Here is a 144,179-nt window from a genome sequence, read left to right as displayed (position 1 = left end):
CTGAGTACAAACTGGCAGTGTATCGAAGAGGCTCTCTAACCAGCTTGCAATAAAACAAGCTCTCTATAGAAGGCTGCCCAAAACACAATCGTTTTCATATGCTGGTGACGTAGCACTTTAATGCTGACAACATCAAAAAATCATTAAGAGCTCATTCTTCAGGTCTCTCTCCTCCAAACACTGAACCAGCACATCCTGCCTTTGATGGCGCTCCCTGATAAGATCAGAGACGTGAAATGTCATCTAAAACCCAAAGCTAGCTTTGGGCTTCACTGGACATTGATTTTTATTCAATTCCAATCAAGAGCATATCCAAGAAATGTACTTAACTCCATTCCAGCATTGTGGTGAGGATAACAGGAGAAGAGGCTTTTAAATTCTGAATTAGCTATTATCTTACATTCCAATTATTGGAAGTGACACAAGTAGATGAAAAAGAAGACTCCTGCAGCCACCCAAGCCAGCTTCTGATGTAGAACATCGACACATCTCAAAATCCTACAGCTTATCCGCTCCTTTGTTTCCATCATGTTCATGTGTGACCCCTGCGTAAGTTGTATAAATGATGTTTGTTTGCTTGATCTTGGATAATAACCTTTCAACTAGGTGACTAACTTATTCATTATCTCATTTAGTGTCCCCATGACTTCTTTCTGAGCACTCTCCTTGCTGCTGCAAGCTTAGTGCAGGCACTCACAATTATGTCACATCCAGTCACAGTTTCTACTTCCGGGAGCCAACCCTCTCTGTATTTTGGGTTGCATCGCATTGCTAAGAAAAATAAATACTAGGAAGAGTATGAAAGAAAACAATACCATCAAGGCTGGAAGTATTACCATCAAACAGCTTAAATGGACTTCAGGAGTTTATAACATGATGGGAGACAAGTAGCCAATCAAAGATCAGGATGCTGATAGCTCATGCCAGTAATTGTGACTCTTCAGGAGGCTGAGACTACAGGAACAAGTCTTGGAGCCAGCCCAGGCAAAAAAGCCTGTGAGATGCTTGTCTAGTTGACCAGCAAAATACTGAGAGTGGAGGTATGGATTGAGTGGTAGAGTGCCAGCCTCGAGTAAAAAACCTCAGGTACCATCTCAGGCCCTGAGTTCAATCCCCAGAACCATCATCAAAACACAGACAAAGATGTGTGAAGGGCAATTGTGGCACAAGTAAGGACACATACAAAGACTCAAAAGAGAGAGCAAGTTTAAGGGAGCAAGAAGCTGGATGGATAAATCTCATGGTTCCTGTTTTATCAGTGGTGAAAGGAAATCCTGGATGAGATTCTGTGAAAACTTAGTAGCATCTCAAACTCATACCTTCAGAGTCTAACCCTGTCTCTTCCCACCCCATATCACTTTTCTTAGCTTTAAGGACTGCTAATGTCCTTAATACAGGGTTCCAGTGATGTCTGTGAAGTTGGCTCCAAGAACTTTGCTGGATTCTTCTCTGACCATAAAGTTTAAAAAAAAAAATTCAATGACCATAAGCCTACAAGTTAGAGCTGATAAATAAGCATTGGCAAAGAAAGGTTTAGATGCCTCTAAAAGGGTTATATCTGTACTGAGCATGAATTCACCCAGAGGATTTGGGAATCTTACAATAATAACAACCCTGTAACACAGAGCTTAACTTCTTTAAGAGCCAGTGGCCTACACTTGAGCTTGACCAATTCCTTCAGATCATTCTGAGCATCAGAGCTAATAGTGTACCCATACCATGCACTTGCGGTGACCATTAAACAAGGGAGATCATACAAGGCAGAGGCAAGGAACGGTCTAACACATACTGAGCGCACTGATGTTGGTGCTTCTTGACTTTATCTCCCTTATTTTTAGAGAGTCTTTTTGAGGACATAGACTCCACATTTGCATTTTTCTCCTCTCAAGCCCAAGTGCCTAGTGGGCAGATAATGTCTATTCCCAATTAACTTTGATGGCACCCAGCATACCACACACTCACCAAAGGAGTCTGCTGGCTCTTCTGCAAAGATTACTGTCTCCTATAAATATAAATGTCTGCCAGTTGGTTTGGGGATAAGACCAGATAACAGAAATAATAACACTAGAGAGAATGAAATCACATCCTTTGCAGGAACAAGACATAATGGCTTTTAATAGTCACTCTGAAGGCCAGGCACCAGCGGCTCCTGCCTGGAAACTTAGCTACTCAAGAGGCTGAGATCTGAGAATTGTGCTTTGAAGCCATCCTGGGGAAAAAAAGACTGTAAGATTCTTATCTCTGACTAGCCAGCAAAAAAAAGCCTGAAGTAGAGATGTTAACTTCAGTGGTAGGGCATCAACTTGAACCATAAGGCTAATGGAAAGCATGTTGGATGCTGAATTTAAGCCCTAGTACCAGTGTAATAAGTACTCCTCTTTTTCCTCTTCCTTTTCCTCCTTCTCCTTCTCTTCCTCCTCTTCCTTCTCATAATCACCACCATTATCAACAACAACAGTTATCATAAAGCAGATCAATAAGTGCTGAGTGGATTATCCTCATATCTTCCATGGTTCTGGAGCAGTCATCTCGAAGTGTTTCTTACAGTGTCCTCACTCAAGCCTGCACTTTGTCACCCAAGTCAGGTCTCATTTCCAATTCTCAGAGGGCCATCACACAATTTTTCTTCATGCAGCCCCCGAAATTCCACTCGCAGAGAAGCAACGGGGTTAGGACATCCCATCATTTACGTTGGCTTTCCTTGCTGTAGCTCAAAAAAGTTTGCCATCACTGGGAAATCACCTCTGATCTGAAGGAGGCAACTGGCAGACTGAATTTACAACAAAACCCTGCCTACAGAAATCTTCCTGTCACCTGCAGGCAGGTGACATTAGCATCCCAGCCATAGCACGGTCAATGAGCTACACAGACATTTCAAAACCAAGTACTTTGCCGCTATTTATGGGCCAAGGCAGGGACTCCGACAGCTCTCTGATTTTCTTGTTGGCCTGCCAGAGAATAGCTACAAAGAACAGCTGTGGTACCCCACCCTCCTAGGGTTCAAATGTTTGAAGAAAATTAAAAGAAAAATCCCTAAATGTTGAAAGGTTCTGCTTTCCAATGAGGGCATCACGGAGGTGATTCCCTGGCTCCACAAACACTTTTAGCTTAACTGCCTCTCATTGCCCTCTGCTAAAAAGGAAAAGGACCATGGAATATCATTTCTGTCTAATTGCCTAACTCAGAGCTTTCTCTCACCAAAGGCAAGCCACAGTGGAATATTATTATTTTTAGAACACTATCCAATTTTAACATTTTAGTAGCCACGTGGTCTCTACAACCACAATGATCCTTAAATGAACCATTTTCCTCCATTCTCAGAAGCAGATAAATATAGATATATATATTTAATAAGCCCTTTACCCTTACCCAGGCTGATAAAAATATGCTCAAAAGCTGTATCCACATCTATTTATAAATATAACATATACACATGGGATATTTAAAGTGTTGATTGGCCCTCTGTAATAGTTTTCTTTTTCCACTTGCATAGAAAATTAAGTAGAGGACAACACAATGAAACATTCTCTAAGTCACTGCTGTTTATTAGGAAGTTTAGAATAATAGGCTCCAACCTGGCCAAAAAAAAAAAAAAAAAGAAAGAAAGAAAAAAAGAAAAAAAGTCAGTGCAATCTAAAAATAACAAAAGGTGCATAACAAATTTGTCCTCATTTCGTTCATGATAGAAGGTGTTTCTCGTCCATCAGCAAGAATGACCTATCAAACCCATCACCTTGTACAGTCAATTTATTCCTTTATCAGACAGTCATTGGAGAGGAATTTTGTTCTGCATTGTCTCAACATAAAACAGAATGCCAAACCTGCTTCCCCCAACACACAACAAGGGAGGCTCTTTTGTCAGGAAGCCTTTCTAAAAGACATTTGATCAAAATGAAGGAGATGAAATATGGACACACACACACACACACTCTTTGTCCTCTCTCTCTCTCTCTCTCTCTCTCTCTCTCTCTCTCTCTCTCTCTCTCTCTCTCTCTCTCTCTCTCTCTCTCTCTCTCTCTCTCTCTCTCTCTCTTTCTCCGCTCCCTTCTCCCTTTTCTCTACCCCAAATGTTGCCTCTAGCACTTCTCTCTCCCCAACCACTCTGGCTATGGATGGCATGACTTTGACCTTCCAACTTCTCGGCTATCAATCCCAAAGCTTCTCTGTGGCCCCTGATGTGGAAAGGCCAGCGATTGGAATCAGCATCTGGAGAGAGGGACCTGAGACATCCAGCCTTCATGGTATCTGTAGCAAGCCTATAGTAAGAAGCAGAAGATCTCCCAGCTTTACAGTTATATAGTATACACACTTGGCAAAAACAAAAAAAAAACTATTACAAATAGCAACTGGTTTGAAGATTTTAATTTGGATAATATGGTTCAGTCTCCAGAAGAAAGAGAAAAATAAAATGAATGTGGGGTTCCGTATAAGTTTCCAGGACTGCCAGGACGGCTGGATCAAAATGCACCCAGGATGGTCATACTCTGAGAGCATTCGGTTCCTGCACAGAGCCAACTATGCCAGGAAAAGGCTGCACTCTGGATCCTCTGGCATGGCATCGCAGGGACAAAATCTCACTGGAGTCCACACTTGGTTTATCTCTGTTACCTTCCTCCTTGCCAAAGAGGAAATTTTCAGGAAGATCATTGAGAAATTTAACTAATCCTATCAAATGGGAGACCCTGATTGAACTTACGGCTTCGTCATCTTCCACAGCCATCTTTGCCAGGCCAATCACCTCTACTCTGCCCTCTATTCTCCACAGATAATCTTTGGTGCCAAGAGAGAAAAAAATCAGAGAATACAGGAGCCCATCCACAGCTATATATTTGAAATATCATCTCCTCTCTGCAGCCCTACGTGGGAGTGGAACATATGGTCCTACATTCATTATACTCCTGAGTTTAGGTTTGAAACATCATATTTTCATTACAAATAAGCTTTGATGACACAGCCTATTGCAATGATTTCAACGCATGGTTAATTTTATCTGCAGCAGTGGTGAGACTGGCATACCAATTTACTGCCAGAAGAGAACAATCTGATTTTAGCATCTTAAACCTGAACTTGAGGACCCTTTGTTCCTGAGAACCTCATTTTAGCAAGACTCAAGACTCAAAAGTGCCTGGAAAGAACATGTCACTAATGCTGACTCAAAGGGGTAGAAAAGTCAAAGGGAGAAAGGAAAGAGCAAAATAAACCTTAATACTCATGATGGGTGATGGGGGAAGGCAGGTAGGACAGGAAGCTTGCACAAGGGCTGGGCTTGGTGTGTGACAATATGCTTAAAACTTCAACACGCATGCCCAGGCCTCATAATTAGGCCATTGGTCTAGGGAGAGCAGATCTATTTGTGAGCTGCCTTTCTGCTGTGTCTGACTACAGGCCAAGCCAGGAAGCCGCAAGAAAGGCCTCCCTCATGAAACTCTTTGTTCTGGGCCAGGAAGTTTAGAGAAAAGTAAAATGTGGAATAATGTCTGTGGTGGATGGGGAAGAGAGAAATACTCTAAGACACTTTTATTTCTTACTCCATAGGTGGAAAAAGCAATGTAAATAGGAGTACAGGTAGATACCCGACATTTATATGCAGTCTGTATACATTTCTGCTTCACTCTTCCTTGGAATATTTTTTTCTGCAGCCACTGGTCACACCTTATTTTACTTCTTCTAATCCTTCAACAACTACACACTGAGCAACTTTCAGGCCCCACAAGTTACTGGGAGGCTTGGGCTGAGAAGGTGGCATTGTGGTAGTTTGCCTAATATGCATGAATCCCTGGGTCTGAGTCTTCAGTACCACATAAACAGAAAAAAAGCTGGAAGTGGCACTGTGGCTCTAGTGTAGAGCGCTAGCCTTGAGCAAAAGAAGCTCAGGGACAGTATCAAACCCTGAGTTCAAGCCCTAGGAATAGCAGAAAAATAAAAATAAAAAGGGTCCCCAGTGCAGAATAACTCAGAACTACTTTGGGACATCAAAGTAGAATGAGACAATTGCAAAAATGTGCTATGATATACCAAGAGTTCTGCAAAGGAAGTATCTGATTCCTCCTAGGGGCACCGAGAGAGGCCTTGGTAAAAAGTGGTTAAATAAGAGCGGAATTCTAAAAGATTAAGAGAAGTTAACCAGAGTGAGATCACTGGAAAGAACAGCCTTCAAAAGGCCCAGAGGCTAAATTCTGTTCAGATAGCATTTGAGGAAATGCAAGTATAAGAACACCTCAGCATAATGTAAACTTAAGCATAATTAAGAACTGGCTCTTGCCCTCTGCCCACTTCTACTTCTCAAATGGGGATGCTAAAGCTCCCCCAGAAGTATGTGTGCATACACACGGGAGAGAAGCTGACAGTGGATTTGCACATACAGGGTATCCTTCCACCCTGACTGCTCCAGAGTGAGCAAGAGAAGTGGATGACTGCTAGTTGGAGACTCCTGAACTCACTGTAGCTGTCCTGAAAGTGCCAGCCATTCTAGATGATGACTGTCAACATGCCAACCAGAGCAGGCGCCAGCCACTCAGCTGGCCCCACGCTACAAGAGGGACAGAGTTGTCTCAAGCTCTTTCTTGCAGCAAAATCTCCAGAATCCCAGCCATCAATCAACCACATGGAGTCAGCTCAGTCAATTCAAGCACACCATTCCCAGTGACCCCTCCCCATTTCATCCCACACATCTGTGGAACTCTTCAGAGCCCACCCTTCATAGTATGGGAGATTTTACACTAGTAAGCTCACTATGAACGAATAACATGGACAGGGGTGGGACTGGCGTGCAAGCTAGAAAATAAGCGTCGAAATGAAGCTGCAACTATGCAGAGTTGCACACTCCACAGTGAAAGGTTTGTACTTTTTCTTTCTGCCTGTTTTGTTGTTGTTGTTAATCAGTAATAAGAATCTCACAGGCTTTCTTGCCTGGGAAGGCTTCGAACTGGGATCCTCATATCTCAACCTCCTTAGTAACTAAGATTCCAGGAATGAGCTACAGTACCCCGCTGAGTTTGCGCATTTGGCAAGCCATTGAACAACTGTGAATCAGTGGCCGCAAGTCGAAGCTGTCACAGATGCAATTTCTTGCTCTGGGAAAGACTTTTATGTGTTTCTGCTCAAACTCAGTTCCCTGACTTCCTTAGAGCATCAGAGCTGAGTTTCTCATTTGCTAGAACAGCAGTGCTCTGTGAGGCCGGGCTGTCTCCTGGCTTCCATAGTCATTCTGCCTCACCTACTAGCTTCTTCATGCTTTTGTTAAGCCTGAACCCTGCAGAAATATAAGTTTGCTTGTATTCAAAAAGCTGAGACAGAATCAAACTTTGCATGTTAAAAAGTTCACTGGGAAGGGGGAAGCAAAGGTGGGGGAATTGGCTAGCGGAGGGCAATAACCCTCCACATTGTACATGCACAACCCAAGGAAAGATGCCAGGCATGGCGTGAATACCACCTTCACAAACCAGACGAGAGCCGGATCTACTATCTCTCAACACTAACCCATAACCTCATAATCTAAATGCAAATGTTGAGGTGTCACTGCTGCGCCACAGCTTGACAATACGAATGGGAAACACAATAAAGGCTGAGGCAAATACACCAGTCAGACGTAAGGTAAATTAATAGTACAGCTTAGCCGGGATCACAAATGAATCACTCCAAAAGCAATTTTGTCCTGTTGCAAAAAATAAAATAAAATAAAATGAGATAAACACCTACTTGTCAGTTATTTTAAGAATAACACAAATCAGCCCATCTGTCTTAATTCAGCGGTACTCATCATGCATTTTTAAAGTTATCACTTCCCGAAGAGTCATGCAATGGATGCCAACGTACACTTGATCTTGACACCCTATGGCACGACCTGCAAGCTAGGTGTCATTTCCAGAGCCACACAGAAACGCTGAGCTACAAGTCTGGTGCTGGAAGTGACTGCTCTCTGCAAAAAGCTGGAGAACTCTCAATCACTAGCCAGATACAGTCTTCAAATGACATTGGAGCTGAAGGGAGAAACACCTTTTTAAGGGAGGAGATGCAAATGTTAGCACAGAGAACAATTTACTGCAAACCAAATTACTAATCAATATCCGCTGGTGGGACTGACTGTCCACCCTGGCTGTCAGCATCGTACTCAATCTAGGATGGGAAAGGCACTGGAAAAGGGAGACTGCTTGGTTTAAATTGTATTCGTGTTTTCTATTCAGACATAAATAAGCTTGCTGATCATATCACTGTCTCAGATTTATGGTAAACACAAGAGAGCACAAGAATTTCAGAAAACCTTCCCAAGTCTGGCAATTTCTTAGAGTAAATACTTCACGTTCCCTCCCGGAATGGAAGGAAACAGGCTCAGGATGAACGCAGGAAAACTGAAATCAGTTTTGCCTCATTGAAAATAGGGGGTTCAAGAGCTAGAGGCAAAGGGCAGGACTGTGAACAGTTCTCCAAATATGTTTTATGGGCAGCACAAACCACATGTGGAATAATGAGCTTCTGTTCTAGAGTGTCCGACAGTGGCATCTAACCCATCTTAAATTAATCATGATGGGGATCACATAATTAAGTCTCACAATTAGCATCCTGGGCAAAGCCTGCCAGTCCCTCCCTCTGCAAGAGCTCCGACAGAATCCCTATAAATTCATTTTTCCCTCACAGATACACATTGCAAGCTTCCCCAGTCTTTAAGCAAATAGTGCCTTTCTTATTATGGAATCTGGGTTTGTGGACCCCTGAATTCTGAGTCCCTCGGGGATGCCCCAACACCTACCCCAAAGTATGTGCCAATGGTTTCAAAGATATCTGCCCTTACTTCAGACAGAACAGTCCTGCAAAGCCAGTAGTCTATCTACTTCCATAACACTGCCAGACTTTGACTGAAAAATTCCATGCTTGCCCTTCTCCTTCCTCCCTCCTTCTCTGCAGCCTCGCTTCTATATTGCTAATTATCTGTACAGGGAAGACCAGCCATAGACAAATAATGATTTCAAATTTGCAAAGTTGCTAGAAAGTTACAAGGTCTATTAGAAGTTCAGACGAGAAAAGCTGAGAAAGACAGAGCCCTGGAGCACCAGACGTATTTAAAGTGGCCTAGTGCTACAAGACGGCCACTGGACCCTTGGCTGGCTAAGGACAGGCTGTACTGTTTGTGACTCCTGTACCCCTAGAGTCTCCTCACCCCTCCAATTAGGCCTCATAGGATTCCTGGAATAAATCAGTGCATACCTTTCTTTGCAAGAGAAGGAAAAGCTCGTTTTTAAAAATCTAAAATAAAGTTTCCACTGAAATCTCCCAGTAACATAATGAGGTAGACACAATTATCCCTAATTTACAGATAAGAAGGAAAGAGAGTTCAGTGACTTGCCCAGGATAGTTATGGCTCTTTGTCAATGGCTCAATTAGACACAAAACCAGAATACACTGGCTCAATGGTCCAGTGGAAATGCCAACAGCGTATCACTTGCCTAACTTCTCCCCCACTGGAAAATATCAAAGTAGTAATTTATGCACTGGCTCTTCCTAGCTTCTTAATACACACACACACACACACACACACACACACACACACACACACAGCCTTTTGGTAGTTTTTGTTCATTTGTTGCCATTACTGGTCCATAAATAGGGCCTGAGCACTGTCCGTTAGCATTTTTATCATGGGTACTACCATTTGAGTCACACTTCATTTCTGACTTTCTGATAGTTAATTGGAAATAAGAGTCTCACAGACTTTCTTGCCCAGGCTGGCTTTAAACCAGATCCCCAGATCCCACGCTAAATAACGAGGTCTATAGGGGAAGTCAGGGATCCCCAGCACAGAGCTTTTTGACAGGGTAAGTTGACTCAAAGGTCTTCTATAGTTAAATCCATAATGCCCTTTGCAATCCAAAAGCATAAAAGCGAACAAAACCATGTCTCTGGTTTCTTGGATTTAAATGAGTGACCAGATTGACTGAGATGTGTGACCTCCAGGGAGCAGAGGAGAAGCCTGGGAGCAGATCAGCTTGCATACCTGCTATGTCTCCATAGGATGAGTGAGTCTCAGAGATGGGGAGGCAGGAAAGTGGTGAGCTTTCCTGGCCTCTCTCCTGGGTCTGACGACGATGTCTCCGAAGCTATCTAATGATGGCAGGAAGCCCCAGAAGGTTGCCCCAGTGTTCATCAAATGATCAGCAAAGGTAAGAAAGTGCAAGGTGTGCCAGGGGTCTGACAACATCAGTGATGGTAATTGTGACTTCTCCAGGGCTGCGTTCCAGCCGCCAGTACCTATAAACTTTGAATTCTGGAGCCTCAGCACTCTGCTCCAGTGGAGAAGCCATCACAAGAGCTAGCTGCCTGGCCAGTTTCTCAGATACAATTACTTTTGGATGATGAGGTTCAAGAAAGCACAGGGCATGGAAAGGACTTCTCCAATCCACACATCATGCTCACAAACCTCCTTCTTTCCATTTGTGAAAGAATGAGCCTGCCTGGGTGGCCATTTTTCCCGTCCCTGAACCAAAGCCCTGGGTCAATAGCTGCCTGGCCTTCATCTCCCACGACAGGTGACCTTCCGAGGTCCTGGATCACAGCTGACTAAATGAACTGGATAATTAAAAGAGGGGATGAGCCATGTCTTCAGATTTCGCCCACCTCATCAAGAACACCGTGCCCTTTTTATCCATCTACTTGGAGGTTTGGCATTTGTTTTTTTTTGTTTTGTTTAACTTGTTTTGTTTTTATTTTTCTCCCTTTGAAAGATGATTAGCCTTGAGAAACTTCCTAAGGATGGCACCATCTACCATTAGTTGTCAGGGCCAATGTATCTGAAAAGTTTCCAATCACCCTTCACTTAAGAGAATTCAACTCTTAAAAAACTAGAAGGGGGAACAGAAGGATTTGCAACCATTCTACATCATAAACCAAAGCACCAAGTTTTCTTCAAAATCTGAGGGTTTTTGTCAAGCATCCAAGTATTTGCTTGAAACTAATTTGATCTGGTGGGGAAGGGTGGAGATGGGAGCAGATCATCCTCTAGTTACTGAATTTTCAACAAACTTCCCAAGAATCATATATGATTAACATACATATGCACATGCACATAGTTTGTGCAGATGCATGTCACTACATCGCATAATGTAGAAAGATGGAAAATAATTCAACTTTGTAAAAATTTAAGCTGTTATCAACTCTATCATGACTTTCATTTCTTTGAGGAGAAATTTTTTTATAATTCAGGATACTACACTCCTGGAGAAGAGTCAATGGTTTCCTCACTAAAATGTTCTATAAACAACAGGGAACTAGACTGCATTGTTTTGGTGTGGATAAGTTACAGAAATGTGACTAGTCAAAAAAAAAAAAAGAAAGAAAACATTGAAAAAAAGAGAAAGAAAAAAAAAGAAATGTGACTAATCTATTAGCACATCCATAAGCGTTCCATTATAGAAAAAAAAAAAGGCAGAGGCCAGGAGTTTGGCCTAGTGGTAGAGTGCTTGCCTAGCATGCATGAAGACCTGGGTTCGATTCCTTGGTACCACATACATAGAAAAAAGCCAGAAGTGGTGCTGAGGCTCAAGTGGTAGAGCTCTAGCCTTGAGAAATTCCAAGGACAGTGCTCAGGCCCTGAGCTTAAGCCCAGAACTGGCAAAAAAAAAAAGGCAGTGATAGTAAGGAAAACACACAGAAAATCCCAGCCCTAAAGAACCAATCAAAGCCAGGCACTGATGGCTTATGCCTGTAATCCTAGTTACTCAGGAGACTGAGTTCTGAGGATTGTGGTTCAAATGCAGTCCAAGGAGGAAAATCCGTGAGATTCTTGCCTCCATTTAGTCATCAGAAAACTGGAATAGAGTTGTAGCTCAGAGTGACAGAGTTCTAGCTTTGAACAATAAAGCTCAGGGATCGCTTTTAGGCCCTGAGTTCAAGCCCCAAGACTGCCAAAAAAAAAAAAAACTAGGAAGTAGAAATTTTGTTTGAATTCCAAAGAATAGAATCAGGTAAAGACTATTTCTAGGTGTTTTCTTTGCTTATTTGTTTCATGCATCATAACTAATGTTGACACCACACACAAATTCCAAACAGTGGTCTCAATGCAATATTCCTCTCATTTTCCTTCCACACAGCATTTAGAGTAGTCCCCCTCCACCTTACAACCTCAGTGCACATCTAGAGATGGGAAGGACAGTTTGGGGTGGCTCTTCCCGTCAGACCCTGCTACTGGAACACATGCTCATTATCATCATTAGTATCCATCCTGGTCTCCCACTCACCAGCTCATCTCCGCCATGACTCAGTCTTTAAAAATGGGTTGGCAATACTGGGCAACATCTCATAGGGGGCACTGAGAAAATCAAATAAACTCCTAAGAATAATACCTTCCAAAATAACCAGTAACAAAATAGTGACATTTTATGGATGATTTTTAGTATTTTTAAAGAACGAATCATGGATCCAAGCCTGCATGTCATTAACAACAAAAGCAACAACAAAAAGAGACAAAGGAAGCTGATCTTAGCACACATAGTGAGAATAAACCAGAATAAACATTGTCATCCTATGTATATTTGTGTCTTTATGAACACATTTGTGTTTAGTGATAAGAAAATATAAATTAAACCAAAATCACCTTATACATACAGAGGGAATTGTGGATGACTTCTGTCTTTTTACAAACCACATTTATAGCAATTAAACATGATTATACCTCTAGTTCTCTCTTAAAAGCAGCTTTTGTACAGAGATGTTGCTGATTTCTCCATGCCTCAAATAAAAGTCTACTTCCCACAAAGAAAAAAGATATAGGCAGTATTAGAGAAAAAAGTACCTTGTTTCTGTCGTATTTCCAATATATATTGGTGCTCATTTGAGAAAATAAAGTTTTCAAATATTAAAAAAAGATATAGCTTGTGATTGTGATGTTGAGTCATGCCTGTAATCCTAACTACTCAATAGGCTGAGAGTTAGAGGATTGTGTTTCAAAGCCAGGCCACCTTCCACCCTACCCCCAAAATTCCATGTCTCTGTCCAACTAACCAGTGAAAAATTGGACTGGAGACCTTGCTCAAATAGTAGAGCACTAGCCAAGCAAGCCAAGCATGGGGCATTGTATCAGAAAAAAAGCATAAATAATGCATAGATATATAAAAGCATAAAGCATCAGAGAGAGAGGAAGGAAGGACAGAAGAAAGGAAGGAAGGAAAGAAGGAAGGAAGGAAGGAAGGAAGGAAGGAAGGAAGGAAGGAAGGAAGGAAAGAGGTAAATCCTTTAATAACCAACAAATCCTCACAAAAAGAATGACCACAGAGAGCAGCAACAAAATGCAAGAGGCACCCACACTATTTCAGCAGGAGGAGCAAGCCCTTTTCATAAGGAGCCACAGTATATTATATAACAAAATGTAGCATGTAAATAAAACAATGATTGTAAATGTGAACCTATATTCATGGGGCCTATACCCTAAGATGAGACTCAAGTCTGTAATCACAGCTACTTGGAAGGTGGAGATCTAGAGGATTTCAGTTCAAAGCCAGCTTGGACAAAAAGTTGTTTAGACCCTATCTCAACAAATGGTGGCATACACCTACAACTACAACTAAATGGAGAGCATAAATACAAGGATTGTAATCCCGTGGAGTCCATAACCTAGTCAAACCTAGTTCCAAACAAACAAAAGCTAAAAGGGTATAGGAGAGACAGACACAGAGCCCAAGCCAGAAAGAGATTAGGTAAATTGTTTGATAAAAATGTTTTGACAAGAAATGTACTCATTACCTTATTTATGTAACTGTGACTCCTCTGGACATCACCTTCACAATAAAATAAAAAAATAAAAGAATACTAAAAGCAAAAGAAAAACCAAATTCCACAACCAGAGTTCACTTTGTCTGTGAGCTAGCTTCTGTAAGTCATCTTGCTAAACTTCTAGTTTCATCATTCATAAATGTAAAATCCTAAATTCACCTCTAGTGCCAACATTTAAAACTTGTGCAAATTAAAATCAATCCTTACCTTAAGTTATCCATAACCCACCCATTCACACCCCCCAGGTGTACTTTAACCTTAATACCAGACACTAGGTCCCACTTGTGCCTTGAACTTGTATCTAACACATCTTCTGCCTACAACCATCCTCACTCAGTGAGCAAGCTACATAGTCTGTCCATTTTCTTCTGCCTAAAATATTCTCATCCTAACTCTCTGATTCCAGAAAAAAACTGTTGAGATATCACACACACACACACACACACACACACACACACACACACACACACACACACTTTCTGCAGGAAACATTTTCCATCCCTTCCAGAACTGACCTTCACTGCCCTTCTTTTTGTCACAAAGCCTTTCACTTTACTTCATTGCTCTGGCTATCCCGTCTCCTCTATTGAACTCTCGGTCAGTCTGTGGAGGGCCACATGGGTCTCTAGGACCCAGCACAAGGCCAGCTTCACAATACATTTTCAATAAATGTCTGTGGAGTGATCAAGGGAGACGTGTAATCCAAGGAAGTGTTTCAAACAGTGTCAACCTGAGCACCAAAGCTCTATCCAGTACCAAAACTGGGAGTTGGTTGGTTGATCTAAAGGCTTCCTAACTTGAGATGGACTCCTCCTCATTCCATCACCAGCCTACACATACAACTACACGTGGTCAACAGAGCTCAGTGAGGAAGGAGCAACAAAACATGGAGGAACTACCAATAATAGTTAGGAGAGCAAATATTGTGCTAAGGAGCAAGACTGGTCCTGTCCTTCTAGAACAAGTAAGCTGCACAAAAGATGGGTGCCTAGTGCATGCCAGTAACTATACTTCAGTGTGGTGACACATGCAACCATAGAGAAACTTCACACTGTTCCAGAAAAACAGCAAGGCTAAGTAATCTGCCGAATACATCTCCAACTTATTAGCTTAGACAATGGGAGGTGCCCACTGGTGTTTATGTTATTTCCCCATCTTTGATTTATATCCCTAGTCAAACAAAATAAAACCAAGTTTTGTTAAAAATGTCACCATTTAAAATCAAATTCAGGAGCATGAGGTTCTTCTATTCTTCTTAAGAAGCCAATTAACGTGTGAAGTCAAGATCATTAAGCAAAGTGATCTCTTTTTCTTAATTTCTTGTTATTGTTATTATAGAGCTGGTATACCGAGGGGTTACAATTACATGGAACGAGTAATGAGCATGATTCTTTTGTGAACTACATCTTCCCCGTCCCTCGCTCTTTCCCAGCTTTCCCCTCCTATCCCCACCACATGATATCTAGGTCATTTTCCACCTAGTGTCTACTGAGTACCACTGTTGGATTTAAACTTTTCTGTGCCCCCCTTACCCTCCCAAATACAAACTAACGAGCAAACAAGACAAAAGGAAAAGAAAACTAAAACAGCAACAAATATATATATACATTTATATTGTTTCTTTTTCTCGGAGTTCATTTTATAAAACATTATTTTATATGGTCGTATACGCATGTCCACCCACATGTATGTATACATTCCTTTGGCCTCAGTGTGTAGATGTCTAGAGTCTTGTGTAATATGATCATGCCCCAGTGTAGGAAAACGGTGGCATCACCATAGGTAAACTCCCTAGTCATCTCTCACAGAGATTTAGGGTCCCAGCACACACTTCACCTCAAGAGATTCACACCAATCCAACCATAAACAGACAGACTCAGTCTAGTAAAGAAGAAATCACACTGTGGGAACACAAGGACAGAAATAAGTGAAAGTTTCTGAATCAGCGTGCTGCCAGGCACCAAGGGGATTGAGTTAGAAACCTGAAAAGCCACCCCAGAAGGAAAAAAAAAAAAAAAAAACCAGGAAGAGGAGTTCAAGACTGCCACACACCAGGACATGGCTGGCCAGCTCAACAGCAACCTTAGGAATGGAGTACCCCACTGGGGACCTCTCCCCTGGTGGACAAGCTCCTTGCGGTGACCATATATGATCCCCCACCTGAGATGCGGGGACAGAAGATGATCTTTTTTAAGGACTTTAGAAGGAACCATCCTGTACATAAGCACACCTCTCAAAAAGGAAGCAAAGGTGAACCACACTGGGAGGTAAAATACATACAGCTCTACCTAACTGCTAAGCTCTCTACAGGGAAATACAAGACAGCCCAGATTCCCTGTGACTTTGCCAAGACAATGTGCATCCATGTGGTTTAAGAGTGCAGAACTCTCCAGTCCTCCAGCAAAGGCTGACATCGTCACCGCTGCCACATTGTATAGTCAGCGACTGTCCCTCAGTGATTTTCTTCTCCTGCTAGGTGCTTAGGTTACCAAGAGAAACTGAGAGGTACAAAACACAGATCAGGCAAACATTTTCTAGCCACCTTCTCCTCTCCTCCACTCACCTTGGGGTCTTGAGGATGAATCTTTGTAGAGTTTTAGGCTAAATTCAGAATCACATGTCAGGGCTTTCCCAATTATTCACACATTAGCATTTGTAACTCAGATTTTTTTTTAAAGGATTTCTCTAGAACCTTTCTAACTTGACCTAACTAATTTAGGACAGTCCCCAGCACGGTCTCAGGGGAGATGTTGTTCTGTGACAGCTAATACACACGCATACATTAGAGCTGACATTTCAAAACATTCCTAATCATTTGTGTGACTGCATGGTAAACAGATGCTATGGGATTTGGGTTCCCCCCCCCATTATCAGTCATCTCTGAAGACTGCAGTCAAGTGACAGCTTTTTGAGACTTTTTGGTTTAATGGCAAGAGATTTATTTTTAATAGATTATTGATATTATGGTACAAAATGGGATTTAGTATTTGTTTTTCTCTCCCGGCACCCCCTCGCTCCCCCCAGTAAGACAGTTTAGCCTAGTGCTTACTGAGGAGCTCTGGGGCCCTCTAATCTCTGTTATTCTGTTGTGGGTTTTTCCTGGAGGGGCTGGGAGGTGGGGGGGGGAGTTGTCGACTTTTATAAACTGTCTGATTAAAGTACCTCTATCTGAATGCAGATTAAAAGTTCCAACACCTGAGAACTCAAAATCAATGAATATTTATACCGAAAACTAGCAGATGAATACACTCTAAATCTTCAAATGCAAGTCTAGTCATGGGTTTTATCTTATTTTAGGGCTTACTTTTTATTAAAATGAACTCTTGCATATTTACACTGCAGAAATAAATGTTATTTGCAAGCACAATACAGTGAAGACCTTACAAACGCATGGCCTCTGGGGAAAGCAACTCCTCACTTCTGGGCCAGATTTTATTTCTTTTTATCAGGTCTTCATTGAAGAGGGGTTTTTGTTGTAGAGGACTGGAATAATTTGGGCCCAGAAAATATATATTCATTTGGAGATAGTCACATATTTAGCCACCCAAGATAATCATACAGACTTCCTTAGCTAAGGATTTGTATTGATTTAACAATTTATCAACATTATCTTAAGGAGTTTATTTGCTTTCTTAATATATTTTTGATTTTATAATTAATGGCCCCACACTAAGAGTTCCTAGGAATTTCTTCCATAAAAAAGCAGAGGATAGACCCTTAAATCATAATCTACTCTAAGGGAGTAGATCCCAGATCACCAAGATTGCCCCTGAAAGAGATTGATCTAAGAAGCAATCAGATTAATAGGGTCTGAGAACCCAACTAGAGTTCTGACACTGTCCACCTCAGGGCTCAAGTGAGAAGGAAAGATTGTTTCCGACCAGTATCATAGGATAAGTAAATGATTCCAGACACCTTAAAGTGATTATTTCAAAGAGAGAAAAAGAACTCTTTCCTTGCTACTGATTGGGTCTTTTTCTCAACCCCTTGCAAACAAAACCTTATAGTTCATTAATATACAAGAAAACACATTAAAAAAATTCAAGTGGAAGAGAGCAAGCATTCTGACTCGTAACTGTTAGCTCTTCTGGAGGCTGAGAGCTGAAGGATTCCAGTCCAGACACACAATAAGACACTGTCTCAGTGATAACCAGATCGAGAAGGGCTGGAAGTGTGGACCACATAGCCTGCCAAGCAAGAGTTCAAACCTCAATTCTGCCACACTATAAACCATGTGGTAATCCAGAATTAAGGCAAGTACCATTGCTTATTAGAGCCACCTCACATCCAAAAGGCACCCAAAGCCTTCACGTTCTGAGGACTTCCTGAACTTTCCTTCTTTTTCATGAAGCAAGCTTAGAAATGAATGTTTAAAAATCAACCCAGTCATCATTTCTTCATTTTAAACGCTTCATTTTGATTGCTGCCTTTTTGACATTTTACCAAGGAAATATGTTTGTGTGTTTGCAATGCCATTGAATCAGCAATTAGATCTCCATATTCCAGATGTCACGAGAGTTTGCAATGCATTTCTCGATAAATTTTATTTCTGAACTTTCATGGAAAAGAAATGCCCAAATGTACTTTGTATAAATTGGGTACATTATCCTTATTTTTCTAATTGCTGCTGGTTTACACATGGTGAAGGGCAGAGGGAGATGAGTTATTCATTGTAAGATTTTTTTTATCATTTATGGACTATTTTTTCTTGCGATGAATACAAATTTGGATGATATATTTTTAAAAAACCACTTGTACATTTTGATTCCCTATTTTTTCAATAGAACAGGCACCGCATAAATGAAATATTTTTGTGTGCTAATAACATACACTTATGAGTTTCCTTTTTGATTTTTACAATCTGGCCAACACAAGAAAGATGGACAAAAAAAAGAGAGAAAGAATTTTGATCTTATCCATACCTTTGTTAAGACTCTTTTTCTAACTTCTAAACTTCCTTTCTGCAGACCTAACTTAACTTTTGGTCAAGACCAGACTGAAAGTATTGTTTAAATAGCCCCTTCTTACCACGTCTCACCCCAGAGCAATTCAGTGTCAACCTTTAACTCTGTCATCTCTCAGCATGCTAAATACACAGTTTCCAACCTCTTTGCAGCAAACTCTAAAGGATTCTTCACACACACACACACACACACATACACACACACAAGTAAACCAAATGGCTTCACAATGTACAACTGGACATTACTGAAAGATCTCAATAGAAAGAAAAGCTCCAGCTCCATGAGGTGAAGTCCAATGTGACCTCAGACACGGATGTGCACAGTAGAAAAGCAGTCTTCTCAGGTTTCTGCTCACTTGAATTGGGAGTGGACACCAAATCTTTATTCTTATGGGCACAGGGGAAAGATGACCTTCCTTCCAGGGCATTCTCCCCACCACTGAGAGCATGTAGATAGATAAGATTCCCCATTCTTTCTTTTTCTTCCCCTGTAGACTCTGCTTCTGGTTCTCCTCTAATAAGAAAATGACACAACCCACTGCCTCTGATAGAAAGATGTGTTCACTCGTTACCCAGTTCTAAATGATAACACCAGAAGACTTTGACACCCTGTTCTTTTCCCATCCATACAAGAGTTTTGAATACGGGGGGAAAAAAAAGAAAAAGAAAAAAAAATACCACTTCTGAGCAAAAACTCATCTGCTAGTAATAGACCTGAAAAATGCCTCATTCCAGCTAGAAGTGGTATGGGAGCTGCTACTGCTCCAACAAATTTATTTTGCCTTTCAAGGGTTTAATTGCACACAACATGGTGCAGTTTTGATTAATCCTTCAGAATTTAATATATACTCTGGGGGGGTCAATATGTTGATTCTCCATGCCTCACTATCATGGGAGTAGCTGGAATGTGTTTAAACACCACGGGAGGTATACTTCTCCAACTTACCTGGCCCTGCCAAGGGTAAAAAGTGCTCATTAATGGTGGATCCAAGAAGGAAGCCAGCTGAGGGGTGTGCTTCCTTCCTGACACTATTTCTGGTTTGTTTGGCAGGCATGTTTCCCTTGGGGAGGCCCCAGGTGAGGCACACACTGGAATCTTCCAGACTCGTGCCCTGATCATTTTAATGAGAAAGTAATGTCGAAATATTGGCACCTCACACCCAGCCAACATATGGAGATCGTACACAGGCACTTAATTGAACTGTTTGAAGATTATAAAAGGTATTGTCAACTGGGTCAGTGAGCATTTATGCTTGAACACAGGCTAGAAAGAGGCTGTTGAAAGGTAATAACAAGTTCATTTGCCATTTCCACGAGAATGATCTCTGTATCTCCCCGAGTTAGATGTCTCTGAGAACACAGGAAGCCTCTGAGTTATGGTGCATTACTAACCACGTGAACACATGTAGTAGGAATGAAAGGTGAAGTGCCAGAGTCACAGGGCTACAGAAAATATGCACTTAGGGAGTCATTGTACCAAATATCCCCGGGGGAAGGCGTGGCTTAGCAGAGACTGAGAAATAAAGCAGAGTGCATAATGTAGGTTGGGACAGGGGCCTTTCCAGCCTGTTTAAAAAAAAAAAAAACCTGGAAATTGTATATTAGTCCTACCTCTGAGAGGCTGTGTTCTAAGCTGCCATATGGACCCTTTAAATTCTTGGTAGCTAAATACCTCCAGGACCTTTGCAGATTTAACCTTTAAAGAAGTAATTCGGGTATAATGAGGATATAGGGTTGGGTCCTATAAATTTTAAGAAAAAGGAGCTATGTCACAGGCTCATATGAAGGAAGATCATGTAAAGGCCAGAGGAGAAGACAGTTATCTTCTGATACCAAGCAGGGAGGCCTTAGAATAAAATCAACTTGCCAACTCATTGATCTTGAAATCACACCCTCCAGAATGAGTGTAGGAAAATTAATTTCTGTTCTGATCTGAATGAATTGGCTCATACCTGTGATCCTAGAAGCTTATCACATGGTAGAAAGACAGATGATTTAGGTTCTTCATCATCCCACGCCTTCCCCTGACCTCTGAACCCCCCCCCCCAAAAATGAAATCTCTACCTCAAAAAAGAAAACACACACACACACACACACACACACACACACACACACACAAAGCTTGGAGCAGTGTCACATGCCTGTAAAACCAGCTACACGAGAAGCATAGATAATAGGATCTCATGACTAGCTCAGGGAAAAAGTGAGATCCTATTTGAAAAATAGCAAAAGTGAAAGTGAGCTAGGAGTATGGGTCAAGTCATAGAGCTCCTGCCTATTCATCCAGAGGCCCTGAGTGCAAAACCTTCATACCACTGAGTGAATTTATTTTTGTTGTTTAAGATATTCAGGGCATGGTCATTTGTAACAGAGGCTTGAGCAAACTAGAGAAGTCTTGGGGAACTGTGGTCACATAGCACACAGCCCTGGAAGAATGCTGGCTCTCACTCTGCTCTCCTGCTCCAATATGCACAAAGAGAAACAGGTCCACCAGAGTGAGCTGCCAAAGCCAGGCATGAAGGCTCATGCCTGCAATCCCTAGCTACCCAAGCCATTGTGAGAGTTGAGGTTCAAGGCCAGCCAGGCAAATTGTTTGGAAGGTCCCATCTAAACCAATAAAAACAATGCTGGACAGACTGACTTGTGCTTATGATCCCATCTTAACAGGAAACAACAAAAAGAGGATTACAGTCCAAGCTGGTTGAGGCAAAAAAAAAAAAGTAAAAATTAACTAAAGTAAGGAGGACTGGAGGTATTGCTCAAATGGAAAACTACCTACCTAGCATGCATCAGCCCGTGAGTTCAAAATCCCAGTACCATATTACAGAGAGAGAAAGACAGAGCCAGCCAGAGCTAATACAGATAAGAAAGAAGATGCCACCTTCCAAAATTCAGAGACTTTTGAAGGATGCACTAACTGGAACAAAAAAGCCTATTTAAGTGGAAAAGCACTAGCTTTAACCAAAAAAGCTCAGGGATAGCACCCAGGGCCTGGAGTTTAAGCCCTAGGACGGGTACACACATGCACGCGCTCACACACACACACACACACACACACACACACACACAGAATAGTAGCAGGTATACATAAATTCCATCAAGCAAAGGTGTCTATGTGACATCCCTGCCTCTAGTCAGATTCATACCTCTGTAACTTCCACATTTCAAAGCCACAAACAAGGAGTCACCCAAAATCATTACATATAACCAAACAGCTTTTCCCGGAAGTGTTCTTTAGACAATCAAGCAATGCCTAGCCCATTATATTTCACTCATGTCCAGACAAAACTACCTGACAATTCCATGATAGAAATGACTCTCGATTTCTAACTAGCACCCCTCAAAAAAACAAAAAAAAGCAACTAGCTTCCACGGCCTTTGCTGAGTCCTACTTATACATTGTCCTGACTCCTTGCCAAAAGAGAAAACCAGGCACCAGCAGGCCAGGTGTGGGGGTGGGGGGAGAGCCCAAGGACTGAGTGAGTAACTACCCACACCCCTGGTCTATATGCTCACCAGATTAAACCAGCTACAAGACATCCAAAAGTTAGAACAACAAACACACTGCCAGGTTTGCCGTTAAACTACAATCACACAGGGTCACCAAGTCATGTGGGCCCCTTTTTAATCCCCCTCCCCCGCCCCCTTGGCCAGGTGACTCACCCACCACCTGAGAAGCGTGCCTGTCCATCCACAGCCTGTTCAATTCAGTGTCTCTAGCTAAGTCAGGTCTCCCTCAGACTCGTAAGTCTTGGCAGTTTTAAGAACCAGAACCAAAGGGACAATTGGACACAGTCCAATTGCAGGAAAGTGAGAAGCTTCCTTAGATACACCAGGGTATGCAGAACAGGCACTTGTTGACTGAACATATAAGTTAAGGTCAACAAGGGAAGGTACCCTTCCTGTTCACAAATCCTTTAGGGCTGTTTGTTTTGGGGCCTCTGGTTGTACCTGGTAAAAATCCCAGAGTATGTGCCTGGGAATAACCAGCTCAGTCACATGAAAAACATTCTCTTCTGCAAATCACTGTAGTCTTACCAGGCCTAAAAGGATACATTTCCTGCTCATGCTTGTTAAAGATTGAAGAAAGAGAATTCTATTCATCCTACCCTCTCCCCTATTACAATCCACACTCTACTCCTTTCCCCTCTCTTCCTTCAGTCTCTGTCTGTCTCTCTCTGTGTCTCTCTGTGTGTCTCTCTCTCTGTCTCTGTCTCTCTCTGTGTCTCTGTCTCTCTCTGTGTCTCTGTCTCTCTCGCTCTGTCTCTCTCTCTGTCTCTCTCTCTCTCTCTCTCTCTCTCTCTCTCTCTCTCTCTCTCTCTCTCTCTCTCTCTCTCTCTTCCTCTCCCTCTCCCTCTCCCTCTCTCATTAAATTGGTCAGCTCTCCCTTTGGCCTGCAGACTCAATTCAGCTAGAAATACACTGGAGAAACCTGTGGAAATGCAAACACCCTAGTGTGTGCACATGAATACATTTCACCTTGACTGAAAACCCAGCAGAGACTATCTATTAAGCAAGAGTATTGATTCTGAAACTTGCTCCTTTAACCTGCAAGACACTCTGTGGCTTTGGTCCAGGGCATCTGTTGACTTCTTGTGTTTGGGGCATGTAATTGTGATCTACCAAAGCAAGCTTATTTCCATCAGCTCCTCCTACACTCACGTCTCCAGGGCAGCTTTACTATGAATCAATGGGAGATTCAAAGAGTGGTAAACTCTGGCATTTGAACTAAGTTGAAATTACTGCCAGTTTTCTCCCCCATTGAAAACTTTTGCAGCATTGGCTAATGAGTTGCTGTATAATTATTATAAAAAGAAAAGAAAAGAAAACTCAACTGCCATTAATGGCATGAAACAAACTTTTATTTTCTGCAATGTGTTCATAAGGAGAGAAACAGACTTTCCCTATTCATTGCTGTGATATCATGCAAATGATGGAACATAGGGACAAATCCACAAATTCCCCATAGGATTATTGTTGTATGACATCTTTGCCATTCTCCTTGCGCTGAGGATTTCTTTGGCTTTAGCTTGATTTTTTCAGATAGGGTCTTGTATTTCCACTGACTACAAACAGCGACCCTCCTACCACTACCTCCCAAGTAGCCAGGGTGACAGGCAGACAGTAGTGTGCCAAGCCTCTGGCTCATGAATGCCCCTTCCTGAAGGCACACTAACTTACCTCACCCTTTTAATGAGCATTGGAAGACAAACATCAGACACAGGGCACATAAGGGAAGCTCTCATTTGTGGGTTTAACTACCGGAACTGAATACACCCAAAAAGAGGCCTGTGAAACACTTGTCTGTGGAATTAAGATTGAGAGGCAGCACCTTGGAAATAAAAATTAACTGAAACCCTTTCCAAAAACCTAATCAACCAACCAAAACAGTCTGGCTCTTTCCCTTGGAAGGATGGGAAAGTACAGGGGACTTGAAGCACCAAGCAGAGACAGGCCAATCTTCTGCCTTATTGCTCCAGAGTTTATCTAGACAGACTCCCTGAGTCAGGAGCCAAAGACTGCCCTCTGTGTCTGCTTGCCATCTGGCCGTGTGAGACACTAGGCCACAAGGGCATGGGAGAGAGAGTACATTCGCCCTCAGCACTGAAACCAAGGGTAAACACCAGGTGTGGTGGAGGCCAGAGCTCGAAATAATCCATCTTCAAATGCAAAGGACATATGCAGAGATAAAGGCGGGGACAGGTATAGATAAAGCTGAGTTATACTCGGGAAGGCATCCATCTTGGGTCACCTATCTGATCACCAGCTCTGTAATCACACTGCCTGGAGACAAGAACAAGAGGTTTCTTTTGTTCGCAACAATGCCAACCGTGCGTGATTTTCGTAGCTGATCACTGGACAATGCCACACTGAGGACCTTCTGAAAACAGCTCTCGCCTAAATGCATGCATCATCACAAGAGCATGGAAATCCACTCTGCCCTCAACTTAGACTCCATTCATGGCTCTAGAAATTCCTCAAAGGATTGCCAAGACCCGATTGTACGAGATGCCTAATTATATGCCAATGGCCTAAAAATAGGAATCTGCGCATGAAAGGGGAGACAAAGAAAGATGACTCTCTTTCTTTGTGCTCACAAAGCTGAGCGAGGTGTGAGTTGAGAGGATGCTACCCAAACCTCTGGTCCTTGAACACACTGATCCTCAGAAACAATAAGCAACCACAGTCTTCCTTCTCAGAGCTTGGACATTTCTTCTAGTAGCCATATCCTCTGCTCTCCCAGAAAGCAAAGATCAAGACCAGCTATCCTATGTCAATCGGTAACCTTTCTCACAACCTGGATTCCACTGTTTTTCCTCCTAGGAGGAGGAAAAATGGAATAATTCCCTAGATAACAAAAGGATTAAACTCAAAATCAGAACACTAGTGAGGAAAAGCTACGCTTCAAGCAGCAGGCCTCCAATAATCACTGGAAGTACTGGGAGATGGTAGGTCAGGTCAAGTAGGGAAACTGAGGAAATCCCTCCATCCAAAGGAACTTAAACCCAATGCTGGGCCTTCCATGGCTTGCAAGATGGCAGCGTGAACTGAGGAAGATACCAAGAGTGAGTGGCCTTAGCATGTGATTCACGTCACGTATCCAGCTGTTGGGGAACTGAACAGCAACACAACAGACGCGAGAAGGGTATCAAGTCTCATCACCATCATCACCATCTCTGGTGTTGACCTTATGCTAAGGAGCTTCTGAAATAGGCTGGCCACAAGTCTGGCACATGGTCTACCTATCAGACAAATGGCTGTGGTGGAAAACGTATTGCTCCAGACATTCTTCAAGCAAAAGCAGGGAAAATGCTACGAGGCTCCCTTTTGTGAGTCCCTGGACTGCACCATCCACTACTAGCCCAGAATCACCACTGAGGCATGGACAATTCAAATGAGAGGAAAGCTGGTGGGGCTGAGCTGCCTGTCTTGCTGGCATATCTTACTTGCTCAGAGGCAAAATCTGATGCTGCATTTGGCTCCCTTCTGCAGCCAAAGATGTGACCCTCAAAGGGAAAGAAACACTGGAAGAATATTTTTTTCCAGAAAAATATCTCAAACACTGTAGACTAGTATGCTAGTTTATTTAGGAATGATCTCCAGGAAACAAGATTGGATTTCTAATTAGGGCACCAAAGCAGACACCAAATAGTGGCTCAAAACGCATGGCAGCTGGTTGCCAGTAGCTGAGATCTCTGAATCACCACCAGAAAACCCAAAGTGGTGCTGTGGCTCAAAATGGTAGAATATTAGCTTTGAGTGCAAGAGCTCAGGGACAGTGCCCAGGCCTTGAATTCCAGCCCCAGGACAGATAACAAACAAAAAGCATGGCAGTGTATACAGCATTCAGCCAGAAAACTTTCCTGGGGTGCTCAAAGAATTGTTTTCCTCACATCATACTATCCCATGATGAGAGTCAGTGCACAGTGTGATACCACATGCTCACTCTACTCACTGTGGCACACACACACACACACACACACACACACACACACACACACACAGAGTAAGCCCTGATCTGACAAAATGGTGTTCAAGGGCAATGCATTCCTTACTCACCTATCCTCACCAAGTATTCCAGGAACTGTTGTAACCTCAGGAGTTATGGGAGAAAAAAATTCCCTTGAGAACATATAAAATGAGGTTCTAATAAGAAAGGATTATGTTTATGACATCAGAAGGCACTAAGTCTTATGGAAGGGAAGAAGAAAGAAGAAAGAGGGAAAAGAGAGAAAAAGAGGTCTGTGATGCAGTTTAAATAGGGCAAGGTTCAACAGGTCAAGGTTAGAGATGAGAGTATCAGTCACGTGAATATGGCAAAGAAAGATTATCTTCTGAGCAATGGAGTCAGATGTGCAAAGGCCCTGAGGCTGAACCATCCATGGGATAAACAAGAAATAGCTAAGTTACTATGCTTAATCATACGAATGGACAGGGAAATAATCTATGATTATTACATGGGGGGAAAAGACAAGTAAGAACCTGTCAGCATGGAGTAAAACTCATTAGAAACACATAGATGTATATTTCAAAAAATGTACAAGCATTTATACCACAAATGTTAACCATAGTTATTTATGTAAAGGAAAGAATTGTGAAGCTTATGAGTGGTTTCTTACTGGTTTCTCTGCTATTCCTTTCATTGTTCTTTCAGCAAATATTTGTGGAGAAGCTGTGGTATGCCAAGCACTAGAGGTTTAATGGAGTACAGATAGATAGGGGCTCTTAACATTCCAGAGTACGCTAATACCATTTCTAGATGGGATGCATGCATAGAGTCAAGCAGTGGCTGATACACAGAATAATGAGTTGAGGAGAACATGACAAAGAAAGAGAAGGGCTCTATGAGGAGGTGACTTGGGTTGAACCCAAGAGGATTAAAAAAAAATCACAGCTGATAGTAAACTAATCAGGAAGCCTGCAGAGTGGGAGAAGATCTTCACCAACCATACAACAGACAAGGGCCTCATATCTAAAATATATCAACAGCTCAAATAATTGAATCACTCCAAAACTAATCTCCAGAGTAACAACCATCCCATTAAAAGATGGGCCAAAGACTTAAAGAGAGTCTTCTCTGAAGAAGAAACAAAAATGGCCTATAGACACATGAAGAAATGCTCGACATCTCTGGTCATAAAAGAAATGCAAATCAAAACATCTCTAAGATTCTACCTCACTCCAGTTAGAATGGCCAGGATCAAGAATCTAATAACAACAGATGCTGGAGGGGATGTGGCCAGGAGGGATCACTACTACACTGCTGGTGGGAGTGCAAACTCTTTCAACCACTATGGAAAGCAGTGTGGCAGTTCCTCAAAAGACTAAACATAGAACTCCCCTATGACCCAGCAATTCCACTACTGGCATTTACCCAATCATCCAGAAACAAGGACATACTAAATCCACTAGCACAACAATGTTCATTGCAGCACTATTCACCATAACAAAGATATGGAACCAGCCTAGATGTCCCTCAGTTGATGAGTGGATCAACAAGTTGTGGTATTTGTACACAATGGAATTCTATGCTGCTGTCAGAACGACATTGCCCCATTTGTTAGAAAATGGAAAGACTTGGAAAAGATCATATTAAGTGAAGTAAGCCAGACTCAACGGAACTTAGGCTCAATGGTTTCCCTCATTCGTCATAATCAGTAGAAACCTTGGGCTCTCCTAGCAGAGATTTGCAATAGAGCAAAACCTTGATACAAAAGGCCATATAGTATGACGCTAAATGAAAGGACCTCTAGGATATAGAAACAAAAGTCATATAATTAGTGATTGTTGTCCTTAATGTACTATGTTATCTCTCATCTCTTTTGCTGTCCCTTGGTTATCTCACATTGTTACAGTATCTCACTTTGTTACCTGATATATCGGATATATTTGTATTTGGTTATTTGAAATTGGATAGGGAAGGGGGGAAAATAAGATGAGGGGTGGAGATGGGGGGGAGGGAAATGGGGACCATCTGGCAAATATCACGTGACCCTTCTATTAATTACAATAAAAATATATAAAAAAAATCACAGCTGACCAAGAATGAGTCCTCAGAAGGACTTTCCAAATTGGAATAAAGATTATATAAATAGGAAAAACACTCTTTCCATCACAAAAAATAGCCTGCAGATAAAGGCAGTAGGAAACCAGATAGATCTTAGTCTTGATTATATGACTGTGCCAAGTAATTTGATCATGTGTTCATCAATAAGTGTTTATTGAACATATATCATACACAGGCAACGGTGCTAGGAATAGAGTTATAAATAACACAGACATGGCTTCTGTTCTCAGGCAGGCTCAAGTCAAATCAGAGACAAAAACTCACATCTCAGAACTGCCACTTGGCATTACAACAAGTTGGGAGAGAGCCAGTAACAAAGGAGAACCTGGCAGTCTTATTCCAAGTTTGCTATGAGCTTCAAGCAAAAATAGCCTGCTTTCAACAGAACCACAAGTCCATGTGCTTTGCATTTATTCATCCATTCCTATATTCTCTGTACCACAACCATGTTGAGAGGTCAAGGGGCAGAAAAAAAGTGTCCCAGGAGAGTTCACAGCCCTTTCTGATAAGATATGAAAGCAAACAAGGACAACAAACCCAGTGTCCCAAAAGAGTGTCTCTACCCTTAATCCTCAGTTGATGATCAGCTCTTTCATCAAATAAAGTAGACAGATGTTAACTGTTTAGATTATCTTTAAAGTCACACATGTTCAAAAGGCCCTCCCTTTGGTATCCACAGGGATGATTTAGGGTGTTCACTATATTAAGGTGTAGCTGGTCACGAGGAATTTGCTTATCCAAGGGACACCAGGAGGTACACGCAGGCCAGCAATTAAGCAGGATATGTGGTTCTACCTGGCAGCCTTGAGAGCACAGGAGTGGGAGCCAATAGTGAGGGATGGAGCATGCCCTCCTGTACACTCTCAAGCTGAGATGTGCAGCCGCCACCCATCTCCGTGTCGTTTCTGGCCTTGTGTGCCATGCAAAAAGAAAGACATGGATGCCCATCCCTGGCTCTGAAGAGCTATGTGGATGCTGGTGGTTCACACCCATAATCCTGGCTACTCAGGAGGCTGAGATCACAGTTTGAAGTCAGACCACCAGGCTGAAAGGTTCCTGTGAGAGATGCTTATCTCCAATGAATTACTCAAAAACAAAATGGGAAGTAGCACTGTGGCTTAAAGTTGTAGAGCACTAGTCCAGAGCCAAAGAGCTCAGGGACAACACCCAGCCCCTGAGTTCAAGCCCCACAACTGACAAATGAAAATAAAAATAAAGACGAGCCTAGCAGGAGTAGCAGGCCAGACTTAGATCAAATGGGGAGAGCAAAGCAGAATGAGAATTCCTGAGAGAGGAACCCCCTTACTCTACTTTGTGCCCCCATTAGCATGTCCCCTCCCCCTTCTGCCTGCCCATGCTCACATCACGTAGACACAAGGACAGAGGAAGCATGCCTATGACTTAGACATTCTCTTCAAAAAGGTGTAAGCCTTCCCGCATGGTGACTGCCCAAAATCACCCAAGCGGTACTTTGTATCTCTACCAGAGACACATGTTTTCATGTAAGGGTCTTTTCTGCTTTCAATCCAGATCCTTAAAAGTCATAAATAGTTGCTACATTACATGATTCTTTGGTTTTCTATAGTATCAAGAACATCCATGTGATGTAAATCTGACTCTCGTGTGTGTGTGTGTGTGTGTGTGTGTGTGTGTCCACATAGGCATAAGCACTTTATTTACACATTTAATCCATACCATTCCACTATTTTATGCTCAATGCTATAAAGAAATAAAGAGATGAAGCACTTTGCCCCACGTTACCTAATTTCTACCAGCAACCAGGGACTCTACCCACGACCATCTCATAGCACTGTGCTTTGGGACATACTTTATGGCAGATAAATCATTGTACCATCTCTGCCACCAGGCAATGATCCAGGCAGCCTAAGTGTAGTCCCTAGGTTACAGCAAGACACTCTCGACCCACTTTTCTGAAACTATCAGTGGCTATTCTCTTCAGGCTTTGCAAGCCAGCATGACAGATGTCACCTCAGAAACGACTCATAAACCATTGTGGCGAATGGCCCTTTCCAGATTTGGTTGCCCCATATGTGAGAGAAAAATACGTGATGTATTTTTGTGCATGTTTTTTTTCTTTTTGTAAATCATCTTATTCTTCTGGAATGATGAGAAAAACAAAATAATACCACATTCTGCTTAGGTTTATGGATACCCGGTATGAGGCAGCTAGAGATGGCAGGATAATTCTAGATGCGTAACGAACAAATAGAAAATGTAATAGTGTGGGCCTTGTTTATACTTCTGCCATCAACTTTAATGATGAGCCTATTTATGCTAAACTTCACTACATTATTGGAGTCATTAGTGCCTGTAAGTAAGTGATAATGTGTGGAAACTTCCACCCGTACGTGTGGCTTCCTCTGAGCTTTGCATTTCCACGTGGGGGCTGATGACCCAGCGAGTGTCTTTGTGCATTTTTCTAGCATAGCTATTAGATATCGAATTCCACAAAGTGACCCAGTGGCCAGCTGAGTTTGAGAAGGACAGCCAAAAGGGTTTCTTTTTTTTTTTTTTTACTTTTTTATGCTTAAGTATTTGAACAAAAGAGATTTTAATTCAACATGTCAGTTTTCAAGCACAATGCATCTTGATTAATATTTCTTTGATCTCAAAATCATCAACCAAATCTAAGGTAGGCCACACTTCCATGGCGCATACCTGTAATCCTAGCTACTTGAGAGACTGAGATCTGAAGACTGGAGTTCAAAGTCAACATGGGCAGAAATGTACAGAAGACTCTTCTCTCTAATCAAATACCAAAGAGCTGGAAATAGAGCTGTGGCTCAAGAGCAGTACTCTTCAATACAAATACTCAGAGACAGCACTGAGACCTGGAGTTCAAGCCCCAAGACAAGCAAAATAAAACAAAACCTATGACAGTATTTTATCTCCTAAGTCTTCAAAAGAAGACATTTCTTGTTAGATATTTTGAAAGTATTGGCTCAAAAAAGTTCTCTAAAGGTGACTGGTACTGACTTTTCTGATTGACAGTCCATTGAAACACATTTTAAAATATACTGAACGAAAGCACTATAGCAAAATTCATCAGGTACTGAAAGACCAAAGAGAAAGATCACATGCATTAGTTCATTATTTAGCGTTAGCCACATACATACCTGGGCCTACCAAAACATTGCAATGCAAAAGTGAGGGTCTAACTGACAAGGCCTCAAGAACCTTGACACCAAAGAACCAAGAGCCTCCCAAATCCATACACTATCTCCACTGTGCCAATGTGAGCTGGAAGTTTCCTGTGACTTCAAGTCTTCCAACATTTGTGTCTCAGGACACCTTTGTCCATTGACTAGAGAAGCCTAGTGTTATTCGACCCTAACTGGAGGTACATATGAAAGATGCCTTTTAAAGAGCTCTTATTAGCAGGCAAGACAAGCTGCATACAGCCTCAATGAGGCCTGAAAGACAAAAATCACCACCACAAGCCACCAGTGGACCTCAGCAGCAGCAGCTTTCAACAGGGCATGGGAGAGAGGAGGGGACATCTCCTGCAATCAACAGAAGGGTGACAGTTCCCTTCTGCAAACAACTCACCCCTCACCACCTTCCCCAGTGAGGCACTCCAGGGGCTCCACGGCCCATTTTCCATGCTTCCTATAGTGTGGATTGTCTCCTGCGATCTGGCTATTTTATCACCTGTCCCTCCTCTCTTGAACAGAATTCCATCAGTGTATGTGTCACTTTCATCTCCATAGCTACATATTTGGATTACAGCATCTATCAAGCAGTTCTATGCTGAGCCTCACATGGATTTTCTGATTCAGGGGAGTAGACACAATGCCATAGGGGGAGGTGGGCGGTGATGGTCTTAGATTTTAATTGTACCCCTTCACATTCCTATAGGCTGCAACCTAAATCTTAGGAAAAGTAGAGGACTTAGGAGGGCCAGAGGGATGAGGGATGGATTCTCCCAAACAGGTCAGTTATCTCACACATCGCTGGCACCATGCTCTTTCCAAGCAGGGGTCAGGGCTGGCACAGGTCATGAGAAAGGGGCTACCTGCAAGCTTGCTGAATCAGAGGAGTCACATGTACAAGCCTTTTTCCTATCCTAAACCTGAAAAGCCTTTAATTCATTGGAGGACCCCTCCCCAGGCTTTTTCTTGATTCCCTACTCTGATGCCCTGGGCATATTTTACTGTCCATCCTAGACATCATCCATTTCTAAAAGAGTCTGAGTCCCTCAATCACCTGGACTGGGACTGCCTGGTATCTTATCTAATGTTGGCTAATTGCACTGGAAATCTCCAAGTCCCTATTAGCCAGTCCATTAACTAACCAGTGGTCAATTTGCTCCGATTTCCCTGAGAACCACAGACACCAGCATGGTGGCAGAGGGCAATACATGCGTGCATTGGCTCCATTTAGAATATGTAGCCATACTTCTCTGTGAGGGAGCAAGGGAAACCAATCCGAGCAGAGTGGCTGAACTAAACAGAAATGAGGTGGATTTTGCAATTGGAAAAGTCTGAAGGCCAGGCCTTATTCTCGTATGGAGAAATGCTTTATGTATCCGCACAGATAACCAACACCCAGGGAAGGTGAAGAAGCTTTCATATCATAACCTGCATCGCTTCTCCCTCCCCCCGAAAAAAAATCCCTCTCTTTATAGTATTCTACGTGGAGTTACCTGTCTCATAAGCATACGCTGGCTCATATGCTTGGCTACAATATGTTCTTTGAATCTAAAATGCACTCCATTCACAGTTACAAAATAGTTCTTTTTAATCTGTGTTCAAGGAGCTATTCACCTAAATTCTGTTTCCCACCCTTTTTCATCCCCTGAGTAAGGCTTTCCTCCTACTTGCTCTTTAAAGCCTTCTCAAGCTTTAATGGTCACCCCCTGCTAGGAACTCAGTTGTGATCCAGTGCCACCTGGCACCTCCTAGAATCCTTTTTCTCTTTCTTTATTTGCTGCACATTGACTGTGTGTTCTGCAGGGTTCTCGTTGGGGTATGAGACAAAAATGATCTAACCTGGTCTATTGTATTGTATTGTATTTGATTATTTGAAATAGGAAAGAGAAGGGGGAAAACAAGATGATTGGGAGAGGGTGGAGGAGGGAAATAAGGGCAAAAACATGAGAAGGGGTATCAATGTGTGAGAAGTAATGCACCTACTACATGGCAAATGTAACTATGACCCCTCTACACATTACAATAAAAAATTTTTTTAAGACAAAAGTGATCTAGTCTCCAGATTGAAGATTTCCTAGAAGGATGCAAAGGAACAAACACATCAACTCTCTGTGGCACAGGGTGTTAAGAATGAAACAGAGTAACAACTGGACTGGGAGACCTGAAATCTCTTCACAGGTTCAGGGTAAGAAAAGAGCCTGTGGGTCTGTCATATATCCCCAGTTTGAACCCGCTAAGGCAGGTACAGTCATTCTTGACTTCTCATAGCAATCAAAGCTAATGGGATCTGTTCAACATGGATGAAATGACTTCAAAAAGGCTTCATTGGTGTTGATATGAGCATAGCCATGTTTGTCAAGGCCTCCACTTCATAAGTAACAACCTACACAAACAGTAGCTGAGAAGACCCATTACCGCCACAAGACTAAATGCCCTGCTCAATGCAATGTAAACACCCAACATTGATTTATCTGTCACAACCCACACGTGCTCACCAGCATCCAAGACTGCTTTCAAATCATGCTGTGTCCAAATATTAATCTCTGGGTGGTCTTCCCTTTCACCATGCCCATTAAAATTATGACTGCACTTATCCTTAAGGGGTCAAAACATTCATAACTGAATGGCAAAAATATAACTGGCAAATTGCAAAGAGAACACTTCCAACTGCATGGAAATAGAACAGAAAATGATTCTGATGGAGAGTTTTTATTAGCTGGATCTGTGTTGTATGATAAATCAAGAATAATAAAGATATGCCACATGTATATTATTTTTATAATTCATGATTTGTTCCTAAAGACAAGACTTCTAAGAGAGAAAAATCCAGGAAGCTCTATGAACATGTTGTTGGATGTTATTATTATTATTATTATTATTATTATTGTTATTATTATTATTGTCAGTTGTGGGGCTTAAACTTTGGGCCTGCTGTTGTCCCTGAGCTCTTCAGCTCAAGGCTACTGCTCTACCACTTGAGACACTTCTAGCTTTCTGCTGGTAAATTGGAGAAAAGAGTCTCATGGATTTTTCATGCCAAGGCTGGCTTTGAACTGCAATCCTCAGATCTCAGACTTCTGAGTAGTTAGGATTACAGGTGTGAGCCAGCAGTGCCTGATGGATGACTATTTTTTTTAAGATTTTTAAAATAGCCTCTTTTTTGACAATCTTCTAACAAAAAAGTTGGTCATCAAAACACAGAATCAGTATTCACATAATTATGCTGAGGTTAAAGCAAAAAAGCTTGTTTGGGTTGCTGTTTTTATTACTAATTTACTTCATTCAAGGAATCCTTGCTACCATTGATGGCTTGGGTCTCTTGTAATTATAACTCACACATATTTCCTGATGTGAAGAGCTATGCAACTTGTAAGAGCTCAGAAACACTCTCTCTTAATGGTCTAAAAGATGCATATGTTCTTAAAATGCATTTACAAATAAAAACCAAGTGTCAAGATTCCTTCCAATCTTAGCAAATGGGGAAAAATAGTGAATAGGACTCAAGCCTTATTCAATGCTTATGTATGTTTATAGATTCTCTTATAATAAGCCAGCTCTAAAATAACAGAAATTAACAGGAGCCTTCATTGATTCGCCTAAACTGTTTTCATCTAAATCTAAATCTAATTTTTCTTTGCTTCTAGAAATCCCAAGGGAGAGCCCAAATGCATTGATTTAGAATACAATGAATGCCAATCTTTCTAAAATCCTTCACAAAGGTAGAATGCCCCCAACTTTACTGATTCTAATAAATCAATAACCCCTAGACAAGAGGACAGACACGGCATATCCTTCCTTAAGATGAAAAACAAATTGCGCATTGAGATCCTTAATCAATAAAAAGCTAGCAAATCAGCTGTGCAAACAAGATGAGAAAATCTTATTTCATCCTCAGTCATGAACTGAAAGCTCCACTGGGCTGTGCTTTGTGGTTAAGAATTGCTTCTGAATTGGTAGACTTACAGACGATGAGGAGGAAGGTCACTGGAGACCAGCTCACTGTGGGATTTGCTATGCAGGAAGGACGAGCGGGTGATGAGACATAAAGGGTACACCACACAAATGCCAATTTATATATTAGGCTTCTCCAGAGCTTCCTTTAACAAGTGTTTTGCTTTGAAATTTCTGTGCTTCTCATGGGGACAAGAATAAGAGTTCTTACTTTAGTTTTTGATCAAATGATGTTCAGGGATATAGAAAAAATAAACCTATTGACAATAGATTAAACCCCTCACAGTAAAACTAGATGGCTTGACTCACCCCAATTAGCCCAACTTCTCTGAAATTTTACCACCAACAGGTCCTTTCTTGTATTTTTTTCTTTTTATTATTATCTTTAAGTAGTGACACAAAGGACTTGCCATTTAACAAAGTATTTTGTAGATACAATATATCTTGATCATGTCTATCCCTTTCAACATCCTCACTCACCTCTCTACCACCCCTTCCTCCACTCTTAAATTAAATCTTCTTTATTTTGTAGGATATATTCCCTATTCTTCTCCTATTCATTCTTCTATCCCTTTCTCCTTGATCCCACCCCACCACTTTGGAGAACTTGCTTTCTGGTATTTTACTTTGCTGAACTTTGATATTGGCTTTCTAAGGAATTACACTATTTGAGATCTCCCTCAAATTTACTGTAGTTTAGTTAATACATTTGTATACTTTTTCATACCACCTGATGAATTTACTTAAAAGTTTACAAGCAAAATCTAGTTTCCACATAGAAGGGAAAATATGCATCCTTTGTCTCTCTGGGCCTGACTTACTTCACTTAATATAGCCAAGATATGAAATCAGCTCAGAAGCACCTCAGAAAACAAATGGATTGAGAAAATGTTCTGTCCATACACCATGGAATGTCACTCATCCATTCAAGAGAATGATTTGTACCATTTGTAGAGAAATGGAAAGAACTTTCCTGCACCAGCTCACTTATAAAGATTATCAATGAACATAATTCTTTAATTCCAAGATTCCCACATCCTTCTCATAGGAGGTATGCCAATGATTACTGTCTTCTGATTTCCTGGAGCACTATAATACATACAAATTGTACTCATGTTATAAAGGAGGTCTCTTCGGACCCAATGTCATCCTATTGGAAGAGGCAAAGCTGGATCCCATGTGAGGCAATCTAAGTCCCATGCCAGGGCCCAAAAACTGTTAGCAGGGCCCTCCCAGGATTCACTCCCAAAACCTCATCCTTACCTATTTTTAAAAGAAATGACTTTAAGAGCAAATTATCTTCCTGATTGGTATTGAAATCAATGAAACGCTAAAAACCAGCCTGCCATTTGTGCAACCATTTTAGGTAACATGATTTAAACCATACGATTTGCCACAGGACACCAAGATGTAAGCCAATGCCCACAGAGAGTCAAGAACATTTTTCACACAATGCCAAATATACTACCCTAGGGTATCTGTAGAAGAACTATGAAGAACATGACCCAGATACAGGTGAAGTTGGGCCTTTGACACTGAACATAGTAATAAAGACCATAGCTGCATTTGTTTTTCCTAATCCTTCAACAGGAAATGTGACAGGCCTTTTGTGAAATATTTGGAAGGTTTCCCATTCCTTGTTTGGATCAGCCTTAATCATGAAATATCCTCCAATGATTGCAAAAGCCATGGCCTAACTTGATTAATTGAACCAATCAATTAATTATTAGAAGCACCAAAGTTAGCTGTTGAGGTGAGAATGTTCCTACCCCTACTTCTGGGTTTCGAATAAGTGAAAGTCTATTTATATTCTCCAGATAAGTTGGAATTTCTTAAATCTCACCTCCTTTGCTCATCAGCAACACTTCTATGTGTTCCCACTTCTGTTAGAGACAGAAGACATTAATTAAATAATTAGCCTTGAGCTCAGACATGTAAACAAACACAATTGATGAATTCGTTAATTGTTCCTCCCTGCTGTGGACAGGAACTATTGTTAGCAGCAGTAATAATAGCTGGTTTTAGAGAGACACTGGATGCAGAGGGTAACTATAGAAAAATATAAGAATATTTGCTAAAAACTCCAATTCTATGATTTCTCTGTCTGTAAGTCACATGGAAGGGGATCAGGAATACTGGTGAACCAAAAATAACCTCATCATTGGATGCTAGAATTTACACCCAAATTTCAACAATTCAATTATTTCTGTAGGCTCGCAGCACTCAGAAGTAAAATCATTTTAAAAACATCTCAAAGAAATGGCATGCTTTGAAAAAATTCAAGCATTAGCACCTCCCTTCCTTTCACAAGCAGGAAGATATGATCAGAATAAAAAATGAAGCTAGACAGTACAGATTGGTGTTTTAATGTTCCTCCAAGATTTCTTTATAAATGAAATATAAATAGCAATTATCGGCAGACATGTGTACACTGGGCATGGAAGGCATATGCCTGTTGACAACAGGTTTCTGATAGGAAATACAAGGATACCTAGAAAGCAAACTACAATATTTTTCCTGTCATTTATTAACATGTCAATCACTGCTTAGTCCATAAAAAATTCATAAAATGCTGTAAACATTTCCCCATGTTCTTCATTCATATGAAAAACTGGTGATATTATTTCCTGTGCTATGATAATGGCAATTGGTAGGTACTGAATTGATGAATGATAGACATGTGATTCAATTTTTATGGGGAGTTTATAGCACTACCAATCTGGAAATAAGAGCAAGGTGAGTAGTGTAGTTGCCAAACCAAAGCAGACTCTTCTCAAGGACAAGTGCTAGGGTCTGAATCTAGAAGGTTCATGTATTATAGTCTCCATTATTAACTGATGGACTTTTGGAAGTGACTGCATCTTGGCCCTCATCATGTTTCTGTCTAGCCACAGGTCTAAAAAACAATGAAGCCAACCAGACTCAGTAGCTCACACCTGTAATCTTAGCTACTGAGGAGGCTGAGATCTGAAGATCAAGGTTCAAAGCCAGACTGGGCACAAAAGGACCTGAGACTCTTATCTCCAATTAACCTCTAGAAAATGAGAAGTGGGCTTGGCTTAAGGTTAGGGTGGTAACCTTGAGCTGAAGAGCTCAGGGACAGTGCCCAGGCCAAGTTCAAGCCCCATGACCCACCAAAAAAAAAAAAAAAAGAAGAAGAAGAAGCCAGCTGATAAGGGACTGAAATGCTAAACATTTCCCCAGGAAACCATGACTCAAAGCAAACCTCTCTATTCCTTAAGGTGTTTTCCTCAAATATTATATAATAGCAATGAAAAACTGTCTACCGCTACAAGGAAGATAAAGAAGAGAAAACCATGCAGGACAAATTGTGTCAGGAAAGCAAGATTTCTCAAAAAGAAAGAAAGAAGGCCACTGGCTAAGAAGAGAAACCCACAGCCCTGACTCAGGAGCTCTATTTCTCGTTCAGACATTTGAACTCGATAATTACAGTTACTTTTTATTTTCTTCGGGGGTTAAGGTCCAATGTGAATCTCATCTCCCCCAGGAAACTGTCCGTATGTAATACTTGTTTCCCAAATATTTGAATACCGAATACTAGTTTCACTCACCCTACGATCCAGGCTCCTGTGGCACTCATAAGCTTGTTCTGCACCATGAAAAATATTTCCACCTTGGCTCTCCTGCCTACCCATGAGCTTCTGGAAGGGTAGAGCTAAGTTTTGCATTCTTCTGGTTCTCTACAGGACCTTAGCCTGTTGTCCAGCACATAGCAGAATTTCACAAAATACCTGCCAAGTAGACTATTCTGGCAAGTTACTTTCCTATAGTCATAGGACCCAAACACTTTTTTTTCCCCAAACACTTTTATAATCTGGTATAGCTTAAAGTTTTGAGAAAACGTAGGGGAAATTTATAGAAAGCATTTATGTCAAGTCCTGGTGGTCTAGCACTTAAATAAAATTCAAAGCTGGACAACTCCATTTTAGAGCCTCTTAGTTTATTGTTTGTTTGGGGGTATTTTTTTGCTGTTTTTTGTTTATTTCCTAATGTCCTCTCCCCTTACGAGTCAAGATTGTGCTAAATCCTGATATCAAGTCTTAGACAGATGAGGGAAGAATGAACAACAGAACATGTGGATGCTGGGAATTGAAAGATGAATGAATAGTTCATCTCTGTTCTCAAGATTGATATGAGTACTTACAAAATGTAAGTCAAGACACAGATATGAAAATGGAGATTTTTTTTCTGAAAGGCAGGAAAGATTAAATTCCAAAGAAGAGCCAGAATGATGTGAACCTAAGTGAAAGATTTATTGCTGGTCTGGTATGAAGAGAAAGTCTCTTAAATCTTGAGAAATCTACCAAACATCCTATCGTCAAGTGAGGGCCTTGCAGAGTGTTCCAGCCTCAGAAAGGAAGAGATAAGTGCTGTCTGAGCTTTGTTCTGTGACAAGCTAGTTCTAGTCTTAGGTCAGTTACTGAGAAGATAGGTTGGCTTTTGTGTGCACAGCTGTCTCCTGGAAACCTTAGCTTCTATGTCTGTAGGTAGAAAGGTCACTTCTAAACGCAACCGACTCCAGTGTCAAAAATGACAATACTGTCAAAATTTCCCAGCAAAGGATCTTACAGAAGACAGATGTTTAAGATTCTAGAGTACACCTGAGAAAGGATACATGGGGGAATACAATCAATGGATCACACTTCCTGCGTCCTGATGAAGTTTAAGACCAAGTTGTAAACATATACAAAGATCCCAGCCAAAGTAACCCAGTGACAAGTCATCTACATTTGGCTCAGATGGACCGCATCCTCAGAAAAATCAGAAGAGTCCTGGGCAAAGCAGAATGGTACAAACTCCACCCAGGAGCCAAGAAAAGAGCCAACACTATGATCTGTTTTCTTGAGGGACAGTCCAAGACAGCAAGGACTTTTAGATCCTAAACCACAACTGTTCTTCTTTCTGAGAGAGAGAGAGAAAGAAAGAGAGAGAGGGGGGATTCACTCACCTCAAAACCCAAAGTAAAGCAGAACCCTCAGCTTTGAATATGAAATGTGGCTTTTCTCGTTGGGTAGAGGCGAATGCTGCGTTTCTCATTTTGAAGATGGATAAACTGAGCTCCACAGACAGGTTAAACAACTTGTTCAAATCAACGACACAGCTGGAAATAAAACCCAGTTTCTTTACCTCCTGGTTCAGGATGTATTTTGGGCTATATAACACAGGCTTCAAACAGTGTTTAAGTTCTATTTAACCTTAGTGGGGAATATTCCAATTAACATATCTACCTCCAGGTATTTCTCCCAGCTGAAATTTTCTTCCTTTTTTTGTAAAAGAGTGAAGGAATCAATCCTCTTCCCTCCACTTATCTCCCCCTGCCTTGCTAAAGCTGGCAAGTCTAAGTGCCTTCTTTGGTTTCTGCTCAATTCAGTGCAAGAGAAGCTTGAAATGTATTCCATTTTTTGTAACAGTTAGGCTAGGACTGTTAAGGGGTGGAGAAGATCAATCACTTGTGAAAAATGCTAGGTGTCCCATTATGATATGATAAGTTCAGCTGCATAGCATATGCGTTCCTTTGCTCTCTGAATAAATGGCAGAAGTCAGTTCCCCATAAATTCAAAATGTATATTAGAACATGAAATCATATTTTAAGTGGATTTCACATATTGCTTCTCTTCATCATTCTAAATACCAAAGATTAAGCTTACTACTTGGTTCTTCTGGGATTTTTTTCTCCCTTTCTTTTATTTTTTTTAACTTTTGTTTAATCAGATATGAATAGTGGTTGGAGGCTTTTGCTGTCAGGGCTACCTGTAAGGGACCCCAGAAAAAGGAACTCTGCTTGATCTCTCCATCCCAAACAGCATTTACTCTCAGCCTCTTCCAAGACAGTGTTAGCCAAATGGTGATGCAAAACAAAACATATTTTACTATGTTAATCCTCATGTCTCCTTCCATTTAATTTCTTCAAGCATCTCACCTAGAGACCATAGAGGATGTGATTAAAACTCACAGGTTAGAGCAAAGATCTCTAGGTTCAAATCCCAGTTCTGCCACTTGTTCATGCCAAAACACTGGGCAAGCCACCTCAGTGTTCAGTGTTTGTGTTTTTGTGGAAAGATAGCTATCTGTCCCTTTGTTCATCATAAGTATGCATTCCAAGACACATCTCCCTCCCACATGCTCCGTCTGTAATAGATCAGTTACTCTGCAATGATGGCCCAACATGCAGCATCTAGAATCTTCATGTCTGTTCTCCACAGCTCTTCCTCTTCCTCTTCTTTGTAGGCTCCTTCTCTTTTCCCCCTTGTTGTCTTCTCAACACTATTTCTATACTCTCCCTAGAAACTATCCACTAGACATTAAATGAAATCCCAAATTCCTGTCTTCATCTGTGTCTTTACCTCTTAACTCATGACTCACTTGTCTTCTTCTCGCCAGAGATGCTCAGAAGGCATCTCTCCATTTCTATTCCTGCCTTGCAAGATTTCATCTGGATCTCTGTGGAATCCTTCTAAATAGTCTCTACTTCGATGGTCATCCTCTTACCCCCTTCCCATAATTCCTTCTCTTTAGCACCAGAGAAATTATGAAGTCAAAGACGAAAAATGGATCTTATCATAGCCCACTTTAGCACCCCACTGCACCCCAACTGGATTTCATTTATATCCTTTGTATGCAGGTAGAATTATTTGTCATCTCAATCCATCAACTTCTACCATGTTCTAGTCTTGACCTGCCTCCCTTTCCTTCTCTTTTCTACATCTACTGCACTCCATCTTTATGCTTTTTATAAACAGTCCACCTCATTTCTACTCTCAGAGCTCTTTGTAACAGCTACTGCTAATGACCAGGACATTCTTCCTCTCTTTTCCTATCACCCAGCTCTCTACTTAGCTGATTCTCTACTGCTTTTCCAAATAGCCCCAGCCAGCAGTCCCTTTCTAAGACATGATCCTCGTTTTTGTCATAGGCTTCATGGCCATCCTAAATATGGCTTTTACCATTCACTTATTATCTTTCTCTTCCCCACAGCATCCCATGTGATCAGGGACCCTGACTTGCTCATTTTTCCCATTCCCTACACTGAAAATGAATAAAGAGCTCAGAAGATGTTCTGCTTACCATTAATATCTGTTGAAGGGAGGGATGGCCAGCTTGTAAAATTTCTTAATTCCCTGCATTCATCCCCATTACTTTGGTGAGATGTTTTGCAGGCCTAGATAATTATCTTGTAATTAGTCTTAGAGAAAATCATTTAAGTTATAAGTTAACAAGCAGATGAATGACGGTTGGAGGATACTGACCACTCATTATCTCCAGTGTGGAATAAATAAGCAGAGGCTAGCTTCCCTTGTTGTGGGACAGTTTGACTTAATGTAAGAAAAATCTTAATTTTTTAATTTTGATGGTCATCCATAATGAAGAGAGGCTATCAAGAAAAGTACCAGTCCCCAGGTCCTACAGGATTGATAAAGAATGGACAATTATTTGCCTTCTATGCTTCAGCAATTTATTGTCATTACTAATGGGTTACAGAACCTATAACATACACAATATTTCCATCATTTCACCACACACATTTGCCCATCTCTGATCTCAGGATGTATCTTATACTTGATAACTCATGAGAACTAACCTAGCAGTGTGTTCTCTTACTCTATGCAAAATAATGGTACTTAATATATTGCGTCTTAGATTCCATAAAGAATAATCATTTATGATAAGTCACATTCATGGAATGCTGGATTTAGGCAAGCATTTATAAATGTTGTCTTATTTTATTAATCCTCATAATCAGACTATGGAACAAATCATATTAGATCTATTTTATGAGAAACTTAAGGATTAGGGAAAATAAGTAACTTTCTAAAGTCATATCCTTTCTAAAACTCGTAAGTTATTCCGGATCTATTCACCTCAAATCATTTCCCATCTTCATTTTCCCATAATAATGCTAAATTAAATTAGGCTCCATATATAAAATGCAACATCCCCATCGCAAATAAGTCACATAGCAGGCAGTCAGTTCCTATCAGCTACCTTCCTCTCTGCTCCTTGACACTCACCTGCACATGAGAGGGAAAATCTTAGTCTGATATCATGATTTACATAAAACCTCTTAGGTAGAAGCTTTGCCAGGCAGAGTCTGAGTTCTGGCTTTTGAAAAGATCTGAGCCCTTATCAAAGGCAGCCAGTTAGCTCAGAAGTCATACGGGCTTCCATATCATAATCACACTATGGAAGGAGCACCCCTTGATGGGGAGGAGATAGTAAAACAGCCATATTAGCTCCCTACTTTAAGGTCTACCAAATAAAGGCTAACAAGATTAGACTCTGGAAGCAGTTGAGTTGGAAGTATTCAACTACACAAGAGAATGGATTTGGGGACTAGTTTGTGATAAAATCCCACCTGACCCACTTGACATCTTACAATCTTGGTTCTCCGATTTCTATATCAGAGGACAACACTATCTCCTCTTCAGTGCTCTTTATTGCACAAATATTCATCAACTATTTTCTCAGTGATTGTGAGATATACTACTGAACAAAAACCAGTAAGTAATAATAAATGGACTTACTCTCATCTGGTTTACACTTTAGTCACTGGTGCTAACCTATGTAGAGTATTTAACATCGAATTCAGTGATTCATTGGACTATTAGATAGAAATTGTCACACGTAACATTAAAACTGGAACTGGTCTCTAGATGAAAGTCAGCCAGGAATTCTAAGTATAACATGCCAAACTGTTCTCTCCTGTTGAGTCTCCTCACAAAAACTATCTTCATCAAGGCTGCCACATGAGAACCAGGCTCTAGTGGCTCATACTTGTAATCCTAGCTACTCAGGAGGCTAAGCTCTGAGGATCACAATTCAAAGCCAGCTGGGACAGGAAAGTCTGTGAGAGACTCTTAACTACCAAAAAGCAGAAAGTAGAGACTGTAGCTCTACTGAAAGAGTACCAACCTTGAACAAAAATGCTCAGGAAAAAGCCCTTAGGCCTTGAGTTCAAGACTCAGAACTAGCATAAAATTAAAAAAAAAAAAAGAAGCAGGTGGGGTGGCTCACACCTATAATCCTAGCTACTCAGTTGGCTGAGATCTAAGGATTGAAGTTCAAAAGCCAGCCCTGGCAATACAAAGCTGAGAGTCTCTTACCTCCAATTAATCACTAGAAAATGGGAAGTGGGGCTGTGGCTCAAAGGTAGGGCGGTAGCCTTGAGAATAATTGCTAAGTGACAGCACCTGGGCCAGAGTTCAAGCTCCATGACCAAAAAAGAAAAAAGAACAGGAAAGAAAGAAAGAAAGAAAGAAAGAAAGAAAGAAAGAAAGAAAGGAAAGAAAGAAAGAAAGGAAAAGAAAGAAGGAAGGAAGGAAGGAAGGAAAGAAGGAAGGAAGGAAGGAAGGAAGGAAGGAAGGAAGGAAGGAAAGATAAAGGAAAAGAAAAGAAAGAAAAGATTGCAGTGTGGATGGGACTCAATGGAACTGGGAGAGACGGGAAAATGGTGAAAGGCATGACTGCCATTGATCAAGATGGACTGTACCCATAAACTGCTATGTGGAATGTAAATACCTTTGTAGAACTATTTAAAGATAATTTTTAAAAATAAAGTGAAAAAAAGAAAATATAGCCTGTTCCTCATCACCCATAATATTCTGTCAACTGTCATCTCTTCAAAGAGATGAAATTGTCTAAGTTGGTGTCTCCTTCTCAACTAGCCCCATGTCAAAAGACCACAACCTGGTTATTGATTTCACAGCCCTTGCTGCAATTTGAAATTGTCATTTTTATATGTGTTTGCTTATTTATCAGCCAATCTTCTACTAGAAGTAAGTTCCCTAAACATAGGAAATGTCTGTTGCTCACTCATAGAAGGAATCCTAGAGCCTAATACTATATGACTAAATGTCACTGATACATTTCCTTGTCAAGGATGGGGGATTTGTCACCACTATCCATGCTTTTAGCATAAGAGCAAGTTGGGGTCTGCTGAAACAAGCCCAACTGCTATCAATAGTCAGGATGGAGCAAGGCTGGAAGAAAGCTGAAGCAGCAGATGCTCAGGCCATAGACAGACACATCTCTGAGTTTCAGTCAGAGTCCTGTAAAGTCTGGAAATCAAAAGTTTGCAAATCACTGCATTAAGTCAACAAAACTACCAGGAGAATAGAAAGAGGGTTGAGGGAGGAGGCAAGGATCTCAGGTCTGCTTGATCATGTTAACTCCTCCGAGAGGGCAAGCGTGGGAATGAGGAGAAATGAATTCACAGCATTCATTTAGCCTCAGAAAGACTTCTGACAACTTTTCAAATCCAGGACTATGAAAACACTGAGTCATTCTGGGGTTGTGGGAAGAAGGCTGACGAGGAGAGTGGGTCGATGAATCAACAAGATATTTATTGAACACTTACTATATTCCTAACCTGTGTCAGGTAAATCGGCTTAAAGGTAAGACAAAATGCAATAGGAGGAAACCCCAGAGGCCACGAGGCTATCAGAACTTCTTTAGCATTTTTATAAATGATCTGGGTAGAAGTATGCACCAAATTTCTCCAGCTCTGCTGAGCAAAACAAACTCTCCAGGTTCACAAAATGCTGAGCAGATTGAATAAAAAGGGCAGAGAGAGTTCACAGTGTTACCCAAAGCTCAGAAACACAGCAAGAAAGAGTCACATTGTCAATGTAGGATAGCATGGTTGAACTGGCAAGAGTCACCTACAAACGGGAAACTGCATAGCTAAGGAGAACAGATACCTCATCTGTCTTGTTTGCCACAAAATGAAAAAAAAAATCCCTCTGTCTGGCCCAGAGCCTATCTCACATAACAGGTACAGATTTTGTGAAGATGAGAGAAAAGGCCTGGGTAGCTGGGAAGGGCCTGGAATTGGGTTTTCAAGGCCCTGCTGGAGTGAAGTGGAAATGAAGAAGTAGACCGGAAGCCAACCCTGCTTCTTCATTCCTGACACCTGACCAGTTCATGAACTGCTTGCTAGAACAATGGGCAAGGGAGAGAAGGTGGGCAACTTTTCTGGTGAACAAAATAGCCAGCGAAGGACATCTCTATTGGGATAGGGACTATTTGGAAGATGAATGCCCTGAACAGCTAAGGATTTCCCTTTGTTGCCTGATTGTGGGAAGGGAAAATCCAGGCAAGGCCAGAAGCAAGGCAGTGAAACCACAGGACAGAAGTCAGGGCACGAAGCCTGGTAGCTGATTCACTGGACCATGAGTGATCAGAAAAAGCAATCTGCAAGGACCAAACCTGCACTCCTTCTAAATAGCTCCCCAAGTTCCATGAACTCATCCTAAATCAGAAGAGCAGGACTTGGGATCAAGAAGAAGGAACACAGAAATGTCCATTGGCCCCGCTGCCCTTAGACAAAGAATCTAAAATACATGCACCCTGATGGCTTCCTTCCAGGGTCCATCTTCTTAGGATTCATTATGGACTCAAATCATTGCAGAGCTCCTAAGCCTGCATGCAACTGAACTCAGTTTTATAACTGCCTTTAAGTCCTTCCTCTAATTCCATGCAGAAGGAGCCCAAGCTCTGAAATAGGGCTGATATGGGCTGTAGAGCTGTGGCCAAGGAGATATGAGCAGCCACAGGAAGTCTCTCAGCTCCCCCAAGCACTCTGTCCCCTCACCTGGAAAATGGAGCCAAGTGGATATACAGGACAGATAAATGGGACTAGGCAGAGAAATCACAAAAGCACACAGGGATAAATTAGGAAGGGACTGGGGCAGACTCTCAGGGACAGTAAAGGATGGCAAAGGATCCAGAGAAGGGACTTGCAGCCACCACTCTGGACACTGGGTGAGCAAGACATAGGGTCCCATTTTCCTTAGAAGCTTCCCTTGTAATAGGGAAAGAAATAGGCTCTGGAGGCAGGCTGGTCTAAGTATAAATTGCAGCTCACCCATATTCGATCAATTGGCCTCAGGCTGGTAATTCGACCTTATGGAGGCTAGTCCCCCAGATATAAAATGAAGGTAATATTACCACCTTGGAGATTTCCTCTAAAGATTGGGTAGGATTCATTGGAGAAGAGCCTTTCATGTCACTGAAGGCTCTCACGAAATAGAATTCCCTGCTTCCTTTTCCATGACATTCATGCCATCCCAGAAACATCCAAGTGCTTTGTTACATTTTCTTAAAATGAAAAATAGAAAATATGTATAAGTATTTTCTCATCTCCTTTTTTTGTTTTGTTGTTGGTTGTAGGTCTTAAACTCAGTGCTTGGGTGTTATCTCTGAGCTTTTCTGCTCAAGGATAAAGCTCTACCACAGTTTTCTGGTGGTATAGTAATAGCCCCACAGATTTCCCTGTCCAGGCTGGCCTCAAACCTTGATCTCAGCCTTCTCAGCAGCAAGGATTACAGGCATGAGTCACCAGCACCTGGCTTCCTTCCTTTTCTGGAAGACAACTAAATAGTATTTTATAGACTATTGGATAATGTGTATTATTCTGGTGCCTGATGGCCCAAATATAATAGTCCTTATTTCTTCCTGAAAAATAAAGTATCTAATGACCCTCAGCACTCCCCACTCCCCAGGATCCAGCACAATGCCCATTTGTATATTTTCACTAAATTATATACCATGCTAGATAAATGATTTGTTCTGGGGAACAGACACTTGGGAAAAAAATGAGAGTTTATCAGTTCTAATCATTCCTATCCACAATTAATTTCAATGGCTGAAATGAATTTACTCACATAAATTTAACCACATAGAGTGAATTACTGGCAATGGCTGTTCAATCCAACCTTATAACCTAACATTCATGAATGCCTGGCCCAGATAGGGATTACCAACTACACAGACTATCAACACTTTTGTGTCATAATAGAGCCTGCTAACAAAAGTTGACTGACATTAGATGAAGTCAAGCCAAACATCCCTTAAATATATATATATATACACATATACATATATATATATGTTGACCTCTTCAAAAATTAAAAAGTTGTCCTACATCCATTAAAAAGAAAGCAGAATAATTACTGTGGTGTTATGAAACCAAGTTATTAGACTAATAGACAACAACATTATTTTCCCTGCCATGAAAAGCCAGCAAATACATTATGATGCTGTAGCAATATTGATATTCATAAAATCTCATTAGACCAACTGCAAGTCAAACATTAGCCAATCATGCCTCTGATTCCAACTTGCAGATCAAAGTTAAATACGTGCTTTAGCCAGTTAGAAACGAAATTGAATTTGAGATCCGAGTCGTTCTCATTAAGTACCACTCTATTAGGTTGTGTTTAAGACAAACAGCCCATAGGGAGCTTTTCTCTAAACCAATGAGAAGGCCTCCTTCCCATAGCAGGCTTCAAATACCATGGCTGTTAATTTAAATAAACACATTTTGAAACAGTCTAGACTTCCACTCCCCCTGCCTTCTCTTAACTTGCTCATTTTACCTTAGGCTGCTCTATTTGCAACAAAATGAAAATCTTGTAGGAATCAAATAACTCTTGTTTTCTAAAGAACATCTTCATCTTGCACCCCTCAGTTGTCTTCCTTATCTCTTTCCTCTGTCTCTCTCCATCTTTGGTTGACATTTGCCGTTAATTAAAAGGAAAGACAAATAAATGGATCTAAACAAGTGTGATTAGCACACATGCAGAGGAAAACAGAATTGAATCCCTTTACCACAGAATTGAGCTGTTGGCCAGTGAGAAGATTGAACCTTAGCACCCTCAGTTTGAAGGGGAGAGAACCCAACATCCTTAATTCTGGCTAAAACCATGTTTTAAAATTCCAATGAGCACACACACACACACACACACACACACACACACACACACACACACACACACACACACACACACACACACACAGAGCAAAACTGGGGGAGAATTTGTCTCCCTTCATGCTGGGATGGCTCACTGCCTTTTCCTAAATCATTTACAGCCCACAGCTGGAGGGGAGGCCATAGAGCCTACATGACTCAGAGACATAGAGCTTAGAGCTGAGCCTCCTGTTCTCAGTCTCTTCTTCTCCATGGTGCCATACACACACACACACACACACACACACACACACACACACACACACACACACACACACACACACACACCCCATCCATTGGGTTTATACAAAAGACATCACACAGAAAGGGGTGATGTGACTTTTTAAAATCTTTCTATTTAATGGAAAGACTTAGAAAAAATCATATTAAGTGAAGTAAGCCAGACTCAAAGGAACATAGGCTCAATGGTTTCCCTCATTTGTCATAATCAGTAGAAACCTTGGGGGCTCCTAGCAGAGATTTACAACAGAACAAAACCTGGATATATAAGGCCATATAGTATGAAGCTAAATGAAAGGACCTCCAGGATATAGAAACAAAAGCTATATAATGAGTGATTGTTGTCTTTAATGTACTATATTATATCTCATCTCTTTTGCTGTCCCTTGGTTATCTCATATTGTTACAGTATTTCACCTTATTATCTGATATATTATATATATGCATATTTGGTTATTTGAAATCGGATAGGGAAGGGGGGAAAACAAGATGAGGGATGGGGGAGGGGGGAGGGAAATGGGACCAAGACATGAGAAAGGGTATCAATATTTGTGAAGTAATTCACCTTCTATCTGGTGACTATAATGTAACCCTTCTATTAATTACAATAAACAATATATGGAAAATAATAAATAAATAAAATCTTTCCATTTAATTGCCTTGCAGAGCAAAAATGTTTTCAAATTGCTGAGAGCACAGACATACCCACAGAATGCCCAGGCCTTCCATCCTGCACTGTGTGGAAGTATTATTTCATCTTTGCTCTTTTTGACCCTAGAGCACAGATTAAAGGAAACAATTCTTTGGTCTACCCACATTGACCAATCCAGAATTTCCAGACTGGAGTGGCAGTAAGGGGTCCAGCACCTTGAATGGTTTTTCAGGGGTCACTGTAATGCGTTAGGAGGGGCAAGAACATTCACGATCACTCCAGCTTCTATGATGTAACTGCTAGTGATTCCTGCAATGAGCTCGTGGTCAGTATATGGCCATCACTTCTCTTTAAACTTCTTTTTATTTTTTTTGCCAGTTCTGGGACTTGAACTCAGGGCCTAGGCACTGTCCATGAGCTTTCTGAAGGCTAGCATTCTACCATTTGAGCCACAGCCCCATTTCTAGCTATTTTCAGTGTATGTGGTACCAAGGAATCAAACCCAGGGCTTTGTGCATGCTAGGCAAGGACTCTACCACTAGGCCACACTCCCAGGCCCTTTTTTAGACTTCTTTAAGTGCAGAAAGTAAAATAATTAAAATACTAGGATCGTTTTTCATAATAGGAATATCTAACAGTAATAATGAAAGTTCCCTTGAAAACTTTTTGCTTGATTTTGTATATTTTTTATTATTTATTTTACAGTACTAAGGTTTGAACTCATGACCTAATACTTAACACATTTTTTAACTAACTACTGGTATTCATGATCATGAAAGTATATAAAATTTGGTGTAACTCAGCACCAATATTGGTGAAGAAGTATTGGGATGATGAAAATAAGACAAATTTTTATGTAGAGAATTTCAATTAGTAAATTTTGTCAACTGGTAACAACCCTCTAGATCTTTGTTGTAATCCTGTTAGTAAAATGAGGAAAATACCCAGGCTAGGCTTCCATGTCACATGGGAAACTTGAGACTTACAGGAGCATCACTGATGCATGCACACAAATGCCTGTGTGTGTGCATACACACACACACACACACACACACACACACACATGCACTTTTATTAACAAGTTCAGGCTTATGGCCCAGGTACCTGCTTTAAGATTAGAGTCCCTTATGTAAATTAATGCACATTCTATCTGGCAAATATCATGCAACCCTTCTATTAATTATAATAAAAAATACATAAAAAAAGATTAGAGTCCCTTCTATCTTATCACAACTTTATATCTTCAGTAAACATTTACAGGAAATTAAAGCTACCCTTTAGGGCCTAGACCCCATCGTAAATAATCCGAACATGCCTAGAGGCCAATTTTTGGTTTCCAATATCCTTTTTGAATCAAAGGAATGAAGACTCCTTGCAAATGGTTTGTTCGTTGATTAGGAGTCAGTACTGATTTGGGGCATTAATCATCTTTGGTGGTCCCAGAAAGTAAGGATACACACACATACACACGCACGCACACACACACACACACACACACACACACACACAGTTTGTCACCAGGACCCAAGAGTCAACTGAAAATGCTATCTCAATGACCAAAGCAAGAGCACAGTGAATAAGAAAGGAGTGGATTATAACTCAAAGCATAAAATATATACTCATGAGTCCATACTGAGGGGCATGAGTGAGAAAATAAACTAAGGAAGAGAGACCAATCTCCACACAGCAAAATTCCAAGTAATTTCTGCATGATGACTTCTGGGAGGTAGCGTGTCACCACAACTCCTTAAACTGTGCATGGTAACTCCTCACAGAGTCCATCGTGGGCAAGGGGAAGTGAGAGAAGAACTTTATGAGGAGAGGTGGCCCGACTTCCGCCAGACGATCAGGTGCAGCTTGGACAGTGAGCCGTCACAGTGATGGAAGGCAGGATGATATGTACCCTTGACAGGCCTGAGAGAAACAGAGCTTTCCTGGTCGTGATAAAAACACCAGACTAATCAATCTAACCCATGTACAAAATGCCTGACCTGTCTTCCTTTAAATAATGAAGCTCATCCACACAAAATTATTTTCCTTTAAATATAAGAAATGGTCACATCAAAAACTAAATGTACTATAGGTTCCTGGATGGGATCTAGAAATAAACAAAGACATTGAGTTGAAAATCAAATAAGGAAATCTGAATAAACTATGGGCTTTATTGAACAGTTAAGTATCAATACTAGTTGACCAATGGTAAGAGATGCTTTGACTAATGTAAGATCTTAGAAAGAGAAGAGAAGCAAATAGCAAGGCCATATAGAAACCTTGTTGTATACTCTAACACTAAAGATCTAACTTAAAGGTTGGTTTTCAAAGAGATGATGTGTCCCCACCAAAGTCACCCACAGACCTCCTACACTCCTTCACAGGGCCAGAGAGTGAGCCTCACTCCAGATATGGGTTCCATCCACTGACCAACACGACACTCCAAATGTTTAGTTGCACAAATGTTTTACAATGATTATTTTTTTTGCCATTCCTGGGCCTTGAGCTTAGGGCCTGGGAACTGTACTTGGGCTTTCTCAAGGCTAGAGCTTTTCCCCTTGAGCCACAGCACCACTTTTTTCTATGTATGTGGTACCGAGGAATCCAACCCAGGTCTTCGTGCATGCTAGGCAAGCACCCTACCACTAGGCTAAACTCCCGGCCCCATGGTTATTATTTTTTTAAATCTAAGGCCATTTATAACCTGTGGCCATCCTTTCTTACCAGAAAGCAAACTGATGTGACAGCTGCTAAGGAGAAAGAAAAGCTTTAAGCCACCATAACAACACTGTGTGGCAGATGGCACTTCCTGGTGTTACCTGCCTAAATCCCCAACTCCCGAGCACAGCAGTGGTGAAGGTTAAAGATTCCAGAATTTCCTTTCAGCTGGGGGAGTGGCAGGCAACTATCTAAGCCTACGTGTGCATGCACCCAGCCTGAAAGAGACCTTAAAATTTCAACTTTAAATGCTGTAGGTATTGACAGAACAATCCATGTGGTGGCTAAGTGGACATTAATGTACTATAAAGTACCTGTTGGAGCCTCACATAGACAAATTCTTGATTTTCAAATTGAGCTAAATTGCAATTCCATGACTGGGAGAGGTGGGGCAAGGCTGTCTCTAGTTGGTGATGAAATGTGCTCAACTCCTGGAAGGCTGCTCAGCTCACATCACCACACCAGCAAAGGCCTGGCTCAAATCATAGTCACTCCGACACTCCACCACTGTGGACAGAAGGACCACCTTCTCTACCACAGAATCACCAAGTTCTCATCTCTACCAAGGTCTCTCATTGACACAAAGACCTCAGTGCCTCTTACGTACGCTGTTCCTCCTGCCATCCTGCAACAGGGTCTTTGCACTTGTGTTATTTTTTTGCTGGAATGTTCCTCCATATACTCACATACATAGCTGGATCTCGCACCTTTTTCATGTTTTCATCTCAGTGTGGCTTTAGTGAAGCCATCCCTGGACACCTGTTTAAAATTCTAACATTCCCACCAATCACCCCCAAGAGGCTACCCTCTTTTAACTATGTAACTATTCCCTGAATCATTTACCACCATCTGATACATGATATGCTTTACTAACTGGATTTTGTGTTCTGGGTTCATCATTTAGAAAATAGGCCCCTATGAGGTCGGGAATCTTGTCCTCCCAGAGTGAACAGATAACACTCAAGCTACACCTGTGAATGAATCCATTCTGAACCCTTGAGCAAACCATCTGTTTGATGAGTAGGCCATATTTATGTGTAAGAATCACATCATATGTTTTACCCCTATCAAAACACTAATTCAGGATATGGAGGTGCATGGTGAGACATTGTACTTTTATTATATTGTAAACTTTTTATCACTTCTCTTTGTTTTTTGTGGTACAATATTGGAAATAGTACCCAGGGATTCTTTCATTCATGCTAGGCAAGTAATCCACCACTAAGCTACATCCCTGGCTACCAATAGGTGATGAGTTTTGTTTGGTTCTATCTTTCTTTTCCTATTCAGCAGTAATGGAGTTTGGACTTAGGGCCTACTACTTGCGAGGTAGTCACTCTACTACTGCTAAAATATACCTATATCTCTTTTTTTACATAATTTCTTAAGATAGGATCCCACTTCCTATATAGATGAGCCATCATCTGCCTATTTTAAATGTCCCATTGCCACTGGACTGACAAATGTCTGTCACGATGCCCAGCTATTGGTTGAGAAGGAGTCTTGCAGGGTTGACCAGGCTGTTCTCAGACAGTAATCTTTCCACTTGCAAGATCCCACATAGCTAGGGTTATTAGAGGTATAAGTCACCAACACGAGTCCCATAAGTGTTCATCAAAAGTAATAATAACACCACTGTTTAGGGTTCTTTTTTTCCTTACTAAATACATTTGAAATTCACTTATTCAACTCATCTTTGCCAGGGAACCCAGCGTGTAACTTTCCATATCGGAAGTGTTCAGGAATGTGCCAGGCAGTATTCTACCATTTGTGTTGGAAGCAATACGGAGCAGAGGCAAAATAGCTACAAGCATCCTCTACCAGAAAAAACTAATGCCCTCTAACATTATCTCACTGGGCAACTCCACCCCAAAACCTCCCATGATAAAGCAGGGATCTACAATCCATGTCAACTAAGTGTTTTGCACCTAGAAAGAAAGGAGATGCTCAGATTAACCCTCAACTCAAAAGCCTGAGCCACTCCACAGAAAGACAATGCTTTGTCAGGCATTCGTTCATTCATGCTTAAAAACTGTTCAGGAACACTTACTATATATAACTACTTCCTAGGTGTTGGGGACACCAAGGGGCATCAGACACAATGAAGCTCAGAATAGTTCTAGAATATCACCCAACCGCTACTCAACTCCTCTCTCCTGCACTCATGCACCCTGAAACCCACAGATCTACCTCGCTCCAGGATCTGGGCAAGGATGAGGTCCCACTCTTCACTCATGAGCCACACATATTAGAAAGACACAAGCACCTTGGGGTGTTTTCTATGTCATTTTCTCCCTCCTCAAAGGTCCTAGCATGTGACTTTGTGGGTTTCCAGTCCCTGTCAATCTCTTTTCTCACAGGCAGACAGTTCCTCCTGAGAAAATCAATAAGTAGGAAATCAATAAAATGCAAACATGGTACTTTACCCTTGCTGGTTTAGATTGTATCCTTTCAATCCTGAGAACAACTGCCATGCTTCCTCTACCTCAGCCCCCTTGGTGATTCAAAATCCTCTTTTCTCCTAATGTGACCTAAGTACAACAGTTTCCAGAATCCAGAGATCCTGTGTCCTGAATTCATCAGCTCTTACTGAGCACTGTATTTTTAATACTTTTGCATTCTTCTGCCACTGTCACAGATGGCCTGGGAGGGAAACAAGTTCTCTGGCTCTGGATGAATTCAGGGAGAAAGATCTAGTCCACAGGTCTGATGCTCACCTTGGTTTGTGATTGATCTAAACAACCCTTAATTCCCCTTCTGTCGGGGTCCTTCATCCCCAGTCCCTCTTGAGGAGGGATGGGAAAAACACACCCCAACCAGTCCAAGCCGCGAGAGGAGAGGGCCCACTGTCCTCCCGCACTCAGCCTTGCTTCTCTGGAGCATGAACAGAAACGCCACTCAGCTTCATCAAGGCAGGAATCTCTCTCTCTAAAACTCCCCTCCTTATATTGGGTGCGGGAGCCTATCAGCACAACAGGTGGGCAGGATAAAGAGGTCCATTTGTTTACCCCTACTACAGGTCTCAGCAGAAAGTTATTAGACACGGCGTTACTTGGCCCCCAACACCCTTCTAATTATGTGATTCTGTTATTTAAAGTGGAGGTGATAGTTCTATGAGCTATCATCGAAGCAACATAGCACTGGCCAGCAACAGACTGAACAAATAAAGCCTCCTTCCCGTCAATGTTTCTAGAAATACCTGAAGAAAGAAGTTTTCTAAGAAAGAAAGAAAAAAAACAGAGATGAGACAAGGATATTGAACCTAGAAGGATCTGTATCATAAGGATTTTATCTGAACACTGTCTGGAACAATCTGAAATATTTCAGAATATCCTTGCCCAATAACTTGTTCCCAAATATCAGATATGAGGAAACTGTAAATGAGAGGAACGATTCAAAGAACAAGGTTCAATAAGACATGTGAGGGTCCATGCCTTAAGCCTGCCACTCAAGATCCCCCCATCACCTCATGCCTGTCCCAGGGCTCTAAGTCCTTCCCCAGTCCACAAGATCCCAAACTGATGATCTATGTAGACCTTCCCAGATTCACCAGGTTATGTCTCTTACAGCAGCTATATCACAAAGAGGGATGTGACCGCCTGGAGGTAGTATGACGCCCAACACACAGGCTTTATGGCCATTTGGTGACAATGCTCCAAGAATATTCCAGCCACTTATTTGCTTCCTCCAGTAATACTATACACAAATGTTGTTGCCTTAGACTGTTGGAGTGTAGGCCTGGCATATAACTATATAAGTAACTACTGCCTCCACTCTGCTTCCTACAGTGCCCTCACTATATATATCATTAGTTCCCAAGCTTCGCTGTTGGGCAAAATGCCATTAGAAAACATATCATTTACCCAATGGACTGAAATGGATCCCAAGGAGCTATTCCAGCCTATCAGGTAATTATGGGGGAAACCTTGTATTATTTACTAGAGAAAATGGAATGTCACCCCAGGAGGACAAAGGTCCTTCCTTGTTCTTCTCAATAAAGAGATGATCCATTTTGTGATAACAACTATTGAGCTCACTCCAATTTCTGCTGACATTTTTTAATCCATTCGCTGCTTTTCTCTTATTATGTGTATATAGCTAATGGCTCTGGGCTACGCATAAATAATAAAGTATCTTTAAATTCATTTCAATCCCATTCATAACTCTACTTACCAGAAGACAGCACAAAATTCTCCAGAATATCATTGAGATCATAATTACAGTAAGGCCCACTCAGGTCAGACAGCAGATGGTGCTCCCAGCTCCTGGGACTGCAGAAGCTTAGGGTTCATAAACACAGTCAACTGACCCACCTCGAAGAGATTCCCAATAGAAACACAGAGAGTAGCAAGGACTTCACCTCCACTCCAACCATCTCAGGGCTTTCGGACCCCTATCATAGCACACGGTGTCTCTTCCAGAAAAGCCTCTCCTCACAGTCTCAAGACGGAAGGGGACTACAAAACATGGCTGCATTCCCAGGCCCAACTATACTTTCCGGAATCCTGAGGATGGATAATCAATTTATGTCACATACAGCATGTCCCTCCTTCCATCCCTAACCTCCCAGAGCTCAGTCACTATCATTCATACCCACGTCCCCAGCACAGACAGAATAGAACTAACCTTTCAGCTGGTGATTTTTTCCCCATTTTTGGAAGACACCTCGAGTGATTTATTGTTGTCTGAACGTCTTGAGTCCCTATCATTCCCCATAGTACAGTCACACAATGATAAAGCATAATGCAAGGGCCAGAGGTCAACGCTCAGTGGTGGAGAGATTGCCTAGCAGGTACAATGTCCTGAACTCAAACCCCAGCACTACACAGTTCTTAAAAAAAAAAAAAGTAATGATACAGAGAAATAAATAGCTTGGAATAGCAAAAGAGAATAAGGACAGAACACAAGAACCCTTCTGACACAAGACATGGCTGCTGTGTTTCAAGAATCCTACCTTCATGGGCTGGGAGCATGGCCTAGTGTTTGCCCAGTCTGCATGAAGCCCTGGGTTTGATTCCCTGGTACTACATACATAGAAAAAGCGGGATGTGGTGCTGTGGCTCAAATAGTACAGCACTAGCCTTGTGAAAGCTCCAAGTGGCAAAAAAAAGGAAAAACAAAAGAAGAGAAAAGAAAAGAGAAAATTCTACCTTCACTAGGCATGGGTGACTTGCACCAATAATCCTAGCTACTCAGGAGGCTGAGATCTGAGGATCTAATTAACCACCAGAGAAACAGGAGAGGTGCAGTGACTCAAAGTGTTAAAGTGCTAGCCTTGAGCAAAAGAGGGCAGGGCCAGTACCCCAGTTCTGAGTTTCAAGCCTCACAACCAACCAAAAAAGAAAGAGAGAGAGAGAGAGAGAGAGAGACAGAGACAGAGACAGAGACAGAGAGACAGAGACAGAGAGACAGGGAGACAGAGAGAGACAGACAGAGACAGAGACAGAGACGGAGAGAGAAAAAAGAAAGAAAGAAAGAGAGAAAGAAAGAAAGAAAGAAAGAAAAAGAAGGAAGGAAGGAAGAAAAAAAAGAAAAGAAAAGAAATTTACCTTCCACAGAAGGAGACCAACAGGAAAAGCAGTCATTGTCATGACCTCTGAGATGCTTCCAAGCACTGGAAAGAAGGAGTAAAGGAAGGGAAACCCTGGGTCTAAGTGAGTCAGCTTGTTTTCAGTCATCCTGGTGCCTAACCAGGCCACGGGGGCTATCCACTCAGTTACCAGAGCATCAGCTGAGGTCCCATCTCAATCAATTCACCTGGGGGTGGTGGTACACATCTGTCATCCCACCTACCGCAGGAGGCATTAGCAGGAGGATTGAAGTCCAAGATGGAAAGGGTAAAAGGCAAGATTCCATTTCAAAAACAGAAAAGCCGGGTCATAGGGGAGCTCTATGTTTAGTCTTTTGAGGAACTGCCATACTGCTTTCCATAGTGGTTGAATGAGTTTGCACTCCCACCAACAGTGTAGTAGTTAGTATAAAATAAAAATTAGGGATCAGAGGATTTAAGAAACTCAAAAAGATAAACTCATGGAATTAGTTGATTTAAACAGCTTAGTAGAGATATAATTATCCCTATATGTATATGTGTGTGTACATTTTATTACCAGCTATGATCCATCATTCTAGAGAAAGAGGCCTACTAGAATTTACTATAATATACTGTCTTGCTTCTATTAATCAACCTTCTTTCTGTTCCAAATAACTTCAACAACTCTGACTACATGCCCAATTTGAGCTCTGAAAATATAATGAGCATGGAAAGCTTTTACTGTCATTTACATACACAACATTGCATTTTTAATTAACATTGCATTAGCCTAACATTCCCCCAACCTTATTCATTTACGTATCACTTTCACAATCTTTGCTAATCCGAAAAACTACTTATATTGTTATTTACTGAATATTTAGCCTAAATGAAATTCAAATTGACTCCAGTTTTCTACTTTGCCTAATCCTAAGTGATAATAATCATGAGATCATTTACTCTATCAACGAGGTAGATTTTTATATATTACTTAAATTATGAATGTGTATGTTTCTCTACCGATCAGCAAATGATCCTCCTGCTTGTTATACCCTGAGACCATATTTGACTGGCCTCAGTTCATCACCTTTGGCTATGATTTGTATAGGAATAGTTACTTAGAAGGCTTTCCCCACCAGTGTGAACCCCAATGGACAATTTATGGGCCACTTCTATCATCTGAAGAACCATGAGAAACATGGGTGCAGTGAGCATGTTTACTGGCCTCACTTTTTCAGGACCTTTTGACTCAGTAGCACTCAGCACCTCAGTAAGTAACTTGACCTTGCAGTGGGAAATGGCATCCATGTGGGCCAGAAGACAAATATGCAAACATAGGATGGATTGTTCCCAGTAACCTATGTCATTTCTGAATCTCTGACCTCCCAAACATCAGCTTTTAAGCTGATGTGATTAACACTAGAATTCCTGGGTCATTTCCAAGGTCAAAACTCAAGCCTTGGCCTCTCTGGAATAAATCAGTAACTACAAATCCACGGGAATCTTCTTCCACCTTTGGAAACACATTTTTCTTCCTTCACTTATTGCTCACAAGCCATACCAAGAAAATGACATAAACCAGGCACCAATGGCTTACGCCTGTAATCTTAGACTCAAGAGGCTGAGATCTGAAGGTCACAGTTCGAAGCCAGCCAAGGGTAGGGAAGTCTGTGAAACTCTTATCTCTAATAAACTACTCAGAAAAAGTCAGAAGGGGCACTATGGCTCAAGTGAGCACTAGTCTTGAGCAAAAGAAGTTCAGGGACAGCACCCAGGCCCCAAGTTCAGGCCCTAAGATCAGCAAAAAAGAAAGAAAATGACAAAAATAGAAGAAAGCTTAGCACAACATATTAAATGCCCACACAATGTGGTTTCTTTTCACAATAAGATGGCATAAATTCCTGCTATCAGGAAGTACTAATCAATTACTTTAACCAGAGATGGTCCCCTGGTGGGAACTCAACTTTTCCATGTATTATATGTAAACTGCCTTCTCTCTTGCTAATTATACAACTTCCAGATTTAATGGGAGAAACAATGGTAGTTGTCCTAGTTTCTTTCATAAAGAGTAAATGAGTTATTTAAGTCTCAACTCTTAGAACAGAGGCCCGTGTATTCTTTTTTTTAAATAATTTTTATTGTGATTAATAGAAGGGTTACATTATATTCACCAGACAGAAGGTGCATAACTTTACAAACATTGATACCCTTTCTCATGACATGGTCCCCATTTCCATACCCCCCTCCCCCCCCACTTATCTTGATTTCCCCCTTTCCCTATCCAATTTCAAATAACCAATTAAGCACATATAAAATATATCAGATAACAAGGTGAAAAATTGTAACAATATGAGATAACCAAGGGATGGCAAAAGAGATGAGCGATAACATAGTACATTAAGGACAACAGTTACTCATTATATGACTTTTGTTTCCTTATCTTGGAAGTCCTTACATTTAGTGTCATACTATTTGGCCTAATGCCTCTAGATTTTGTTCTATTGTAAATCTCTGCTAGGGGAGCCCAAGGTTTCTACTGATTATGACAAATGAGGGAGACTATTGAGGCCCATGTATTCTAAGCATCACTATCTGTTACTCTGTGTAGGTCTCTATACATTAAATAAATGAATGAATGAATGAATGTCAATGGAAGAACGCTGCATCAGTGACCACAGACTCAATCTGCCTCACAAGCTTGCCAAAGGAGAGGGCATAAATCCTACAGCCTAACCAGGTACACATGAAATAAAGATAAGACTGTGCTCAGGAAATAAATGTGAGACTTGAAGTTCCAAAATACCTTGACACGTAAAAACTTGAGCACAACACTAGGAAAACTTAATTTAACAAGGACAAAAGTCCAGGACAGTCAACTCCAATTGTGTGAGGAAAACCCTACTTTGTTGAGTCTCTACCTTGGCTGAAACAGCAGTCAAAAGAATCCACCAAAATCTCACTCCAAGGAAACAATGTGGAGGCCAGGTTAGTTTCCACAGCCCATTGGGCTAAAAAGATCATTCCTGTAACATGGCACTCGGTCATTGGAACTGTATTTAGAGGGATAAAACACAAAAGGCAGGCTGGAGAAAATGCTGAAATCAAAGCTCTGACAAGTGTTGCGGGCTCTTGATGGTTATCTTCTGGACCAGAGAACCACATCAGTCAATATGTCTGACTACCTAGCTATGCCTCACTTTGCTGCATGTCATCATCATTGGATAGCCAGCACCTCTGCCCCCAATTATCTCAATAACAGTGCAGACCAGAAGATATTTTGGTGAGAACCACACAATAAACACCCAACCCAGGGTGGCCTTGGGCTCTGGGGAATGCTATGAGAAAGAGAACATTACTCATGCAATGCCTTTGTGAGAACACGACTCCATGTAGAAATGAGGTAAAGAGGACCAGATGGAAATAAGGGATAAAAATGACAGGTTTGATATAAGACATTTACTAGAGTGCTTGGCATCTAGTAAAAGATACCATAGCTGGTGGTGACAGCAACAGTTCCACACAGGCTACACAGACTGTATATATGAAGCTAGCTCTAGCTGGAAGAAAGTTTCATTGCCACTGATTCACAAGTAGGGACACTGAGGCACAGGTACTCAGCAAGTTGCCTATAACCATATGATTTACAAGCTAGAGAGACCCAGACTTAGCCTGGTTGTGAAGGTCACCACTGACCTCCCACTGCCTGAAAGGTCATCTTCTCTACAGGAAGAAGAATTGCAGACACGGGGTGGGAGGGGAGGGAAATGGGGACCAAGACATGTGAAAGGGTATCAATGTATGGGAATTAATGCACCATTTATTTGGCAAATATCATGTAACCCTTCTATTAATTACAATAAAAAATATATATTAAAAAAAGAAAATGTCTTTAAGCCTTATTTTTATAAGACACCTGGGCACACCCTGGCATATCACCCTGGCCAGGCTCTAGAGTTGTAGCAAAAACTATAGCTGTGTATAGAACACATTTGCAGTTTCTAGTGTGGCAGTTCTGTGACACAGACTATTTCACAGTGTGCACTGATTTTTCTTCCTCATTCCTCTCTACCACTCTCCCTTCGTACTGGTATCAGGAACATCTGATCTTGAAAAGGATCTATTTGTAATAAAAAAGAAAATGTAAGATTCAATAGTAGTGCAAGGTGAGGTGTTAAAAACATCTTGCTAGGGTCAGTGACAAAAGTCTAGAAGCCAGTGAGCTTGGTGACAGTAAGTTAGTAAAAATAATAACAGCTAACCATAACTTTTTGGCACTGTTCAAAGTGTATCACCTGGAATTTGGTGACTTTTTCTTTTCCCCAACTTAGTAATTAGGAAAATTGACATTTTTAAGGAGAATTTAAAATAACTGAAGAGAGAGAGAGACAGAGACAGAGACACAGAGAGAAGATTCTGTTTTCTTATTCTGGTCAAGTGATGAGTCCATTTTGCTCCCCCATTATCTATGTGGGTCTTTTAAGACTTCAAACAACTGTATTGAAGAAGAAAGAAATTAATCAAAGTCCTTTTGGGGTTTCCCGGAACAGAAACGGTAGCTTCTCAAAATCTAGTTGAGGGCCTTGCATACCCAGTAGGTGCTCATTCAAGTATCCCATGTCTGGCCTCTGCCCTGTGGTGGCTGAGAGTGTTGCTGTGGTTCAGCATTTCAGTGACCCCTCCCTTTCTCCTTTGCCACTTGTTAGTCTTCTTGAGCCAACTTGAAATTCCACATGACTCAAGAAACAGAGAGTGAGTTGCTAAACACCAGTCATGATCCAAGACATTCCAGCTAAAAAGTAGGGTCAGCAACTTTGCCATGATGGAAGATGGAGAGAGCGTGCTGAGAAGATGCTTTCAAGAAAGGATAATAAATAAAGTGAAAATGCTTGGGACCAGTGTTATGCCTATAATCCTAGCTAATCAAGAAGCTGAAATCTGAGGATTAAGGTTCAAAACCAGCCCAGGCAAGAAAGTCCATGAGATTCTTATATCCAATTAAAACCCAAAAAAGCCAGAAGTGGAGCTGTAGTTCAGGTGGTAGAGTGCTAGCCCTGGGTGGAAAAAAAGCTAAGGGAGAGTGCCAAGGCCCTGAATTCACGCCCCAGTACTGATATTAAAAAAATAATAATAAGCAAGTAGAAAGAATGGGAAACCGTGATGTAGACTGCCATGCTTCTCTAGAAAATTCTGTGAGCTTTATCACAGCCACCATTCTCTGGGAGGAGGATTTCATTCACTGTCTCACAGGTACAGAGGCTTAATTATGATTTTAACAGTGTGTTCAAGAAAAGTACAGACATCGATCTATACAATTACTCTTCTCAAACACAGACATTTGCCTCTGTGTTCACACATATAAGATGAAATCATCAGATGTACCAAATGCTGGCATTTTTTTCCTCCTGAAATACCAAATGTTTCCTGAAACTTGTGTAATTATGTCCTTCACCCTACACACACACACACACACACACACACACACACACACACACACACACACACACACATTCAACCTGTCACAATGTAGCTCCAAAATCATTCAAATTCTTAAGTCCTATACTAGAGAAACAGAGAGGTGGGTGATGTTCTCATCTTAAAACTGAAGGCTAAATCAGACTCCTATTTACAAAGCAAACCTTGGAATTTTCCAAAAGAGCTAAGCAAGCACGTCTCCACTACCCCAGAAATGCTCATCTATAAAATCCCAGTATTCCAAATGCACACAATCAATACTGGGCCAGAGTCCCCTCTCAAGGGTAGAAACGATGGCTTTGTACTGAGCCCCTTGCCAGTCTAGGGAGCAGGAGAGAGAAGTCTCCAGCTCTCAGTGTAAAGATTAGGCTCTTTGTATGGGTGATTTATTGCATGTTTATAGCTGGAGAGAATAGGGTGTTTTTTTAGTTGAGAATATTGCTTTCTTTCAGGGCTTCAGAATTCTCGTACCTTTTCCTTTTGCCTTTAAAGCAGCAAAAGCGTTGTAAATATGAAAACACATTCCTGGGTCAGATTCCATTTGCAGATATTTGAGGGGGTAGAAAGAGGAAAAAGTGAGGGAGAGGTGCTTAAACCAATCTTTTGGTTACTCATGTACAGTGAGCTCCATTTGAATAGCTGTGAATTTGTGGCTTATTGATACCTCTCACTATGCATTGGTTTTCATTGAATAGATTTCATACAGACTGAAGAAATGGCCTTGGCCTTGTGTGCAGCAGAGAGGTGTGAATGGGGTAATATTCAAAGGGATTGAGAGAGAGGGCAGGAACACAAATGGAGACAGACAAAAAGAGACAGAGATGAATGTCTCCAAATGCAAGGCGAATCCTCTATGAATCCATTCAATTGCACTTAAGCAACCCAATACAGATTTGGGCTTCGAATAACTCTACTTGTCTCTTACTATAGCTGTTTCTCCCATGTGAGGATAACCATGTAAGGAGCTTGACTCTTTCTGATTAGAATATCTGGGTCCAAATCTATAAGGCACCACATCTTCACTGGGTGATTCCGGGAAGTTTATTCACACTCTGGGTCTCAGTTACCTTCACCAGAAACAGATCCCACTAGGCAAGGTTGTTGGAGGACTTGCATATGAATGTAGAGGGAGCACACAGTAAACATCCACCACTCCTTTCTAATGGTAAATTGCAAATACTTATGTTCCCAGCTGGGGCTACCTGGGTGCATGGGCTTCTTGCTTGAACATAGCATTGATCTCCCAACCTACTCAGTGCCAATCATGGTGGAACTGGAGGTATTTACAGAGAAGCAACTGTCTGTAGAAAAACTTAGCATACCTTTGGTTTACTTACCAAACTCTTCTGTGCAACCACAGCCCTGCTCCCTCAATAAGATCTACAAGTTGTGGCCCCTCTTACCTTAACATGGACTAGCCCCTGTGAACTAGACTGGGTGGTATGCTGCTGAGGTATGCCAACTCTCTTGGGGAGTTATCTAGAAGATCTTTATGAGCTCTGTGTGCGTGTGTGTGTGGGGGGGTGTCTGTGTCTGTATGTATATGTGTGCTGATAAAATGGCTTGAAATCAGGGTCCCGCACTGACTTGCTCTATTATGACTGGTTCTGTACCACTTGAGTCAAGTGCCTCAGTCAAGGCTGATGAATGCTACCTGTCTTGCGGACTTCTCTGCCTGGACTGGCTTCCAATTATGATTCACTGATCTCAGATTCCTGAGTAAGTTAGTAGCAGACTAGTGAGCCACCAGTGCCCAGGGAACATTATCATGTCTATTATAGCAATGGAAAAACTGAGGCATTGAGAGGTTATGCACTTCATTCGTCCCCAGTCTCATCATCTTCATTCAGCCATCATATTCATCTACATCTGAAATGACCTAGAAGGAACATCAATGTGTTAGAATTCAGAAAACTCAGTGTATGATCCAAGTTCTGCCACCAACTCCCTAGTTATGTGTTAAAACTAAGCTAGCCCCCATATCTGAGGTCTTGACGTCTCCCTCTCAGAAAAAGGGGCTCTTCCCTTAGATATCTGCTAAGCTCCCTCCCACTACGGCACTTTTATGATGTCCTTCTTCATCTAGCAAATAATAATTGGAAATGAAGCATCTGTTAAAGCAGAGGCTTTAGGATGGTCCTTCTACAACAAGAGTTAAACAAAAAAGTAGATCTGTTTCCTTTCTTTAGGAGCTTATAGTCTAACAGAGGAAATAAAGTTAAGTAGGCAAATCAAACTTTTGATATTATTAAAACACAAATAGAAGGATCCCCTTGAAAAGAAGGGGTTCTTTCAAGTTCGCATGAAGATCAACGCAGAGGAGGGGAGAGAAGCAAAGGAAAACAGGAAGGGAAATAAAAGAGGAAGAGAAGGAGGGAGGGAGTGAGGGAGGGAAGAGGGAAAACAGATCTCATGAATGACCCATGGTTAGAGCAAATCTGCAAGAAATATAATGAAAACAAGAGAAATCAACATCTCTGTTACATCTGAGTCCCTACAATGTCCCAGCTTCTAATTCTCTCTGTGATCCATGACCAAGTTTGTTGAGATTCACTTAATAAAGAGGCTGTGCAGACTTTGCCTCAGAGAACTAGAGTGATCACACCCTCCCTCCCCACCCCTCCTCCCCCCGCCCTGCTTCTCTCCCCTCAGTCATACAGTTAATGCCATGGGCAAGCCTGAGTGATCTGGCCTTCCAACCTTATCACATTCACCTCTAGTAATAAAGGGAAACTCCAGGCCATGCTCACTCAACCCCCTTCTCTTCTTCAACTTAGCACGTTCCTTGCTGTTTGTGGAACGTGATCAACAGCTCTCCTGCCTCGAGAGGAAGACAGACTGTCCATCAGAGAAAGAATTGCAAGAAGAAAGCAGTGGGGCCCCTGGCACAGCCATCAATATTGCCATTTCTGTAAAATAGAGCAGCTGAGTGGTTCCCAGCTATGAGATGAGAGGCCTTCTAGCCACCTGTGCCTAGTGGCATGAAAAGTTCTATGGCCTCATGTCTGAGAATGAAGAATTGTGGATTCTCAGAAAAGCTACAACTCATCTCAATGGAGTCAACATCAACTTGAACATGAATAAGAAAAGATAAATACCACCCAGCAGCTCCCAGTTACCTGCTTTCTAAATTACCTGCAGAGGAATGCATTAGCTATAACCCTGTTGTGCAGAAAAGTAAACTGAGGCTCAGAGGTGTGATTTTCAAGGAGTTATGCAGCTAGCAAATGGCAGAGTCTGGAACCATGCCCAGGTCTGTCTCCTTCCCAGGCCAAAGCTTTTTCCATTATACGATAATGTCTCGCCTCTGCTTGCTTTCTGGACTCCATTTGTTGTGATTTTCAACTGCTTGGATGGATTGCACACTTGGAAACGCACCAAAAGCAGATCCTACATCTTTAGCAAGCCACATAAAGGCTAGGCCAAATTCCAGCCACCTTTTTAACAAGACAACTCTCCAGCCTGAGGAAAAGAGAAAAGCAACACGTAATCTTCCCTGGCAGAGGCAGGGTATGGGTGGCTGCAGCTGGTACAGACATATTCTCCAGCCATTATGAGAACAAGAAGGCCATCAAGCCAACTCTGAAGAATGTCATCTGTTCCTGCATTCAACAGTTATTGAGTGTCTCTTGGGAATATCACAAAGCACTATGGGGGTGACAAAATAACTGCAAAGCTGGGGCTTTCCCACTTTAGGAAAGCACTTGACCTTGCATTCAGAGACCTCAGGAAAATAAAAGGGAAGCACAGCCTTATACATGACCCTGAACTTGTCCAGACACACCTAAATAAACACCATCACATGGGACCTTTCTTCTCCTCTCTCAAAGCTTAGATGCTTGAGCCATGGCTCCACCAGCGTGGGCTTCGTCTTTATTCTCTCTCTTTCTTGCATGCTTCTCTAGTTCTCTCTTCTCACTTTGCCAATGGACTATGAGAGGAAAACCCATGAAGATATCTCATCTCAGACCTGTAATCCTTGGGGCCTGATTCGGCCCTATGTCTTGGACCAATTGTCAAGCCTTTTAGCCCCCGGTGTTCATGGGTACAAGGAGCAAAACAACTCCTGTGTGCAGGGTTACAGGGGGATGATTGTGATAACGCCATGTGAAAGCCCTCTGAAAATAATAAACTGCCAGTGCTGAGAGCTATCAGATTATTCTGTTAATGGTTAATATTAAGCCGAACAGGATAACCTGCCAATTAACCACTATTCCTTTTTTAATTTTCTTTGGACAAACTCTAGGTAAGAAGAAAGGAAAAGGCAAGACAAAGAACACTGAATTCTCTCCCAATAGGACAGCATTGTAAGTCTGCCATGGATAAAGAGCGCAAATTATATTCAGCATGATATAAGTAATGACATATCAATTAACTGTGTCAACAAGGTCTAAAAATATGCAAATTACTGTACTTCAATTAGAAAATTCTACATCCTTAGAGAATATTGTAAATCAGGAAATTTGGGAGACATTAAGAGTAATCAGGGAGAGAAAGCATGTGCTTTTATGCTGTATCCTATTTTTATACATACATAATGAAATAATTATAGCTACACTGTATTTATGCCCCAGCAAAAATATTAAAATCTTAAGATCTTTACAATGATAAGTTAAATCTGTATTATGTTTTCAGACAACATTAATTATAAGAAAAAGAAATCTATTATCATTCAATATAAGTAAGTTGAAACCAATTTGGACATGTAAATTAGAAATGGTGGGGTTTTTTTTCCTCTCTCTCTCAGCACCAGAACATTAAGAAAGAGAGAAAGCAGGAAGAGAGGAGAGTCAGATCAATTACTCTATGTATAAATGCAAAAGCTTTCCTACATTTAAGTGGCAATGCCAATTTAAGGATGTTTAGTAACTTTTCTCACCAATATTAGCTGGTGTGGTTTTTCAACTTTTTGGAGGACTTCTGGATTGCTCAGAATAAAATGCATTAGTCTAGGTGGACCCCAGAGGCTCACATCTGTAATCCTGGCTGCTCAGGAGGCAGATATTTGAGGATCATGGGTCAAAGCCAGACCAACCAGAAAAGTCCCTGAGACTCTGATCTCCAATTAACACTCAAAAAGCCGTTAGTAGAGCTATGGCTCGAGGTGCAGGGCCTGGATCACAAAAACCACAAAACATCAGGGACAACACCCAGGCCCAGTGTTCATACCCTAGGACTGGCACCAAAGGGGAAAATGAAAGCATTAGTCTATTTGTTTGGGATATATTTGCCTGTAGCTGAGCTGATCTGGAGCTGTACCTCCTGGGCAAATAGCAAGAGGAAGGGCTAGGAATGCATAAGGTAATGGTGGATTCAATAACTCCCACATTCACCTGGGTAACAAACGGTGTGGCTTTGCTTTGAAACTTAATTTGCAGCCTTAATTCTCTCCCCACTTTCCAGGAGTGCGTCCTGGCATGGAGCATTCTCCAGTGAGACTTCGGGGACTGATCTACTTTACTCTCCCTCATTGCAAGTTATGTGAGGCTTCATCAAGACCCCAGAATTTGACTCTAGAGAAAGAGTCTCCTGTCCAGGTTCTATATAGAAAGATGCCACTTGTGTTTTGATGCTCAGAGTTCAATGTCACCCTTGCATAAAATGGATCCCAATGTTTTCTGATTTCTGCCTGCGTTTTACAATGTGCCCAAGTTGTTTTGATTTCATAGCATGTGCCTCCAGGGTTGCAGCTCTGTGAGAGCTGGTACTGTGCTTCTTTTCTCTGTTGGGCACCCAGGGCAAGCCCAATTCCTTCTCCAAAACAGACACAACTAAGAATGTACTAATTTTAAAAAGAAAGGAGAAGAGATACAATAGGAATAGCAAATAAGCAATTCTCTACTAGAAAGAAAATATTTCTTAGTGCTAAGTATGGGAATTTCCTAAAGCAGCCAGCACCTCAGTTCTTAGTTAATCTCATTAAACAATTAGAATGGGAACTAGCTTAATAACAAATAGGAAAGAAGGTTTAGACAGTCACTTCCTTGGCATGGCGTACCTTCCTATGTATCAGCTCCCCCAATGCCAAGGAATGACCACTCTCCTACCGTCTCTCCCTATCCTCTTCTGCTACTCTAAAAAACAGCTCATAGAACTGGTCACAGGATTGACCATTACACTCCTTGTAGGAGCTTTGTTCTTAGGCATGGAATAAAACAATATGCCAAATAGCCAAGATAAAAGCCAAGATCCAAGGAATCTGAAGGCTGAAATTATGGCTCCCATGATAGAGTGCTTGCCTCACAAGCACAAGGTCCTGAGTTCAAACCTCACCCCCCCCCACACACACACATCTAAGACAGGAATTGGTTTAACAATATAATTGAAGGAACAAGACGATTTTTTACTCCTCTGAAAACACACAATTAAGAAGCTACTCTATTTGTCTCTTTGCATGTATAGATTTTTTTAACATCAGCTTATATGAAATGTTTTTAATGTGACTGTTTCATGTATGGAATGATGCAGCAGATGCTACATATACTAGGAAAGGCAATAGGTAGCTTTGGGAACACATTTAATCAACCAGTATCCTTTCTAACAGACTACCTCGTAAACTAAAGGATTATATGTGTGTGTGCATGCATGTATGTATGTGTGTATGTGTTCTATATGTGTGTATATATGTATGTATATGTCTGTCTGTCTGTCTGTCTGTATGTATGTATGTATGTATGTGTGTGTGTTTGTATCCAGCAGTTTAGCCTAGTGGTAGAGTGCTTACCTAGCATACACAAAGCCCTCGGTTCAATTCCTTGGTATCACATACATAGAAAAAGCCAGAAATGATGCTGTCGCTAAAGTGGTAGGTCACTATCCTTGAGAAAGCTCAAGGGTAGTGTCCAGGCCCTGAGTTCAAGCCCCAAGACTGGCAATATAATGTATATAAGCTAGTACCCTTTTTAGTTTGTTCATTACTAGTTCTGCCTAATAATAGATGAAATAGTTGCAGTATCCACTAGTCTTAGTAAATACAATCACAAATAAACACAGGTACATATGTAAGTATTGTATATACGAACTTTATGCCTCTGTATTCTTATGTTCATATATATGTGTGCATATGTTCACATATATATGAATGTGAATATATAGAAATAGGTTCATATAGACCTCATCTGCTCTCATACATGAATAGATTGCCTTACATAGACTTAGGTTCAACCACTAAATTTACTAAGAAGATTTTGGACAACTTATTAAAATTCCCTATGGCTTAGTTTTCTTACCTCTAAAGATTATTTTTTTTGCTTATCAGGCTCTTGTGAAGATTAAATAAGATAATTTTGATAAAACTTCACTACGGTTTGTGGCACAAAGCCACCTTCAAAGGACTGTCATTTTCAAGCATCAGGGTAGATGGTATGTTACAAGCCAGTTTTTTACCTCTCTATTACTTCTTGAGTCTGCATAGCACAAAGTAATTCACCTCTCAGACTTGTTGAAGAAGTACAGGTGAACTTGTGGACCAGTTAGGCTTACTCAGACGTATTTCTAAATAAGAACACCTGAACAAAAAGCAAGAGTTGAAACAGTGCTAAGTGCTATTCCATACCTGCATTCCTAGATACTCAGAACACTGAGATATGAAGATTGTGGTTCAAAGCTAGCCCAGGCAAACGACTATGAGAGGCTTTTACCTCCAATTAACCAGCAACAAGCTAAAGTTAGAAGTGTGGCTCAAGCCTTAGAACACTTTTCTGGAGTGGAAAAGCCAAGCAAGAAAGAGCATGAGGCCTACAGTTTAAGACTTGAAACAGGCAATAAATAAATAATTTCATAGCCATAAATCTAATACTTAGGCTTTATGCAAACCATTCTGGTACTGTCATGCTTTTCCCCATACATGTCACCAATTGATCCATATTTTCAGCCCCATTTTCTTCATATTCCCTCTCTCTTTGTTTTCAGGTCTGTGGTTTACATAAACTGTACAACTTATAGAAACAAAACACCAGGCTGATAGATAAATCAGGTGAGCTTCTGCTGATTGACGATGCTAACAAGGAAACAGGAACAAGTTTCTATCACAAAACCATAGTCCAAATATCAGAAACAGGGTCACCAAGAAGAAAATTCCAATTGGCAGCTTAATGAACAGTTGAGAAGCCAGCAGGGAAAATAAAAACACTAAATCTCTCTTTTTCCTCCCAGAAGGCCTTGGGAAGAGGGGTCTCTAATCCGTCCCTTCTACTTGCTCTTTGGGTCCTTTGGAGCAGAGAGAAAATTTACCAGCCAAGATTTTTTTTTAACAAACACAAGTTAGATTTGGTGAATGCCATCACTCTCATCCTACCTGTTTTGTCAAATGGATATCCTAGTGGAATAAGTTCTATGAGGTTAACATTGGCCTATGTACAAAAAAAAAGGGAGGGGGATGAGAAAAGAAAATAAGTCATCCCACAGAAGAACGATAAATAAAACCTGGAGGCTTCCCTATCAGCCATCCACACAGCTCATCATTTACTGTATTGCTCTTGTTCTGTATCCTTAGCTTTGCAATTATTTGGCTATTACTTACCTTTAAACTTCAGCTAAAGAGATCTAGCATTTGGGATAGGCAATTATACCGTAATGCAGATGATAGTAATAACTACCGAAGATAAGCCCTTGCAATGATCTTTAGAAAGCGAAGCAGAGCAGAGCAAAAGTAGTCCTGACTCATGAAGGCCCTCCAGTGGAGAAGACTGCATTGCAGTACGCAGGCTGTCCCCGGCAAAGGCGAGAGTCATGGCTGCCATCCTTGAGGCAAGGCTCTGTGGAGGTTAAACACTTTGTGAGTTTGAAATGTTCTCGAGGAGGATGTTCCTCCTGCGAGGTTTTATTCCGTGTGGCTCCTAGCCTGCCTCCACTGTCAGAGAAGCTTTCTTCCCTGTGCTGTACCAACCACCTTTGGCCTCTGTTCCCATACCTGAAACTGCCTGCCACTTGCCTTTCTGTGGAGAAGGATTTTAGCCTATACCACGATAGTTGTTGAAACAGGGGGATCTAATTGCTTAGAAATCATTAATAACTATAAATAGATGACTTCTGGGAGTCAATGAACTATAAGCAGAAGAGAGAGTGCACTTGAATGTCACGCTTTGCACGCCGGATATTTTTATGACTTGTCAGTGATTCTGTAAAGAACTCACACAGCGCAAGGTGTCTAGTCAACCTGGACTGATGGAAATTGCCAGTTAAATGTAGATTGTTCTTGTTTTAAACCTTGACCACCCTTCTAACAAATCAAGATGTGCATTGTGATTCATTACTAAGGAAAGTTAGTAGCAGCCATCCAAGAAGAGAAGGAAGAAAAAGAAAAAGAAATGCTCTATCTGATCTCTGTGATTTTCCAGGGCATAAAATAACAACCTGTCATCTACCTTTTGCAAGTCATTTTTTTTTCACATTGCAGGCCAAAATGAAATTTGACCTCCATTTTCCAGCTATGCCAGTGATGATAAATTTAATGCATGACGAGCAAATGAACAGGAGGCCCAGAGAAAGTCAGATTAGTGTCGGATTATTCATTCTTGAGTTGCCACAGAGAAAAAGAACATTGCTGTCCCTTGAACTTTTATCATTTTTCTTCTTCTGGGACCCAGCTTAATGCCCATACCTTGACCCAGCCTGAATAGTTCTACATGCATACTTTCTGCATCCTCATATCTTTAGGCCCTCTTTCTCATTATATTGAGAGAAAAAGAGACATCATTTCTCTGAGTCATCTTATTCTGTGATTTTATCAAGGTGCTTGTTTTCCTACAAAGCAGTCTGTGAGGGCCATAAATGCCTCTTTCAAAAATCCAAGCAATAAAGGAGAAAGGTATCACTTTGCGAAGGAGAAAATGCTACAGAATTTAGCAATCTTGTGTCTCCACGCCACAGGGAACACAGAAATAATTGAGCTGCCAGTTAGTAGTTTCTTACTCACAAACCTGATGAATTAGCTAACATCTTCCCATAGCTGTGGGCTTTGCTTTTATAAAGGAAGCTTACCTTTCCTTGCAATCTTCCTGCTACAAGACAATGCTAAGTGGTGGACACTCTGACTTAAATCTGCCATCCCAAAGTAAGAAATCCATGACCTCTTTGCCACTTCAAACATTACTTCCAAACTCTTTAGTTCTTGGTGAAATTTCAGCTGGCCTCACTGGCATTGTGCATTGCCTATGTTGGTTTACAAGATCACCAACCCCACTCCCATCTTCTCTCCAGCAATTTGGCTTGGTTAGCTCCATGCTTAGCTCTTTATCAAGTATATTTTCCACTGAGAGTCAAGATTGGTGTAAGACTTGCTGAGAAAATCATGTCTCTAAGGCACCTTTCCTGTAGGCACTCATAAGCTTGTTCTCTTTCTAGTCAGGTCTCCTACTCAGGGTCCTTTCTTAATCACCCCTTGATTAACTCATGACCCCTCCAAAATTCACTTAATTAGGGTTCCTGCAGCAAGGTAAGGGCTTGGAAGCAGAAGGTTTTCTGGAGGAAAGGAATGGGAAAGTGATCTTGGGAGGACAGAGAAACCACTGAAGGGTGGAAGACAGAGCCGGTGATCACTGTGGGTAATTAGATGTCAACCAGAAGTAGGGAACAGCCAATGTGTCAGCCATAGTGCACGTACAGGCCCCTGCTCTCAGGGTGAGCCAGCTTGAGCTTGAAGACAGAAACACCCTCGGCTGTAGCTGAAGTCAGAGACAACGGAAGGGACATGGCTGGGACAATCCTAGGGTCTGCTACCCTCTCTCCCTGGACTTCTTTCCCCACCATCTTGACATCACAGATCTATGTCTCTGTATCTAGAGATATCTCTAGATAGATATCTATATCTATACCATTTGAATTTGTTTTCCTAGCACAACAAACATATATGTGTACATTCCATGAGAATAGGGATACCAAGTTGGCTGTCTAATATATCACCAATACCTAAGAACATGTGTGGCAGATTCTTTTATAACAAGATATGCTGAGCTGTACATGGGAGAAAAGGGAATCTGATACACATCATCATCTCTCCCCAGAAATCTCACAACTCAGTCATGAGAATAGCCATAAAATGAAATGATAATGATAGCAATAGTAATAAAAATAAATATCAAAATGATAGCAGGAAGTAAGGTCAGAGAGATTCTTATTTCCAGTTAACTAGCAAAAAGCTAGTGACCCAAGTATGATTCAAGTGGTAGAGCACAAGCCATGACCTAAGGTGTCAAACAAGATAGCAATGTCTTGAGTTCAAGACCAAGAACTGCCATGCACCAGCATCACACATACACAGTTTGAGAGAAGACAGATAAGCGAATCATAGAATGGAGACAGACAGAGATACTATGGCAACACTACGTAAATTTTAAAATTCACTAGATTGTAGATGTTATAATAAGGAATACTTTTACACAAAAGCATCAGACTATTAAGCATGTATAGCCAAATGTAGAGAACAGTGGCTAAGTCTAAAGGGTGACTAAGGGAAATGGGATCGAAAACACAGCTGTAACACAACTGCAATGTTGTATTTCTTAAGGAAAAAAAAAGAGGCAAATATGACAAACGGTTAGCATTTGTTAAATATGGATATAGAACACATGCGTACTTCCTAGGCATTTGTATTCATTATATTACCTCTGTGTTTTTCTTACTGTTCAGAAACATTTCAGATTTTAAAAGATAGCCCAAAGATTTTTGCTGAAAAAGCAGATGTATTTTATATAGTTTTTAGCATATAAACTCATTTTTACTGGGTTGACTGTTTCCTATACATTGCTTATTAAAACAATGTTAGAGATTTCTTTCATTAATTCAATTATTTACTTAAGCAACAAGCACTTATTAGGTGTCCAAATGGGGGAGGGGGAAAAGCACCATTCTATCTAACTATAAAAAATGCCTAAAGGGCTGGGAGTTTGGCCTGGTGGTAGAGTGCTTGCCTAGCATGCACAAAGACCCAGGTTCGATTCCTCAGTACCATATACATAGAAAAAAGCTGGAAGTGGTGCTGTGGCTCAAGTGGTAGAGCACTAGCCTTGAGGAAACCCCAAGGGCAGTGCTCAGGCCCTGAGTTCAGTCACCAGGACTGGCAAAAAAAATGCCTAAAAAAGTAAGGCTTTTGATGTTGACCTATCAAGAAAAAGAGAAAAGGCCAGGTGCAGTCCAGACTCATAATTCCAGCTATTTGTAAAGAGGAGAGAGGAGGATCATAGCTTGAAACCAGCCCAAGCAAGACTCTATCTCAAAAACAGACTAAAGGTATAGAAGGACTATGGATATGGATCAAGTGGTAGAACACATAGTACTTCCATAAAAGGAAGGAAGAAGAGAAGAAGAAGAGGGAAGGAGGGAAGGAAAAGGGAGGAAGGAAGGAAGGAAGGAAGGAAGGAAGGAAGGAAAGAAGGAAGGAAGGAAGGAAAAAAAGAAGGAAAGGAGGGAGGGAATGAAGGAAGGAGGGGAAGGAAAGAAATACATACATTTAAAGAGCTTCTGAGCAGTTAAATATAGAAACACAGAAATATGATATGCTGTAAAACTACTTCACCATAATGCACCTTATTTTTTATTAGCATGTAACTAGGATCACTGTAAAATAAAATTGAAGCCATAAATACTGTATCAGCTCTTTCATCTTTTAACAGTTGTCAAGGTCTAAAAAAGTAACTGCAGAAAAGGCCCTTAAACAGTCATGTTGTGACTTTCCTGAGGACAAGGTTCCAAAAGTTCCATTGCCAACCCTCACCCCCATTAACACAAACACTTCAGAGAGGAAAGGAAAACGAAGACAAATGGTGTCGCCCTCCATGTGGAGGTAGTGTGGCTCACAAGCAGAGTCAGCCATTTTAAAAGTCATAATCATTACTGTGGCTTTTCCCAGACAAGATGGAAAATCACCACCTCACCAAGACCCTGCCCTTCCTTTCATACATGCACTCCATAAAGAGACTTTTCACTCTCCCTCAGCTCCGTCACTTTTCTCTTTTGTTGATCTATAACCTGACCCTTCTTCCATATTTGTTCCTTATTTTCTTAGATCATAGGAGTAACATAAATATATTATCCTTATCATATTGCAAAGCAAAAGTGTACTTGTAAAAATGATGGCAGTCTCTCTTCCATACAGGTACACAAACTCCTAAGAATGTCTAAGGATTTTTAACATAATTCACTCACCGTGAAAGGGAAGTCATCTGTTTCCACTTCATGATCTTGGCCCTCTTTCCATGTCAGTGCCTAGGGTTCTTTTTTAAGGAAGCAGGTGAACAGGTGCAGAACAGCCTACAGTCTGGCTACATCACCATCTTTATGCGTTGTTCTGTTCTGGTGGACAACAGGAGTATTTCTACACAGGCTACGTGTTTTCCCTCATTTGTCATAACTAGACTATATCTATAAATCTACAAGTGAATCCAATGGATAGGAAAAGACAAATAATTAAACTTGGACATGATTAAACAGTACTCTAAGCATTTGCACAGTGAGAACAAAGGAGGATATTCTAACACAGAAAGGATCGCAATAGTGCAATAGCTATGTGCATATGACCATATAAAATGATGCTTATCAAAATGAACTCTAAGAAATGTAAACAGCGGGTTTTTATTGTAGCGTTTGCAGTTATTTCTTTTTTCTTCTTTTTTAGTTTTCCTTTCCCTATCTTCACTGGGCTTTTTTTTCTCTCTCTTTTCTTTTTTGGCCAGTCTTAGTACTTGAATTCAGAGTCTGGGTACTGTTCTTGAGCTTTCTCAAGGCTAAATCTCTACCACTTGAGCTACAGCACCACTTCCAGCTTTTTCTGTGTATGTAGTACGGGGGAATCGAACCCAGGGCTTCATGCATGCTAGGCAAATACTCTACTACTAGGGCATGCTCCCATCCCCATTGTTTTTTTTTCTTTTTTTTTTTTTGCCAGTCCTGGTCCTTGAACTCAGGGCCTGGGCACTGTCCTTGGGCTTTCTCAAGTCTCGAGCTCTATCACTTGAGCCATAGCACCATTTCTTGCTTTTTTTTCTATGTATGTGGTACCAAGGAATTGAATCTGGGTCTTCATGCATGCTAGGCAAGCACTCTACCACCAGGTTAAACTCCCGGCTCTGTTGTTAAATTTTGTACTCTGTATATTATATTATATTATATTATATTATATTATATATATGTTTATCTGATTTGGGGAAAGGAAGGGAAACCACAGAAATGGTGGGACAAAAAGTTAACCAATTCAACAGTGATACTCACTACACATTATGTTGGAAATGAACTATATAACTTTGGGGAGGAAGGAAATCAGGAGGGGGGAGAAGTAAGAGAAAATGAGAGAGAGGGCATCACTGTTCAAAAAGAAACATACACATTACCTTACTTTTATAACTGCAACCCCTTTGTACATCAACTTTACAATAAAATTTAAATTAAAAAAAGTGTGTCTCTGGGGCTGGGAGTTTGGCCTAGTGGTAGAGTGCTTGCCTAGCATGCACGAAGACCCAGGTCCAATTCCTCAGTACCACATACATAGAAAAAAAGCCGGAAGTGCTGCTGAGGCTCAATTGGTAGAGCGATAGCCTTGAGAAAGTCCAAGTACAGTGCTCAGGCCCTGAGCCCAAGCCCAGGACTGGCAAAAAAGAAAAAAGAAAAAGTGTGTCTCTGATTTCATTGCAATTTTAAGACATGTTATTTGTTTCTATGTGAATTTCTACTTTGTGGCAGCTGGACAGCTCCCCAGATGTGTCACAAGTCTCTGTGTTGGGCTTCAATACCACTGAAGCAACACTCAGGAAAGGGTGACTCATTTTATTTTGGCTATGGTGGTTCCATGAAGCCTAATGCAGAGCCAAGCATAAAGAGGTACCCAAGATCAGTGACCTTTGTGCTATCATTGTCTCTATTCCTCTGGTAAGTAGAGGGCTTTGGGACAAAAGCTGACAAAGGGCCTCTTCTGCATAGTAGAAATGCTAATAAATATTGAATGATCCCAAAAAATTCACTAGATTTAAGCACTGTGCCAAAAGTTCTGGAAAACTATCCATGTGAGTCAGCTCTCTTGTTGTTTGATCTTTGGGAGAAAAAAAAAAACACTTCTTCTCCCCTACCAGCCAAGAGTCAGCCCATTCATCATTCTGCCAGGCCCCTTCCAAGAGAGACACCTGTTAGACTCTGCTGTCCACTGTTGGTCTCAAGTAGGTCCAAACAGGATCATTACCTGGTGACACGAATGTTCCTTATGAACCTGTTCCTGTTCCAAACAAAAGAGCCATTTTCAGCTGGGATTCAATCTCCCTTCTAAAGACTGCTGGAGAAGGTGAGTCATGAAGTCACCCAGGAAGAGACTGAGAAAGTATCTACCCATTTGCAGGACAAATGTACCATTACTGATTTCACAGGGTATGGCTTCTTAAATCCAATGTGTTTCCCAGGCTACAGGTGGGGAGTGCTGGGCAAAAAGACTTCCTCAAGAGAATAACACATCACACATCAGGTGAGAATGTGGAAATGGATGGGGCTATTTCCCTAAGAAGGCAGTGCTTGATGCCCACTCTTTGTGTTTTGGGAAGGATTTAACGCAAAGAAAGACAAAGCTAAAGAAAAAAGCAGATACGAGGAAGAAAGAGAAAATGCAAAAGGCGTGGCATGTTTGTGAGTTCATCTTAAAGCATCTCTGAATATAGACATCCACCCTTGTGCCTGCTGTTACACAGAGAGCGACCGCGATGAGACTAAAGGAATGTCTAATGGAGGGCACAAGGCGCAGAAAGATGAAGCATGCATGTGGCTCGGAGCACTTTGAAAGTAAAGCCTTGTGCTGCAGAACTCACTTAAAGTGGTTTAAACTCTGGATGACTTGACTCTGTGCCCATGGGTGCTTTCGAGTGTTCATTTGAAAACTCATGGCCTGTTGTTGCTGTGAAATTACACTGCTGGAAAAGAGCAGAGAGCCCCTAAAAATAAATGTTTAAGAGATTTGCTTACTATAGATACAGAAATGAAGCCATCGCGGAGTTCACTCCTGTGGTGCACCTGCTGGAAACTGAGATAAAAGTCAAAGACGGGAAGAAAAGGAAAATTGAAAGGACAACTCAGAAATCTCTTCGGAAGGTTGCAGAATCAGCCAATGAATCAACAAGTACTTAATAAAGGCCCACTATAAACACAATGTGATGTTAATAAAACTCACACTGGGCTTGCCAAAAAGGCCTTCCCCAGAGCCAGAAGGGTCTTTTCTGCTACAACAGCAGCAGTAGCTTTGACTGCAGGTGGAACATTGCAAGTTGGTCTTGGAATCCCTGCTAATCATCTGTTCCCCTGGAATAGCAACTCTTGGCAGGCAAGAATCTTGTCATCTTTTTCCCTCCACCCAGCTAAATGACAGCCACTCCATAAGTAATTGTTCAATAAACTAGACAACCAAACAAAAGACTGATAGAGAAGAAGAAAGACTCTCCCTAGCCTACTTTCCTAGAACATTATTCCTGTCCCTATCCACAACCCACTGAGTGAGTAGGGCAATTGGAACATAGCGTGCCAGATATATATACAAGCTTTGGTTACAATGGCATAGAATAACATTCACAGTTCTTCAGTTCTTATTCCTCAGGACCATGTTAGTTGTCTTGAAATTTGTCCCCATGACTCACCTGATAGAGACACAGACCCTAGCAAACACTTATGTAGGACCCAAGTGAGTTTCACACTGAGTGTTCAAAGCAGAAAAAGCCCAGGCAAAAGAACCTGCCCATCCAGCGATATCAATACTAAGGCACCTTAAAAATAATTACCTGACCCTTTGTATCCCCCATTCAATTATCTAACTCATCCTCATAGTAACTGAGAATATAACAATAGTTTACAAGGTACTCTATAAATAAATTCAAAACTTCCTTTCAGGCCATGCACAGTGGCCTTCCTTTCAGGCCTGGATCACTTACCAGTGTGATCAAGAGTGAAGACAAGACAAAGATTAAACCTAAGAGATTGATTACTAGGTGAAATACTGCAACTTCTATTCAAAAGGAGAACTGTCCAATATATAGTTCCATATGCAATATGTATATATGTAGCAGATAATGGAACTCATGAAGATGTTAAAGTGAAATCAGGAGAGGTATAACATAAGGAGGAGTGTGACCTCTTCTTACACCCACTTCCCCCATCTGCCCTTCCAGCCTGGATGGAAGCAGCCATGGTTACTGTCTGCCAAAATACAATCCCTGAATGTTGCCATTTCCACTCTGAACCTAACGCTCGCCTACAAAAAACACATGCCCTCAAGTCAGGATCTTTGGAATTCCTTCTGTTGCACATTCATATTGGAGCATTCATGACAATGGATAATAAAACGTACACACTTTCTGTACAGAAGAATTCCAATCCAGCAACATAAGAAGTTTCTGCCAATTCCAAGATTAAAAGTAGGCTTTGAGGGGGAGGGGAGGACTTTTGAATATTTTTTAAACTCATTTTTGAAGAGCAAAGTACAGCCAAGATTCCACTTTTGGCCAAAGGCAACTCCATGTCTATTCTTGGGCCCAATCACAATAATATCTCCATGCCAGGGTCAAGAGTTGAAGGTACCCGCCATGAATCACCTGGTCTTTTTTGCCTGAGACCAGCCCTTGCTGTAAATGTATAAATTTTAATTAAAAAATATCGAGGCAAATGTCTTAAGCCATTTTGTGTAGTGGAAAATGCTAAGTTGGTAGTATAGGGAAAAGTGCAGCAAGCCTCAGAAGTCAGGGATGGGGAAATATTCAGGCCAGAGTGCTCTCACTAAAATTAAGAAATCTACAAGTTTGCAAACTGAAAATAATAGGAGCAACTTAAATTCCTAACTCTAAAGGAGGAGTTTAGTCCACACAGCTTACTCACTGATACAGACATTACATTTCCGTTAAAGGTGCAACAATAGAGAAACATGGCCATAACCTCCAGCACAGAAAAGCCAGCAGGTGAACAAGTGCATGTGGCATTGTCTCAGCTCCTTTACTTACTTGGCAGAAACAAACAAAAAGTAAAACCATATTAAAATGCTAATAATGATTCCAAATATGTAGCAAACTGTATAGCCTCTATTTTGTTCCTTTTGATTTTGATTTTTCTAATTTCTTCCATATGTTTACAATCAGGAGGAAACAAGCCACTGGAAGCCTTCAGCATCTTCATCAACTACCTCTTTAAAGCCAAAATGCCTTTCATAGACACAGAGGGAGAAATAAGACTTGCCTAACTCTCCGGCCTTCTAATATTTTGATGTAGGTAGGCAATTATATATAATTTAACATAAATTCAGTCTTTGAGTGATACAAGACAAGGAAAAATGGAACTCCTATTCATTCTTTCCATTAATACCCAAAGAGAGGTTATTCAATGAACTTGAGAGGTGATATGTATTTTGAATACATGTTTTCTGAACAATAGGAATATTATAAATCACATATCTCTTAGGTTAAACGACAAAAACCACACACATATTTACATACACAACTCTTTCATATCTTTCCCAGTACTCATATAACCACAAAACAATCAGCCCTAAGTGCTAATTCCACTTTTATAAAACATATTCTGAAAATGATAGGCTTGAGGTGTTGAAAATTCAAATAACACACAATATCTGTAAGCCAGAAAATGGTAAAGAATTTCCCCCTTTTTAATGTAAAGATGTAAATCATCAAGTCATTTGCTAAAGAAGAAATTTTCTCATTTTTAAACAAGACAGAAATTAAAATTGATGTGGTTCCTGTGTTTGTTTGAGTAATGACGCAACCAAGCATTAGTTTAAATCAGCTATTGCTGCTGTAATCAATTTTCTCCTGAATTTATCAAGCATTGTTATGTATTTTTGGAGTGCTTTTTTTATGTATTCCCAATACTAGGGAAAAAATTCCTCAACCTCAAAAGGGTTTTTGATTTTGGTTTTTGTTTTTCTTTCATCTTTCTATGAAGCCACAAAAGGGTTCTAATTTTTCTCAAACTAGCCAGAGGAAACAAGAATAAATCAAACACCTGAAATCTGATAAGCAAAGGTGCATTATGAAATGAAACTCAGGGAAATAAAAAACATGACAGTAAGTATATCGGTGAAATCCAAGGGAACAATTAGTCCTGGGATTAAGTCTGTGCATTTCCACTGACAAGATAAAAACTTGAAAAACAATCTCTCTCCTTGAACTTCAAGTCATAAGAAAAAGAAGTTGGAGCTGTCTTCCCACCCGCTCCCTTTCTTCCTGAGACCGGTTCTCTCTCCTATTTGCTGCCCAGAGTAAATCCGAATGGACAATTCTTGCCAACAGTACCAAACCAGCGCCTCATATGTGATCATCAAAGACATAATGATCATTATACTTTTGATAACTTACAAGAAGAAAAAATCCATGGATACTCATAGACTCACAACAATCCTGTCTACCTGTGTACTAGCCAGCATTCCAACTACTACAATTAAATGCCTGAAACAATTAACTGTTTAAAAAAAAGGGGGGGGGAGTTTGTTTTGGCCCATATGTTCTGGTCCAAACTAAGATATCCCACTACTTTGGGCTTCTGATGAAGGTGGTGTGTGTCATAGCAAGATCAAATAGCACAGCAAATTGTGTTCATTATAACACAGAACACAAGAAGATAGGCTAGAGACCCATAATTCTCTGTGAAAGCCCAGCTCCAGTGGCCTAAGGGCTCCCAATAAGACCTGGCATCTCAAAGGATCTAGTGCCACCATGAGGACCAAGCCTCCAAGAAATGGAACTTTTCAGAGATATCAACATCCCAACAATATCTATTATGCTGGACTAGGAAACGGGAATCCAGTGGCAAATAAAACTGGTATTGTCTCCGCTCTATAGAACTGATAATCAGTCTTACCAAATCTTCTTACATTACATTTTGTGATAATATGCAGAATTGACTGAGGGTTTAGTATGAGCCAGAAAACAATCTCTTTTATAAAATCAACAGCTATTTAGTAAGAATTACGAGCTGCACTGCACACTAAAAATATTTGCTCCTTTATTTGTCTTTTGTAGAAAAGGACTGGCATAGAGAGGTCAAAGGCATTGGTCAGGGTCACAAATAATAATGGCAGAATATAAATCTGAGCACAGTCCTGATGGCAGAACTTAAGCTCTTCCTCACCATGGCTAGATCTTGGCTGTCCACACTGGGCCTTGACAACATCTACTGGTAGTGAGGCATGAGATGCTAAAAATTAGATACCATGTGTATGGGGATTATACACATGGAGCCATCCAAAGGCTGATATCCTCTCTGGGCCGCCATTCTGCTTGGCCAATCATAAGAGGTGATGGAGGCAGTAGGCTGGCATCAAGACCAAAGGGGTCTAGATGAATCTACATTAGGCCATAGGGCAAAAGAAACATCTTCCAGACATATGTTTCTGGAGATCTTCCTTCCTAAGCATCAGGAAGGAGGAGACAATTCCAAGTGTCAGCCATAAATCAGCGTCTAGCTGGGACCATCTCTCTCCCCCTCCCTCAACAGGGAACATTTGGCAACATCTGAAGGTGGTTTTTAATTGTCATAATGGATAGAAGTCAGAAACTCTGCTGGACATGGTATAATGCACAATGCAATCCCTCCTAACGAAGAATGAATGATTCGAACCAAGTGTCAGCACTGCTATTCTCTTGTGGGTTCTTCAAAGAGGCTACATCATAAGCATGAACTTTGTACCCTGACTTCCTAAGCAAGGACCATAGCCTAACTCGCCATCTTCACAATGGTATGCGGAAAGAAAGCTGGAAGCCTTCTGTTCATATTCACATACCTTGATGACTTCCTGTGTCTTTTATAATGCTCATAGGCAGTACCATAATAATACATGAATGTTATTTGTATGTAAACAGACACTTATTGATTGGACAATACTTGCTTTGATAAGAGCCCATAGTTAATCATGGTTAGGAAACATAGGACAGAAGAAAAAGCACGCGCAGAGCACAGGCATCACTACCCTGAATGTTCATAGCTGCTGCAGTATGCTGGCTTAACTTCTTCATAGAGCTATCATGACTTTTCTTGATCTAACTCTGACTTCTCATACCTCCTGTGACCTCCGCATGCTCTGTTTCCTTGATCTTTCCACACATATTTTTTTTTTACCTATATACAATCAAAACTGTATAGCATTTACCTATCAGGTACCTTGATAACCTGCATAGCCCTAGAAAGATGTTGCAGTGCTAAAAGTCAATATTCATTGGATTATATCCAAAGCATAACTGAATATTGAATACAGGTTTAGAATCAAGGAGATTTGGAATCAAATCTCCAACTTTAACTCTAATTATATATGACCTTTGATTTAATCATTTGCAAAATGGGAATAAGAAGTATTTTTCTCACCCAACAAATAAGTTCAACTGGATACCCAGCACATAAAAATTGCTTGAATATTCATATTTCCACTCTTTTATCTCTCCTGCCTTGTCCTAAGCTTAAGAATCTTCAACAAGTCTAAACCTGTTCTGAGTATGATCATCTACAATCTAATTATGAATTAGCTCCCTGTATTACAGGGTAAGACATAAAGGATTAAATTAGAAAGTTGATATTAGAGTACTACCAAAAATACAAAGGATTTATAAATATAAAGTTGTTTCTTCAAATGATGATCATTCAACCTTTTACCAAAGTATTTCTGATAATTACTCCTTTCCCAATTTGGAAACTCAAAGGTCAACATTCAAAAAAAGAAAAGAAAGGCTCTGATTCAAGTAAATACATGTAGCTTTTTATTCTTTTCTGCTTACCCTATTTTACCTTCTCAGCTGAGAAAGGGATTAAATATTGCAAAATCAGGGATTTCAACCGTGGTGCATCCAGTTAATCAGCATGGTGTGTGGTTGTGGTGTTTTTTTTTTCTTTTCTTTTCCTAGAGGGAATTGATTCACAGGCTGTGGAAACAGCACCTCGCAGACTGACCTGGTGGACCAGCCCAGGCGCCTCCTGCCTCCTGACGTCAAAGCGCCCGGAGGCGTCCAGATCAGCACAATCTTCTCACCCACGGTGGGCCTGGGATTCGTGCTTGATCATCCACAGCTCCCAGTGCGTATTTTTAAACTTTTGCAAATGAAGTGTGTGCATGCAAGCGCTCTCCAGAAAGGTCAAAAGCAAGAGGGAGCCAAGGCACCCTCCTTGGAAGGGACTGAGTACTTGGAACGCCGCCCAGTGGGAGCCCAGGAGATGGGAAGAGCCCACCCCAACCTAGAAGTCTCTGGCATTTTCTGACGTTCTCTCTTCACATTCCCTAATAGAGTTAATAACAATAATAGCTAACCATTTTAAGGCACTTCAGACTTTAAAAGGCGGTAATGAATATTATCTCCTTGATTCTTTAAATTGCAATTGCTCATGAATTGACTTGTATCAGCACAGGATGTGGTTCTGCTTAAGGACTCAGACACATATTCTCTCTCTCAGCATCTCTGATGCCAACATAGAGTAGTTGTTCAGTTCTCATTCTTGTCTTTTTAATATATACATATATATATATATATGTATATATTTAATGGGTCATGGATCTTGAACTCTAGACCTGGGCCCTGTCCCTAACCTCTTCACCTCAAGGCTACCACTCCACCACTTGAGTCATTTCTGGTTTTCTGGTGACAAACTGGAGATAAGAGTCTCAAGGACTTCCTTTCCCAGGTTGGCTTTGAACCATGATCCTCAGATCTCAGCCTCCTGAGTAGCTAGCTTTCTGTGTAGCCACTGGCGCCTGGTTAAAATAATTTTAATAGTTATTTTCCACTTATTTTATGTTTATGTGGTACTGAGAAATCAAACTGAGGGCCTCGTGCATGCCAGGCAAGCACCCTACCACTGGACCACCTGCCCAGACCATTGAATCATGTCTTGAATGATGAAAATCCTTAAGTCACAAGAAGGGTTGGGAAGCTAGAAGCCCTGTGTTCAAGTTTGCTTTTCTAAATTACAGAGAAGAGACTTCTGAGCCCTGAGCCCAGGGCTTTTGATTGTAAGCTCTCTAGAAAGTGACATTTATCTGGGCTAGAGGTATGGCTCATGTGAGAGAGTGCCAGCCTTTTAATGAAAGCAAAGCATCAGAACCTGAGTTCACGTCCTGGTCCCAGAAGAAAGTGATGTTTTCTTAAACAGAATACAACCACAACATTTTGACCTTCGTGTCAAAAATGTTATTTTGTCCCGGGAGTATGTGAAAACGACCCACTGCGCATGTATTCAGGGCCTGTTTGAGATAAGATAGCTGGTACCCTGCCACTCCACATGGATCTATGCTAGCTATAGCTCTGGATCTGAGAAGAAACAAGTTGGTATGGGATCTCAGCTCAGTCACTTAAAACAATACCACCTTGGGCAGTACTTCATCCCTGCCCCTCTGTCTTCTCATCTGCAAACACAGGGGACATAACACAGCTCACATCTTGAGTGTTATAATGATCTAATGTGTTCGTATACATTTAAATGCTTAAAAGAATGGTAGGCACCCAATCAGGGTGTACTAATAATAAGTACTATACTAGATAGAGGTCATTATTCAACCTCTGCTGTGTTACCCACACTGGCTAGCACCAGATTGTCACTCATCTAGAATATCTCCAAGACTTCCCAACAAGATTGCCTTTTCCCTGCAACATTCTCTTTCTGAACCTTCTATTGGATTGTGAGACTTGCCTGCCTTAATGCTCGACTTCTCTCTCGCCTGTATGATGCTCCCCATGTGCCATCATACGCTTACTCCATCTAATTCTCACCTCCTATCCTAGCCACTTCTCTCGGATCTGGTCTTGATCTGTCACCTAGATCCTTGAGGAGCATTCATAAAAGATCACTCTGTAAAGTTGCCTCCCTTACCTATCACTCACCTTTGGTTATCTCCACAGTCCTACACAATAGACTACATGCTGAAAGCCAAAAATTCATTCAGTGAACTTCATAATGTAAGTAAATATTCAGGTGTTCCAGCTAAGAGTCTGAGGGTCGGACAGATTAGGGTTTCATTTTCAATTTGGATATGTATTAACTATCTAACCTTGAACAACTTATGGGACTTCTCAGAGTTTATATCTTTACTTGTAAAAACGCATAGACTGACTTAGATGCATGCGAAATATTTATCATGATGTCTGATGCCACCAACAATGGCAGCTAAAACTAAAAAAGAAAAAAATCTACAGTCTATATCAGCAGTAGAAAAGTTGATGGTGATAAATGGGCAACTTGTTGGGAATTCTGCACCCATTTGCATGTGTGATTCAGCCCATTACATTCTTTTGTCCCTAGCAAGAACCAGCAAGTCCACCTCTAGAAAGGCCAACAAACATGTCCTCTGAGACAGCATTTCAATAAGTGCTTGAGCAGCCATTTTTCATTCTTCCCTCCATTCACCCCAAAGAAAGCTCAGGAAGCAGTAGTTACCAGTCTTATCTCCTCTCTGCTGAAATGACTGTAGAGTACGAGGTTATTTCCAGGCCTAGTTTGATGGCCTGTGCATGGCCAGCATGGTCTCAGGATTGACAGCTGTTGAAGGTGGACCCCTGAGGTGATAAGGCTAGCCCTTGCTGTCAGTCTCCTGCCAGCCTGACCTACAGCAAAAGTCCAGTAGCATTTGCCAACGAAACTTAATTTCATATTTCCAGCTGCTCTTGGTGACCCACAGGCTCTCTTCCCCACTCCCAGGAAACTTGTGCTGAGCAGAACCCAAATGAATGTTTTACCTGGACTCCCCTGCTCCATTGCATGTTAAGAGTAAATGACTGAAGAAGGGCAGTTCCTGAGGCTCATACAGAGATACCATGCCATTGTGACCTTTCTCCTGAGAGGCAGAAATCATCTAGCCAAGCAATTTAGTAGCCAGACAAGGGTGTGCACTCATGTGCATACATGTGTGCACATGCATTCATGGGTGTGTGCATATGTGCGTGGAAAAGGAGAAGGAAAAGAAGCTTGCTCCAAATTTTTGCCTTCCAAAACTCCTAATAGACTGTCTACCATGACATGTTGGCTCAGGTCAATTGAAATGATATGTTTGTACAGAGAGATAATCTATGCTTAGAAATATCTGGCACGAGAGGAGGAACACTTATGTACAGTTGAAAAATTCGCTTTGTGTGAGCTTCAGATGGGGCCAATTCAGAATCGCAGAGTTGCAGTTATGGGACTCAACATAAAACGTACCAGTTCACTGAACACCATAGTGATGGAGAAAACACACATAAAAATTCTGATAGAAACGGAATGGGAGGCAAAAGCACAATTTCCTCCCAATCTGGAATATCAGCAGGATTTGTGCTTGGTGTTGGTGGTTTTCTGGGTAGATGGTACATTACAGCAGAACGTCAGCTCTAATGCTACATGGCAGCTCCTCACAATACCATCTGCTTCGCCAGGGACTGTTAATATAGTTGTAATTATCTACTTCTAAGCACTTTATTGGGAATATCATTTGCAAATTAATCAACTACAGACCGGTAAAACAAATGACACGCTTCTCCCGAAAACAACAGCATTATTGTACATTCTCTTCCTAAGGATTTAGGGTAGCCGGGATGGGTTGAGGGTGTTTCTCGCGTCTGAAACACGATGCCTCATGCACAGAAATGGTGAGCAGAAAGAATTACAGTATCTTGGGAGGATTTTGCAAGTGAGAAAGCAGAAAAGAACATAAAATCTGAAGAGAGGGTAATACTACCAGGTGACAGGCAAGAAAGAAACCAGGGCGCCAACTGCCAGTGACAGAGTGCTAGACAATTCCCAGCGTCTCTGCAGCTCATGACTACTGTGTGTGCCTGTGGCTGCCTGGCATGTCTCTTATTGAGGAGGAAATGAGGAGAAGAATAGCCCCACCACCAAGCCAGATGTGTCTGGAAGAAAGCAGAAAGCTGGCATGCCCAGGGAACAAAAAGTGAGCTGGAAATCCTAGCTACTAGAGAGGCTGAGATCTGAGGATCACAATTCGAAGCTAGACGAGGCAGGAAAGTCTGTGAGACCCTAATGTCCAGTGAACCACCAGAAAACTGGAAATGGTACTGTGGCTCAAAATGGTAGAATACTAACTTTGAGTGCAAAAACTCGGGAGCAGTCACAAGGCCCTGAGTTCAAACTCCACAACCGACAAAAAGAAATAAGAGTGAGCTGGAGCGTCCATCCTTCATTCTTCTCTGCTAAGGGAAAATGCTTTCTCTAAAGACCATAAGGAACTACAAACAGAACAAGAAAGCCATCCCCCAGACCAAGCAAGGTGTCTAAATGACACAACGATATTGGACAGTCATGAGGCCTCTTCTTTGTCACCAACCAAATAACTTTAAATCATGGGTGTTGGAATCTATGCCCTCCACTCAAAATGTCAGCCAGAACACAGGTTCCTGCCACCGTGGTCAGGCCAAATGCACTAACTGAACCTTCCACTAGCAGCAAAGCTGGGAGCCAAAGGCTGAAGTAAGTCCGCCTGGCTCTCCATCCCAGGGGTGTGACCCCCTAAGTCTTGTCAAGGAGAGAAAAGCTCAGAGTAGGCTCAGGCCACACACAAACAAATGGCCCTTCTGTGCAATCAGCAGTGTCTTGTCAACTCATACCTCAAGCAGCAGAGGAAGACCTGAGAGCCACAAGGAGACACAACGAGAACGTGCACACTGGCACACCATGACCTGGAGTGTGTGTGAATGCAATCATCTTAAGAGGACCCGAGCCCAATTTCACAGATTTAAGTGATGGCTTGTTGGCGTCATTAAATGAATTCTTAAAAGTATTTGTAAAACATCGGAAGGGGTATCAATGTTCAAGAAGTAACGTACCCACTACCTGATGAATGTAACTAACCCCTCTTTGAATCAACCTGACAACAAAACACAAATAAAAAGAAAATTTGTGAACATGATTGTTTTCCAGCTGTTTCCATTTCTTAATGAATGGTACAGTATACATGTCTTCCCTTACATGTGGAAGCTAGTTGTAGCTTATCAACTGATAAGGAAAACCACTGGGTGGTATGCAAGTGTATACAAACATATTCACTGAAATGCAGTAGCTACAAAGAGGAACTGCAATAGTGCAATTCCTTTGAAAGGCAAAGTTCAGCAAAATAAAACATCAGGAAGCTAGTACTCAAAAAAGGTAGAGTAGGGATGGCCGGGAGTTTGCCCTAGTGGTAGAGTGCTTGCCTAGCATGCACAAAGACCCAGGTTAATTCCTCAGTACCACATACATAAAAAAAGTCAGAAGTGGTGCAATGGCTCAAGTGGCAGAGTGCTACCTTTGAGGAAAAAGCCCAAGTACAGTGCTCAGGCCCTGAGTTTAAGCCCCATGATTAGCACAAAAATAAAAAGGATGAGGTAGGGTCAGGGGACAGGGGTAGACAAATGAAGAGGACAATGGGGGGAAATGCAGCCAATATTCCTGATTACAAAATTAAGAAGGATGAGAGAAGGAGTGGATAGGGTAGGAATGGATGAGAAGGTTACAGGGGGTGACATTAATCAAGATATATTGTATTCATGAACAGCTTTGGTGAGCGGCAGCTCCTCTATACAACTATTTAAAGATGATTAAACTTTTTTTAATAAGAATTTACTAAGAGCCTGAGAAAGATAGATGAGAGAGAAGAAATGAGAGACAGAATGAGAGAGAGGGAATGGGAGAGAAAGACAGAGAAGAGCGAGAGAACTAGAAATCAGGTAATCCTGGTAGTAAACCCTGCTGTTACTAATGACCAATTGGCTAACTGTATGTTGTACTTAGGTTTTCAGATATTATATTGCTGTGGATTCAACTCAGGGCCTCAGACTTGCTACTTAAACACCCTACCACTTGACTCACGTCCTTCCTTACCCCAATTCTTTTGCTTTTAGTTGATCTCCTAGATAAGATGCCAAGCTCTTGGTCCAAGGTGTGCCTATACCCAGGGTTTCTGAGATGAGTTCTTGCTATCTTTCATTTGGTCAGACTTCCAGCCATCATTTTTCTGCTTCTGCTCCCCACACACTGGGATTACAAGCATGTGCAAATACAACCAGCTACCCATAGAGTTTTGATATCTTTTTTTTTCTTTTTTTGTGGTTCATGGGGCCTGAGCTCTGGGCCTAGGCGCTATCCCTGAGCTCTTCAGCTCAAGGCTATCACCCTACCCCTTGAGCCACAGCCCCACGTCCCCTTTTCTAATGATTAATTGAAGATAAGAGTCACAGGATCTTTAATGCCCGGGCTGGCTTTGAACTAAGATCCTCGGATCTCAAACCCCTGAGTAGCTAGCATTACAGGCATGAGCCACAGCACCAGGCTGATATCTCCCTTTAAAAATATGCACTTGATTCAGTATCCTGGAGGTCCTTTCAATTAGCTTCATACTATATGGCCTTATATATCAAGGTAATAATGAATGATTGTTGTCCTTTATCTACTATGTTATCTTTTATCTCCTTTGCTGTCTCTTGGGTATCTCATATTTGTTACAGTATCTCACTTTGTTATCTGATATATTGAATTTATTTGTATTTGGTTATTTGAAATATGATAGGGAAGGGGGCAAAACCAAGAAGGGGGTGGGTGGTGGGTGCGGGGGAGGGTGATGGGTACCAAGACATGTGAAAGGGTATCAATGTATGTGAATTAATGCACTTTCTATCTGGCAAATATCATGTAACCCTTTTATTAATTACAATAAAAAATTATTAAAAAAATAAATAAATAAAAATATGCACTTGAAAAAAAATACTATAAGTCTTATGGAAGATTAGAAAAATAAGTGAAATTTTAAGCACAATTTTAGAAAAGTCTGAAGAGTTGGGAAAGACAATGAAATGTTATCCTGGGATGTCTATGGATCTGTAGCTCATCTCCTGAAACTCCAGAAGGGATGACCGAGAAAGCCATAATGTGGAGTATCCACAAAGAATTAACACAAAAAAACATGTGCTGAGCATTTACGACACTAAATAGATTGGAATATATCTGTGAAGATGTGCTCTTCTATAGAAAAGGCAAAGCTCTTTTCTTATTCTTATAACCACCCTGGGCTAGGAAAAAAACAAAATTAAAAAAATGGACGTCTCAGGCACACCGTGCCAGACAGAATAACTCAATCCATTGTCCCCACCTCCTGCTTATATATGCACGCAGACCTCAGGGTACGCATGTGGATGTTATCTGCAATGCAGGCTCATTCATTCTGAAGCAAACTTCTCAAAAGAGAATGTGCCTTGAGGTCTACTGCTCAAGACCAGTTTTTTTTTTTTCCTGGAGTTGATAATGATGTACTTTCAACATTGGAAAGATTCACTGAGCATATTTTTGTTTTACAGCACTTTTGGGTTGGGGCCCAAACTGTTTCCTCCATGACACATAGCTTTAAACACAAAATGAACAAAAATGTAGAGGCCTCTGTCTTCTTTTTACTCAAATGTTTGAAGTAGATTTAAAAGGCGAGCTTCTAGAACCCACAAACAAACCTTATTGCCAGGGGAAAAAAGGTAGAAAATCTTACACAGAAGCAAAGAGTTGGAGGGGTTGTTATGGATGTAGTTCAGAGAGCTGCCCCGCTTGCACGAAGCCCTGGGAAAGGAAATAAGTTAGGAAGCAAGCACCTCTTGGATATTTTTTTAATTGACTATGATTTGTTGTAAGAACTATTCATCAAACATCAGACACTGCATTTATTTAAGATATTACCAGGTAGGATAGAATAAAGTACTTACACACCTGTATTCACAATAGCCAAGTTTTGGAAACAGCCTATAGATAACCCTTGACCTACAGTGGACAAGTGGAGAAAATGTGATGATAGAGATGGAGACAGACAGACAGACAGACAGACAGACAGACACTAAATTTTATTTACCCATAGGGAAGAATAATATTTTGTCATTTCCAGGGAATTGTATGGACCTAGAAAAATAGTCAACTGGAAGAAATCAGCCTCGGATAAGTTGCCAAACAGGTAAGTAACAGCTAATATATAAGATGATGTAGAAACAGAGCTGTATGCATATATATATACATATATATGCAATCAAACTGACTGAAGGATGATATACTCCAGGGTGGATTTTCACGATGTGACTCCCTTGAAGAGTGAACTATTCGTTTAACAAAATGAACACCACAAAACTGAAATGTGTTTTTTAGGCCTAGGAGTTGGGGGCTTCAGAAAAGGTAGACCAACAAATGAAGAGAGGAATGCTGGGCAAATAAGTCATACCTTGTCACCTTTTCAACCAGGTCTTCGATGTTCAATAACGATTTATTCAGAAGCGGGGCTGGGAGATTCAGGCGGAAGGATGCGTGGGGTTTCAAACTCAATCTACTCTGGTCCAAACTTTCTCATCCTACTCAGCAACCCACCTAGCAGCTTTCACCTGCCACACAAGACACCAGCTTCCCTGTCACCCAGCATTCATCTTGATTCAACCTGTGCCCTCTCCCCAACCCCCTCCAACATGCCTTCAACTTCTCCCTGAATGGTGGAACTCAACATGATTTCCTTCATCCTTCCAGCTGCTCTCATGTCCCTCTGAGAATCATGTCCCAATGGCCTTGATTTGATGCCTTTCCTGAGGTCAAATCCTCTTCAGGGACAATCAGCAAGGCCAAGATGGAAGTCACACCACCCTCTTCCCATTAAGGTAATTGTCATCTGAGCATAGGGAAGAGGCAGCCGCAGCTTTTCCTCTTGGCACACAAACGTTCCGCAGTGACAGCAGAAGGGTGAGCACACAAGGTAACTTGGTTTGAGGCCAACCCTCTTGGAGGGATTTCATGGCCTCATGACCCTTTGGAAAAGGAGCCAAGGAGACAGTTCTGCTCTCTGCAAGTGCCAGCACATGGCCGGGGGAAGTCACACCTGGCCCAGCTGCATGCTTTGAACTATTGTTACCTGGCAGTCCAGGATCCTGACATCCGCAGGCCAGGGTGTGGAGAGAGAGGGGGGCGGTCTGGGGAACACATGCTGGCAGCTAGGGGTGGCCACCCTCCCAGGGGGGCTCTGTGACTCTGTTGCACAGGGCTCCTGTTGCTCAAGTCTTTGGTCCATTTTCCATCCACATCTGCATCATTGCCTCCACCCCTTGACAGCAATCATCAAAACACAGAAGCTTGGCCCTGCTCATTAACAACCCATCCATCAGCGAGTTGTCACCTTTATTCCCTTTACTCCTATCTGTCTGCACTAAACACTTTAAGCTACTGGCTGAACTCCAGACCCATCCTCCCTTTCCCCAAACATGGAGCCCTGGGAACTAGTTATAAATATGGAGGTAGGACAGTGTTTTGTGAGTAGCATCCAGAATGCGATATTGGTTGCCACTGAAACATGACCCAAGTCAAAGGTCATTCCACCCAGGGACCGCACACCTACCACCCCTTCCCAGAGGCCTGTGGCCTCTGAGATAACCCCAGCATCGAGATTTCATCATTAAGGAGAAGTAATTCTTTTGTGTAATTCTAGACACAGCACCCTACCTGTCCCTTAAAGTTCATGGGGGAAAACAATGAAGATAGCTCTAATACTCACTAAAGAGATCGTGACTTTATCAAATTAATTTACATATGCAAAATAAATTTTACTTTTTCTCCCTGTTTTTTTGCTTTGTTAGAAAGTTATCTCTAGTTGTACAAAGGAATGGCCATTCGACAAATCAGTCTATGCATATAATGATCAATGTCACCTCTTTAATCATTCCCTTCCACCCCTCCCAATCCCTGATTCTCCTTCTTTTAGAAGAAATTCTTAGCGGAGAGGAAATCACAGTAAGAATCAGTGAGTGACACTAAGCATCACTGATTTAAAGAAAAATAGGATGCATCCCCCAAAGAGTTCTGACTTTGCACCTTACATTTTATTGCACTTTAATACATTTATATTATTATTAGATAATTTATTGAACACAAATTGCATGCTGTGTACTGTCTGTGCATTTTATAAGCATTAGCTCATTGATTTTATTTACTCTTCACAGCAAAACTATGAGATACAATGATATTATGTTTGTTTCCTACCTTGAGACAATTTGGCCAAGGTCGCAGAACAAGAGAGAGTGGAATTTGGTTTTTATCCAAGACTTTCTGACTCTAAAGTCTATGCTCTTAATCATTGGGCTAAATTAACTGCCAAAGCAAAATAAACTTTCATATAAATAGAAGAACATATTAATAATTCTTCACACCCAAACAGAAAGGAGACCTCTGCATGTGATATAATAGCATGAAATGATGCTTTTGAAGACCAATGCAATAGTTGGAATGAAATTAGCTAGTTGGATTGGTTTTGTTTGTTCCAATAACAAGACCTTTCTTCATTCAAAGTTTATCATCCTTTCTCACAGAGAAATAAAGGTGAATGAGACACTGCCCAAATACTGCAGCATTTAGAATATTTGTGTTCATTTCAGTAAGTCTCAGTCTTTCAAACATCTAGCCCAGGAAGAGATGCCCATGATATCCCCAGAAGGGAAGGTAAAGGGCAGAGAAGAGCAGGGTATATAATTCAGGGACCATCTCCAAGGGCAAAAGTTTTCATCAGGGTGTTTGGTTCTGGACTGGAGTCAAAAGACAGAGAATGCTGGAAAACATTTTTTCAGTTGTCAAAAGAATAAATCTCATCCTCCCTTCCCTGAGGTGGGAAGTGAAGCTCATTAGCATGAAGAGAAACTCCATCCAGACAGGCATGAACCCTACCCCAACACTGCAGTGCAGTGATGATAGTCCAACAGGAGATGGGGCCTGGCAGTGGTGGAGAAAAGAAGCTAAAAACCAAACTGATCTTTTGGCATCCAGGGTTTTTTTGTTTTGTTTTGTTTTTGTTTTTGTTTTGATCAGTCCTGGGACCCTTGATCTCAGGGGCCCGAGCACTGTCCATGAAGCTCTTTGTGCTCAAGGCTAGTGGTTTACCATTTGAGCCACAGTGTCACTGTTGGCTCTTTCTGAGTAGTTTATTCTCCAATAAACTACTATACTGTTCTCATAGACTTTGCTGCCAGGACTGGCCTTGAACCTCAATCTTCAGACCTTAGTCTCCTGAGTAGCTCAGATTACAGGCATGAGCCACTAGACAGCTGACTGCACCTCAACTTTTTAATTTATGAGATATATCAAATTCTATGGGTATCAGTTTATCCATCGATCATCAATAATAATAATAATAATAATAATACCCATCTTAGAGAGTTCTTGTGACAATTTGATGAGTTAAGGTACACAAACCCACTGTGGTTTTCCCAGTAAATGTTACAGGTAAACATCTATTGTCACCATGATGCATGCACTGAATATATGGAATCACTACACCTATAGTTTATGACAGAAAGAAGCAGCTTCCAAGTGCCTAGCAGAAATTCTTGAAAATCCCAAGGTTAGACTCCAGTGCCTTCTTTTAAGGGAAATGGCAAAAGTCTAATTAGATTTGTTCTCAGAAACAAAAATTGATTTTCTTTTTTCAATAATTCTATTAATTGAATCTCCTTTTTAGACCTCAGCCAAAGGCCAGAACTTTGAAGAACAAATTCGAGTCTTTGTTACCTAGGCAAAACTATCTTCTGCCACCTCTTCAGTAACAACACCTTTCAATACTGTTTAGACACATCATTCAATTTCCTACTAATATTATCTTATATCCCCAGCCAAAGAACCAAACTAAGGGTGCTATAATCCACTCACATATACATAAAACTTTAAAAAAAAAGAAAGAAAGAAAGAAAAGGGCTGGAAGTTTGGCCTAGTGGTAGAGTGCTTGCCTAGCATGCACAAAGACCCGGGTTCAATTCCTTGGTACCACCTACATAGAAAAAAGCTGGAAATGGTGCTGAGGCTCAAGTGATACAGTCCTAGCCTTGAGAAAGTCCAAGGACAGTGCTCAGGACTTGAGCTCAAGTCCAGGACTGGCAAAGAAAAATGTTGATTAATATTAAAATATACTTGAATTTTTTAAAAAAAGAAAGAAAAATTACTAAACAAAAAATGTCAATGCCAAAGGCTGGTAGAGGTACAATTAAACACAAACAAATACTCAAGCAAACATTTTGGATAAAAGCAAGAATGTTTTAACCCTTCTGAGAAACATCTTAACACTATGAATCAGAAATTCATGTTTGTGCCTCTATGAATTTATCCCAAGGAAACCATTCAAAAGATGAAAAGTATAGGGAGGATGGCTTTTGAAACAGGATTTCCTTGAAACAAAAATAAATTATGTTGGTGTTATATATACTGCAAACTAACTTATTTCCTCAACTTTAAGGTACTTGTTTCTATGTAATTTTTCAATATTTCTGAAATAATACTGCATCTTGCAAAAAATCTATACACTTAATAAGGTGATATTTCTTTGCTTTGAAAAGCTGTTCTGAGAACTACAGTGCATCTTAAAATCGGTGGCATCTCATGGTGGCAGGAGCACAGCCCATTAAAAACAGGAAGTATGGAAGCTAGCTGGAATGTGAAAATATAGAACTCAACCACCCAGATTTGTCTATGATTAGAATAGAAAGAAATACAGACAAGTGGCAGTTTTTACAAGTAATTCCTTCCCACTTAGAGTTGCATTTCTATTACTATTTTAAATGGCTTATCATTTCTTTCTCTTCTTGAGAAAGAATCTTGACTTCTGTAAAAAGCATTTTCCTTATCAGGCGTTGGTGGCTCACGCCTGTCATCCTAGCTACACAAGAGGCCGAGACTGAGGATCACAGTTCAAAGCCAGTCTGGGCAGGAAAGTCAGTCACATTCCTATCTCCAATAAAGTACTCAGAAAAAGCCAGAAGAGGCACTGTGGCTCCAGTGATACACAGTGCCAGCCTTTGAGAAGAAAAAAAAATCTCAGAAACACCCCCCAAGCCGTGAATTCAAGCCCCAGGACCCAGACACACATATAAAAACCAGGTTCCCTAATGAAAAATCTGAGATCTGAGGATGGAAGTTTGAAGCCAGGAAAATCCATAAATTCTTATCACTGATTAATCAACAAAAAGCTGGAAGGAGAGCTGTGGCTCAAGTGATAGAGTATCAGCCATGAATGAAAACTTTCTTGGGTAGTACCCAGAACCTAGCTTCAAGCCCCACACATACATCACACCACACACACACACACACACACACACACACACACACACACACACACACACACCCCTCTGTTCACTATAAAACCAGAAACCTGGTTGATTTGCCCTTCTTGCGTCCCTGTATTCCAGGAAGGGCTGAGCAAGGTGCTACTGAGAGGAGGAGGATGTGATTCTTTTTTTTTTTTTTTGCCAGTCCTGGGCTTGGGCTCAGGGCCTGAGCACTGTCCTTGGACTTTCTCAAGGCTAGAGCTCTACCACTTGAGCCTCAGCACCACTTCCGGCTTTCTTTTTTTTTTTTTTTTTTTTTTTGCTATATATGTGGTACCGAGGAATCGAACCCGGGTCTTCATGCATGCTAGGCAAGCACTCTACCACTAGGCCAAACTCCAGGCCAAGGATGTGATTCTTGCTTGTACTGCCAATCTTTACTCTCCAAATGCCGCCTAAAACCAAAACAAAGCCCTCAAGTTGATCACAGAACCCAAGCAGAATGCATACCTACTGACCAAACCACAAAGAATCGGGGTTCAGAGAGAGGAGGAACAGGAAGGGGAGCTGGTCAGAACACCTGAGGGAGTTGAACAGTGGGCGAGGGTCAAGTGGCTAGGAGGGAGGAAATCCAGATCCCTGGAAGGGAAAATCCCGGGGAGATACACTAGGACATCCCCAGAACACAACTCACCTGTCTGGACATGTGCTGAAGAACTACACAAGGGAAGGAATGATTCGTCCTTCCATGCTAACACCATATAAGGCTGTAGTTCAGTAATTCACTCAGTCACCTATTGATTCATTCATTCACAAATATTTACTGCATATTTGTTGTATGGCAGGCAATTGACTAGAGGAGGAAGAGAGAAGGAGTGAGTGACATTGATCAAAATGCATCTTGGTCATAAACTGACACATTGACTTGAAACCCCCTTGTACAACTACTCAAAGCAGGTAAAAACGCAGGTGTAGGGTGGACAAAGGCTCAGTCATATAAAATAATATTCTATGAAACAAACCCCAAAGAAACAAGAGACTTTCTTTAGTTGCCATGGTTGCTGCTTTTGTTTTCTTTTCCTTTTGTCTTGTTTGTTTACTGTATTTGAATTTGGGACGGTAAGGGAGACCACATAAAAGGTGGAACAAGAATGAGTAAATGCTGTTAGGCTGTTGAGTGAGAATGGGTGTGAGATTCTCCCTCTGCCAGCATGACTTGGGCATGTCACCATTACTAAGGAGGATTACAGTAAGGAGAACAGAAGGGGGGCTTGCAGGGGGGAATTCTCCCCACCCTTCTTCTGAGCAGGTTCTCCTGATCCTCCTGATAGCAGCAAAGTGAGGAGGCTGAATTCAAGTAAATTGGCACCCTTGATGTCACCATGGGAATGTTCTGCCAAGGCCTTTTGGGAGGCGGGGGGGGGGGGGGGGGAGGAGGAGGGGTAGGGGGGAAGATGGAGTGAGGGCTGAAGTCACCCAGAAGCCCTGAGACTGTTGTAGCCCTTTCTGCATCACCTTGAGCCATCCTCATTATCTTACAGGATTCAGGAAAATTAAGATAATTAGTAGTTGCCTTCTAGGTGGGATGCCCCACCCAATGGCCTGGCTCTGATCCTCCAGGCTTAAGATCCATGTCTGGGAAGTGGCACAGTAGCTCAAAAGGTAGGGTGGTAGCCTTAAGCTGAAGAGCTCAGGGATAATACCCAGGCCCAGAGTTCAAGTCCCACCTCCGCAAAAACAAAAAAAAATCTGTTGTAGATAATGAATTGTACAGAGAGACGCTGAGAGAGGAGCGCAGGGAACAGATGAGCTTAGTGAATGCCTCACCCCTCAACCCCAAGCAGGACTTCCGGGATAAGATGAAAAAGGAGGAGGAGGAAGAGGGGGAGGAGGAGGAGAAGGGGAAGGGGAGGAAGAGAAGGAGGAACAGACACATTCTCATATACACATACACATACACATCTTTACTCTGTGCTGAGGAATGGAACATCAAATATTTGGTGAAAATCACACACTTGCATTTCACCAAAGATGAGCTTGAATCCTTCATTCTGACCCTTTCTTTTGAGCTCTAACCTTGAGCAAATGGCCTTTCTCCATCTCATCAGACACATCTGTACAATGGATATAGAATAGCACAAAGAAATTCCACTTCTGCGGACCATCAAATAAGATGACGCATGCAAACTGTCAACCAGGCCTAAATGAAATCATGGCAGGGATTTTAAACAAGTGGCTTTCATTCTAGTGATGGAGGAGCCCCCAGAATCCCATCACCCCCATCCTCAGGCCAGGCTCCAGTCCTCTATTTCTGCTAATCCACAGGCTGAATAGAGGATTCCGGATCTTCCCACCTGGGACAAAAAAATAGGGTCTGCATGGAAACTCTGAGAACAGCTGTCAGAAAAGGAGACACCTGAGTTATGGGGGTTCCGAATGGTAAAAAGGTTGCCTAGTGCTATGGTTTACATATGCCCCCCTCTAAACGTATATAATAGTGGTATATGGAGGTAAAGAGCTTGAGGGGTCATGGTGCTGGGCCCAGGAACAACCTGTGCTGTCACACTTGCTCTGTTGCACCTGGGCCATAGGATAAGGCAGCATGGGACTCTCACTGGATGCTGGCAACTAGCTTATAGAATTCAGTCAGAACCATGAGTCAAATGAACTTCTGTGCTGTATAAAATAGCCAGCCTGTGCTAAATACCTGTTGGCAACAGAAAACAGACCAATACACTGAATAACTGGGAAAAGTCTTCCTCCTGGCTTCCATGGAAAATACATATCCCTGGAAACCACAGCCTTACCCCCACTCAACTAATTGCAGTGTGGGAAACACAGAGAATTATCTCACGAATCTGAAGAGAATTGACTGTGTCCAGCTCATGGCAGTTCTGTACTTGAACTTGAGCCACCCTCAGGAAGCCAACATCCTCCCTGGAAAGGAAGGACCCACAATGATGAGATGAAGAAATCTATCTACTCCTGAGTTATAATGATGGACTATTGGCCCCAGATGTAGTATCAGACATAGTCATTGAATCAGATCTCCATTTTAACACTTTCATGTTTCAACTTGTTCAAAATTCACGGAGGAAATAAAGGTAGGACCTTATAGAAGAAAAATCAGCTCTGGTTTTTGGCCGCATCCCAACGAGCAAGGATTACCATAAGCATGCAGACATGTACCAGTTATGTATGGGAGATATTTCCTTATCCACCTTTTATTGACCAGTGAGCTTGGCTTTTTCTACTAGTGTTTATCAGGGTTTGGCAGGCATAGTGTGTTTTAAAAAGCAGATACCCAGGCCCTGACTCATGTGATTCTGACTTAATCAGTGTCATTTTCAACCCTTCCCCCAGTGATGACCATTCCTTGGGAAGCAAACATTTCTATGTAGCAGTTCTCAACTTTGATTATCCGAGTGACTGAAAAGTTGTGCTGGGATTTGGGCCTCACTCTAAGGAACTTGTGTTTACTTGTGTATGGGTGAACCTTTGCTATCTAGACTTTTCAGAGTTCTCCAGTAATACTTGGAGCACTAGAAACCCAGGAAATGTGTTCCTGGTTGATTTTTGACAGGGATATGGATCTATGGCTGATGGAATGCTTTTTGTTCATGGAATGCTCCTGGCTCTGGAATTCCCACTTCCCTATAAAGGGCACCATGGTAGCTGACGGAAATACAGATCAGCATCCCAAAGCCCAGGAGATAGCACCAAATTTCCTTGCCATGCCCTGACAATGCCACTCCTCCTCCTATCCAGCTCCACTGAGATCCTGACTTGCTTTAGAGGCACTGAAATGTACACCCCTCTAACAAGATGCATGGCTGTCATTTCCTTTGCCAACCTATTTACTGGTCACTGCTTGCATAAGTAGAAGCAAGTCCTAGGATTCAGAATAGCACACATGTTGGAGTCAGGAAGATGATGTTTAAATCCCTTAACTGAGCACTAATGGCTCACTCTGGAGGGTCATGGTTCAAAGACAACCCATGCAGGAAGGCCCATAAACACCCAAAAGCTAGAAGTGGCACTGTGGTCCCAGGACTCTCGGGAAGTAGCATTCATGTTCGGGGACTTCACCTGGATTGTATTCCAGATACAATTTGTAGAGGAGGTCAAATAGCATCAGAAACATTCATTCCTGAAGGAATTATATTTCCTGGGCTAGAATCATGATTCAGGTGGTCGAATATTATCCAAGCAAGCAGACTGAGGAAGCAAGAAGCCCTGAATTCAAATCCTTATACCAGCATAAAAATAAATACATAAATAGTGCAATAAAAATGCATACATCTCTACATGCATATATACAATATAATTCTGTAAGGGGACATGAAAAATGAGGGTGCCACTCAACATTATTTGGGTATTTGGGACATAAGCTTTTGTTTCCTCTTTTTTGCTAACTCAAAACCCAGTCCTTTTCTTGTCAAATGTAATACTGTCAGAGTGAAACTGACAAGACATACAATAAAGTTGAAGAAGAGAAACACAAAGACCTAGATAGTAACCTATTTATTTTTCCAGGAAGAGAAAAAAAAGAGGTAACAACTATTCTAGCAAAGAAAATAGCCTTGCATCTGGTCTTTTTTTTTTCCTGTTTTCCCTTCAATTTAAGAGAAAAACTTTTCAAATTCACACAAAATGGTATACACTGTCTACTTTTCTGTAGCTGTCTTCAAATACCTAACCTTTCAGGTCACCATGAAACACTTTTTTGAAATATGTCTCAATCTGTCTTTCAGTGTGACAATGAAATTACCAGGCAGTTCAGCATGTGACATGACTGAATTAGGCTGTAGCTGACCAAGTTGCGACCAATCTTCACACTCTGTTCCTTACTTCCTGAGATGGAATTTCAGGGACAGAATCACACCTCCTTTTTTTTTTTTTTTTGGTGGGTTATGGAGCTGGAACTCAGCCTGGGTGCTGTCCCTGAGCTCTTTAGCTCAAGGTTACTGCCCTACCTTTGCACCATAGCCCCACTTCCCATTTTCCAGAGGTTAATGGAGATAAGTGAGTGTCAAGTCCTTCTGTGTTTGGGCTGGCTTTGAACTTTGATCCTCAGATCTCAGCCTCCTGAGTAGCTAACACACCTCCTTTGCATAGGAAAAGTGACCATGTGGAATTACAATGTCCCTTTCTCTAAGAGATCTCTGATATGGAATCCAATTTGACTAAAGTCTTCTGTCACCACACTGCGAGCATCCAATCTATGACTCTATTAGTCACATCTACCAGCCCTGCTCCCCTGAGACTGGCAGGAAATATTCTGGAATGCCATCACACTAATACTATACAGAAGTACTTGACCTTTGTAAGAGACACTGATCAAATTTGCCTTGAATATTTCACTAGCTCATGGAAACAATTACAAATGGCATGTAAGATTTCAACAGCCACTGAGATCAATAAGCTACTCACCTAGAAATATAAATGTATAGCAAACATAAAGAGATTTCTGTTGTCAATTGTAAAGACATGTTACTATTATCTGGGTAGAGAGGATTTCATTCTTAGGTTGGAACAAAGAAGACAATTCTCCGGGCTTGCCTAATCAGGGGCATTCACAGAATCCAAGGAAATTCTTACAATGAGCATCATTTCTCTTTTCTTGATGTAAGGCATTGTCTCTAGAAGGATTCTGATGTAGAAGGGCCACCACAGCGGACACTGGAAGCTAATATCTGTGATCTGCTCCATAGGAGGATGAGATCTGAGACATATGATTTGAAGCCAGACAAAACAGGAGTCTATGAGCCTTCTATTTCAAATTAACCATAAACAAGCCAGAAGTGGAGATGTGGCTCTAATGGTAGAACATCAGCCTTGAGTGAAAAAACAAGTAAGCGTAGGAAGCCCTAAGTTCAATCCCCATGTAAACACAAACAACAAATACACACATACACACACACACACACACACACACACACACACACTCTAGTGAAACAAAATGAACAGGAGGGGGTAATATATTGCCTGAGTGGTTACTTCCACCATATATTAATGGTTATGTTTGTTGCTTTATATGGCAGAAAGAAAATGCTCAAGAAAAGGTGTGAACAGCAGTCCCAGACAGGCAGAAATGGATTCAATGTCCAGTGCCCACCAGAATACCCACATAAGGGACCTAGGACTGTATCAGCGTCTGGGCACATGAAGACCCAAAGTCAACTACTTTTTCACGTTGCTTTGTGTTCTCTCCATTTCTTTTCATTTTTTTTTCTTTTTTTTTCCCTGTGTGTGAGATTTGGAGCTTGAGCTCAGGGCTTATGTATTATTCCTGAGATTCTTTGCCTCAAGGCTATCGCTCTACCACTTGAACCACAGCTCTACTCCTGGAAATCAGAATTTCATAGATTTTTCTGCCTAGTGTGGCCTTAAATGGTGATCCTCAAACCTCAGCCTCAAATCCTCAGTAGCTAGGATTACAGGTATGAGTCACCCATGCCTGCTGGACTCCCCTCCCCTTCTTACAGGAAAGTTAGAAACATCTTTAGAACTATGGGATCAATTTGAAAAGTGTCACTCAGAGGCAAATGCAGATAAATTATGACTTGAGCATTTGTTCTCCAACTTAAAACAGAAACAAAGAAAACATTAACAAATCATCTAAAAACCAAACAAATAAGCTGTGATAGTTTGGTCTATTCAAGTATCATGAGCCTTTCAAAATGTCCACTATGCTGTCTTCTCTCTCCCTCCCTCACTCCCTCACTCCCTCTCTTCTTCCCTCCCTCTCTCCCTCGCCCCCCTCTCTTTATCCTCCCCCTCTCTCTCAACTGCTCAACTGAGTTAATGGAAACTAAGCTATTGTCCCATGAAAATGAACAAATATGAATGAAGTGAATAGATGAAATACATGAATGGAGAATGCACCATACAGGCAAGGCTCTGTGATAGCTAAAGATTCTCTGGTTGGCTGAAACTGAGGATACACACACACACACACACACACACACACACACACACACACACACATTACACACAAGCTTTGGCACATACTGTCATTTGAAGACCTTCCAAACATTCTTTTTCTCTCCAGAATGGAGCTATCTCATTGTCAATGAGGTTTTCTATAAATTTGCTTCAATGGTCACATAGGTTACAAAAAAATTAATAGCCTAAGAAGCTAGGGCTAAAGGCCAAAAAGTTAAAGTGCTTACAAGGCGAATAATTTGAAGAGGCAGGATAAAATCAAAAACAGAATTTAAATGACCCCAGCCTAAGAATTTATAAAAGACCAAGTCTTGACCTATGACAGAAATGAGAACTTTATTGGGTACGTAATTCAGAAAAGCAAGGAAAAGCTGATCCACGGCAAACAATGAATGCCAGGTTAAGGATTTAAATCTCAGTCTGACAGAGTTGGGAAAACCAATACAATAATGCCAGCAAGAAGGAAAGACATGCTGTGCACAGCCCAGCAGATGAGAACTTGGACCGCGTAATTAGCTCACATTGTAATTAAGAATCTAGAGGGCCTATTGAAATGAAAGCACAATGGGTAGATGTGGGTTTTGTTGCCACGAGCCAGGATGCTGAACTCAGTAAGTTTCCCCCAGACTTGGCTGGGTGCTTCAGTAGCTGACAGCCAGTGAGACTTGGAAACATCTTTTTGTTTCCAACATTTGTGACTGACCAAAGGGAAGGATGTTTTTTAAGTCTTTAGGTGGTGGCTGCATCTTTTTCTGTTTGGCTTCAGGAAGAATAATCGCAGAGTGGGTGGTCTTGGTACTCTCTACAGAATCACAAGAAACTGACTTCATTACAGGCTGAGTTCATTCCTCAGCCAGTGATAAACTGGCATTACAGGCTTAGTTTATTTGTAGAGAGGGTGATATCAAATTAGATGGAAAGTAAGAGGGAGAAGAATTTAACTTTTTTTAGAATATGTGTCTCTGGAAGACATCTACTACCAGATTTCTAAAAATAGAAGACAATGTCAAGGATTCTATCTTTGTCTTTTAAAGTATCAAAGGAGAAAGACAAAAGTGTCAAGCACCAGTAGCTCATGCCTATAACCCTAGCTACTCAGGAGGCTGAGATCTGAGGATCTTGGTTCAAAGCCAACCTGGGCAGGAAAGTCCATAAGACTCCTATGTTTAATAAACTACCCAACAAAAGTCTGAAGTAGAGCCCTGGCTCAAGGGATAGAACGCTGGCCTTGAGCAAAAGAGGTTCAAGAATAATACTCAGGCTCTGAGTTCAAGTCCTAGGACTAGCACAAAACAAAACAAACAACAACAAAAAATCCAGCTTATACCTCACCATGGTCCATCTTCATACAGAAGTGAGGATACCTAAGGAAAATCATGCCTTTGTTCCTACCCAATGTGTTTGCTTATGATCCAATAAAGGGTCCTCCAAGATCATAGGTTTACCTTGATATATTAATTAGGAAAAACCACCAATCCTGGAACAGGAATTCCTTGCGTCCTTGCTTACTGTTATAGCTCAATGCTAGTGCTCTATTATTATTGGAGCCACACCTCCATGTCTGGCTTTTTGATGGTTAATTGAAGAGTCTCAGCCTTAGGTATAAGTAGGATAACCAGAATGAGCCACTGGTGCCTGGCTCTTTTCTTTTTCTTTCTTTTTTTTTTCCTCAAGAGAGTCACATATTAAAACTACTGGGAACAAAACATAAAGCATCACATTGTAGAAAATTTGTTCTCTACAAGCACCTCACTACACAAATCCATCATTCCTTGAGGTTCCTGAAATGCTCCTTTTAGGAAGTTTTCTGGGTACAAGAACCAGGCCAGCAAATCATCACACTTTTGTAGTAACACATCAGGAAAAAACTCCACTGGCCATTTCACACCCATCAAGGGCCCCAGAATATAAAGAAAGAAACATCCCTTCTCAGCATCTTCAATCTGACGGAGGTGGTGACTTTAAGGAAGTGACATTTACAAGAATCAAGAAAAGGAAACCTTTAGTAAAAATGTAGTGAGCAGAAACTCTTGGGCTCTTAATATACTTTATCTCCTACATAAAGGTATCTTGAAAACCTTTACACAAGGCCTTTATGAGGGAATAATTTCTGAGCCTGGGCAGACAATGGTCTTTCAAATCCATTCTCACCATAGAAAGCATTTGTAAGGAGACTCTGTCCCAGCCACTACGAGAACAGTGTGTGATGCCCTTGGAAATATCTGTAATTAACAATAAGCTTTCTCCTTTCTCATGGAAAAGTGGACCCTCTTACCCTAAAGAAGCACCCAGGTTTCTTTTCCTGACCTATACCACTCATTTTATGCATTGCTTTAAAAGAAAGAAAGAAATAGAGATGAAGATAGATAGAAAGAAGGAAAGAAAGAAAGAAAGAAAGAAAGAAAGAAAGAAAGAAAGAAAGAAGGAAAGAAAGAAGGAAAGAAAGAAAGAACAAGCCAAGGGCAAGAACAACCTAGAGAGAAATTTTCAAATTTTTGGATCCAAGCCATCAAATCAATAATGGAAGAACAAAATGAATTATCAACCTCCACGGCTTCAGTCACAGGGAAAAGCAAGGCATTGGCCAAAAGAGAAACTGCGGTCAATGTTAAGAAACAGAGTGAATTGACTTGGAGGTAGGCTTCTATCTAATTAAATGAGACTGGGGGCAAAGGCAAACTAGACTCAACGGCAGCTAAGGAAGTGATCAGCGCAGTGCCTTTTCAAGCGCAGTGGAAATGGAGGACGCAGGCACATACTGCCAGTTCTTCCTATACGTGTATTCTGTTATTCTGTGACTGCATATATGAAACATCTCAAACTCTCAGCACTAGCAATTAAGTTATCAATACCCAAATGTTCTCTATGAGACTGAAGCTAAAGCTTCTTGCTGTGGGGTGGCGTGTCAGCAAAGTGCAGGAGGAAAAGGGAGTCAGGGATGTGAACCTACAGCTGGTTGCTACTGATGAGCCAGTGGCCTTCAAACACCTGTCACATATCTGGAAGCTTTCAAACAAGAACCCCAGATGCTTAGGCCCTGCCAGGAATAATCACCCACCTGAAGCCATGTGGGTCTTTGTGAGTAAGATACACTAACAGACAGAAGACAATTCTAGTGGTGTCTTCATTTATCCCTTGCAAGAGTTGGCCTTAGTATGGGAATTAATGCACCATCTATCTGGCAAATATCATGTAACTCTTCTATTAATTACAATAATAAATATATGAAAAAAAAGAGTTGGCCCTAGGGCTGTAACAAAAATGAGGTCTTAGCTAAAGTGATGCTACCCCTTCTTTTATGGTATGATGCTAATGAGGCTCGAACTCAGGCCTATGTGCTCCTGATTTAGCTTTTATGCTCAAGGTTGATGCTTTACCACTTGGGCCACATCTCTATTTCTGATTTTTTGATGGTTCATTGGAGATCAGAATCTCTCCGATTTGTCTTTCCAAGCTGACTTTGAACTGTAATCCTCACGTCTCAGCCTACTGAGTAGCTAGGATTATAATCAGGAGCTACTGGTGCCCAACTGGCACTCTTTAATAAAATAATAATAAATAATATTAATAATAATAATAATAATAATGCTAAGGTATTTGAAAGGGAACATTGTAGTGCCCTCATTGTTCATGTGAATAGGCTCGGTGAGGTGTGTTCTGTGAGCTGAGAGGCCTTTAAGCGAACATTAAAATTTATCAACCATTGCTCTGACCACAGTAACAGGTCTCTAGTTATGCCTGACCCCTGCCCTAGAGAAATAGTTACTACATTTTTACGAGAGTTACTCAGACGCAGGTGGCAGTCTTTTCTACTGGGCACTGAGATTACAAACACAAACTCCCTTTTCCCTCTCCATTTGCAAACAGACATTGTTCTTGTTCTTTATGTACAAGTGGTACCCAATGCTTCCAAGATGCTCTTAAATAAACCCAGGGTGATTCACCATGTTCTTGTCCTGTACAGCTAATTAGATGTTCAAATTCCCTTTTCAAGTCACAAACATCTCTCTCCATGCCTTCCATGCTTTTAAATGGCAAAGGAGTTAGACATAAAGGAGTGGGCCACACCAAACCAATAAGAAATTAACATCAGCACTGAAAATAAACCCTCTATAAAGCTGAATTCACAAGAGTTGTGCATTAGCTTATCAGGAAATTATAGATCTTATTATTGGGAATTGGGTGACAGATGCCAAAAGCATTTAAATTTGCTGCATTTCCAATTCATGAAGCCTATTGTACCTTGGTATTATGATTTTATTAGATTTGTACATTTAGTCAGAGAACCTATTGTTATAACAAAATGCAAAACATAATTATTGTTTTCTTGCACGAAGAACCTCAGTATTATCTAACATTGTATTGTTTCCCGGCAAAAGAAATCCAAGCTTTGGATTTTTTAAAGATATTTTAAAGAAACGCCTCTTCCTTTATCTTCCCATAATAGTTCTGTCTTAATACTGCTTAACAGGGAAAGAAAGTTAAAAAGAATAGAGATGTAGGCTATACGTCTCATGGGTTTTCCTTTAATTACAGTATTATACTTCTATCTTTCATATTTTCTATGTGCTCTTTTTCTAGTCAAATCTCCATCCCTCATTCAGTGCCCATTAGTTGTGATGGTATTTGTGGAAAGCTGATATAGAGATGTGAGTTTCATATGGCCAAGTGCTCACCTACAATTACACATCAAATGGAGTTCGATACCCATAATGGTCAATTTAGCTGCTTGTCATAAGATACTCACTCCTCCCCCTGTCCCTCACCAAAGCTCTTAGAATCCTTCATTTCTCCCCTCTCTTCCCACTTCATGTGATTATTTTCCCTCATCATCACAGAAGGAAAATAGCACAGAAAGAATGAGAGGAATCATCTTTGATGTAAGATTCCATGAAGGAATGCAGGACTGCTCATTTGAACGTGGGAAGGAATGGTGGAGAAGATGGCACCAGCTGGACTGTGTCCAATCAGGATAGCAGAAAACCAAAAGGTCACACTTCCATTAGAGACAACAGTCAGAATCTATCTCCCTGCTCATGTGAATCCCCACCAATGAGCCCTGAGGCGAAGCCTTGCACACAACCTGAGGATCACAAGCCTCAAGCCAGCATCGTGAAGAGGGAGCTTCCATTTGATGAGGAGGAAGCCTGTGCACAGAGAGGGTGCATTACTCTCTACAAGTCACACGGACTAAAAAGTGACAGAGTCCAGGTTTGGGCCCAAGGTCGCCTAATCTCAGAGCCTCACCTCTAATCATTAAGTGAATGACGTTTTCTCAATACTAAAGGACAGGATTCTTAGTTATTGTCTATCTTCATGTAATGACATTGCTGGAGATGTTATTTTTGCAGTAAATAAAGCATAGGCTTTGGCTGGTTTGACTCCTGGCTCTGTCATTGATTAGCTAGGGAACTTTCATCAGGGTCATTAACTTTCCTGACATCGCCTCATTTGCCAAATAGAGATAATAACAGAAGCCATGGGCAGGTTATGGTGGAAGCCAAATGAGATCATGCAGCCATTCATCAAGTCTACTCTGTGTCAGGTACTGACACATCCTATTATAGCTTTTGGGGGTGCAGTCTCAAGCAAAGCCAGCCACTGATCAGCCAGCATCCACATAGGAGAAATGTAAAATAAAATGCTATACAAAAGGAAGCTAATCTGATGATCACTGGAGTGATCCAATATGCAAGTAGGTATTCACATCTTAGAAATATTTTACGGGGTTGGAGGCTTGAGTCCATTGGTAAAGTGCTAGCCAATAAGCAAAGCAGCAAGTACTGAGTTCAAGTCCTAGTCTTGCAACAACAAAAACACATTTTACCCATCTGTATATTGGGCATCTGTAAGTAAATTCTGTCAAAGCAAGATTGCATGGGGTATATGCCTCCGTGTGTGTGTGTGTGTGTGTGCGCGTGCACGCGTGCACATTCATATGTGCACGTATATAATGTGTGTGTGTGTGTGTACTTGCACCGATCCCCATATTTTATTGATGTAGACACTCCTTGGTAAATTTTTACATTTTATTTTCTACAAATGGCTTTCTGAAGTGGAGAAAGTAATGATAGTTATAACATATGAGTTGTTTTCTATTTCAGGTACTATCAACAGCATGTTTAGTTTTTGTAGACACAATTGTTTATAGAGCAAATGAAATACCAAATACCAAAATTTAGACTCCTTACTATAAATAAGTATTTGTGATTTTAAAAAAATCAGAATTTATTGTATTTTTTAATGTACCCAGAATATTTACTAGGGAACAAACATCCAGCTAGGCACAAAAGCAGAGACTCAGCTCCCCAGGAACTCATTCTGTTGGGGGGGGTTGGGGTGAGAGCAGGAGCAGGGAGGGAGGGGGGAAGGGGGACAGCAAATAAACAGTGATGAGAAAATTAGGACAGGAAAATAACCAAGTTGAGATACTGGGGACGTGGGGGTGGGTGTAACAGGTAAGGTGACCTCTCTCTTTCTCTTTGTAAGTAGGCTATATGGCTGGGTACTTGTCTATGTGATTGTATACAAATCACCTGAGTCTTCTGTTCTTTTGTGTACTATGTATAAAATAAGGATAAGAATAAAAAATACAGCTAAAGGCTCCTCCTCTTCCAAACTAATGACCAGCAGAGTCTTATACAGGAGCTAATCTAAAATCTCTATACAAAAGAAGAAAATTGTGTGTGGATATACAATTGCTGAGTTCTTTTCTTTTTTTGTCAATCATGGGGCTTGAACTCTGGGCCTGGGCACTGTCCCTGACCTCTTCAGCTTAATGCTATCACCCTACCCTTTGAGCCATAGCCCCTCTTCTGGTTTTCTGATAGTTTATTGAGGATAAGCATCTCACAGACTTCTATGGCCAGGCTGGCTTTGATCCTCAGATCTCAGCCTTCTGAATAGCTAGGCTTACAGGTGTGAGCCACAGGCACCTAGCCATACCATTTTCTTTTGAAACCTTCAATCTTCTCAGATCATGACCATTCAATGTATTCCTTCTTGAACTGGCCCTGAAGTGGCAAAATAAGTACTTAGTCAAGAGGGAGGATGAAAGATTAAAAGGTAATAGTTTGTGCTTTTGTGTGTGCATGCACGTGGGTGTGTGCAGGTGTGCATGTATGTGTTAGCTACAGAGCAAAGATTCTCTCTCTCTCTCTCTCTCTCTCTCTCTCTCTCTCTCTCTCTCTCTTTCCTTTTCTCTTCCTATTTCTCCTCAGTATTTCTCTCTCTTCTCTCCACTACCCTCTTCTCTCCTGTACTCTCTCTCACACCCCAGCTCCTTCTCTATATTTTTATATTTTTATATTTTTATATTTGATTTCATATGTGTTAAATAAATGGAACGTGGGCTTAAACCTATGTTCCAATGCTTTGCACACGTGGTAGGTCCTAGTAAATGGCTTTAAAAGCCTACTCATAAGTTTCTAGAAAGGTGCCATCTTATCTGAAGGCCCATAGGAATACATAATAGACTTTGAGCGAAGTAGAAGCCTAAGGGACTGAGTCCTAAATCAGAGGTGGGGAGAGACAGAGTCCTTAGGAAGTTGTGCGCATCAGGTAAGGGGAGGACTTGAATTCTTGCTTCTCTTTTAATTATCTGATGCACACACTACCCTCCTTCACTGCCATCAGCTAGGGCTGATAAGAAAAGGCACCAATAAATATCGTGGCAGTCTGAAGGGAAAAGCCATGTTTCATGGGACTCCCTGCCTCTACAGCTGTTGTTAAAATATTACTGCTAATTAGCTGGCTAGTTATATATAAACCCTTACAAAGGAGTATTTTTACACAATCATAAAATAAATTAAACCACCCCAAAATTCACGCTGTTAATTAAAATAACCCCTGTAGGGGAGGGGAGTTGGGGGAAATCGCTACAAGGCTGAGGTAAACAGGAAGCAATTTCACAAGCACAAACTGATTAATTTTATTTCCCATTACATGTATTTGCTAATATCATCAGAATGAAGAAATAAAGCAATTTCGTCTTGACAGTACCAATGGAGGAGGTGCCACCAGAGAGATGCAATGTAGTGAGAAGACTCACTCTTGGTCCTGAGACAGCTCTCCTCGATTGGAAAGGTCCAGACCCCTGGTCACTAGGAAGGACACAAAGGAGGCAGGGGTCAAGGGAAAGAGTTATCATCTCCCCCTCCACTAGCACAACTTCAGTGAGCCTAGCCACACATTGCTTCCAATGAGATGGTAGCCAAGGATCTGAGAGGAGCTGTCTACACTGCAGATGGAAGGCTGGAGGGGTTAGGCAGGGGAGTCCCAGGAGTGGCCCAGATAGTTCATATCAATGTCTGAATACTGACAGCGTATTCTTTCATGAATGTCTCTCCTGCCCTAGATATTATAGAGATCCAGACTTCCCCCAAAGTGTGTGTTTAGTTCCTATACTGCAAGAATTACACAAAATCTTTGTAGATTGTTCTTTCCAAGATATCATAATGGGCTCAACAACAACAAAAAAAAAACCTGGAAGATCATTTGGAAACAAAAGTCATGTTACTATCTGGGAGAGAGCAAACTCAAACTTCAAGGCCTTTGACTCTGGGTCCACTAACTGAGGTAAGGAGTGACTAATTCAGCTGAAGTTCCCTCCATAGGCAAAAAGAGCATCATCTTCCCACAATCACAGAGATATATGTAGGGAAAAATGCTCCTAAAAAGCTCAAATACACTATTTTATAATCATTTCGATCAACCAAAAAAAAAAAATCTCAATCCTTCTGGACACATATTAATTGACTATTCACTTGTACGTATGCCTGGGTTTATCCACTCTTCTACCCTCTAAATGTATCAGGCCCTGCTAAGCCTCAGGTTTCACAGGTTGGTGATTCTCAAGGACAGCTGGGACAACAAACACCTTGGGAGAAGAGGCCCACCTTCAGGCCAAAATCCAGATGTATCTGTGCTCACTCCAAGCATGTAGATACTGGGGAGAAGAAGGGAGCTAGTATTTTTATACCCAATCCTCTATTTTTGACAAAGAAATGGGAGAGGTAGGTACACGAATGATTTGAAAGAACAGATAAAATGAGAATAACGCATCATTGCGCCTGTCTGTGGCTACATAGTCTAATATTTTGTTCTCCTGACAAGTTGGCTTCCAAACCACATTTTGTATCGGTCATAAGGAATATGGCCCCAACTACAGGGAATACAATGAGCCCTGTGTCTGTGTGATCTTCAGGGCCCCAAGTTCTGATGATTCCCTTTCTCTTAGCTAACTCCAGCCATCTCCGCTGTCCTGATGAACAATCTTCCTTCCTGACCACTTGCCCTGGTGTTTAGTCTTTACCTCCTCAGTAGCCAAATGGCATCAGTTCAGAACAAATAGGAAGAACATGATTTTGCCAAGATTGTCTTAATTGCTGGCAGGTAGCAGTCAAGAGAGACTCTATAAAGCTTAGGGGCAAATGTCTGAAAGAGCTGTCAGGGTATTCAGTCGCAAGCAGCTGTCTCAGGCCTGCTCCCACTTCCTTAGCATGGCCCTTATTTTTAGATTCGGAGACACCTCAAAGGGGACTCAGACTTTGAAGAGCCAGGCAGAAAATTGCGCCAGTCACATGGAGTCATTTTGACTGTTTTTATGAGCTGTTTCCTAAGAAAACAGACTTAACATTTGTCACCCTCGCTCCTGAGGAAGGAAATCGATTTCGCTTTTTCCTCAAGCAAAAGATACAAGGTGGATTTGGCGTTTATTGAAGGAAGAATTGGGTTCAGATGAGTGGGCTGCTGAAGGTTTCTTTGCTTCTGCAATCTTTATTTTCACATTCAAAAACAAACAACAACAACAAAAAATTAAATGCTCCCCAGGCCTCTTGCTAACCAAATTATCCTACCAGAAAACTGATCTCTTCCATGCCCCTCCATCAGATCGTAAGTAATCTGTGGAATGTAAGGATGGCTGGAGGGTTTGAAAAAGTGATCGGTGCATTTTAAGAGAGGTCCATGGCAATGCCTTTTATTTCTCTGCATATTTAAGTTGACAATTGTAATAGTTCATCCATCAGGTCCTAGAATCAAATCTCAATTTTTCAATGTGTATTATATGCCTTTCTCTCTCCCCACATACTGTTTTGAATTACCAGACATCAATGGCACAGGAAGGCATGGTGTATTTGAACAAGTTCCCTCCTCTCCTTATCCCCACCTCTCCCTGCTATGTGTCACTCTCTTTATATACATTAGTTCATTGGTTTTTTTCAACGATGCCATCTGTTACATATTATCTCTACTGAATACATAGAAAAGTTAAGGCTCAGAGGAGATAACTATTTGGCTCAAGGAGCATAGGAGCCAGGATTCAAACCCAGTTTTTCTGTCCCCAAAACCACATCAGATAACCATGTCTGTTCTGTCTCCATCAGTTTGGAGATTTCTCATTAACAAAACCTCAGTAAGCTGTCACAATAAATCAACCTGGGGCAGTCTCGCTCCCAAGAGGACACTTAGGAATGTCTGCAGACATTTTCAGCCATTACAAATGGGCAGGGGCTGCTGGCATCTAGTGAACAGAGACCAGGATGCTCCCCTGCAAGCATCCTGTAAGCCACAGGACAACCTGAACAGCAAAAGACTGTGGGTCCAAATGGTGCCAAAGTCTAGACAAGTCTACACAAGACTTTTCCTCTCATCCACCTTGATCTTCTTGGAAAAATGGAGAGGCTCAGTACTTCCTAATGGGTAGTTACATGCCTACTTGTTTGCTATGAGCCAAGTTTTTTTTTTGAAGAGGGAAAAGAAGGGAAAGGAAAGGAAAGGAAAGGAAAGGAAAGGAAAGGAAAGGAAAGGAAAGGAAAGGAAAGGGAAGGGAAGGGAAGGGAAGGGAAGGGAAGGGAAGGGAAGGGAAGGGAAGGGAAGGGAAGGGAAGGGAAGCGAAGGGAAGGGAAGGGAAGGGAAGGGAAGGGAAGGGAAAAAGGAGAGAAGATGGGAAGGAAAGGAGATGCAAGAGAGAGGATGGAAGAAGTGAGGACAGGGGAAGGGAGGGGAGGAGAGGAGAGGAGATATGCAAGGGAGGGAAGAGAAAGAGCAGAGAGCAAGGAAGGGGGAGGGGATGAAATGGATGAGAAAGGAGAAAAAAAGAAAAGGAGAAGGGAGTAGAGGAAAGGGGAAGGCAGGAGAAGGGGAGGGGGAGGAAGGGAGGAAGAAGACAAGGAAGGGGGGAGAGAGAAGAGGAGAGAAAAGGGGGGAAGGAGGGAGAAGGAAGGGGAGGAAGGGAAAACTTAAGAGGAAGAAGGAGAAAACTAACATTAGAAGCTGACAATCCTCAGCTTTCAACAGCTGGATCGCATTACATGGAAATCAGTGGAGTGACAGCACAAGGGGCCGCTTTGTGTCTTCATGAATAACGCAGTGTGCTGGGTAAATGCGTTTCCCCATTTAGAAACAGGTAGTTAATGGGAACTGAAGTGATCAAATGCTGTGCACCCCAAGGTTACTTGCATCCTGGGCCTGGGTGGCCCGGAGCTCATAAATAAAGCATTGGAGTGTCTTATTTTAGAGCTGGTCAGATAAGCAAGGACTTGCATCATGTGAACACAGTGATATGACACCAGGCCGGGTAATTCCAGGAGCCCTTTCAATGTGACATTTCCAGCACAGAACACTGAGTGCATGCTCCAGGAATGTTCCCAGGCCCATCATGGCTTGCATTCGGCTACCACAAGAGAAGCATGGCACCAAGCAGGAGTTTAAACGTCCAGCTCAGTCCCTGCTCTGCAGAAGATCATTTGAAACACATTTGCAACCTATAACTCTTGATTTGCTCATTTGCTGGTCCGAAGGCCACACACAGCTTGACAACCTGCCAGCCTGCACAGACCATTTCTTGGGGCGAGGGTGGGGGTGGGGGAGCCAGATTTGGCCCTAACTCACAACCCAGCTTGGCAGCTCCCAAAACCAGCTGCTGGACACTGGCCGAATGTGGAAAGGAAGAGGAGAAAGGAAAGAAATCGTGCTTCTTTGCCTCGGATTTTTCACATCTAATTATGCAATCATATCCCTATTCAGATTCTTCGACATCAATTGTGCTTAATTAAATTGTGGCTCGTTTGTTGTTTTATTATCAGTTCAACGCTTTGTTTGCGCAAGTGGGCCCACAGGCCACGCACGTGTGCGTGCGCCTGCACAGTCGCTGTACTGGTGGTTAGAATGGAAATGCTCTCCGTGAAAAATTTCCTTCTTCTACAGAGCAACTGAAGATTTCAGAGAATGCATGTGTCCTACGATGTACAAATGGCTGAACAAATATGTTTAATGTGATCATTTGCTGCTCTTAATGAGGTTTTTTTTTTACAAATTTTCCCTATAATCTAGTATCAATAAAATAACATATTTTTGTATTAAGTAAAATTCTCCTTGCTATATGAAAACAACAGCTCATATGATAAATATAATCTGCATGATCATATTTCTCATTCAGCCCTTGAAATCTAAAGGGAATAGTGGAGGTGGGGAGGCAGTGCTGAGAATTGAACTGGGGGCCTTGCAATTGCTAAGCAACCCATTCTACCACTTGACCAAAACTTCTAGCTTCCTTTTTCTGCTACTTATTTTCAACTTAATTTTTCCTTAGGCCCAGGCCAACTGGACTGACACCCTCTTACTTGTACCTCCCCAAATAGCTGGAGATGTCCAATCGTCATGCTTCTCCTGTAGCTGGGATCACAGATCCATGCTACTATGCTTAGCCATTGAGTGAGATGGAGTATCTTATGCCTTGGCTGGCCTGGAGCTTCAGTCCCCTGACCTCTACCACCCAAGTAGCTAGGGTTACAACACTGAGTCACCATGACAGCTACATGGAATATATTTAATAAGTATTTGTAAAGGTTAAATTTGAAGTAAGACATCATGTCTGCATTTCCTGTGACATTGTAGAACTTGCTAGACTCTAACTAGATGCCCCACTCTAGTCGTCTATGGAACTACCTTCTAGGAAATATTTTGCTAGTCTAACCCCAACTTCTCTCCTGTTCCACAAAGAACTTCCCAGTAGTCAACTCTATCTTTATTCTATTTCTCCAACACTTGCATACTTGTTAGGGTGCCAGTAAGTCACGTACAGATTCCTAGCCTGGGACACAGTGACTAGGATGTCTATGATCCCAGCTAATTGGGAGGCAGAGATTAGGAATTAGGGTAGTCAGAGGCTAGCCAGGATAAAAAGCTAGTGAGACCCCATTTCAAACAATAAAGCTAATTATAGTGGCGATATCTATCACCTCAGCTCCTTAGCAACTATAGATAGAAGAACTGCACACCAAACTAGCTCTGCACAAAGTACACAAGACCCTATCTGAGAAAGAACTAAAGCAGAAAGAGCTGAATGCATGGTTCAAGTGGCAAAGCACCTGCCTAGTAAATACAAAGCCTCAAGTCCCAACCTCAGTACTGGAAAAATCATAAGAAAAATAAATGTGGTTGGTCCCTCCCCAACCACATTTAGATCTGAATCTCTGGAGGATCTGCACTTTCAACACTATTGTGTGTGTGTGTGTGTGTGTGTGTGTGTGTGTGTGTGTGTGTGTGTGGTGTGTGTGTGTTTTAAAGAAATCAAACTCAGATTTTTCCTGAACCTCACACAGCACAACCATGCAACCATAGACTGTCAGCCCCAATTGAACACAGCAATTGTTCACACTGCAGTAGTGACTGTCTGTGGCAATGGTCCTGTTAATTGAGCCACAGTGCCCATTCATTTTGCAGCATGCCCACTAGAGAATGTGGAAATAACAGACTGATTCATAACCACGCCCACCGACCACCTCCTCTGTAACGTTGAACTGGGAGGGCTGGCACACACCTCTCCTCTAAAACTAAGAGTCACCCCCTAAAGACGCATCATCTGCCCAAACTCAAAAGAGCTCTATGATTCATCCAAGGATCACAAACTTCTCCCCCCACACACAAAAATACACTCAAGAGGAATGATGGCCGCTTCACCATGCCCTGGCATAGAGTAAGTGGTCAGCGAGCCATTTGCAAAATCAGCTGTTTTCATCAGTAAGCAGGGGAGACAGCAAAGGCCCTACCTCACCCCCTCACGCGGTAACTGTGACTCCTCCATCCGGAACCCATATGCAACTGAGCTCTACCATGAGGCCTTGGCAGTTCATTTCACCACACAGTGTCTTAATGTCTTCATCTGGAAAATGAAGATGCTGCCTTCATCCCGGGCACAGCATCTCAAGGTTAATGCATGAGGCAGACATTGGAATTCGACTAAGAGGGGAAAATGCCTAATTTGGGAGAGGACACACACCACTCTGCCTAGACTCTTTCATTGTTACTGCCAGGTGGAATTGATAAAGCAAACAAAATGAAGGGTCGGAAGCCCTCATTTATCACAGGCTATTGATACAGATCTCTTATTGACAGGCAATGGACTGCATTTAGACCCCCATCAATAAATCAGTTTCATAATATAGTCCAGCCTCAACACTTGGCCCCCAATCCATCCATCTAGACATCAGAAATCCATCCTGCCATGGACTGCAGTCTGTCAAATGTCACCGCAGAGTACAGAAGTCACCCTGCCAAGTCTACAACCTCAACTAAATCCCAACGGAAACTTTCCAGATATAAATAACCACTATGAACACAGAAGGAAGGAAAATAGCAATGGAGTTTCACTGTTACTTGTCCTCTCTTTTGTCTTTTACCCTGTGACAAGTTAAAATCACAGAGTTACGCTCCCAAAAGAACAATCTAGACCCAGAAGATTTAACCATTTTCTCATCACTATTTGCCTCTGCCATGTGGGGTGGAGACACGGCATAAGCTTCTCCATGATCATTTTCATGGGCAGCAACTTGCTGCCATACCCCAAGCCAGCTTCGAGGCCTGGGCTCACTGCAGGCAGCCGCGTTTGATGACACTCCAGGTCTCAGGCCATTGAGAGCACAATTCTGCTTACACAGAGGACTTCCCTTCCTCTAGTGGGCTGATGAATATGAGATTCAGATAAAAGCCTCTTGCACAATGACCTTCACATAAAGTGTGTGTGTGTGTGTGTGTGTGTGTGTGTGTGTGTGTGCCCACACACCACTTCTAAAACTTGGTTAGGGCCGGGCACAGTATAACTTTTTCACCCAAGTCTGACACTTTACTACTTGATCCACAGCTCCACTTCTAGCTTTGTTTTTCATTCCTTTTTTTTCTTTTCTTCTTTCTTTCTTCCTTTTTTTTTTTTTTTTGCCAGTCCTGAGGCTTGAATGCAGGGCCTAGGTATTGTCCTTGGGCTTTCTCAAGGTAGCTCTCTACCACTTGAGCCACAGCACCACCTCTGGCTTTTTCTGTGTATGTGGTACTGAGGAATTGAACCCTGGTCTTCATGCACGTGAGGCAAGCACTCTACCACTAGGCCATACTCCCAGTCCTGATTTTTTTGTTTTGTTTTAGGGGGTAATTAGTTGGACATAAGAGTTTCATGGGCTTGGGCTTGGAATTTGGCCTAGTGGTTAAAGTGCTTGCCTAGCATGCACGAAGACCCGGGTTCGATTCATTGGTACCACATATATAGAAAAAGCTGGAAGTGGTGCTGAGGCTCAAGTGGTAGAGTTCTAGCCTTGGAAAGTCCAAGTACAGTGCTCAGGCCCTGAGCTCAAGCCCAGGACTGGCAAAAAAAAAAAGAAGAATAAAGAAAGAAAGAAAAGAAAAGAAAGAAAGAAAGAAAGAAAGAAAGAAAGAAAGAAAGAAAGGAAAGAAGGAAGAAAGAAAAAGAAAAAGAGTTTCATGGGCTTTCCTGCCAAGGTTGGCTTCAAACTACAATCCTCAGATCTCAGCCTTCTGAGTAGCTGGGATTACAGGAGTGAGCCAGCTGAGACATTCTATTTCTTAATACATTCATTCACATTTGTCTATCCTACACATTTACAGGAATTGGGAGTGGGGATGATTGCTTGGTTTTGTTTTATTGTGTTCCTGACATGGGATTTGAACTCTGGGTCTGAGTGCTCTCCCTGTAGAGTTTTGCTCAAGGCTAACTACTACTTGAGTCATAGTTCTACTTCCAGCTTTTTGATGGTTAATTGGTGAGAAGAGTCTCACAGACTTTGTACTAGCTTCAAATCAAAATCCTTAGCTCCCAGCTTCCTGAGTAACTAGGATTAGAAGCATGAGCAGCCAGATCCTGGCTTCACATTTGTAAAACATAATCCAAAGTAAGAAATACTGAACTATCATTATCACTCATTCACCAACTGGGAAGCCATTCAATGCCTGCGATGTACTCAGGAGAGCAATAAATGTTGGAACTAGCTAGGTCTATTTGAAATAAACACAATAATAATAGCAGGTGAGCCCTAACTATTGAAAACAGTGATTTGGAGGAAAGCTCATACCAGGTAAGAGATGATGATGCCCTTCCTTAGATTAAGACTGAGAGTCTGGGCATCACTGAGTAAGAAGACTGGGCAGCTGTAGGCACCAGAACTCAGCAATACATGGTCAGAACACCATAGAACTAGAGCCAAAGCAACAGGCAACCACACAGGGGTGGTGCACTGTGGAATCTGTGGAATTCTCCCAGTGTTCCCTGTCTGGGGTACATGGCAGCGCACTGATTTCTTGCAATTCATGGACAAACCGTGCCCATTGGTTCTGAGAATGCCATCCCATTTTAAGATTATCTGCAGGATGGTAGTTAGAAAGGCAAATCTACTGCAAATATAAAATTCCAAAGCATTGATTGGCCTAGGATTATCTGGCTTTTAGATATATATTTTTTTCTGACCATATCCAAAGGAGAGACACAAGGGCAGACATGGGCCCTGCTCCGGAAAGCTGGAGGTAAATTAAAATGCCATCAGGTGTATTAAAGTCTTTTTTATTCTTACAGAATTGTATTAGCCTTTGCTTTCTTGGGCCAAGGCCTCTATGACATCTGTCCTCATGAACAAGAAAAAAAAAGGAGGAGACAGGAAAGAAGTCAGGGAGAAGAGGTTTAAGAAGGGATGAAGGAAGACATGAAGAAACCAACAACTGACCAAACAGTCCATGTCTAAGTCTAACCACTCACCAGAGAGACAAGGCTGAAGGAAGTTGTTGCTACCCTCTGGCATAAGGCAGGAGCAGGAAGTGAACTCCAGGCTGACTGCAGTGGCTCCGTCTCTGAGCTCTAATCTAAGAGAAACCTATCTCTCCCTTCCCTGAACTGAAAAGATGGATTGCTGTTCATGTGTTCACATATACCAAACTCCCCTGGGACCCCCAATCTATCCTTGCTACTGCCTTTCACTACCCTGACTTGCCTGGGCAAATCCCCTTGAGCACCTCAGGATATCGCCAATGTCATGTCCACAATTACTCGTCGCACGTGACTCCTGTATGTGACAGAGTTATTGTGTACTATTGCTCTAGATACCAATATCTGCCATGCCATGCTTTTCACTGTGGTCATTATTATCTTTCCCTAACACACGTACACATAAATTAGTATCATTCAAATACATTTGCATTGCAATTCATAGTGCAGAAGCCAAAGGCATTCAAATCTCAGCTTGGCCACTATGAACTATATGATCATGGGCAACTTCATTAATTCCTTTGGTCTTCCATTTCGTGATCTGTGAAACAAATAATAATACCAAGTGATGGGGAAGTAGGATGGGAGGGGTGACATACAGCAAGATGCCCTGTACTCATGGAGTGACATGCTCAATCAAAACGCCTCCCTGCAACTGCAGCTAGTAAAAATAAATGTTTAATTTTATTTTTAAAAAAGTAATGTCCCTTTAGACAGTGACTGCAAAGATTAAATGAAGTGATATCCGCAAAATATTTGTAGCACCTAGAACGGTCTATGTGCACAAATACTTTCGGAAATACTAAACCAGGCACACAAAACATCCATCATCTCTTACCTCGGAGTTTGCCTGGGCTATTAGCCTTCTTAGGGACCTCTATTAGTTCCCTTCTTCTGTCCCAACAAAGACCAAAGCCAACAACGAACAGCTCACTCCTACAATTTTTGAAAGCCTACCCTTCTTAGAGTCCATCTGAAATGAATGCAATAGCAATTGCAGCTACCTGTAGAGCCTAGATTCATTTGCAGGTACTATGTTCAGTACTTTCGAAATCTCATCTAATTCAGTGTTCATTGTGGTCCTGTGAACAAGGTTTAGGCTTGAAGCCTGCAGGTCACTTTCCTGAGCTTGTACTACTTGTAACCAGCTGAGTCAGGCAGTCATGCACATCTCTGATCGTCCCACCAAGCCCTGAGGCCTCTGGGAGACAGAGCCTTTCCTTTGCCAGAGGCTCCCCAAAAAAGGGTACAGGTGGAGGCCAGACTCCTCCCGGCTGTGTGCAACTCTTCCGCTGGATCTGGTAAATCAACATGGAGGTAGAATCGTGTCGTTCTTTTGTCTTGTCTGTTCCCCTCTTCCACTATTCTTGGCAATTCTATTTTTTTTTAAATCAAACCTTCTAAAAAGTCTCTGAATTTGAACAGAAAAGGCTACAGGATAATGGACGGTAACAACATTTTCTTTACAACTCCAGTCCTCTTTATCAGTGCCAAATACTGTAATGTTGTGGAACGTAAACATAACTGTAGGGGGATTTTTCTCAGAGTGGCGCAGGGCGTCTATTAAAAAACAGCTACTCCCAGTGTCCTCCCAGATCCAGTGAATCAGAACCTCTGGCTGACGGGACTGACTTGCTCCAGCGGAGGAACCAGTGCCTTCAGGCATGCACAGGCTTTCGATCCTATTTAACATCCCAGACAGAGTGGCTTTTCATTCTTGTGTCTGTTTTTCATAGGCTCTCACACCTCCCCTACCCTTCAATTTGACAGCTGCCCCTTCTCAATGCAAATAAGCATAGCTGGATGAAGCCCCCTAGTCCTTCTTCTGCCCACCAATGCTACAGCTTCCAAAATACTTATTTACTGCTTTAGAACCACTTCTTGCAACTGATTCTTACACTTATGCCCAATCCAAAGGACATAATCTCAGAGGTTTTCATTGCAAAGGGGTCTCAATTCCCAATCTCTTCTCACTCCCTGATGCCATCATACCATTGAAGTGGTCCAGAGCCCCCTCTCCATATCCTAGGTTTCCATGGTGGGGGAGGGGCGAGGCACCTCAAAACCTCTGAGGCAGCACAACCCACTGACTTGTCTTGTCATCGCTGATGAGAAAAAAATTGTATTATCAGAGAAAGATGGGATTCTTTTCATGTAAGTGTGCTGGTTTAGTCCAAAATCAAGTGCGTCGTTCTTTCTCATCAGCAAATTTAGGGATGTTGCCTGTTGTGTTTGCAAAAGCATTACTAACCGTGAATATTCTGAACATGGAATGTCATTTTTTTAACAAAGGGATTACCATTTTTTTAAAGCTCTGTGCTTAAGGTTACTACTTTACCACTTGGACCATTTCCAGCTTTCTCTGAGTAGTTTATTGGAGCTGCATGGACTTTCCTGGCTTTGAATAGCGATGCTCAGATCTCAGCTTCCTGAATAGGTAGGATTACAGATGTAAGCTGGGCTTTGACAGACTTTTGAACGGAACGCCTCATACACCTCCTTTGTCTACTGCCCACCCCAGCATCCAATAATAACTGCTGCTGACTCCTAGAGAGAGCACTGAAGGCAAATTTCCTCCGTGTCTTCACTTACCTTTTTTGCCCCTACATGTATTGAATCTACTCTCTGTCCTAGGACTACCTTGCACTATGAACTAATACCGGGTTTTTCACTTTCAAAGCAAACAATCTTAAGCCAAATTCTGTATTCCTTCAGTCCAGGAGACATGAATGACAGGCTACTTCCTGCCCAAACATCTTCCCATCCACAAGACACTGAGGGAGTGTATTATTTTTATCATCACTATCATCATCATAATCTTCATCAGCATCATTGTCTATTTTCATGTCTGTTTTCTTGATTCCATTGACTATTACAGGACAGAGAACTAATATTATTCATTTTTTCTTTGTTTCTTTGACATTCAGAAGATAGCAGTACATATGTATTTTATAAATAGTTCTTAAATGAGTGAAACTGTAAGTTTTGTTTTTTAATCCTACTCGAATAATTGGCAGGGCCGTGAGTTTGGCTTAGTGGTAGAGCGCTTGCCTAGCATGTAGGAAGACCCAGGTTCAATTCCTCAGTACCACATACATAGAAAAAGGCAGAAGTGGTGCTGTGGCTCAAGTGATAGAGCTCTAGCCTTAGAAAAAACCCAAGGGCAGTGCTCAGGCCCTGAGTTCAAGCTCCAGAACTGGCAAAAAAAATAATTGCTACAATTCAGAAGACAAGGAAGTCTCACCTGGGTTTCTTAAAACCTCTAGGTAACATTTACTAGATACTTAACCCTACCCACGACTTCCTTATATCCTTCTATGTACTATCTCAATTAAGCTTTGTACCTACACTCGGATCTAAGTGCTGGGGTTCTACTCTTAAGCAGAGTACTTTATCCACTGTCAAAGCAGAGATAAAGAGGCCGAACCAGCTTTGACTCCAAGAAGACTCCATGAAGCTATCTCACAAGCTCTGCCAGACATGGACACCCAGGTCTAAAGATCACACATCTTCCAGTTGCTCTAGCCACTGCTACATGGAAAGAATAAGTGTGTACCAGGAACCCTTTCACCAAAATGAGCCCCAGAACCCCTTGGTCTGGGAAGACAAGCCAGACTTTGGGGACTTCCTGCTTAATTTTTACCTTGTCTAAATACAAGCAACTAAAAATAGCCAGTGGAGGAAATGTCTCAGAACCACAAGAGAAGCTGCAGAGCACTGCAGAGGACGTGATGGGAAAGGGTGATCCCAGGCTCCGAAAAAACTGCAGTTGCTTTTCAGCATCAGCAAGTTGCACATTGTGATGAGAAAACAAAGTTTCCAATTATTGAAATTCCGGAGTGTATTTAATTATGCAATTATCTTATTGTATTAACAAGTGCTAGAGCACAGCAGCAATTGCAGGGATTTTTTTTTTTTTTGCAATTTGGAAGCTCAGAAATTTATTCTTTCTCCTCAGCTGATTACCTTCTCAGGAGTCCATCCACTTTTCATGGATTATGGAAATGATCCTATTTTTGGACTGCTTCATTCAGAAAGTCAGTATCCCCCCTTCACCCACCAAGTCCCTAATTCTTGCTACTCTCAATTGTAAGTATGACTCCAGTATAACATGCACGCATATTTCAGAAAATAATGTCTGCAAATTCACTTTGTTATGGTTTTCATGAATCACTTTTGGCTCTTTTCTCTTTTAAAATTCAAATTTAGTACAAACATACACGTAAAAGGTGGTTGTACAAATTACATATTTTCAATGATGCAAACACAAATACATTCTCATTCATTTGTTTAATAAGGATTTATCCCGAAGGGTTCAGATATCAGGCTGCAAAGCCCAAAGTGCCACATCAAAAGCTCTAAAATAGGTTTTCTATGATACTATTAGGTATTTCTATTTGCCTCAGTTACTTTGGCAAATATGAAATGTAATCATGCAAAATTAAACATTCCATACATTTTCTATTTATTCTCTAACATTCTCTCTCTTCCCCAAACAGGCTATCACACTTGCAAATTTAAGGGGACAAAAAAGTGAATCAAATTTCTTATTTCGGAAAGCATTATAAGTAATAGATCCTTGCCTTTAAGACTTTCCATCTCAGCATCACTAAGGCTCCTTGCACATAAAATGGAATTAATCCGTAGTCCAGTATATCCCTATCCAATGGGAGGGTGCCACACTGATGGAAAAGCCATACCTGCATTTTCTCAGCTTGAATGTGGTCTGGACTTTAGAAAAATGACATTTCATTTACTCCTTCCGAATTGGGATGTACAATCACATTCAGGTAAACCTGGCTTCTCCTTCCAATAAGCAACCATAATGAGTGTAGATGCTAGAGTCCAGATGCCCACAAAACACTTGGCGTCCATTTGCTTTCATTTGCATTGGCAAAATTAGGATCATAACACTTCCTATTCCACAGGACAAATGGGATACATGGGGTATACATGGAAACCACTCCGAATTCAGCCTTGAGGGCAGTCAATGTTAGCATTATGTCCTCTCCGCTATGACAACGAAGCCTTCCAAAGTCATGCCACGCCATGACCTCACCAGAGTTTCACTAAGAGAAGAAATGGATGCTCATCTTCCCCTCCCACAAATGAGAGGAAAGGAGATTCTGACATGGCTAGCAAATGTCAGAACTTGAGCCCCCAGAGCCTAGACCAGCATGTTTCCACTATTTTTCTTTCCTCCCAGAACAAGAGGACGGGGTGGTCTAGACGGATCTCCACTTGCGCTGTGAAGGGAAGGAAGGGGGTCTTTTCTAGGCATCTCCAAGGAGGCATATGGAAAAGCAATCTGCTGCCAAGACTTGTCGTGCATAACCAAAAAGACCCAGATCGGCAGGAGACACGACAACAAGACTGTAGTAATCATGATTTCTGCTAACTATGAAATGAAAGTTAATTTCATGCCTTGCATCCACAGACAAAAAGGTTCAGAGCTGTTTAAATTCTCTTCAGCCCAATGACAGTTCGTAAACAGGAGGCTTCGTGTTCTAATGCTTGAAATCACCCTTCGTATCTCAATATATTATTTATGCACTCAGCTTAAAATAAACAGCAACTCCAAAGTAGGCAAGTGGTCTCATTTAGTATGAACTCCCCCCCCCCCACTCTGACAGTTACTTTAAAACATCAGTAAACAACCTTAATTCACTTCTCACGAATTAGTAGGCTACTGCTGTGTCTACAGGAGGCAAGCAGATTGTGTTATTAACCAAACCAACTTTTCCCCTGTCAATCATCTGTGCCTCCCACAGGGATATGAGCTGTGTGGTCTTGGTACTCAAGCCAATCCATGGTGCGTGTGATTCCAGATGCCTTCTCAGCTCGTGCTCTTCCACCTCTGATGACACCTCTTGACTAAGGTGCCAAATGGGGCCTGGAGATGGCAGATGCTCAAAGCTGCTTGTTAAGAAAGATATAGATAAAGAAGGACCTTCCCAAATGGAGTAGCCTGGGAATCATGGCAATGGGCTATCGTGGACAGAACTGAGCTCGACATACAGAACATTGTTGGGGGAGCCCAAGTGCCACCAGATACTTGAAAAGCCACTAGTCTGGAGGAGTAAGGCTTGTTTTTGTTTGTTTGTTTTTTGACATCTCTGGAGCTTGAACTCTAGGCCTGGGCACAGTCACTGAGCTTCTTTTGCTCAAAGCAAGCACACTACCGCTTGAGCCACAGTAACACTTTTGGCTTTTTGAGTAGTTTATTGGAAATAAAAGTCTCATCGAATTTCCTGCTCAGGCTGGCTTTGAACTATGATCCTCAGATCTCAAACTCCCAAGTAGCTAGGATTACAAGTGTGAGCCACCAACACCCAGCTAAGACTTGTTTTACAGTCATGGGTCATAAAATTAAGATACAGAGGTGGACACACCTAAAGAGTAGAGTTGGTTCCAATTTGAGAACGATTTTTGGCATCTTTCTGTCCCTACAGGTACTCAGGTCCTGAGTACAGAGGCCCCAAATTTCACTGAAAGACAGAGCCTATAGCTCATGAATCCCAAGGCTACTCACTGAAATGGGTTTTGTTTTTAAACTCTTCTATGTATGAAGTATTTTAAAAAAGAAAATATAGAGTGTTTCTTTAAAAATATACATGTATAGTAAATAGCATGGATTAAGCCCTGAGCATATGACCGTCATATGTGTAGTCCCAAAACATGGATTGACTTAAGAAAATAAAAGATGCACTGGTCAGTGAATGTGCCATCTCTCCCTAGCATCTTGCAGTATAGATTGTCACCCTATACATTCCCTGGGAGGAGGTGACACCCAGATACTTAAGCTGTGATCTGCCTTAGGAACTGAGCCACACTCACCATTCTGTTGGCCTCCTTTCCTGGCCCCAAGGCTGGAAACACAAATACTTAGCAAACTGTCTAATGGACGTTTGCTGTTAACAAAGCATCACCCATCCTCATTGAAACCTTCCGTCTTTCCCTGAAAACAGCCTTCATCTGAGCCAAATACTGACTTTTTAAAACATAAGTTAAATGCAATCGAGAAAGCAGGACACAGAGAGAGTGAGAGAGAGAGAGAGACAGACAGAGGAAGAGAAATAATAACACCTTTTTAAAACTAGGATTACATCAACATTTTGACACAGTATTCAGACATATATATGTATAGTCTTCCCAATTATCTAATAAACATTTCATGAATTTACTATATTTTTTGCAGCGAAAGGCAGCTTTCCCATCTCCGACATACTGACAAAACATTAGCAAGTTCAGAAATAAGAAATTCCTCAAAGGAAGTCAGATTATCAATATCTGGGTGTGAAACTTGGTGTTACTGAATTCCTGATACAGCAAAAGCAGACATCTGTTATTTGCACTTTGAAGTAATAGAAAATAACATGACAATAATGTGGTATACTTACAAAGTACCCTTCATCCATGGGGCTCCAATTTTACCAATATTAGTTCACTGATTTTCGCAAAAAACCTGAAAGGTAGAGGGTAAGTTTGTGTTACCCCCATTTTGCAGATGGGGATATTGAAGTACAATAAATTATTGGTCCATTATGGTGAGAAATTAAGAGATAAGGGCAGGGCAGGAATTACTACTTCGGTGTTCCCCAGGCCATGCATCTCAACCACCCATCCTTCCCATTTAGGGGACAGAAAATTCCCATGAAATTGTTACTGCAATCTCAACATATCAAACACATTTCACCCACAGTAAAACAGTAAGAAATGAAGCCCCGCCTTCTGATGAACCCAGATACCAGTATTCCTTTAAAAATTAGATTGTTCAAATGCAAGCGCCCAACAAAAAAAAAAATTGGCCGGAAAATAATGTTACTACTCTTCCGTTCATTATATACTCAGGCTCACATTTGAACATATGGCCTTGTCTTTCAAAAATATCCTAAGGAAGTTAGAATGCTTCAGACGTAATCGCAATAACAACGTTTTTAGAAAGGTGTATTTTTAACAACTCTTTCTAGGACATTCCAGCCTCTCCACCACTCTTAGGCCATGTATTCCTGCATTGAAAAAAAAAATGTCAGTATTTATTACGTTGTTGACACGCATAAGTTTGTTACTGCATGTGGTTTCTTGGAAGACACATAATTGTGGATGGAACTGGTCCTAGCATCAGAAATGTAGCTGGGCATGGTGGCTCACGCTGTGACCCTAGCTACTCTGGAGGCTGAGATCTGAGGATCAAGGTTCAAAGCCAGTCCAGGCAATACAAAGCCAAGAGACTCTTATCTCCAATTATACAGAGCTGAGAGACTCTTATCTCCAATTAATCCTTAGAAGATGGGAAGTGGTGCTGTGGCTCAATGGAAGGGCGGTAGCCTTGACTAAAGGGCTCAGGGACAGCGCCCAGGCCAAAGTTTAAGCCCCATGATTTCCCCCCCCACACACACACACACACCCAAGAAAGAAATGTATAACCCTGCGGTTTGGTGATTTTAGTACCAGAACAACCCCTGTGATCAGAAACCCTTCAGGAATATCTGTTGGTGTCTGGATACTCCTGGTGGCAAAGATTGTACCACTCAGGAATAGTCTAGAAAAGATGAGCTTGGTTTCCATGTATGAGCCATAGTGTGTGGGATTATAGAAATGCGCAAAGATGGGTCTCATGAAAACCATGTGACCAGGTATCCTCCCAATCGCTATGCAATCAGAGTCATGGTCTCCCCACTTTCCTCCTTACTCACCTCTGCAACATTCACCTCTTTCCTCCTCCTCAAATGTCCATGTATATTCCCACTTTCATACTTTCACCCTTCCAGTTGTTTCCATCGTGTGGGACCCCCCAGGGCTTGTCTCCCCCTTCTACCATATCTCTCTCAATACTCTCAGAGCTCTCACCTGACCCACCAGGGGAGATGTAAAACAGCTGCTAATGATCATGCTCTGAGCCCTCCCCTTCTTCCTCTTCCTGTATAAGACTTACCATAACCTAATTCTACATGGTCAATCTCTTTATTACCTTTTCTCTGCTTCTCCCCCACAAGAGGAGAGGCTCGGTCAAACAGGAACTTTTTTGTTCAGAGCTAAATTCTAGGATCAAGGTACACACTATGAACTAAATCAGAAAATCCGAACATAGAACTGGGGTCTGTTTCTTGTGTACCTCTTTTTACTGTCACTGTAATACTGTTATAATTATTAATATACAAAAATAAACTTTTCCACCCAAAAGAAGAAACAGAAACTCTATCAGCATTCAGTTGAATGGTTATGAAAATATTAGAATCACATTTTTAAAATATTTTTCTCTTCTCTTAATCGTTGAAATAAAAATCAGGTTATCTTCCTGCCCAGCCAGCTATAAAGTGAGTTGCTCTGTATCCCTCACCTGGGCCCCTCTCCCTGGACCTCTGTTTCCCAATAGCAAAGTAAGGAAGCTTAATTCAAGGATTCTTTTGGGTTACTAACCATAGAGATCAATTAAAGAGTGATAAGCCAGATCATATCCACATTTTTCTAACTTCTTTCTTAAGGACATTTAGTAAGAATAAACAATCTGAAACATTCCAGGTCTGGGTGCATAACACAAATGGTAAATAATCATGTCTAGTAAGCATGAGGACTGGAGTTCACACCTCAGTATCACCAATGGACTCACACTTTTAGATTAAGCAAAGGGAGGATCCCAAAATGTACAATGTGATCCTCTAAGCCTACAGGCATACCAGCTTCAGACAAACACCACAGACATTTCTAACAAGCTGGTGCACACTAGGTCCTGGTGGCTCACATCTATAATCCTAGCTACTCAGGAGTCCGAGATCTGAGGACAGAGGTTCAAAGCCAGCCTGAGCAGAAAAGCCCATGAGACTCCTATCTCCAATTAACCAACAAAATTCTGGAAATAGATTTAAGACTCAAGTGGTAGAGGGCTATCCTTGAGCAAAAAAGCAAAGCGCCGGGGCACACACACACACGCACACACACACACACACACACACACACACACACACACGCGCGCACGCGCGCACGCGCACACACACTCTGTTCTTAGCCCTGACTATTACACCACCAACACATGTCAGACATGTGAAAAAAAGATGCAGCACCCACTCTTTACAGCCTCTTGAGTCAGACAGACACTTCACTTCAGTCTCTAAACAGATCTTTTGTTGACTACTACATTAACTAAAGTCACACCTTCTCTAGTCAGAATTCTTTTCCTATGCATCTGAGCATCCAGAGAGATTTAGAAGCAATTAACATTCACAAGTAACAGGGCAATCAACATGGAGATCACTAACAGGACTAGACAGAATTCAAAAGCAGATATTGGGATAGTAGTGGATCTCTGATATTGGTTGTATTCATTCTGCAGGTGGAGTCATAGTCGGTGTCCGATGGCTTTGTGGTGGCTCTCACAATCACATATGCCTGCTCTATATATGGTTCCCTACTCACCACAACATACCTTTTTATTTTTAACTGCTCTCGAAACGAAGGCACTTCTGCATTGTTATAACTAACACAACTGCTAGCATTAATGGTGTATATTGAATTCAAGTTTATTTTTAAATTGCCTACCTGACAAAAATGTTAAAATGTCATTTTTCTTCCCCTCTTTGGGTCTCAAGACTATCTTCACCTGTTAGCTTTCATAGCTAGAGGCCACAAAAATAATAGCTATATGTTTTCAGCATGACACTCCCCCACCCAATAACTTTGTGCCACTTACTTGTGCACACACAGGTTCATACGTCTGCTGAACAGAGAAAGACTAGGGAAGTCCTATTTCAACAAGCTCTAGATCTCCTGGCTTTTCACTTTGCCTGACCTGCTTTCATGAAAAAAAAAAAATCTCCCCAGAATTCAACATAGGCCACTACTCCTTTTCACCTTACTGGTGAAAGTCTATGTGCAATAGATAATCTTTCCATTGTTACTCTTCTTGCCTTCTACTTTCTAGCCGTCATTTTCCACCTCTACAATCCAACAAAAGTACCAGCAACAAAACTATTCATCTTTACCTCCCATTGGACTACTCCTTGAATCTTAACTCCCTCCTTCTGGATAATCTCCAATTCGGCAAGAACTGGGTCTCTTCCTACATTTTACTTTGTATATACTGCAATCACAACCTATTATGACTTCTTTTATTCTGTGTGTTCTAAGAAATTAAATGAGTTCTGCGTAGGGACTTTTATTAACTACTTTCACATCAATCATAAGCATGAAAGGGATAAATACTGTTTATTTAATTTTGTTTCCAATTATTCAATGTCATTCATGCTACTTCCGTTCCTTCCTATTTCTAGATTGCAATGTCGGAGTATTAAAGAAATCCTCTTTTCTTTGTGATCCAGCTTTCATATTCTTTCTTCTACTTCCTCACCCTTAACTTACATTCCTTATAAAAATGTATTTCTTTTTAAAGCTTGGATTTAATCTCTGAATATCACCAGCTCCTGATATCCAACCTGCCACGGCCAAGCTATGTATACTAAAAGCCTTTCACGCTACAGAATCCAAATTAAAGGAAGTCATCAACAGCCTCTCTAATTAATGACAGGAGCTAGGGGTGGGGAGTATGGCCTAGTGGTAGAATGATTGCCTAGCATGCACAAGGCCCTGGGTTCGATTCCAGTACCACAAAGAAAAAGCTGGAAGTGGTACTGTGGCACAAGTGATACAATGCTAGCATTGAGAAAGCCCAAGGACAATACCCAAGCCCTGAACTCAAGCCCCAGGACTGGCAAAAAAAAAAAAAAAAGAATGCCAGGAGCCAGTTGCAAGTGCCTCGGATCCCAGCTACTCGGGGGTAGGGGTCGAAGATCAGAAGATTCAAAGCAGTCCAAGCAGGAAAGTCCATGAGACCCTTACCTCCAATTAACCACAAAAAAATAAATTTAAAAAAAAGGCAGGGCCAGGAGTTTGGCTTAGTGAGAGAGTGCTTGCCTAGCATGCGCAAAGACGCAGGTTTGATTCCTCAGCACCACATACATGGAAAAAAAGCTGGAAGTGGTGCTGTAGCTCAAGGGTAGAGCTCTAGCCTTGAGAAAATTCCAAGGACAGTGCTCAGGCCCTGAGTTCAAGCCCTACAAATGGCAATAAATAAATAAATAGCTAGAAGTAAGCTATGGCTCAAGTGGCAAAATATCTGAGACAGTGAGTACTCAGGCCCTGAGTTCAAGTCTCAAGACTGATACACACACAAAATCAAAATGAAGAACTCCTTTTTTTCCCTTGTGTCTGTCATGGGGCTTGAACTCCAGGCCATCCTACCCTGGAGCCATAGCCCCACTTCTAAAGGTTAATTGGAGATAGTCTCCAGGACTTTAGTACCAGGGTTGGCTTTGAATCATGATCCTCAGATCTCAGCCTCCTGAGTAGCTAGGATTAACTGGTGAGCCACCATGCCTGGCTGAAGACAGAAAAAAGAAGGTGAGTAAGGGAGTTGTGAGTGTGTATGCATGTGTGTGAGAAATGGAGTGGGGTGAGAGAGAGGGAAATATGTCTATGTGTGCATGTGTAAAAGAGAGAAGTTGTATGTGTGTATGCACTTGTGTGTGTGTGTATGTATGAAACACAAAGAGGGAGAAGTGTGTGTGTGTGTGTGTGTGTGTGAGAGAGAGAGAGAGAGAGAGAGAGAGAGAGAGAGAGAGAGAGAGAGAGAGAGAGAGAGAGAGTATGTAAGCATGTATGTGAGAAACACTATAGGAGAAAGAGAGGAAAGTGTGTGTATATGTGTGCAGGTAGGAGTGTGTGTGCATATGTGTCTGAAAGAGAAGGGGGGAAGTGTGCATGTAGGAGAGAGCGAAAATTCAAACAAGCAGTGGGTGCTGAGAGAGGGACACCAAGAGCAAAAGAAAATCTGAGCAAATTCCTAATGTCCTTACCAATGCACTAACCAACATCTCCTACCCAGTCTAGTCCCTTGCCAGGCCTTCTGCAGAGGGCTTCAAACTTGAACTATTTGATGAATCCATAGCTCCCTTCCAAGAAAGGGCTGTCAAAGCCTGAAGAGGAGGTAAGAGATATTGAAAACCCTTTCCATCCCAGGTGAAGAGGGCGTGGTGTTAGTCCATGGGCAAGAGAGTTTCCATCTTGATTTTTTTTTTTGCACTTTGGATTTCTGCAAAAGGGGTTTGTGCTGTGTAAGCAATGACCTGAGGCAGAAAGCAGGCTGACAGCTTTCCTCACTGACCCTGTCGCTGTACTTTTCCCTACAGCCCTATACACACCAGGGCACAGCCATTCTCTATCTGCTACAAAGAAACAGCTAACAATACCCACATCCTTTATTTACAACCCTATGTAGATGTTAACTACTCCTGAGAGAGAAGTTGACAACAAAAGTACAGTCTGAAGAGTTCTAGGAAAGTAGAAGCAATGATAAAAACAAAAACAAAACAAAAGGAACATTTCCCAGGCACTGGTAGCTCGCACCTGTAATCCTAGCTACTCAAGAAGCTGAGATCTGAGGACTGTAGTGAAAACCCAGCCTGGGCAGAAAAGTCTCTGTGAGACTTGTCTCCAATTAACCACTCAAAAAATCAGAAGTGGAGCTGTGGCTCAAGCGCTAGCCTTGAGCAAAAGAGCTCAAGGACAGTACCCAAACTGTCAGTTCAAGCCCCACAAGTGATCAAAAAAATTGGATCATTTATTCCCCATCAAATCTTTACAAAATATTTATTAATGTTTCATGGGAGTGAATGAAAGATCTAAAGACCTTTCAGCTCCAGATATGTATAGATACTTCATAAGAAAATAAGCAAATAAAACACAGACCCAAGGATACTGAAAGAGATGAAGAAACAATAGAAAGATGATAGAGTACAGAGACATTTGCATATTGCACATAGAGTTTATTTCCCCTTTCATGTCCATATACCGGAACCCAGGCTTTTACCCTGTTTCAGCCCTAGAATAGATTCTGGAGAAATTGGCATATATAAGAAATTGAATTGTTTAAAACTAAAATTAACATTATACCTATACTAAACATGCACAGAAGTTTCTTGTTACTGTTCCCTAAATAATATAATGTTATAACTATTTACACTATATTTGGAATTACTGTATGTAAGATCTTTTTCAGTATACTAGGGGATATATGTATGTTATATGTTATGATGTTAAATAAAACCTTTGAGCATCTCTAGATGGCCGTATATGCTAGGGGTCCTAGAACCATTGTTCTCTGGACTCTACCACCTACTTCACTGAACTGCCCTAAGCAAGTTCTTTCAACACACTCCCTTTTTTCTTTGCCAGTCCTGGGGTTCAACTCAGGTCCTGGGCACTGTCTCTGAGCCTCTTTATGCTCAAGGCTAGCACTCTACCACTTGAGCCATAGAACCACTTCTGGAATTTTCTGAGTTGTTAATTGGAGATAAGAACCTCACAGACTTTCCTGTCTTCACTGGTCCCAAATCTTGATCCTCAGATCTCAGCCTTCAGAGTAGCTAGGATTACGCGAGCCGCTATCCTCCCGCTCTAACACTGGAGCTTGTAAATTGTCATCTACAAAATCAGGTTCATGGGTCGCTCTGGGTTCACACACAATAACATGAGAGAAGTCCCTGCAGAGTGCCTGGTGCTAAGGAAGTGACAGCGATCACCTCCCTCATCTACTTATTGGACACCAGCAACAGAGCGGCAAACCGGCAACACAGCAGATTTGTCTCCAACTAGTCATACAGATCTTCTCCAGCTTCTTCGCTTTTTTTGCCTATTTTTGTGGCCAAATACATCTTAGGAATCCTAGAACATCGTAAAAAGTCCATCATCCAATACATTTTAGAAACAACAAGGAAATGAAGTAGCACTGTTCTCTGTGCATCGCAGACCAACAAGAAATGCCAACAATGGTGTGCTGGATGTGTCCCAGTATACTTGAGCAGAAACCCTTTTGACCTGGAAAGATGGCATAAGTCAAATGATTCTACTTTTAGGAATGTGTGTTTATTGTGTTGGGGAAAAAAAAAACAGAGCAAATAACTAATCTATGTGTATTGGATCATGATTGCTATCTTAGTAAAGGGAAATGTAATCCTATTCTCTGCACACCAAGAAAATCTACCAGCCTATCCACTGGACCACAGCAAACTTTCTCTTTTTCCTATAAAGGGAGCCATTATTCTGAGCCCACAGTACATTCGGGGAAATGTCAGCAACATCTAAACACTCTCATTCTCTCAGACAGGTAATTCCCCTATTTTCTGCAATAAATGAGCTCTTAAAATGAGTTTTGTTAATTATTCTTTTGAAAGCTGAATCCTCTTCAGGCTACTCCAGGGAAACCTTCTGTATAAAGCCACCCCAAGTTTCCTTTATTATCCAAATGCTTCCCAGTGAACATGAATTACTTTCACAAGCAGAAAATCAATGCAGGAAGGAAAAGAAGAAAAAAAAGACACTCTATAGGTATATGTTGATACACCACTGATCAGTCTAAAAATTATTTCTTGAAGATGAAGATTTGTGTACATGGAGGGTTTCATAAACACTATAGTATTTGAACAGTAAATAAATCTGAGGAGAAAGTAGAGCTAGGGGCCAAACTTTCTCCTCCTCTGGAAAGAAACTGATGTCAAGAAGAGGGAATTTGTGACTCACCCAAATTGAAAAAAGGAGAAAGGTAAGAGAAGAAAGAAGTGAGGGAGGAAGAAAAGAAAGGACAAGAAGAAGAATAAAGAGAGGCCATCTTCACCCATGCTGAAAGGAAGAAAGAATAAGAGAAAGAAGAAGGAAAAGAAAGACAACATGCAAATGAGGAGAGGGACAGGAAAACTGTAGAATAGTCCAAGGTGGTAGGGTGAGGAAGAGACCACAAGCTCACAGATTAAGTTGACCCAAAGCAATACAAAGTCTTTGTGCAAGGGCTCTCAAATTAATGAGATTTGGACTGCTAAAGCCTTGTTAAATCAGGTACAGACCATACCTACACAGAACAGGGGGGTTATTTTCAAAATGGCATCTTAAGTAATACAAAGTTTAACTAGCAGGGACCCTCTACAGCATTTTGCATGGCGGCCAGCTTGTGACCTGGCTGGGAACAAGAGTTATCTGCTTATCTGTGACTTGTCATGTGGGACCAGGGGAATCACGGGAGCCCCTTCTCTGTCAGGTGTGCCACAGTGGAGTTGGTTTGCACCATTGGGGTGGGGAACACACCACCGGTCTGTGGGATGGTCCATCCATGCACATGACAAGTAGAAAGTGTCCTTTGAGTCCTGAGATTGAGGGCCGTGGTTGACTCAGTCAATCTTTCATTGGCGCCTCTGTGGCATCTGGAATGGTTAGGTGCTGTGAATACCATGATAGACAAGAAGAACTCTCCTCTCCAGGAGTGTCAGAACTCCCAGAGGAAAGTAGGTGAGCAAGTACGGGAGAATTTGTCTTGGTGATAAGAGCCTGGAAGGAAATGATAATTCAAAGAAGAAAGAGGGATATAAAGGACCTTCTAACTCTATGGCTTAGGGGCAGGGCCACTGTGCTCAGGAAAGGAATTTCTGAAGCAGTTATTGAAGACACAAATGAAAAGGAGGACCCCAACTTCCAAAGATGTAGAAAAGAACGTCCCAGGGGAGAGGAGGAAAGAGCATCAACCCTCCTTACATACACATGCACACAGACTTAGGTCAAAACCATCCCCTCCCAATCCCTCCCTTTCCAGCTAACTAAGCTCTTGGCAATAGGAAATTCAAAAGCACGCTGACATGTTTAATTTTAAAATCTTAAATTGCATACTAGGCTGCTAAGGGAAAAAAAGTATATCCTGAAACTTAGATATTTTTAGAATGGTCCACTTCAGTTTCCTCAAGTACTTTCCCTCCCCTGCCTTCTCTCCCCCCAACCCCCAGTTCAACCAGAAAACCCAAATCGTCCAGGTATCAGCATCCTCTGAATACTGAAACTGCCTTCATCAGCCACGTCCCCAAAATTGGGTCTTACTTCAAAGCTGAATGACTTGATTACTCCCATAACAGAATACATTACACTGATTACGGATTATTCACGTGCGATTTCCAAGAGGTTGGGCAACACAGCTCAACATGCTACCCACCAACAAACACAGTAGTGAAATGTGGAAAATGAGATGCTAATATGCAAATGGCCTCTATGTTCTGATGCCTCCACAGAACTCCTCTCCTCTTCTCCATTCTTGTTCCCCCTCCCCACAACCCCATCCTGCACCCCAATGCTATAAAAATGAGTGGGTAACTTGGTAAAAATACAGCCCCTGGCCAGGCACAGTGACTCATGCCTGTAATCCTAGCTACTCAGGAGGCTGAGATCTGAGGATCAAGGTTCAAAGCCACCCCAGGCACAAAAGGACCTAAGAATCTTATCTCCAATTAACCTATAGAAAATGGAAAGTGGGGCTTGGCTCAAGGGGCAGGCAGTAGCCTTGAGCTAAAGAGCCCAGGGACAGCACCTAGGCCAAGTTCAAGCCCCATCACACACACACACACACACACACACACACACACACACACACACACACACACACAGCTCCTGGAAAATAAAAAAGTCCTGGCAAGGAATCAAAAATTGAAAGTATTCCTATGACCTGGCCTGCAGTAAATGTAAGTCCTTCCCTTTTCCTCCTTAACTATCATCATCTAGAAGACTCAATCTTACTTTGCCTAATAAGCATCGGCTCATGGTTTGGACAATTGTTCAAAGGAACAAGGAAGAAGAGCTTAGAGGAAAAAGTGGGCAAAGAGGGCAAAGCTTTGCACTGCTGATCAACAACTAACATGTTATACTCAGGACAATCTATGCCATATCATTTCACATTTTGTTAAGTTTTTAAAAGAAATACTTATTACAAGCTAAAATGAAAACAAGACATCCTGAGTTCAAATGAGCTATAAGTAAAATAGACAAAGAAATATTCTACTGAGTATTATTTTATTAGCTACTCCATGTGTCACTTTTTTTTTATTGGCATCTACTTACTGACATGGAATTTCCATAAGGGTGCCATCTGTATTTATAAAAGAATTATCTTTGTGGTGATCTAGCAATCTATAAACAATGGTGATATTTAACTTTCCTTAAAGGATCAACTGGAGAATTAGGTTAAAGGATTTCTAAGTCCCTCTTTCATGATGATCTTCAAAAGGATTTGTTTGTAGATCTCAGTGAAGGTAGGAGCATGTTAGACAAGCAAACAACAGATAGACATATGTAGCTTGGGCATATTATAATAAAAATGACATGGGCATTGACATGCTCATTGGCCTGTACAGGTGGGATGGTGATGTATACATTTTTAGTCAAGCATAATGAAACTCTAAAATGAAGTTCAGTAAAATAATCATTAAAAAAACATTTTGCTTCTCCATTTTGGCTAGAAGTATAGGCTTCTTTTCACCATGATCATCAATTCATAAATTCATATTAGTAATTGAGCTAGGATAAGTAACTTTATTTTCTTCTCTATAATATATTAGCCTTTGAAATTTGAAATATGTATTTTTATTTATTTATTTGTTGTTTGTTTTTATTGGTCATGGGGCTTGAACTCTGGGCCAGGGCACTGTCCCTGAGCGCTTCAGGTCAAAACTAGCACTCTCTTGTGCCACAGCACCACTTCCAGTTTTCTGGTGGTTAATTGGAGATAAGAATCTCATGGACTGACTTTGAACCACAGTCCTCAGAGCTCAGCTTCCTGGATAGCCAGGGGGACACGCGTGAGCCACCAGTGCCTGACTTGAAATATTTATTTTTCAAGGGTGTGATTATTCACCAGGAATAATTTGGTTTTGTATTTGGTTTTGTTTGTATGTTTGTTTGGCAACTTATTTGTGTGAATTCAACTGACATCCACCCAATAAACTCAGTTCTAACACATCGTGAAGCCTGTCTGTCTAACTCTTAATGCTGGCCTTGCACATGCGAGTCATTGGCCCGGTGATGAGCAAACTTGCTACCATAAAGCATCAGCAATTCAAAAGAGATGCCCTTCTGCTGGACTAGACATAGACTTCTGAGACAATCAACATCAAGTGAGTGTGGGAGACCTCTGTTGAAAGGCTTTCCATGGCTACCAAATAGCAGATCATGTATGGTACTTTAGTTTTGAGTCAATCCAAAAACGGAAGTTGCACTTTGAAAATATCAAAGACAAAAATCTCACTCTTTGTTGGTGTCTAATCGCTACTAATAATTGACTGCTTTCTATATTCAAAGAAATACTTAAAAGGATAGGAAGTGGTGCTGTGGCTTAAGGGGTAGGGAGGTAGCCTTGAGCTGAGGAGCTCAGGGACAATGCCCAGGCCCAGAGTTCAAGTTCCACTACCATCCAAAAAAAGAAAAGGAAAGAAAAGCTGGAAGCAATAGCTCATGCCTGTAATCCTAGCTGCTCAGGAGACTGAGATCTGAGGATCTGAGGTTCAAAGCCAGCAGGGCACAAAAGAACCTGAGGCTCTTATCTCCAATTAACTTCTAGAAAATGAGAAGTAGAGCTTGGCTCAAGGGTAAGGGCAGTAGCTTTGAGCTGAAGAGCTCAGGGACAGTGCCCAGACCAAGTTCAAGCCCCATGACCCACAAAAAAAAAAAAGAAAGAAAAAGAAATATTTAAAAGAATAATGATTGGAAAAGATGTATTTTACTAGCAAAACAAAGAAGGAAAATCAAAATATTATTTTTCATTGATCAATTATTTCATTTATACATACTCCTAGAGTTCCTGTTAAGAACTGCAGTAAGTACTTACCTTATTAATTACAATAGTATATGACTGCCAAGACAAGAGCTTGCTGTCTGATCACAATCTCTATGGCTAGGTAAAAAATTAAATGTAAATTCATCAAATCATGTCGGTAATCAAATCAAGAACAGTAACTATTTTCTTCTCTATAATATAGAGAAACCTGGATCTTTGTTTAAATAGTATGACTATTCACCAAGACAAAGAAATAATCCTTATGGATTTAGCATTTGTTTGTTTTTGTTTGTAGGTTTGTTTATTCATCACTGAAATGTTAACATTTGCATAAATCTAGATGACCAAACTTTCAAAAAGTATTAACAAAATACAGAGTGTTCAGAGTAATGAAATATATTATAAAATACATACATATTCACAAACATACTCACACATGTACATACATACACATACATAGAGTGAGACCAAAAAATAAAAAAGGTCTTCATGAGAAATTATAAAGAATAAATAGGGGCATTTATCTCAAGAAATGAATTATTACCTGATAAAGAACAGATAAATAAGAGAATCAAATCCAGAATCAAACATGGTCCATATTCAAGTTCTAGTATTACTATTCTGGAGTAAGAGCCTCTCTACATATCATTTCCCTTACACTTAAAAAGGATATATTCAGAAGAATAAGTGAGTATAGTAAGTATAAATAGCTTAAGGAACTTCAGCCTTGTTGTAATAAGAGTAGCCTTAATGTCTCCCCATGGTGACCACGGAAGGAGACACAAGCCAGACATTCCTGAGATTTTAATCCCAAAGTCTTCATTTTCTCAGCTGTAAAATGGACCTAATAAAACTTACTTATGAGATAACATATGAGGTAGTTAATTTAGGTGCTAGTTTGACTAGGCCATAATGTACTCATAAATACATAGTTAAACACTATTCTGTTTGCATTTTTGAGGATGTTTCTGAATGAGGTTAACATTTGGATCAGTGGATAAATGTAACAGATTGCCTTCCCCAGTGTAGAGAGGCCACACCCAGTCCACTAAGGACTGAATGGAAGAAAAGACCAAACTGGAGGCTGGCAGCTCATACCTGTAAGCCTAGCTACTAAGGCAGCTGATATCTGAGGATCATGGTGGGAAGCTAGTTGGGCAAGAAAGTCTGTGAGACTTCAAATGATCGAAAAGCTGAAAGTGGGTAGAGTGCTAGCCTTGAGCAAAAAAGTTCAGGGAAGGTGCCCAGGCCCTGAGTTCAAGCCTCAAGATGAAACAGAGAGAGAAAGAGAGAGAGAGAGAGAGAGAGAGAGAGAGAGAGAGAGAGAGAGAGAGAGAGAGGGAGAGGGAGAGGGAGAGGGAGAGGGAGAGGGAGAGGGAGAGGGAGAGGGAGAGGGAGAGGGAGAGGGAGAGGGAGAGGGAGAGGGAGAGGGAGAGGGAGAGGGAGAGGGAGAGGGAGGGAGAGGGAGAGGGAGAGGGAGAGGGAGAGGGAGAGGGAGAGGGAGAGGGAGAGGGAGAGGGAGAGGGAGAGGGAGAGGGAGAGGGAGAGAGAGAAATTCTATATGCCTGATGGTTTTGAAGCCAGGACTTAGTCCTTTCCAATGTCCTGCAACCAGCCCTCCAGGCTCTCCTGCCCTGACCCTTACAGGAACAGGTACCTCTAACTCTCTCCAGTCTCCAGCCTACAAATTAAAGATTGGTGGAATGCCTCTGGTTTCATTCTCCTGTAATAACCTATATGTCCGGTATGTGGGTGGGTGTAGATGTGTCTGTGTTTATGTGT

This window comes from Megascapheus bottae, chromosome 13 (assembly GCF_031878675.1).
Source record: "Megascapheus bottae isolate mThoBot1 chromosome 13, mThoBot2.hap1, whole genome shotgun sequence".
Lineage (NCBI taxonomy): Eukaryota > Metazoa > Chordata > Mammalia > Rodentia > Geomyidae > Megascapheus > Megascapheus bottae.
Note: the sequence above shows the minus strand (reverse complement) of the source record.